Source organism: Mercenaria mercenaria, chromosome 6, assembly GCF_021730395.1.
Source record: "Mercenaria mercenaria strain notata chromosome 6, MADL_Memer_1, whole genome shotgun sequence".
NCBI classification, from domain to species: domain Eukaryota; kingdom Metazoa; phylum Mollusca; class Bivalvia; order Venerida; family Veneridae; genus Mercenaria; species Mercenaria mercenaria.
Genome location: NC_069366.1, coordinates 76,185,220 through 76,329,398, shown reverse-complemented (window position 1 = coordinate 76,329,398; position 144,179 = coordinate 76,185,220). Strand labels below are relative to the sequence as shown.

Sequence of the window (144,179 nt, the reverse complement as noted above, 5' to 3'; positions counted from 1 at the left end):
GTTATTTATAGTAACAACTAAGGGAAGTTAATCTTTAAAAAAAAAAATACAAAAAAAAATTGTAAGTCCACACAGAAATCCTTACCAGGTAGAGATTGGTCAAAATACAAAAACAAATTGGATGTAACATGCATGTTGTACTACAGAAAAGTGGTCTCGATTTTTCCCTATGTCTAGTAATGAAAAAGTTACAATATAAGCTATTTATAGTAACAACAAAGGGAAGTAATTCTAAAGAAGGGAACTGCGCAAGACACTTCGTCTCATGATGGTGTATAATTGTGCCAAGTTACATCAAAATCCCTCTATGCATGAAGAAGATATGCTCCGGACAAAGTTTTCATTCTTGTATCCTTTGACCTCTAAGTGTGACCTTGATCTTAGACCCAGGGACCTGGTTCTTGCGCATGACACTCCGTCTCATGATGGTGAACAATTGTGCCAACTTTTATCAAAATCCCTCCATGCATATAGAAGATATGCTAACCCTAACCCTAACCTAACCCTAACCCTATTTTTAGTAACAATGACCTTGACCTTGATCCCAGAAACCCCAAAATCAATCCCAAGCTACAACTTTAAATAAGTTTTCTATACACCAAGTTTCATCATGATAGCTCATTCCTAAGTTAAGTTATTGACCGGAAACCCCTTTTCTATTTTAAGTAACAGTGACCTTGACCTTGACCCCAGAAACCCCAAAATCAATCCCAGCCTTTGTCTTGATATAAGCTACAAACATACCAAGTTTTATTGATATATCTTTACCGAAACAAAAGTTATTGACCGGAAACCCTTTTTCTATTTTAAGTAACAGTGACCTTGACCTTGACCCCAGAAACCCCAAAATCAATCCCAGCCTTTGTCTTGATATAAGCTACATACATACCAAGTTTTATTCAAATAACTTTACCGAAACAAAAGTTATTGACCGGAAACACCAGTTTGACGCCGCCGCCGCCGCCGCCCGCCCGCCCGACCGACATCTACCCCAATCTAATAACTCAGGTTTTCGTTGAAAACCTGGTTAAAAACTATACTGTTTGACATCTGACTAGTGGCTACTACACACGAGTGAAATGTTCCTCTTTGAGAGTAAACTACTAAATCCACTCTGTTGCAGCTTTCGAAGCTGAAGTAGTACTCAAAACTTGAAATAATCATTGTGTAATATGAATCAATTCAATATAGATAAAATATGTCAGAAGATCCTTTGAAAGCATAGGATCCAACCAAGCAACCAAGCAAAATAATAGCTGACTCGGTTTGTTTGAGTCTGCATGAGAGGTAGTGGAAAGTGCAACACCCCTCACGGCAGCTTAAGTGGAACTCTACTACCCATGAACATCGAGTGGACTCCATGATCACAAAGGACCAGAAAATATAACAACACTGATGTACAGGGATACTTTTTACGGCCGCCACACAGCACTTAAAGATTGCTGTTGTGATAGTTAATAAAATCTGTCAGAAGACCCTTTGGAAGCATAGAACGCAACCAAGTAAAATTATTGCAGACTTGGTTTGATTGAATCTGTTCATGAGAGGTAGTGGAAAGTGTATCACCATTCACGCCCCCTAGCACATGCTTAAGCGGAACTCTTACCCATGAGCATCGATGGACTCAATGATCCCAAAAGGCATATAATATGTATTAACATTCTTATGAAGTACAAGTGTCACTGTTGACAGGCAGTTTTTAGTTTATTGAATATTTAATTACACAATGAGTATATAGTAGCATAAGCAGCATAGGAAAATAGAAAAAGTTTAAACTTCACAGGTCTTCCAATATGACAAAGATGAAAACGCTGCAGGCTTGGTTCGATTGAGCCTATTCACGACCGTTAGTGGAAATGCATACTACCGGTCTCGTCTCTTAGCCCCAGGTTGAGCAGAACTCAACATTTGTACATGTTACAAGTACTAAAACACAGCAGAAGTGTTCATAAGGTAATGTACATGGAACCGTTTAATGAAAGTTAAACTGCCTTTTTGAACAATTTCATAAAGGATATTCATTTATTTGTGCAAATTAATTTATGGCCTGAAATATTTTCTGTACACTTTATCAATACGTTTAAAGGTATGATAATACTTATACAATTTAGCTAGTAGTAACTGTAACTTATTTGATACCAAGTAAAAACGGCAACATAAATATGCACTGCATAAGATTATGAAAACTGGCATGATATAAAAAAATAACAGTGTGACAGCAACGGTCTAATGTGATATTGATAGCTATTATCTAACTTTGAGTTGACAAATCCTTTGGCACTTATCTTGTAAGTATAGGATCTGCAATGAGTGACCTTGTCCATTTGATCCATACCCGAGTACACGGTCATGAGTTTGTCTATCTTACTTAGGCCACGGGACATAAATACTGTAATAACGAAAATATATTGAAATTAGGATTTTACTATTATTTGCTATTTACCTAAGAGTAATTATGTGGTATTAATGTGAGTGATTTTTATAATGTAAGCGCTTCCAAGTCAGAAGCATAATATCAAATTATGCATGTATCAGAAAATAATTCAGTATTTCAAACTGACTTTTCGCCAGTCTTAGGCTTTATCAAAATAATCTACTAAAATTGTCGTTCAAGAAAATTAACCTTTGTCGTCAGTGAGTTATAAGCATTTATATTGTAAGATAACTGATGGACGATAACTATTATTTCTATTAGAGGCAACCACCCCTTTTTATTTTTATCTTTTAATACTTAGTCTAACTACCGTTTCCATCTCCAATCGGCGTAAAGAGGCTGAATTATGGAAGTTTTTATCACTACATCTACTGATAATTGTTCTGATGCGCTGTAGATCCGACCCGAACTTAGTTTAGTGTTTTAGAGTTTTACAGACTCTAAGTAGCCAATCAGCAAAGGAACAGACAATATGGCGTCGTTCAACAACACCTACATTCTGTATTTTGCCGTTTGAAAATAGTCCATATGAGCGTGTCGGGTATTTATGAAGTGGTAAACTACAATTTGGTGGAAGGACAATAAGACAGTGACTTAGCCAGGAAATCATAAGTGTTCTTTCTTTATTATGATCATAAGTGTTAACTTTTTCATTGATACTCGACTAGATATATAGGTGTGGCTTCGTTTATCTTTACAAACCTATTGTTAAGGTATTAGAGCACTAACAGTAATGTTTACAAAATGGCCTTTGCTTGGTATATTCTGAAAGGTAACCTTATTTTGCACTATTCTGCAATTTTTAAACAACTTTTACCGTGCTGTTTTTTTATAAATTTTGTATAACTTATGGTATCTCCTCAAGCTCAAGTGGAGACAAATTTCAAAGTGATAGCCATTATCCAAAACGTTTGCAGAGAACTCATTTTACCAATAATTTTAATAAAAGAAACATCAAACTATTGGTAAACAATTATAAAACACAAAATAAAAATGTCAATATCATTTTTTTCTATGGTGCCTCAAGTAAACGGATTTAATGAGACAGAATTCATATTTCAGCATTGAAAAAATAAGGTCGAATGCTGTATTTCTGTTTTGAATTTTGCCATTTCAAAATAACCTTAGGGCAGACGTGAAACCTACCTAAATTTCTTCCACAATATATAATTTAAGAGTGAAAGCAAAATGAGAACTTTCACCGCGTGTTACTCAATATTTTTAAAGATGTGTAACTCTACCCCTTCTGTTTAAGTAGTAAATTCACTTTGAACACCAAGAAATCGCTTATAAGATTCATCTTTTTCCATTTTTGTACAAGAAATCAATAATAAGTCTTGAAAGAAGTAAAATCTTAATAGAAAAAAAGGAAATAAGCAAAAATAAATTTGGTCCCAGTGGGCTTGAACCGTCAACGCAGCTAGTCATGTTAATTCAATGTCTGGTACGTATTGTTTTAACAAGATATCAAGTACCAATTTCCTGTTAATGATTAGAATTTGACACGTAAATCAAAATGTAAAACATTTCTATGAACGTATTTAAGTTATTCATCCAATATTTTTTGGACTGACATTTTGTGCATCAGCCATATGATACGGTATGCATTTATGTCTTCTATACAAACAGCATGTCAGACGTTGTACAGGTGCTTTTACGACATAATAGAATTCTAGCTAATCCCCCCAAAACTTCGGACATAACGACTTCGTACGTATACTTGTGACTAATTTTCAAATTTGGAGAAAATTACATTTCTCTCACACACCAACGACATACCAAACATTTTTCTGTATATCGAGCATCTTAGCCATTGATTGGTGTGTTTCAGTACACATTTACAAAATACAGTTTAAACTTTTTATTTAATTGTTTATTCTAATTCCGACCGTAATCATTTGAAACCTATTACCATCTTGTCAAAAATAAAGTATAATTACGTGAATGCAAAATTTTCATTTACTTGCCTCTTACTGGTAATTGTCAGAAGTAGCTTTTTTCTCGTTTTGATTACATACCACTTAATGATACCCCAGGGAAATTTACCCTCTGCTATCGAATATCGTATTGGTCTGCATATTTGTGTTTAGTCAACGAGATATACAGTATTTGTTAGTGATTCAAGTATTTTCCTGTAAAATATAAGATAATATTTATTTTACCTTCCTGGCGGGAAAAGTATTAAATTGTCCCATGACACAATTGAAAAATATAGCTCTGCGTTCCTTGGGGAAAACTTTGGCTACAATAGGCGAAACGTCATATATCACTAATCATGTCATGACGTCACAAAGTATATACATGATACGGGGAAATACCTAAATCTACTTGTCATTGCAATTTATTGTAACATGACATAAACGAAATCTCATTGATTCTAAAAGACCTCGTGACTATGTCAAATTTGCATCTGACCTTAAAAAGCTTACGGAATGAATGACATCAAAGAAAAAGGTAAGTTACCTATTATTCCTTTTGCCACCTAAGTATGCAAATGTAAGCTCAGACAGACGGACGCACGCACGCACGCGCCATCACATAATACGTCCACTGTTTCCAAAACGGGCGTATAAAAAAGTGATTTCAACAAACCTGAATCATGATTGACTAAGATGATTAATGTGTTTCTCGAAACAAAAATCTACGTTTCGTTGGAACTTTAAGTAACATATATATATAAAGATAACATCTCGAGAACAAAACAGTAGTATAGTGGTAGCAACTATACTTTAAATATGCTATCTACAGTTAATACACATGCATTGAGTGAAGATTTTTATCATAACTATTTTCGACTGATTGAGTTGTAATAAATTATTGCCCTTCCTTTTTAAGATATTTAATAGAAGAAATTTCTTTATGTCTCGTTTCGCCGCTTATCCAGTTGGTCGATAACTGGTCACATGGAGATCCATTAAAGTAAAAAGTGATATTCTCATAACCAAACTTTAACCAGCAATATTGTTTCAATACAAACGCTTGAACTATGCTATATATAGATCTGTCCAACACACACCTGTGATATTCTATTAACATGTAATCCAATCAGCAATCTTATCATAATTCGATAATATTGTGTATTGACTGTTTCTAAACATTTTTCTTGTAAACAGTGTATCTAATATATTAACAACAATGCTGTTTTTAAGCGTACAATTCGTTTTCGTAAACATCATGTTTGTAAATATTAAAGAGTGCGTTTTGTTACCAGGGTTCCATAATTTAGTGTGTCTTGTATAAAAAAAAAAACGTGAGCTAAAGCTAAAACAAAACATAATCAAAAAGTAGAAAGGTCATTTTGTAAGTAGAGAAATTTTGGGTTGAAAACGTGTCAACACGTATGACCTAGTAATCAAACTGTAGTCATAAAATAAAACACTTACTTCATGAAAATAACGGCGAATATCGATGTCCTGGACCCGATCAAGGTGATGTTCAACTCGGCCTATCGTCCTCAGTGAGTAGCAGGTTTTAAAATTTTATTCCCCTCATCGTCATACAATAATTATTTAACTATAGGAAGAGAAGCACGATTCACACATTAATGACAAAAAGATGTGTTTCGTACCGTTAAATAGCAAAACGATTGTTAATAGGTATTTCATTTCAGAGTCTTATTTGATCCTGGTAAATTTTTACCTCTTTCTGGAATATTTTGACTAACATGCAGTGAATCTTCTTTAATCAGTTTCAATTTGTTAATTTAAAAGTAAAAAAACCCAACTATTGAACGTTGTTTTTGGCATTTACATTTTTGCGTTTAAATTAACAAATGATTGACAATTTTCTGACTCTTTGCCAAAAGCACTCAGCCCGTTCTTGTGTATGAATTCATTTTACAAACAGATTAGACTTTCTTCTCCATGGAACTTCTTTCATTTTCTTTATCCCTACTGTATTCTTATATTCTACACGACAAAAAGTGTGTACTTCTTATTTGGAACAATGGAAAGCTATGGAACTGGACATAAAATAAAAGATATTAAATATCGGGAGATAATTTCCTAAAAGATTCATAAAGCTGAATTTGATCAAAAAGAGATAATTAACGCCAGAGCCCTACTTTGTCATTAAAACCATTGGTGCATTATACATTATTTTCAACGATATAAAAGTTCATAGGGTTTCGTCCGTCTTTAGAATATAATAAGCAGTATCTGATGTTAGTTATAGGTTTACAACACTAATTTCATATTGATCATTTACATATGTTATACTATATATAACTTATATATATGTGGTGCTCAAGAGATATATTAATTATTCTTAACTAATATATGACCTTAACCATCGATCTACAACATTTAATTGAACCAATTTTGTATTAAGGGAATGCAGATAGGGTTACCGGGCAATTAGCTTGTTTACTTTCACCAAAATCAGACATGTAGTTGTTTTAAGGAATCATTAGGGTTTATGCTAACAGACAAAATCACTGAACCTGACAATGTATTTATAGAAAACGTCAACTGGTTATTTCCCGTAATGAAATATGGATACCGCCAGATGTTGACTTTTTTTTAAAAAAAAAGGTGTTGCTGTAACTGTTTAACTATTTTCTTACTTAGGCTAAAATTTGAAATGTTAAGAATTAGAAACAGTTTACGATGTAAAGCAGTCGCGACATATGGTCGTCTTGTGAAAATTTAAAACAAAACAGCACTTTATTTTCGTGAATTACAGTTTGTAAACATAAGATAAATGCTAAATATATTCCTCACTAAGATTTCTGATTTTACGATATTGTACAGATTTCAAACGTATCCTCAGACAGGACTTACGTGTCATGAGGCTGTCAAATATTTCAATATCCGCGATGTTAACAAGATAAATAAAACCATTTCTGTGATGTAAAAATTGTCACTGATGCAGGTAACGTATCACAGAGCAGACATATCAAGAACTATAGTATTTTAGGGAGTTTCTGGGTATTTGTGAAATCCTTTAGTTTTAAGTCCTTGTTTTATCACGTTATAAACTATTTCAGTTTAGGTTATTCTAATTTATCTTAGTTCAACTTGGAAAGGAGTTCTACAAATTTTATTAATCACTCTCGACACCTCGTTCCTGATGAAATCCTCAAACATGAGGGTATGAGACGAAAGAAGCCCATTTAAGCCCCTTTTAACAGCAGAGAAATTCCCTTTTAATGCTAAGCTGGTATTATTTTTACGTCGTTTGTATGACACAGCAGGAAATCGACCATACGACCTCGAAAACTCGACGCGGACGCTATTGAGGCAATATAAATCGTTATAGAAGAGATTAATTTAGAAATAAATCGTAGGTAATTTCCGAAGCGCCAATTAAGATGGTCACACAACACTTATAGATGCATCAAAGTCCATATATCTTCCAATGTAAACATACTTTGTGATTGGTGATACATTTTTATTGCGAGTTATAACGTGTTGTGTGTCACGTGACAGAAGTTTCTTTAGCAATGTAATCTTGTTTATTCTCATTTATGTGTAAAAGTTTGTGACGCCATTGCTCCTATGCGAGATATTGATGATAACATGCTTAATTTTACTTCAAACAGATTCATTGATAAAACATTTGCAGATATGTTAGTATAAGCGGTTTGAGTAACAAAGAAGACATGTGTAATTCGTCTAAAGACAACTTTCTAATGAATCGTGCAGTCGTAATATCTGTAAGCATATAGGTTGTTGACAAATCAAGACAAAGCGCACTTTTCTGTAGCTCTATCTATGCATGGAGTAAAATTTCACACGCCTTTTGACACATTTATGCCATCATTTGCTGTCCCATTGTCGTTTCTGCTTAACAATCCCAGGCTGCATTGTATGAGGATCATCCTTGTGGTATATAGTACCAGTACTGGTTTTTCTAGAAATTAGATCCGAGAGTTATTCAAATAAGCCTCAAGCTTTCATGACAATCGAGTTGAAATAATTAAGAAATCTCTATATTTCATTACGAGCGTTTTAAATATGCATAAGAACATTTAGGATATTTTACTATCTCGTGTTTTCTATTGTCTACTTTCAGATAAACATATAATAATGTGAATATACAAGGAAAACCTTTTTTTGTCTGTTATTGGATTTTGTACTATAAAAACACAAGCACTATCATTGACATTTTCTAACTCAGGAAAATATATGACTTCGACAAGCATCTAGACATGGGATTAAATGTTGTACCAGATATGTACCCCGACATTGATATGATGTTGCGGCGTGACACACATATCAAACCTTTCATTCAATCAGTTTGTAGAGTCCTAAAAGGATCAAATAGATGTGTAATTGGATTATATTGACGACAAAACATGTTAAAACCATTTGATATAACATAGCATGGTCCTTAAGTTGTCAACAAATGGACTCAATACCAAAACGCAAAGCTTCCTAATTAAGGTTAAAAATTAATATTGTTGAAATCTCCTCACATCTGGAAAGTGAGCGAAGCCGCTGAGATCTGAATTTCGTCATGTCAAGCTCTTTTTTAAATACATTTGTGTTTATGTAAGAGAAAACAGTTGGAAACCTAAAACCCTTAACATGAGTGCAACTACCGACGACAGTATACAGTTAAACTTCTTCCATAGCTTACATGCTATCCTTTACAAGAATAAAGAAAGTACTGTCAATTGATTTCATCCAACATTTCTTAAAGCAGACGGACTTATCAAAGTAAAACGACAGTGAAGTTTGTAAGGTGAGAATAATTCAAAAGAAAGGCGTCCATTTGTGTGATTCCATCAACAAACTTGTAAAATGTTAACTTTGCATAGAGACTAACCAATTTTTGCTTCTCGCTCACAGATCAGTCGAAATGTTTCAGTTATTGCTATAGCCAAGGGCTTAAGAGCGCTTGCAACAAAACCCTTGACCCTGTTCGCTGTGCGTTCGAAATCTTGCATGGGGTGTTGTTCTTGAATCAATCTAGTTTGCTTACGCAAGGTCAGTGGTTTTACCAAAGTATCCGTTTGAGCACGTTTTTCTAAAACGTTGTATAAAACATAAAATATTAGAGTACCCTTTACGAAACATTGGGAAAACGTGACTGGTGAACGACGAAAGATAAATTATCAGTTGTTCAATATGCGTATTACCCATATCTCGAAATGCGCATGCATTTAAATTGATTAGTTTGAGTGTGTTTGTTTATAAATGATAAGTGCAACATCTGTCACGTCCTCTTCCGCACTTTGAAATTACTTTCTATGTTTTGAATGAATTGAAAAGTCAGGTCTCTGACTACAAATTACTTGCCCCTCATCGATGTGGGTTCGAGCCTCACTCGGGGTGTTGAATTCTTCATGTGAGGAAGCCATCCAGCTGTCTTATGAAAGGGCGTTGGTTCTAACCAGGTGCCCGCCCGTGATGAAATAATTCACTGAGGGGCACCTTGGGCCTTCCTTAACCATCAACGCTAGAGAGTCGCAATGTGACCTATAATTGTGTCGATGCGACGTTAAACCCAACAAACTCAAACTGTACCCTGCTCTGTGACATGCATACATAGTGAATATCGACCCATACACACTATCATTTATCACGTGACTGTTCGTCTTCCTTAACATTAAAATCCCTGCCTTTTGTTGTTTCAAAGATTGAAAATGCTTTTAGTTTGATATTTATCTCGTGTAATGCATCTTTAGGTAAGATACAATAAACAATTTTACGTAGTATATACAAATTATAAACATCTGATAAAAGTTATGCTTTTAAAATCAAGGACAATGCAAGTTTGCTGATATAAGTCGTTGTAAAATATTTTAGGTGACGGCAAAGTGAGCACAATTAAAGCTTTCACTTCTAGAAATATCTTGGCATGTCTTTTGATTTTAGTATGGTCAGCATTTCTAGCAAGTATGCAGATTATGCAGAAGTTTCGTTGCAAAACTGGTCGTTGAATGATTAATAGTCGGTTATTTCAGATGCGATAAAAGATTTACGCAGATGAGAGAAAGATTACATTAAATATTAAACCGAAAATTGATATTGCAGAAATATCATTAATTCAGAGAACGAAAACAGAACAAAACTGAAAATATCTTGATAAATCCTGACCGACGCTTTTCTCATTCGTTATTGACTTGGACCGCTATGTTTTAAATAACAAGGAAATTCATTGATGCAAGTATCAAAGACGCCGCCAATTGTTTTGTCTGTAAGTACATTTACTGCAATATGAGAACTTACCTACCTAATCATTACTGTTTTAGACTGACTGGCATTAGCACATAATACAATACTGTAGAATCTGGCAAATAAGCGCATATTCGAATATAAGTGCATATTAAAAGTAAGCGCATACGGCCTTACCGTTATTCCGAATGGGATAATAAGCGCTATCATGCCCTTACCATAATTTTGTCTCGAAAGTAGGCGCATATCCGATTACTGGTAATTAAACAACATATGCAGCAAAAAGACGTAATTAACGGTATTATACTGTGATAATTGTTTATCATAAATACAGATGACAAGGGTTCCTACCTGTTGAATAGGTGTTAAAAGATTTTAACGTCTGTTGTCTGATAAAAACGATACATGTTTCCGATAATCATGCTTTTTGAATAGAAAATGTTTTCAGTAAATGAAAGTAAACGTTTGAATATCAGAAAGTTGTTTGCGTTGTAATAACAGTTTGTCATTCTTTTGTAAATTTGTGAAAACAATATGGATAAAATGCTACAATAACATTATTTGCAAATTATGTAGTTCATTATGCTTTCATTATGTATAAATACTGTAGGCCTTTATATGCAATAAAAGGAAGAAGCTCACTGCGCACGTCCATAATTATAACACTGTTTTACTTTTGTTTTCTAAACCAAGGTAATCACTGTCAATATTCCTAATATATTAAAAAAATAGGCACACACGGCTTGTCTATAAGCGCATAACAAATATAAGCGCTTAGTTTTGGCTTCAGTATAAGCCCATATCAAAAATAGGCGCATAAACGTGTCACTAAAATTATTATAAGCGTATACGCTTATTTACCAGATTTTACAATATATGTTATAAACAGTAAAAAATAAACATGATAAAGAAGTATTATCATGCAATACAAATCCTCTACCTGCAATGACTTTGACATTGCAAGTAGGTGGTCCTTTTACATACAAAAATTAAAGTAATTAGTTCACCAAATACCAACTACGGTCAGCGTTTATGGAAAGTTATTATATGCAGGTGCATGTGTATGAAGTTTCACATAAATGTAATTTTTTGGGAAATGAGGAATTGTTGAAAGATAATTATTTCAGAGTTGTGGTTCACAGAAACCATAAATTTTATTTCCATAATGTAATGAGTGTTTTCCATTCGCTGATTAAGTTTCATGGACCTTAGTCACCTACATTATAGATTTCAGGATTCAGATTATACATAGCATTTTACTGTTTCCATTGCCAAAGCAACCAAATTTTTTGTGCAAGAAAAGAATGATATAACATGCATAATCTCTATATTGCCGCTATACACAAAGCAAATGTCATGAACTTTTCTTATATACTTTTGGAAAATCATAGAATTCAGTTTTTTTCGGACGAACGGTAAACCTGAAGTCCCCCTTGGAACCTTAAGGTTACTAGAAAATATGTCAGTGTCTGGATTCAAATGTAATATTATAAGAAATTTAGCAAGCATAATAACCCACTGCCAGAGTGTAGAAAATGTTTTAATAAAAATATTTTTCTAGTTAGACAGAAATGGACAGATACAAAACAAACTATAACAGAAATTATATTTATAAAAGTATAAAAAGAAACAGGTAACAAGATATAATACAACCAGAGCAACTGACTAGTCATATAAAAATATTTACATTAGCCATATTCATTTCCATTGAAAATTATGACGTACATTTCGTATGAACAGCAAAAGGAAAGGCGCGAAAGTTATGTCAACGCTGCTAACGTGCCACTGTATTGACGACGTCCGCGTATAGTCGGGAAGAGCGTTCCTTAGATGACGTCGCAGTTGTTCCGTCTGGTGAACAGAATAGCTGGGAAGCTGATTTTAATGTCAAATGCAATAAAATGTGTAAAATTTATGATATAATGTTGTTTACAAATGTAAATATAAGAAATGAGGCCTTTTTTTTCAGTGTTCATGCGAAATGAACAAAGAATAGGATCGGTAAATTAAACATGAATCGCTAGCGCTATTCATAGATTTACCGATCCTATTATGTCGTTAATTACGCATGAACACAAAGGTTAGAATCAAGGTGACTTTAAAAATATTAGAAATATTCTGACCAGTTGAACATGTGGTCCAAAATAGAAGACTCTAGCTTCAATAACAAACAGCAAAGTAAAAGCTTCAAAGTTAAGGTAACCATAAAAATCATTTAAACATACAATTGTTAAAGAAATCTGCAAAAATGTGCACAATCTGAAACCTATCAAGAAAGAAAATAAGACGAAAGTTTTGAAACGGTTAACTGCGGTATAAATGCCATCGTATCAGGTAAGTAGGTCATACTTGGTCAGAAACAGAAAACTTGACTTAGAGTTACCTCCCTTATCAATAAATTGGATCAACATTTTGACGAAATTGTATTTTCTGGTCTTCAAATAAGGAGAGGAATAACAAATAACGTTGTTTTATATCACACGATAATTTGCATTACATACATTTTTCTATGTTTTCTTTTAGCAATATCGTGCGTCATCTAACAAATTATTCATTGTGTCGAACATATCCATAACCATCTTTACATGGTTCAAAATAAAAGTGTATCCCATATACTCGACGCCGCTTCCTGGCGGCATCGAATAAATTCAGATAAAATTCTTTAGAGGCTTTTAACCAGAATTTCAAGTAAGGGAACTGATTTTAGCTTTTAAACAACATATTTAACATTTACCTGGATTTTCTGTTGCTGTCGAAGACTCTAAATGAAATGCAAGGTTTATAACATGCTTCGCTGAGAAGTTTACGAGGACATCATTTTCACCAGAAAAGGTGTGAGCGGGTCGAGTTATCATCAAATTGTAAACTGACTTTTGTTGTTTACGGCTAGAGAATGACACATGATCTTAATAACTTATTAGGTTAACGTGTTCTGTTATTAAAATTAAAGTTACTAATTCAATAAATCGACACGTTTGATGTTACTGATGACTTTATTAAAAGGTAATTTTATGGCTTCTGTGATTTCAGCTTATCGGACTGTCTGCTAATGCGTTTATTGTATGATAAAATCTAGATATTTGCCCACAATTCTTAGACAAAATGAATTTGCAATGATGACATTGACTATTTCTCGAAATGGAGTAATTAACATTTCTCTTGCATACTAATGACATACATTGCTTCTATAACTTAAATACCTTAACAAGGTGGCAGAGCGCTCTTAACATCTGATTGCAAATAACGTATAATGACATTGACCCAACATTTTCAGTAAATAAGGAGCTCATTTTGATTAAATATCGCTTAATGATGCCTCAGGGAAATTTAGCCTAAGTTATCAAATGTCGTATGGGTCTGCATATTTGTGTTTAGCCACCGGGATATACAGTGTTTCAGAGATTCAAGTAATCCTGTAAAATATAAGATTATTTCATTTCAACCTTCCTAGCTGGAAAATAATTTAATTGCTCGATCACGTTACGGGGTTAGATATCCCTATATTTCCTTCTTTAATTATCTTGTCAAAAAAGTGTACAGACCAGTGACGACATATATTAAATACATAATGCCGGAAAAACTGCCATTGCAATTTAGTTTCATCTTGATAGACAAGAACATGATGCTATATGTCTGCGTTTAATTGACAGCTGTTTGCTCAGTCATTGTCACAGTATGGATAAAAATCCTTGAGAACGTCCTTCGGCTTGGGAAAACCCTATCTAAAGCGCTTATCACACTGCCCTGGATGGACATGCGAATGAATTCCGGATTCCCATCTCCGGTTTGTTCCGGATGTGTAAGATGAAAATAAAAAAACGGTTTTGCGAATCTGTTACGGTATATAAATATCTAATGCAATCGTAACAGAACCTTAATTAACCTTATTAAAACCAGAATAAAACCATAATATCTCGTATTTTTACCACAGTGATTGTCTTCCGGACTGTTATGATCTTTTCAGATCTGTTACAATCTTTCAGAACTGTTACGGATTTATTACGGATTCCTTACGGATATATTATCCGTGGCAAAATTTTGAGCATGTTCAAAACTTCGCACCCTTGCCCCCGGATGCCCCCGATTTCTGAACGGATACACCGGATGACTTGCGAATGAGTTAGTTCTGCGGATGCGTTACGGATGCTATCCGGAACTCTATCCGCAAACCCATCTGGGGAAGTGTGATTCTAGCTTTACACAGGCAGGCAAACCTTTATAATTGTCACAATTCTTTCAATACTACACTTCAAACAGTTACTACACCTGACAACTGATATCAACAATTTGTTTTGCACCCTGTAATATGTTCTGTGTGTTGTCTTGTGTAATGCTGCTGTAAACCCTCTACACCATCCCTTATCTTCCATTCTCACCATTCCCTGTTTATTTCTTCTTTGTTGTTTTACCGAAACCAAAATACAAGCATGCGGCAAGCTTATGAGAAGTTTGCCATAAACTTGCGCAAGCTAACTGCAATCTTAAAAAGATTACAGCCATGTAATATAATGCTTGCGGATGCTCGCATAGAAATTATGTTTGCGGAGAAGTCTTTCTTTGCAAGCTTGCAGCGGGCATCCTACGATCCTAATACTATTTAAGATTGTGACTAAGCTTGCGATAGAAATTAAGTTTGCGGATAAGGCTTGCTTCGCAAGCTTGCAGCGAGCAACCTTCGATCTTAATACTATTTAAGATTGCGACTAGCTTGTCATCATGTAACGTTGTTAAAACTCTTTTAGTTCACTGATACATATAAAAGGGAGGTAATAAATTAGACCAAATATTAAATTTTTATGTCAAAATAAGTTGTTTTAAAAAATATTGTCCTTGATTTTTAAGTCTTTATCCACTGATCACTACAAATATTGTTTCGTGAAAGTGCGAAAGTTTTATAAACTGTGCAGTTTGTCAAATTAAATGAAGTATATAGTTAATTTTTTACACTACTCTAACATAATTTAAACTGTCTCACAAACCTAAATAAGGCTGAGGAAGATAGTGTAGTTTGCAAGCTTGCGCAATCATATCAAGGTTGCGCGAGCATTTACGGCTCGTAAATGCTTTTGTCTACACCCATATAAGTGTGCGTAAGCTTGCAAGATTGTGCTAGCTTGCAATCTTGTTCTGATTATGTAAGTTTGCAAGATTGCGTAAGCTTGCAATCTTATTATGATTGCGCAAACTTGGAAAATCGCAATTAAGATCGCTAGGATTCTAATCGCAAGCATGCGCAACCTTACAAGCTTGCAAGATGTTAAATAGGTTGCAAGAAGCGCACGAATTAGTTTGTGCAAGCTTAATTTATTGTTGTGATGGTTCCAATCGCAATCTTGCTGGATGCTAAAACAAGTTTGCCGCACACTTGTTAAGATCGCAACTGCAATCTTGCTGCGACCTTAATGCAAGCTTAATTAAGCTCGCCATTTTGGTTTGGGTATTGTAATGAAAAATTTGTTGCTGTGTTTTTCAAATGTATCCTCTGAAATGTTATACTTTTCTATTTCAGTATCATTTGTTGTAGGGTCGCTTTATGGCGTTTCTCTGTTATTGAGTTGGTAATGGAGGATTCTGCCCTTACTTTTCCTTAACTTTGTAGAATGGTTCTTTATGCAATGTCGCGTAATATATACGATCAGGAACATTTTAAAATTATAATCCTGTTAAAAATCACCGTTAAAATAAAGCAAATAACTTTGTAGATTTGTAGAAAACAGTCTAATGAACAAATTCGCCCGTTAGTTAGACTTGGATGGCCAACTATTGTTGAGATACGAATGGATATAAAACCATGAAATATTTAATGACCAGCTGGTCAGTAATTCACTGGCCAAGCTTCGCCGAATTCCGTAAACCAACGAAGACAGTGTCACATGACAAAAATGTAAATACGTCGAAATCAACAATGGCTGATCGGCCGTGATAGGATTTTGTGTAAAGACGGCAGATAAATGCAGAAATTTACAAATATTTTGCTTTTCGTTGCCATTTCTACAAACAATACATAAGTGTTATCAAATTAAGCCTGTTGTTAAATAAAAGGAAAGGCAGTTTACCAGAAAATGCGATACGAATGTGCTAGACATGTTGTTGTTTTGTTTCATAAAATAGATTAGCGTGGCTCTTTGAACGGTCCCGTACGAACAATCATTTGGCGTGGCTCGTATTACGGTCCCGTATGTTTCACAATCAATTTGTCTACATCTGCACAGTAGTCCCTAGCTAAAAATTCAGCTCAGAGATGTTTATATAATATGCTGTTACGGATCTCTGAGCTAAAATGAATCCCGTACTGACACCTAACCAGGAATCGTTCCAGAAGTCTGTCACGCTATAAGTTTATCAAATGCAATGGACTCACCTTTTACTATACAATATTTCTAATCAATTTTCCTTTTGATCTGGCATAAAAAATCCATGCAACATAATTTGAACACAAGTTTCAAATTGGTAACGCTGTCTGCAATATTTTGTCCGTCATTGCAGTTGTCACCTGATCAGGGTACTCTACATTTTGAAAAACCAATAGGCGGTGGAGAATCGTTATTTATTGACATTTTCTGAGAAATTGTATGTTGTTTTATAGATTTTATGTGATTAAATTAAATATAAATAGGTAAAATTTTGATACTGATTTTCAAGAATAACCACGTGCTCTGAACTGTTGCATGACATCAAGAGTTTCTCACGAGAGACTGTGCGAGATGTTGCGGTTTGATACTGGTTAGTTATTAAACAAATGAGGTTTCACCATAACTTAATGAATGCGACCAGCAGAAAATAAAAACAGTGTCAGTTAAGTTATGTTAGCCAGAAGTAGATAGTCACCATTGTCAATGACTGACTGTGACTGGGCGGCGTCTGGTCGACACTTTGATGATTAAGCCTTTATTGAAAACACAAATTAGTGTGCAATATAAAAATCAGCACTATTATATTACAAGTTACAGGTTAAAAGATGATAAAACATATATTTCAGGTTTGTTTGTTTGTTTGTTTTGGGTTTAACGCCGTTTTTCAACAGTATTTCAGTCATGTAACGGCGGGCAGTTAACCTAACCAGTATTCCTGGATTCTGTACCAGTACAAACCTGTTCTCCGCAAGTAACTGCCATTTTCCCCACATGAATCAGAGGTGGAGGACTAATGATTTCAGACACAATGCCGTTTATCAAATAGTCACGGAGAACATACGCCCCGCCCGAGGATCGAACTCGCGACCCCGAGATCCGTAGACCAACGCTCTTACCTACTGAGCTAAGCGGGCGGGCTTATTTCAGGTTTGAACATCAGTAATCTAGGCCACTCCTGAACTCATTAAGAGTAGCACGCACTAGAATAAACATGATGTGGAAGGTTGTTTCAGAGTCTAATGGTTCTTGGGGAAAAATTTGAGTTCTTGTGATAATGGGTGCGACAGGAGGGAATATAAAAGTGAAGGTCCTGAGAGTCTAGCCGGTACTGGTGATCTACAAAAAACAACAACAATGGAATGACGGATTTTATATAAAAGAATCAGGGATGTAGGGATGTGAAATTTCTCCTTGTTGCTAACGTTTGCCAGAACAGTTAACATTTCTGTGCTGCTTCATCTACAGACATAGTTCGTACTCTTTCGAGTCCATATGCTAGAGATTGTTGAATGCCAAAAAGTTGAGCAATATTCCAATTATGGTTGAATATGTTTTATACGGAGTTTCTTAAATTTGTCTATTTATCATTTGTTTGATGATTTCTTTTCATGTATTTTAGGGTCTTGTTTGTCTTTTTTTTTGTGATCTAACACTGCTAGTTCGCCTAAATATTAAGCATTTTTATAGTTTTAAATTCATGGATATGTAGCTTATAGCGAAAAGCAATGTTTTTTTTCTATACCCTAATCACTTCGCATTTTCGGAATTCAACTCCTTTAATCGGGTCTTTTTCCAAAGCTCTCATTTATGGAGGTACTGCTAGAAATTCACTCACAATCATGCACGATACTTATAGTGAGATAAGCTACTGTATCATCAACAACGAGTCTCACAGTGCTTTTAAGTGAGCCAGCTGGCAGGTGACTGAAATGTTAAGAAAAGGAAAGGCCTAAGGACATACCCTTGCGGTACCCCTGATACCAAATGTGATATATCTGATTGAGGACCTTTTGTGTTCGTATTTAAAGGAGAGATTTAATCCACATGGATGTTTTTCGATATATACCTAATTGAAATAGCTTGTAGACCAGACGATTGTGATCGACTTTGTCAAACGATTTGGTAAAGTCCATTACTATTAGGTCTGTCTATTTACTAGCTTCAAGGTAATCAAAAATTCTTGACTAAAATTTAATAATTGAGATTCACAACTGTGCTTTGAGCAGAAGCCATGTTGGAAGGAATTAAGCAAATTCTATTATCTAGATGATTAATAATATTTGATGCTAAAAACATGCTCCATCAGTTGGAAGCAATTGCAAGTAAGAGAATAGGTTTGTGATTGCTGGCTTTGCTTCGTGGGCCCTTTATGTATACAGGGACAACGATAGCCGTCCTCCAGACTTGTGGAACACTCCGGGTACCAAGTGAAGACATGTAAATTTAGTCTCTTTTTATAGAGGAGCATTGTTTAAGCTGTGGGTGGACATTGTGTTGTGAGCTGCTTCTTTTACTTTCCTGTATTTTTGTTGTTGTTGTTTTTTCCCCTTCTGATGAATCTAAGTGAATTGTTTGCTTTTGATGTGATGTTATCAACATATTCTGACCAAATGGGATATTTACTTAGTGTGACGCTCAGATATTGAGCAGCGTCTCTTAGTTTTTAGAGTTTTAGAGAGAGAGAGAGAGAGAGAGAGAGGGAGAGAGAGGGAGAGAGAAGGAGAGAGAGAAGACTTATTATTATCAATAATTAGTTCCAGTGTTATCAACCGAAATATGAAAGAAAAAGTAAGCATATTACATGATAATCAAACGATAATAAGAACTTCTATAGATGACATTTTTGTTATTCACACTTACTGCATATGTGTCATACGATGACAGCAATATTGCACGCAGACATAAAATTTGCCATTTTCTATATTCGAAATCATTTCCTGTTTATGTGCGACTGAAAATTAAAGAAAAGTAAAGAAATCGGTTGAAAACATATCGGTTGAATGACTTTAGTACAATGTAATACAAAACTGCCGCACGAAAAGCCACCTGCGGTTTATTTCACTATTCATACGGGACCGTACGAATAGCGACTTCCTTTAGCGTAGTCACGGACGTATCCGAATGATGGCGGTTGTGTCACTGAAACCGAAAGTAACATTTTTTATATCCGTCTCCACCGGTGGAATCTATCAATTTACAAGTAAATTTATCCAGCCAATGTCTTCGTGAACGGATGTTTTATACGTTGCTGTAGAAAAATGACCCTCCTATTACTTTCACTACGTAATCTTATCTGGGCAGTATTATAACTTTAATGTTTTAAAGCTAATGTATTGTTTCATGTAAACATTTATTGGCGGTAAAAATGTCTTTTATCAGTTTTTACTTTTGTCACATAATGATTTGGCCTTCTGTCAAATGCACAATAGTGTAGCATGCAATTTGGTAAATAATAGTATCTTAAAGGTTTCATCATATGATTGTTATTGTTTTGAGAGGGAACGTTTCTACTCATGAAGATTTATACAGCTGATCAAAGTCTACATTTACCATTATTCCAAAAACTGAAACTGATGTCAATGCAAATCCAACACAATACAAGAAGTTCATTCAGAGAATGATAACAGAATGGAAAAATAAATATTTCTTACCTACAGAAATATAATTTTGTGTCATGTTTTAATTTATTTGTATTGGCGTCTTTCTTTGCTTTTCGGAGAAAAAATAAGAAATGAAATAGTATCATGTACACTTTACTAAACATTAAACTTGTTCGAATACTGATCTTCAAAAAGGCTTCAAAAGACAAAAGGATAAATATAGACAAACCTGATAAGAATAATTTATAATGCAAAAGAATAAAATTAATTATTGTACGTTTATGTCAATTCGTCATTTTGTTTTATGTGAAAATGCTAAAAATGAGGAGTTGCAGAATAATTTACACTTAATGAAAGACCGGTTGTACCAATTGCAGTTTATAGGCGATTTGAGAAGATCTCACTTTAACCCCAAAAAGATGTTAGCGAGACAAATCTTTAATTCTAACAAAATTTACCAAGAGTTGGGGTACTATTAGATACTAAGTCATACTAAGTCTTAATGCGACTTCGCGGCTGTTGTAAAAAAATGGTACAAATTTCGTTTAATCGTTTTCACTGATTTTCGAAAACAATCTCTAGCTGCAGTTTAAACAAAAATACCAGTACTGTAAAATCTTTATCATTGATAGGATTACCAAAGTGTAGTATAGACATAATTTTCATCACTTTCTAGTTGTGTTAATATTTGTGAAATCCAATATTCATCAGGTCATAATCATAGCTTTGTTCGGGACATAATTTCAACAAATATATGTTGTTCATCAGTATCACTTACATGATATTATTGAAATGAAGTCAACAATTTCCGTTCTATGATTAAATTATAACTCATAAATCAACGATGTTTAAAATGAACAATTCAGTGAAATCTTCTGGATATACATTAATAGCTGAACGTGTCTATGAGCAAGTAAAAGAAATGTTTTAAGAAATATTTTCCCTGTCTTCTGTGACAGTTGTCGTACTGCAGTTTTGCGTTATATACTATATATTGTAAAACATAATTTATCTGATTTAAAACTCTTTTTTGGTACGTAAAATGTTGTGGTTATTTTTGATTAACATCTTAATTTGCACACTAGAGACCATCAATTGAGATGTCTATTCTATAAGTTAAACTTATTTATGTCATTGTGACAAGAGAAATCATGAGCTCTATAATTAAACTTATGCGAGTAAAAGGAAAAAAAGCAATACAATATGTCATTGTGGCAAGAAAAAAAGATCCAGTTTCAGCATATGGTTAATACTTATCCTATTCTTATGAGAAACATTAGTGAACATTGAACTTTATTAATATTTTGTTAAAATATCATATAATGCAATGAAACCATTTTTATGTACTTGTCTCGAAATTGCTAATAAGACATTCCCTTTGACTATTTTTGTTTACTTGTTTATAAAGCTTAAAGATGATTTGGGACAATTAGTCACGTCAAAAAACTGTCCGTAAATAGCTAATTTTGTCAAAGAAATCTTTATATGCTCCATCCCCAAACCCCAAAATATCCCCTGACTATCATTCATAAAACATGCCTATTTTGCAAAAAAAAAAAAAAGGAATTTGAAACTGCTCTATCCTTTCTCCAAAGTCTAGTTAGTTTAATGTTGTAATGACTTGTAATTACTAACGAAAATTATGAAAATAAGTTTGTAGACGTATGAAAAGGTCTTTACATTTCTTTAAAATTGAATATGAATGATAGGTAAGAAAATGCGCAATTTCTTGTTTTACTCCTCCAACATAAAAATATAAAATATAAATCATTTGAACGAAAGCTTTTGCTACTTTTCAAAACGCGGCAATTACGCCACAGACTACTTCTTTTTAAAACGTTTTATATAAACAAATGTTATTGATTATTGTAATATTTCTACCACTGTATCGTTTATTCTTTAAGGGTCCTATTAAGAAAATCTACATAAATTTCAAACACTGAGCTTTCACAAAATAAAGATCTGACTGTGATATAGGATGTTTCAAAATTTATATTACCATTTCGTATGTCTATATGTAGTTTTACGTAGAACGAGTAATGACACAATGCTTTATGGATATTGCATGATTAAAACAGTTACCTTTCAATATTGAATATTCTGTAATAACTGTTTCGAGGAGTTTGGATCAACATTACAGAATATGCTCAAAATGATGACCTTTCATGAAAATCAAACTTTCAACTAGGAATAGTCATCCTGTCAAGTAACATTTTTAGAGGGTAAAAACATAGGCATACTAAATGTTATCGAATGATTGATTCACCCTTTCCATATATTTTGTGACAGCTATTCCATTTCGCCGTGACATAATTTACAATATAAACATCTGGTCTGTTCTCGTAATACGTCTAAATTTCTATCCAAGTATAACGAATTTCTTTCTTGAGTAAACAACCATCAATCATATGTGCTTGAAGAGTAACTTTATCGTAGAAAATAACCACTGATCCAAGTAAAAAGTGAATTCAGTACAATTTAATCAAGACTGACTGAAATGTCACTACAATGTTTTCTCGGAAACTCTAATGTGTGATTCGAAATAAGCGGAATTTGAAACAAATGTTGCAATATAAATTGAACTGTAAAAGAAATGACAGGGTTAAGAAATAAAAATGATTTCGCTGCATCATTTTATGTTATTCTTGTCACATGCCAAACGTTCTGAGATGGAAGTTTACACTTTTAACTCATATGCAAACCTTTGGGAGCCATATTTTTATTTATGGATATATTGTAAAGCTTTTAGACAACTTTAGTCTGTCAAATATGCATGGATTCAGAGGATAAAATATATGGCTTAATCTGTTTTCCATTTATACTTTGTCTAGTCAAACTTTCACTCGGGTCCATTTGGTAGTAATCATTTCAAATAATGTTATATGCAATTTAGACATTCCATTAATAGGTTAGTGTAGATAACACTGATTATTTGAAATTACAAAACAATCTATTGAGTTTTACTGCCTTGCTTTAAAAAATACGTATGCAGTGTTGCATTAATCATTTGATGTACAATTTATCTGCCTTAAATATGCTTTACATTTTTATTTGTTCACAGATTGCTAACTGATTCGAAAACATTTTTAGTTCGTTGAAACTTCGGACACTATCATTTTGCTCTTGTCATTAAACTTTTCATAGCTTTGTTAAAACGTATCTTAGTTTTTTTGATATTGGTAAAATTAGAAACAAAAATAAGTGACATATTACTTATATAGCAAGGAATACACTATAAAAGAAGTAATAAAAGCAATATACATATAAAACTAGCAAAACCTACTATTTTATCTCAATATCGTCTATTTTTGACCAAATGGAGTTTCGTCAAACTTGTGTTAAAAATCAAGATTCCTTTTTTTGATCAAGCGATGCTGTTATATCTAGTTTTTGAATGGACCTTGTAAAGAACCTACCTGTACTTCCTTAAAGCACGAATTCGTGACGTCAGTCACGTCAGATTTTAGCGTGGACATTTTTATATACACCAGCGGCTTATATCATATATTTGCACAACCTCTAAGTGTTAAAACATTATTCAACCGTCTATTACGTATTCGCATAATCAAAACTTAATGACTCGCCGGTGTATATTTGAATTAAAAAAAGACTATCAAATCATTTTTACGTAATATTCTTACGTTTCCGGCTTGTTGCGTAATGCCATAGTTAGTATCTGGCAAGAAGATATTTGTTTTCTTTTCAAAGCTTTTATCTCCCTCGCTCAGAATAAGATTTGAAAAGTTAATCAAGACAGTAAAGATATATTATAACTCACCAAAGTAGAGTAGTGGGCGAACGCCGGACTCAATATAAAAATCAGTCAATAAATTGTTATTTTTAACGTTTAGGCTGCGTAATTGATTTTATGATGTCATCTTTCGCTAATAATGAGATCATCAAGAATACTGTCGGCGATCGTTCTCGGAATATTGAAAAATATATCAGGTTACTTAATATATGTAAGCATATCAAAGAAATAAATCACATTTCGTATTTCCATGAAATAACAGGCTACTTTGCTATATGAAATGGTCCTAGCTCTTTCTATCTCTTGCGTGGATACTTTACCATATGAGGCGGACATTCTTAAATAAGTTTTTATTTGTCTTTTCTAAAGAAAATACAGACGATGTAAAGTATTGAACAATGTTGATACTTACATTTTTGTGTTAAAATTAGCAAATAAATGGCCATTGTATACACATTTCTAACCTTTTGCCACGGTAACCAACAACACGTTTAGCAGTGAGTGAGTTGGGTTTTACGGCGAATCGACACAAAATGGTCATATATCGTTTAACAAGTTGTGTAAATCAGACTTTCTTCATCAGTGAAATTATTTTATTTTCCTAACTTGAAAATTTTCTTATGTTTTATTATTACCGGATTTTTTTATTTTTCTAAATTAAACAATGTATAGCTAGGAAATTGGACATACAATGCCAGATGTAAGATATTAATGTCGGGAGTCCGCCCGCTTAGCTCAGTAGGGAGAGAGCAGATCTATGGATCGCGGGATAACGAGTTCGGTCCCCGGGCGGGTTGTATATTCTCCAGATCGGATAAAAAATTGTTTCTTAAATCATGCGGCTTCCGCATCTCATTCATGTAGGGAAATTGGTAGTAACTTGCGGAAAACAGGTTTGTACTGGTACAGAATCCAGGAACACTGGTTAGATTAACTTTCCGCCGTTATATAAATGAATACGTCTGAAGATAATTTCCCAATCATTAAATGTTATGTAATCAAAGAGAGTTAATTAACGTTTGCGGCAATACACTTTATTTTACGAGATATTAATAAAGTTCAAAGGGTTAAGAGGGTTAAGTCAATCGTTAGAATGTGATAGCAGTTTGTCGTGTTTTTGATGGGTTACGCAATCATCATTTGTGGCGTAAGTCGTTTTGCCGCTTGCAACCGCGACGGTATTCTTTTGGCTTCCCGACACTGCCTTGGGCCGTTCGGCGTACGCTTTATTGCGCCGACCTTGCGAGATAGGTTTAAAGGTAAATCGTATATTTTTGCGAAAAATCCTTTTCGCACCTGTAACGTAGTAAAACATAAACGCGACTTATAACCCTTTCACGCTTCTGTAGAATCAAAATCATTTTGAAATGTCTGAGTCAGCAGCTCTCAAATACGGAAAATCTGACATCTGAGTCATAAATATGCTGACAATTTCATAAAACATCAAATGGCCCTTTTGAATGATGTTACAAAAAACCTCTTTAGATCATTGCTCCGTTACGGTCCCAAGTAGGATTTGTATCGTACTAAAGCCCAGGTATTTTCAAATTGCCTGAAAACGCTGACAAATATACCCCCCCCCCCCCCCCCCAGCCGCAATACACACATGCACACACACACACACACCGTCCTTTAGCATAAAGAAAACTTAAAAGTCTGATCGCATACTTTAAACCCTGCGCGTAAACCCTGAATGTAGACCAATACAAATGCGACTTTTGTTTTAAGTTTAGCCTGTGTACATGTACATTCATTTTCTTTTCTTCCGGGAAAAAGCTGAAGACCGTACGACGTCATTTTCTGTTCTCAAAAAACATAGTATTTAAATTACGAATGTCTTGCGAGCTTGTATAAAAAAATAAACTTGTGTCCTAAGGTTATATTAAGATAAGCATTTACAGAACTTTGTGATAAATGCCCGCAAAGATATAAACATTTGGAACGGGTAACTATTTTTTACATGTTCCTTGCAGCTCACTAGGTTGGCGTCCGTCGGAGCATTGTTTATTCTTAAACAGGCGAGAATTTTCTTGCCGCTCATGTGCCAAACGTATCCTTGGTCAGGCGAAACGATTTTGCCCATAGGGACATAGTTTAGCAAACAAATAAATTCATGTTTGTCTTTTCACGTGATTTTCTTCCCAGCTTTCTTGTCGAGTATCAACGAACATGCTAACGTTTCTTTGATCACATTAGAATGATAGAACGACTTTTTTGAGTTTTGTGTTCGGATTTGTTCTCACGATAGCGATATTAATTAACTATTCGATTCATCCCAAAAAAGATATTCAAGCTTTTGCAATTTCATTTTGATAAATTGACTCGCTCGCATTTCTCGCGGTCGAAAGTTAAATCTTCTCAAAGCTTTTTAGTAATGGCGTTTTTTTTTTTTTTTTTTTTTTTTTAAAAATTTGCCATTCAATACGTTTCTGTTACAGTTATAAAATATAATGATTACAAAATTAGTCGTAATGAAACGTAGATTTGTTTTGATGACGATGGCTTTTTAATAATCTATTTCAATTACTTGTAAGTATCGTTGTGACATATCTAAGACTTTTATTTTATACGGTATTTTATATAATCTAGGAGAAAATAAAAAGCTCGATGGATAAGAATTAGAAGCTTTGAAAAGAGCCAGTCAAAATCAAAGTATTGTAGAAATGTTTTGTTTCCGGTAAGTACAGGTACATCGTATTTCATCTGTGGTCAGTTTTTATTCTTTGAAATAAACTGATAGCATTGTGACGATTTCCGTTTAACTTTGAACATTTGTCAAAATCTGTACGCAAATACCAATCACACATTGATATATTCGTAATGAAATATTATGTAGTAAACATTTCACAGTATATTTGCTACTATTTAGCTTTTAAATCGTAACACACCAATGAACATGAAAGAAGTAATTTATTGAATTTTCCTGTTATACTTGGAATAAATCTTGCTTTTTGTAGGAAAGAATCAGACTTGGTAGAATGTGAAAACATTGTGACCTAAAAATGAATGGAAGTTCGAAAAAAAATCAAAACGGCCGAAAGTAAGCGATATGGTCACCAATCAGGACACATATGAAGAAAAATGAGAACCATACACCCTCAATAAATAATTGTCCAGTAGATCTATGATTTTAGTCTATTTTAGTCTATTGTCTTTCCTTTTGATTACTCATTTTTTGCTTTATAGTACAATTTTTCTCCGGAGTATTTCTCAGCAATCACAGGTTGGAATTTAGCTAAACTTCGTAGGAAGCTAACAAGAGAACGTGTTCCATTCGAATGATTTTTTCACTGAGATATTGACCTATGATTATTCAATATTAGTTTTTCTTGTCCGGGAGATTTCTCAGCAACAACTGACCGGAATGCATCGAAATTCATGTGAAACTTTACTCTAAAGAGAAGATACGCATCTTTCTCGTGGTTTGGTCGAATGATTTTTCACTGAGTTATTACCCTTTTAAGCAATGGTCACATTTACGTTCACGCACGTAGTTGTTCGTAGTTCATTTTAAACGTAGTTTGTCGTACGTTGAAGTACGTGTAAGTACGAACAACTACGTTCAACTACGAGTAAATCGAGTAGGGTTAAATAGGGTATCACTATGTCTTACCACGAGTTACTACGTTACACTACGTATATACTACGATCGAAGTACGAACAACTACGACAAATTACGATCAACTACGTTGAGCTACGGAAAAGCGTTAAGCCGTAGTGGAGCCCTTGTTTAGTTTAGCCGTAGTGGAGCCCTAGTTGGTCGTAGTTGAACCGTACTGTCGATGTGTTTTTCTTGTACTACGATCAAAAACGATACACACTACTGTTAAGTACGATCAAGTACGTTTAACTAAGATCAACTACGTTCAAACTACGGTCACAGTAGGGTCAAAACATCGTAGTTAATCGTAGTCAGATTTTGAACATGTCGAAAAATTATTTGCTTACTACGGACAAATCATAAGTTCGAACTACGATCATTACTACGTTTGACTACGATTATCTACGTGTAACTACGCTTAGTACGATCAACTACGATCAGCTACGATCATTCCTTACTACGATTAACTACGTGTAGTGTGACCACGCCATTAGTATTCAACATAGTATACTATAGTACCATTTCTTGGCCGGAGTTGTCCTCAGCAACCACGATTTAGGATTCATCGAACCTTCATGGGAAGCCTCACTACCAAAAGGAGATGCACATATTGTCTTCAGGCTACGGGCGGATGATTTTTACTGCCCTTTGATTATTCAAGATTTTACACAGTATAGTATCATTTCTTGTCGGAGTATTCCTCAGCAACCGCTGGCTGGATTCCATCGAAACTTCTTAGGAAGCTTCATTCCCGATGGGAAATGCGCATATTATCTACATGTTCCTGGATGATTGTCACTAAGCTATTGCCCTTTGATTATTCAACATGTAAACTATAGCGCCATCCTAGTCAGAAGTATTCCTCAGCAATCACTGGCTGGGATTCAGCAAAAATTGTCAAATGATGCTTCACACTAAAAAGGAGGTATATTTGTGTATAGGTTTACATGGAATAAGTAACTAGACGTATAAATATCACATTTTACAATATTGACAATTTTATGATATTTTTTCTGAAAGATTATGTTAATTTTACAGAATATGCTCCGAACAATGACCTTCTATTACAATCAAGGTATTAACTGCGCGTACTCTCTCTGACAAGTAGCACTGTTAAGGTGTAAGTTTCTTTTATGAGGTTTTATTCTCACTGTTTAAATTGTTGTTATTGTGATTCCGTTTCGATCTGATATATCATTTACGGGATAAATACCTTGTCAAATCACATGTAGATTTTATCCAAGTATAACGATTTCCTTCTTGAGTAAACAACCATCAATCATGTGTGACTTTAAGACAAACAATCACGTAAAATCACGAGTGATCCAAGTAAGAAGTGCATTCAGTACAATTCAATAAAGATTGACTAAAATGTTTTCTAAGAAACAACTAATGTGCATTCCGAAACAAAAGCCTACTTATTTGTGGAAAGAGATTTTCGACTTTGAATTACAGCTCACTTACTTTACGGAGATACTTGGATTTTGTACCATTTTAGAATAAACGCATTCCCCAGTTCAAATAGTGCATATACTATATTAAATATACTCGTAGTGTTGTAATACAAGTTCGTTGTAAAATAACTTGATCATTAAACCTATCTGTTACTTGATAACTTGACTTTGAAATGTGTTTGATACGCTTAAATAGCATGTTAATCTGGGTCTTATTGGATGTAGGCAAAACCATTTTCTGGAATATTTGACTAAAATATCTTTAATTGGTGTTAGTTTGTAATTATTAAAGTAAAAACAAAATGGTAAAGATATTGAACATTGCACTTGATATTTCAGGGGACACCTTGGCTTAGTGGTTACGGTAGCTGACTACCAATCACTTGCTCCTCAACGATGTAGGTTCGAGCCTCACAAGGAGTATTGAATTCTTCATGTGAGGAAGCCATCCAGCTTGCTTACGGAAGGTCGGTGCCCGCCCTTGATGAAATAATGCACGTATAGAGGGGTGCCAGAGGTTTTCCTCCATCCTCAAAAGCTGGAAAGTCACCATCTAATCTATAACTGTGTCGGTGTAACGTTAAACCCTACGAAAGGAATAAGTAACATTGTTTTGCGTTAAAAGTAGCAGGTAAGTGATCATTTTACATACATTTCGGACCTTTTGTCACGGTTTAACCCTTTTTTGTGAATTCATTTTATTAACAAATAGACATTCTTCACCATGGAAATAATTTCATTTTCCTTTTCCTGATTGCATTGATTACTGGATTCGTTGTTCTGCTAACTGGAACAATGTATAGATAGGAATAGACATGAAATTACAGACGTAAGATATTAATGTCTGAAGATAATTTCCCTAAAGCATCATTAAGTGGTATATAATCAAACAGAGATAATTAACGTCAGCGTCTTCATGACAATTAAGAGACAGGTGCATAAAAATCATTTGTGCATTATATGTTATTTTACGAGATATTCATTAAGTTCAAAGGGTTCAGCCCATCATTAGAATCTGATCAGAAGTATCTCATAAAAGATTACGCAAATTACTCAACCCACAAAATAATTACACACTGGTCATTTCTTATGTTATATCTCTGATGTTCAAGAGAAACTTCAATTATTCATAATTGAAAAATAACCATCGACATGTAACATTCGAACTAATGTTTGCAATGTAATGAGGATTATTGGTGTATTAGCTTGAGTTTTACCTTTACCCAAAATTAGACAGGGTTTTGTTAAGTTTTTCAATATTCTTGCCTCAACACTGCGATATATGACATATGCTACTTAACCCGCAGATACACAAGCGATAATAAATTAAACCGTTGATTTTGACTATTTCATGTGGTCATAGAACAGTACAGCTGTTCATTTCATGAAATTACATGTTAAGAGAATTCAACTGTACACCTTCACGATGACTGACTAATGCAGGAAACTTGATATCCCGTCAGCATTTTGTGAACCAGACTAAAATTAACTATATATTTACCCTAAATGATCTGTGGTAATGAACTTTAGAAATACATTAGGTCAGTTGAATAATGGCATTTCGTTTTTCCGTGGTCGAGTTTAGGTCTCAGATAAGGATGTACAGTTCACTTCTGTCCAGGTCTCATCTGAAGACGTCCTTAGAAATTCTGGGACCTGATAATGGGTTCGAGTCTGAAAGGCTCTGAAGACTGACTATATAAATGTAGATTACGGAAGACTGAGTTGATATATCAAACAGACAAATGTTAAGCTGCAAAAGATTTAAGGGACGCTACATTGAAGAAAACAACATTTTATTAGTATAACGGGACGTTTAGAAGTGGTCAGGAGAATATTACTGACGACTCGTGGTACAGACATGAAAATAACGTTCAGTGACGTTTCATATATCAAAGACCTCCTTGATGCGAGGTCACAGTTCAAGTTCCCATTTCATCAATACGACAGGCATACCATATGAACAGTACTTATTTATTCGTAGGAAGGTAGAAAATACATTTAATGGTGATAAATATTGAATCAATGGTAAACACGAGTTGTATTGGTTACTTGTATGTGATATGACAGCGTCATAATGACGTTGGGCCACGTTTGAGGTAGTGACCTTGCTTAGCAGACGATATATAGATAATTTGCATGTTCTGAAATTTGTAACTTAAATATTGGTATTTAATATGTTCATTTCTGCCATATTTTCAGATTTTAACAAAATGGGACCAGAAATAAAGATGTTAGAGCACGTTTCCGGGTATTTTTAAACACCCTTCGTAATGGTCAAGTAAATTGTTAGTAAAGATGTTGTTTGTTTATCAAATATTTCTGTGTTTTGATAATAAACTCATAAACCGTAATAGTATTTACCTGATCATATTACTTTAGGTAAGCCTCATATCGAGGGGTGAATGCGAATGAAGTCTAAGTCATATATATTAGATAAAGAAGTTCACTCCTCGATACTCTCTTTTATCTTTTTTCTGTTCGGGAAAAATGCAATGCACGTGAAAATGGCCCACACCTTTTCCCGCTTCAACGGGGAAATCAAGGTATTTTATGTTGATATTATATATTGTTACTTATCTTATCTTATGTCCCTTACCTTCAGATTTCTCTGGATACCCGTAATGTGCGCCATGTTTTGTTTTTTTTTTTTGTATTTTCTAAGAACACTCGGGAAGTTTGAAAGCACTCGTCATGTTTTGAAGACGTTTTCCACGGACCGACAATATTTTTGTAAGAAAATGCATTTTTAAAAACGTTTACGCCTTTATGCGGTAATGCTATAATATGAAAATTTAAAGGAGCATGCAGTACAGTTAGAACACATGGTTTTTAAAAGAAAATATTGAAATAATATTATCAATGGCGGCTTACACGTACATCTCATTCAATGGCAGCTTACATGTACATCGACATCAAACTTAAACATTTTTGGAAAATTTTGTAAAAAAAGAAGAGCACCGATGTCCGCTAATGCGTTTAAACCAAATTACACTTAAGAATTAATCAATCTGTACATAGTAGTATCTCTGTGTCACTACTTTTTAATTTATTATATTACCAGAATGTCATCGGCCTATAAAAGAAACACATTTTTTCCAAAGCAGAAAATGTGCAAACGTATATTATCTATACCATTATTTTTCACTTTCATATTGATACCATCCAAGATAAGGCAAATAAAAGATTCTTTTCTTATAAAACATTAAGCAATAAAACATTACACTTGAATTTCTTGAACGTTTTATTCCCAACTTCTTGAAAGTTAAAACTACTTACATTCTGCTAAAATTGTCTCAGGACAGACATTTTTGTGGATATATCTTTGTTTTTTTTTGTGTGTGTGTTAACAATTAAGGTGACAAATAGCGCCAGCACGATTCCCGCAAGCAAGGAATATCGTATATATGCCAACAATCGTTTGGGTACAGGGGTCACCTCTTGATGCAGGCCTTAGTCAGAAATTGATGATGGGCTCGCTTATTTGTTTATTTATTCCCTTTTAAATAGTGTCCTAGTCATAAAAACTATAATTAGTTTTGTTCCCCACCCTACCCCCCCCCCCCCCCCCCCCCCCCCCCCACACGTTTTGTATGTTGCATATAATAAACATGTATTTGTTGTTGGATTTTTAAGCAACCCGTAAGCTATATTTTCCGTTACAGTTTCTTCTTGTTCTGGGCCTACTTTGCGATGCATGACTATGGATGTGTTTTGGTGTTCTGTGCTTCCGGGAAATTTACCTTTGCCTTTTATCTTTTAGTTTTACGTGTTTAAGGACGTTTGCAAAAATGTATAGATTTGTACATCTTCCTTTCTAATTATAATAGAAATAAAGTTTCCTTTTAACCTTTAGCCTGCTGTGGGCAAGTGGTTCTGCCTTTGCGACAAGTGCAGACCATGATCAGCCTGCACTGTTCGCTATTCAGTCAGTAAATTTTCACTGAACTCCCCTCAAAATAATAAATGGTACTGTCCAACTTGAATGATGGACCAGTCCATTTTAGAAATTTAGGCTAATGGTTAAAAAGGAATGGCTTCATTGATTTCAACTCATTTAGATTTGAAGATTGAATACTGCTTAAGCCGGTGCTAGGTGGGCAGTGTTGCATTTTCCATTACTGCTCATGAACAGACTCAATCAACCCGAGTCTGCAATTTTCACTGTTTGCCTTGTTCTCGGTGCTTCCGAGGGATCTACTTTCCAGATTTTATTTACTTCACAACAGCGGGTGTTAAGTGCTGTGTGGCGGCCGTAAAAAGTCGCCCCGACTTCATCTCAGTGTTGTTATATTTTCTGGTCCTTCGGGATCATTGATTTCAACTCATTTAGATTTGAAGATGTAATACTGCTTAAGCCGGTGCTAGGGGGCGTTGGCAGTGTTGCCTTTTCCATTACTGCTCATGAACAGACTCAATCAAACCGAGTTTGCAATTTTCACTGTTTGCCTTGTTCTCGGTGCTTCCGAGGGATCTACTTTCCAGATTTTATTTGCTTCACAACAGCGGGTGTTAAATGCTGTGTGGCGGCCGTAAAATGTCGCCCCGACTTCATCTCAGTGTTGTTATATTTTCTGGTCCTTCGGGATCATTGATTTCAACTCATTTAGATTTGAAGATTGAATACTGCTAACGACGGTGCTAGGGGACGTGGGCAGTGTTGCATTTTCCATTACTGCTCATGAACAGACTCAATCAAACCGAGTCTGCAATTTTCACTGTTTGCCTTGTTCTCGGTGCTTCCGAGGGATCTACTTTCCAGATTTTATTGGCTAGTTGAGGGGTAGTAGCTTATAAAGTTTTTTTTATGTTTTGTGCATTAAAAATACCACACTAATCGCAGAAATTGGCGGCAAAAACAGAAGCGAAGCCAAAGAACATTGCTGCTGTAAGACTTCTGATTGTTGAAGACGTCTGGTACGCGGTGTCCGAGGTATTTTCTTGACATGGGTTAAAGAAAGTTTTGGGCCTGATTGATGCCTCACATGATAACTGGGGAGCAATAGGCCAAGAGCGTCAGATGTTCTAAAAAAAACGCAGAAAAAGTTCTCACATTTAGATAATCGCAGCAATGTCACAGTTCCTTACATCTTCTTTAACTCTAGGGGTACTGTTGTAAAATTCCTACAATTCCTACAGTTTCTACAACACCAGAACAGCCAGTCACAACAAAAGTTTTAATGGGACAAAGAACTGGAAAACGAAAATATATAAAAACAATGCGTCCAAGGACTGGTTTTTCGTTCCCAGTTCATCCATGACAACGCTGTGGCTCATAAAAGTGTCACTGTTTAAAAGAACAATCATCCTTATTATTCACAAGATCTAAGTCATTGCGACATTTTCCCCTTTTTAAGGCTGAAACAGGTGCTGGCTGGGCAAAAACATTTATGAAATAAAGCATTTAGGAGTGGAAATTTCAGTTACTAAAGACCATACCAAGAGGAGACTGCTCTGCAACGTTCATATCTTGGATTTCTGGACTGCGGAAGTGCTTGGAGGTCAAAGGCGAACACTAAAAAGGAATAAACTAAGTTTGAAGTCTATACACAGAATGTCATTATTTTTAGAATGTCCCTAACATTTAGCATGTTTCAGAGTATTTCTTGGCTATATTTTATTAGCAAAGTTTACGGACTAAGAAACTGCGATGTTTCATCTCAAAAGGCAATCGAATTGTACCGAACCTTGCAGAGACACTAATAATAGTAATGATGGTCATTTGTCAGTCCAGATGAACAGTATAAAGTGAGTTTGGTTTGGCAATGACGAATTGCATGACACATTTCCTCGAATAGATTGTTTACGAACTGTGTACGAAGAGTTATGATTCTGGTTGGAAACGTGGAATTCAGTTGTCTAATATTCTTCTCTTTTCATGATTGACCTATTTAGCGCTTACACGAACGGATGTTCGTTATAGGTGTTTATAACAATATAACTACACAGGCACTAAATAACTTATAGCATGATGAAGATTTTTTTTTTCGTGGAAGCAAGGTTGACCATAGCAATGTTGAAATCAGTGCTTAAGCAAAGAGGTTGTAAACGTACTGTTTTCACAATTGGAGGCTATTGTAATTAGTGTCTTACATGGGTAATTTAAATACAACATATCTCACTCGACACCTATCCCTTTTCTCGGTTTTATTCAGAAGTAAATATTAATGGCTTTCTTATTTGTTTTGCCACCTTACTTCCACGCGCCTATTTCATAAACCTATTTCGGATTGTGATTCAATTTCGTAATAATGTACCATAAGTATGTGATCTAATCACAAGTGACATACTTCTAAATTTCTATATAAGTATTGGAATTTTCCTTTAGAGAGTGTGTGTTTTATTGTATTTTCAGGGACGGATGCGGAGGAGCGACATTTTTAAATGGTACAGGGGCACGTTCCTTCGGAAAATAAGCATGTCACAATTGTTGCAATCTGACTTACATTTGAGTGCAATTATGTTTAGCACAGTGCCACTGTCGTCTGGGCCTTTACGGATATTATCAATATTATGTGTTGCCAGCGAAGTGAGGTGAATTTATTTCAAAAGATAACTTTTTTCCCAAGTTTAGGCTATCAAAATGTAAACTCGACGGATTTTAGGGGACGGGCTCATATTGACTATTGACGCATGATGTAACTAGCAATCCTAACAGAAGTTCAATAGAATTAAAACAAGACTGTCCCAGATCCTTTCCTTGAATTGCAAATGTGCGATATAAACAAGAAAATGTACATACTTTAAAACTGCGAAAACAGTACGCAAAAGTAAAAACTTAAAATTGTGAGGAAGGAATATACAGACGAAATTAATTTGGTAAAAACATAATTTAATAGCCCAGTTTGTATATTAGATTACATTTTCTTATTACATTAATAAGAAACATTCTATAGGAAGGAATCAATAATTTCTCTTGAACACTAGAGATATATCAAGATAGACAATTTTACTACAAAGTAAACCTTTTAACAAGAAGAGAACACAAAACTAGCTGTCCTCGCTGCAAAAAAAAACAACAACAACAAAAAAAAAAACAAAAAAAAAAACCAAGGATATTCAATTTAAGCATACGGTTAATGCTTATTCTATTCTGATGATGAACTTAAGTACTTGAACTTGACCCAACTGTTTTGAGACACACCGCATGTTTGGTGTTCAGCCCTTTTACATTTGGACGCTACGCTTTCCTCTTTGATTGTGTCTGACGGAACAGGTGGAGGACTCTATGATTAGTAGTTCTTTAATCCCACCAGGACTGAGCTATCATGATTTCCGTCTTCTGGCCTGTTTCGTCGGGCCCTTAAGGGTGTTTCCCTTGTTGCTCTGTCTTAAGGATTATGCAATCCTTAAGAACCCAAAACGCATGTACTCAATGCCTTTGCAGAAGACAGAGCAACAAGGGAAACACACACACACACATATATATATTACATGCATTCTGTTGCCTTTACGTATGTTAGGGTTACACCTGGCGGGGATTACTTTTATTTACACTGTCTTGTGACGTTGGAACACGGTGGGGGTAAGAGTGAGGTTAGGTGCACCATAAATCGGTTTAAACTCCCCAGTGGTGATTTTGCCACTGACCGTTCCAAGGCGGTGCCCCACTGTGTTTCTGTGTTTGTTTGTTTTATCCTTGTGTGTTTATTTTGTGTGTGGTGTGCGAGTGTTGTTCATGTGTACCTTTGGGGAGGCTGCGTTTTTCGAACGTGGCTTTCCCTGTTGGATATTCTTCCTTGTTTTTAAAATTAATTGATCATGTAGTAGTGACATTAATTTTAATATAAAATTGATGTTTAAATATCTCTGTTTGAGAACTAGTTTGTAATGCTTCAAGATGAATTAGGAAATTAAATATATAAAAGATCCTTAGGAAGCATAGTTTGCAACAAAACACAATAATAACTGATTCGGGTAGATTGAGTCTGTTCATTAGAGGCAATGGAAAGTGCAGCAGCCCTACTACCCAAAAGCCTAGCCTTCCCCACACCCATCTACGGTTTAAGCAGAGCTCAGTCGCACACATATTAAGTGGACTCCGTGATACGAAAGGACCAGAAATTATAACAACACTGAATCAACCATTTACGGCAAGTACATGGCACTGAAAGATTGCTGTTGTGATAGTTAATGAAATAAGAAGATCTATAAATTAGTTATATCCTAAACTGTCAGTACACGAACAAAGAAATTTTTATATGTCCCCATCCAGACCCTGAAATATCCAAAAGTAAAACAAATGATAAAATTTGAATTTTTTTCCCATCATAACCCGCCCGTTTAGCACAATAGGGAGAGCGCAGATCTACGGATCGCGGGTTCGAGAGTTGGATCCGCGGACGGGGCATATGTTCTCCGTGACGATTTGATAAAAGACATTCTGTCTGAAATCTTTCGTTCACCATCTCTGATTCTTGTGGAGAAGTTGACAGTTACTTGCGGAGAACAGGTTTGTACTGGTACTGAATCCACGAACACTGGTTAGGTAAGCTGCCCGCCGTTACATGACCTAAACACTGTTGAAAAACGGCGATTAACCCACAACAAACAAACAAAATTACCTTACCATATTTCAAGGTTTATTTATTTGAATACAGTTATTGTTGTATTGACCCATACTTATTTACAAAAATGATGGAAATAAAGCAGAGGTAAGAAAGCATTTTGATATTCATTTTAGCTCAACGGTGCGAGGGTGTGTACGGTAGCTTGTATTCCCACTACCATCCGTCAAGCCTGCAATATTTTCATTTCTGTCGTGTTGAGTGACCTATAGAGTTTCCTCTCTTTCTATTAGATTAAATATGAATGATATGTAAAAATAATCGTAATTATATGCTGTTTTTTCACACATATAAATCTTAATAAACATATGTTTTTACAATTTATTCAAGTAGCAACACTCGTGTCACTGCCTACGTTTTTAAAAAAAGCTTCAGGTTTAATTATCTAGGTTAAACTGTGTTACAACAAATGTTATTGATTTAATATTTCTATAGTTCTACCACTGTATCATTTAGTTGAAAGAATTCAGTTCAGACATCATTTACATTAATTCTAGACACAGACTTCTGACGGTGATCAACGTTTACCTATATATTAATAGTTTTATATGAAACAAGTAATGAGACTAAAGCTTTTTCGCACGGTTCGTACAGTAACCTAAAGTTTACAATATTTACAATATTATATTTTTCTTTTGAAATTTTTGGTTAATTATACAGAAGATTCTCTAAACAATGACATTTTATGAAAATCAAAGAATTAACTGCGCGTACTCACTCTTTAAAGTGACACTTTAAGATAGAAATTGGTATTAGAATATTTTATTCAACATATATATATATATATATATATATATCTTTTGATTCCATTTCGCTCTGTCAAATTATTTACGGTATAAAGGTCTGGTCTAATCACATCTGAATTTATCAAAGTATAACGTTGTTCTTTTTGAGCAAAAACCATCAGGTAAAAAACAATGGAGTTTCATAAGTTTAGCTTAGGATGAGATTTTAACTTTGAATTACAATTCAATTTAATTTACGGAGATAACCGGACTTAGTAACATTTTGGAATAAACATTTTCCTTAGTTTATACATAGCCAATTGTAATAATAATAACAAATTATCATGAAACTTATCTGTTATCTCACAACTTGACTTTTAAATGTGTTTTATACGTTTAAATAGCAAATAGTATGTTAATAGGTATTTCATTTTTGGGTCTTATTGGACCCAGGACAGGACAACCAATTATCCCTCTCGGGAATATTTAACTTAAATATGCATACAGAAGTCTTTAATCAGTGTCAATGTGAATCTATAAAGTAAAAAAAAAAGATAAAACAATTGAATATTTGAAACTAACACTTTTGCAAGGCCTCCGTGGCCGAATGGTGAAAGTAGCTGACTTCAAATGGCTTGCCATCGCCGATGTGAGCTCGAGCCTTATTCGGAGCGTTGCATTCAACATGTGAAGATACCATCCGCCTGGGGTCTTGAAGGTCGGATATTCTATCCAGGTACCCGCTCATGATGAAATAATGCACACACGAAAGGAAGGGCGCCTTGGGACTTCCTCCACCTATTAAAGCTGGAAAGTTGTCAAATGATCTATAATTGTGTCGGTGTGACGTTCAACCTTTCTTCACCAGGGAAGCTATTTAATTTGCCTTTTCCCAGTTGCATTGTTACATTTTATACAATTTCCGGAATCTTTATTTTTCTAACTGGATTAGGAAGTGGACATTAAATTGCAGACATAAGATATTAAAGTCTGAATGTAATTTCCCTACAGCATCATTAAGCAGTAGCTAATCAAACAGAGATAAATAACGCCAGCGTCCTATTGACAATTAAGAGACAGATGCACTGAAATCATTGCTCCATTGTTTGTTATTTTACGAGATATTCATAAAGTTCAAAGGGTTCGTTACATCATTAGAATATGATCAGCAGTGTCTGTTTAAATGCGGATACGCCAAGTACTCCCACATGATAATTACACACGAGTCATTTTCTAATGTTATATCTCTGGTCTTAAAGAGAAACATTCCGAATTGAGAAATGACCACAACCATCGCCGTTTAACACTGAATCGAACTAATTTTGGCATAAAGAGAATGTAATCAGCGTTAAGGGCTATGCGTCTACATTTGTCCCATATCAGACGTTTTCAGTATACATGCATTAATACTGCATTATATGACATATGCTGTGTAATACACAGAAACACACGCGATAATAAATTAAAACCGTTGATTTTGTCTATTAAATGTGATCTTAGAAAAGTTCAACTGTTGATTTATTTCATGAAGTTCACGACGGCTGCACTTGATATTCCGTTTAGAAACTATAATTATATGCAATAAGAGTTGGTTCATGAGAAGAACTCGTGTAAAGGTGTTTTTCTACTTTTAGATCTTGCAGCCCTTACAATGCTCTAAGCAAAACCATTGACCAAATATACGGGAAAACTATTCAAGGATGCTAGTCTGGTGTAGGTCTATCAATAGGTTTATAGGCAGAAGTTGTTTAAAGGCCTTTTTTCCTATTTTAAGCTCTAACTTCCCTTAAAGGGGCCAAGTAGAACTGTTTGAAAACAGTTTGAGACAGGACTTTACAATGGCCCCACATAAAAAATTTGGTAAAGATCCATCATCCGGTTGATAAGAAAAAATCGTCAATAGGTGTTCCTGTTTTCTTTTGATTTGTCAATTAGCTGAACCGATTCTCCAGTGCATGTTATGAATCTCATTTTTGTAGAATTTGCAGGGCTACAAATCAAAAAACTCAAGGATAGCCGTCAACGTAATAATGACAGAGGGCAAGAGAATTTATAATTATCATTATATACAGTTAGCAATTAGAGATGCTTTTCCTTAGGTGTTTTCTTGTAAAAAACAAAGACAAATATCAAACAGGGAATGCCACGTACCAAAAACGCAGCCTCCCCAAAACGAAACCCACAGCACGCAGACGTGCACACCGCAAACACACACACACATACACACGCACGCACACACACACAGAGCCAACACATTAGGACAAAACGAACAAACAAAGGAACACAGTGGGGCACCGTCTTGGAACGGTCAGTGGCAAAAACACCACTGGGGAGCTTAAACCGGTTTCTGGTGCGCACCCAACCTCACTCTTACCCCCACCATGTTCCAACGACACGGGACAGTGTAAATAATAGTAATCCCCTCCAGGTGAATCTCTAAGACACGTAATGGAATCAAAAAGGCATGGCATGTAAAACACAAAAATGCTCGTGTATCAATATATAAAAGCAAACCTTTAGAACCAAAAACGTATGTACTCAATGCCTTTTCAGAAGACAGAGCAACAAGAGAAACACCCTTAAGGGCCCGACGAAACAGGCCAGAAGACAGATATCAAAACAATTCAGTCCTGGTAGGATTTAAAAACTGCTTATCCGTCAGACACAATGAATGAATGAATGAGTTGGGTTTTACGGCGAACCGACACAAAAAGGTCATATATCGCCGAGAAAAAGTTAAATGGATTAGTAATACGTAAATTGTAAAGCATATATAAAACTATTAAAGTAAAAATGTATATACATATATAGTGTAAAAACATTTGCAAGCATAAAAAAGTGTAAAAGTTGTGAACAAAAATCAAACAAGGTTCAGATTTTATGATATAAGGATATTTGTTTCAAAAATTGTAAAATTTTGTCGGCAGGAATTTGCTCAAACAACTCTTTTAACGATTCAACATTATAGTATGAATTGCGCTGTGGATCGAAGTCTACACAGTCGATTAAAACATGTTTAACAGTAAGCGTTGTTTGACATGGTACACATTCAGGCTGATATTCATTGTTAAAGAGATATGAATGAGTCAACCGAGTATGTCCTATTCGACAACGAGAAAGAACAACTTCCTCCCTGCGAACAGATTTGTTTCCTTGGTGCCATTCACCTAAAGTAGGTTTAATTTCACGAAGTTTATTGAACGAAGCATTGTTCCATGAAGACTGCCATTTAGTTAAAATGTATTTGCTGCAGTATCAGCATCCTCATTTCCATGAATACCAACATGGCTAGGAATCCAACAGAATATGATGGACTTCTTAAAAGATAGTTCATGAACCCTGAGAAGAATATTTTGAATGAAAGGATTTTCCGTATTTCGGTTGTGAATTGATTGTAATACTGAAAGTGAATCGGAAAAGATGATAAACTTTTCTTCATTATATTCTGAAATAAAATTAAGGGCCAAATCAATAGCTTTTGCCTCAGCTGAAAAAATTGAAGCGTTATTTGGCAAACGTAATTTTGATTGATGTAGGTGGCTAACGGCGGCACATCCAACCTTTGAATCATCTTTTGAACCATCTGTAAAAATTGGAAAATGATATTTGTAAGTCGATTTGATTTCGTTATATTTGAACTTGAATATTTCAGGGTTTGTTTCAGACTTTTTCAAGGCGGTTTTCATATCAAAAAGAACTGTTGGAGAATTAAGAGTCCATGGTGGTGTATTCAGAACCAAATTTTCTTTTATACCATCGAAGTCAAAATCCGTTTCCTTCATAGAATTGTTGATGCGAAATCCAAAAGGTTTAATTTGTTTTGGTTTCCTGTCATACGAATCTTGGTACTTGGGTTTAAATATGATTTTATGAGCAGGATTTGATTTGTTGGCAGCTACCCTCAGAGCATATTGCAATGACAGTTTTTCACGTCTCGTGTAAAGGGAGGGTTCGTTTGCTTCAACATACAAACTTTCAACAGGCGATGTTCTAAATGCGCCAAGAGCAATACGAAGACCTTGATTATGGATGGTATCCAACATTTGTAAATACGACTTCCTGGCTGAACCATAAACAACACAACCGTAATCTAGCTTGGATCTAATCAAAGCTCTATAAAGTCTTAACAAAACCTTACGATCTGCTCCCAAATCAGTATTTGAAATTACCTTTAAAAGATTCAATGATTTCAAGCATTTGGCTTTCAGGTATTTTTATATGTGGTATAAAAGAAAGCTTTTTATCAAAAATAACACCAAGAAATTTTGCTTCGTCAACAACGGGTATTTTTTTACCATTGAGAAAAAGCTCAGGGTCTAAATGATGTTTCCATAATTGACAAAAGTGGACACACTGAGTTTTTGATTGGGAAAATTTAAAACCATTTTCTATGGCCCAAGTTTGAACTTTATTCAAACACTGCTGTAATTGGCGTTCAATCGTACGCATATTTTTTTAACGATAACATATCAAAAAATCATCAACATATAATGAACAATCTGTCCCTGGTAACAAACACTTCACTATATTGTTAATTTTCATGCTAAAAAGTGTAACAGATAAAATAGAATCTTGTGGAACTCCCTTTTCTTGCTCAAATGAGTCAGACAGGGTAGAACCAATACGTACTTTAAAATTGCGATCAGATAAAAATTGTGATATAAATGTAGGAAGACGACCTTTTAAACCTAAGTCATTAAGATCATTCATAATACCATACTTCCATGTAGTGTCATAAGCTTTTTCCAAATCGAAAAAGACAGACACTAGATGCTCTTTTTTAACAAATGCATCACGAATAAAATTTTCCAGTCGAACAAGATGATCAGTTGTGCTGCGCTGCTTGCGAAAACCACTTTTTAAGTTAGTAATTAGGCCTTGAGATTCAAGATACCAAGCTAGTCTAGAATTGATCATACGTTCCAGAGTTTTACATAAACAACTAGTAAGGGCAATCGGTCTATAATTACCGCCTCGTTAGCCTAGTGGTAGATCGTCCGCTTCGAGTGCGGGGGTCGTGGGTTCGATCCTCGGCCGCGTCATACCAAAGACGTAAAAAATGGTACTAGTAGCTTCCTCGTTTGGTGCTCAGCATTAAGAGGATAGTGCTACTACTGGTAAGCCCGGTGTCAGTATAATGTGACTGGGTGGGGTATCATGCCAAGTGTCTACGGCGTGATATTCCAGTGAGGCAGCACTATAAAGTTGGGCATTGTGCTCACTGCTACAAGTAGACACCGTCGTTTATATGACTGAAAAATTGTTGAAAAAGACGTTAAACGCGAACACACACAAACACACACACAAACACACACACACACACACACACACACACACACACACGGTCTATAATTTCTGGGGTTCGTGCTATCTTTCCCGGGTTTTGGTATTGGAATAACTATAACTTCTCTCCAGGAATCTGGAAAAATGCCAGTTTTCCATGTAATATTATAAATTTCAAGTAGGAGGTCTAATGATTCTTGTTGTAAATGTTTTAAAAGTTGATAATGAATTTGGTCTGGGCCAGCTGCAGTATCATGACATTTGTCTAAAGAGTCAAGCAATTCTGTGAGCGAAAAAGGTTTATTATAATCTTCCTCATTATTTGAATCAAAATTTAAAGATTTACTTTCTTTAGTTGATTTAATGTTTTGAAACCTTTTATCATAATTGTTTGATGAAGAGTTTTTTGAAAAAGTTTCACCAAGTGTATTGGCAATGTCCTCCTTGGTAGATGCAATAGACTGATCTGATTTTGTAAGATGGGAAACATTTGAAGATTTTCCTTTTCCACTTATTTTATGAATCATTTCCCAGACTTTTTTAACCGATGACCTAGAATTAAGTTTGGAAACGTATGAATGCCATGATCTTTTCTTCGCTTGTTTTATAGTTCTGCGAGCTTTTGCTCTCAGAATCTTAACTGATTGAAGATTTTCTTTTGTCGGCCGTATATTGATTTTTTTAATGGCCGCTCTACGTTTTCGAACAGCGGTCTTACAATCATCATCATACCAAGGTTTATTTTTATGTTTACCATTTCTTGAAGTTTTAGGAATGGACTTGTCAGCAATATCGGACAAAAGCACCGAAAACCGATCAATAGGATCATAAAAATTTGTACAATTCTCCAAAGTCAAATCATTTCTACATAACGTTTGAAATTGCTTCCAATCAGCTTTATTAAATTTGAAATATGAAGGGTGGCCTGAAGGCAGATTAGAAGTATTTGAAATAATAAATGGAAAATGGTCACTGCCATGTTAATCATCCAGTACTTTCCATTCAAAATCAAGAAAGATGTTCGGTTGACAAATTGTCAAATCAAGCGAAGAAAAGTTACCTGTTGCAGGATGAAGATACGTTTTGGATTTATCATTTAATAAACAGAGGGTATTTCTTTCAATAAACGTTTCAATAATTTGACCTCTAGTGTTGCTGTCAGAACAGCCCCAAAATTCATGGTGACCATTAAAATCTCCCATAAGCAAAAATGGTTGTGGTAATTGTTTTATAAGATCATCACGATCTTCAAGATTTAGTTTAAACTTGGGAGGTATATAAATCGAACAGGAATTAATTGGTAACGTTTATTGCTACTGACTGAATATTTGTATTTAGAACAATTTGTCTGTGCGGACATGCATTATTAATAATAATAGAATTACCACCAGAAGCTCTGTCAATGTTAGTATTAATGAAGTTACACACTGAATAATTTTTGAAAGCTATTTTGTCCGTTTCCTTTAAAAACGTTTCACTAACGCACATAAGTGAAGGATTATATTTTGATAAGAGAAGGAGAATTTCATTATAATTTGCTTTAAGTCCACGGCAATTCCACTGGATAATTTTACTTTCCATTTACAATGGTAAACAAAAATTGAACGACTGGAAATTTAAAGTATTAGTGTTGCATTGACTCAGCAGGGAACCTTTTGATCTTCCCCTCCTTTGTGCTAGTTAAACTGGACGGAGCAGATAATGGCGGATCGTCATCATCCTCCCCCGTCAACCGGTTCATATCAAGAGGGAACCGGTTATGGGTTTGTATGGGATCATTTGATCCCTTTCCAAACCCATCAGTTTTCAAGTCAATTTTTTTTCTGGGTGTTTGACTCACCCCACGTTGATTAGAATTTGATGTAACATCTTGCTTTGACGATTGCGAATTTGCGTAGTTTGGAACATTTTGTACAGCTGGTGGCAGCCTTGGTTTAGCAGCTGCATTTTGAACTACTGGTTTCTGGACAGGTTTTGCAGCAACATTTGGCTTTTCGGTTTGAATATCTGGGACACGCACAGAATCAGTTTGCGTAGACGCATCAATACATTGAGTTGATTTGTTCGAGTTAGATTTTGTTATTAAAGAATATGTAGATGTCAGTGATGGAGATACGAATTAAGCATTGACAATTTGTCTAGCTTCAGGAAATCCAATGCCCTGTGTGAATTTGACATGGAGAACTTCCTTTTCGATCTTCCATGTCTTGCAGTCTCGAGACTTGGCTGAATGCGGCTCGCCGTAATTCACACAACGCAATGGATATCTGCAGGTGTCATGTTCATGGGAATAGCCATCTTGGCAGCACTTTGGGCAGATGTGATCAGTTTTACAGTTGTTTTCATTGTGGCCAAACTTGAAACAATTATAACATTGAACAGGATTTGGAATGTAAGTGGAAACTTTTGTACAAAGATAGCCAATGTTGATAACAGAAGGAAGAAATGGAATGCCAAATGTTAGAATGATAGTGTTTGTTTGGATTTCTTTGCCTAATTTTCTTATTTTGATGCGTCTAGCAGCAGTGTCATGTTGCGCCGTAAGTTCTCGCACAATTTCCGTCTCCGACACTCCTGCAAGATCAGGACATCGAATGACCCCCCTTGAGGAGTTCAGAGAACGGTGTGGAATACACTTGCATGGGTGGTTAAAAAATGACGTCATGCCTAGTAAATTATGTGCATGCGCTGCTTTGTCAACCTCCACGAGCAGGTCCCCTGTACGTAGTTTCTTAACTGATTTTGGAGCACCAGCGACACTCTCGAGTGTTTTCTCAATCACAAAAGGAGAGATACTTGACATTTTAAATGTTTCGTCGGTGGACTGAATCAGCAGAAATCTAGGGTAAATAGTGTTTGAGCCAAATGGTCGGTGAGAAGAATTCTCACCTTCCTTGCCGTCAGAGTCTGTTTCCGTATGCGGTCGTTTATTTTTATTTATATTTTCCATATTTAAATGATTCAGATTCATCACTCGCAGCCCCCACCCGCCGCGGAGTCCAACAAGGGAACATGTGAACAAAGCGGATATCCAGCTTATACATGTTAGGGATACTGTAGTGATATACTCGGCCAGGTATTTTGCAATCTTATTTATATCACCAGCTGTACTGCATAAATGCAATAAGGGGGTTCGTGGGATTGCTACTTTACCCAACCAATTGACCCTAAGCCACCGCCTTCTAGGAAATTGAAATTAAAATGTATATTGCAATAAAGTGTTCAATGAATTTGTGTGAACATATTATGAATTTTGCTGAACGCCGTAGAATATGACATGAGAAGGAAAGAACATTCGATGATGTGTAACGTCAGTTTGACAAGAAAATAACAGAAATTGTGCAATGTAGAAACGAAAACATATAGATGCAGTTAAACGTGAAAATTATTTAGATGTAAGCGTAATTGAATTGAGATTTCCTAGGGCTTGTTATGACTAGCCGATTGATCGAATCGGGCAAATACGACCGCCAAAACGTCTACACCGAATTAGAGGCCAAAGATGTGTATTGATATCCACATCCCGAAAAGAGGATGCGAACATGAAAACAAGCACGCATAATCTCCCCGGGATGCTATGGGGCACCTCAACATCCAGGACCCTCCTCTCCGGCTAACGGGCCGCCACCCACGGCAAACAGGTGGCTCCATTTTCGGGTGAGTCGTACCCCTCTGCATGGAGATACAGCCGGCATTTTCTATCCCCCCGCCGGCAAGGGGCCAGACACAATCAAAGAGGGAAGCGTAGTGTCCAACTGTAAACGGGTTGAACACTAAACATGCGGTATGTCTCAAAACAGTTGGATCGTAACCTCTTTTAATAAAACGTTTTATAATTTTACCAAATACATTTGAAAAATTACCATGACCCAAGCTCTTACGAAGTTTGTAAACCACATCCCCATAAAAAAACGGGTTTAGAAATACCTTATCGCAGAAGTGTCTTTAAATTACTATTGAATTTAAAACTAAATCAGAATTACGATAGTAAAATTTAGCAAAATATTTACGCAATTTGTAATAAAGGTAGCCTTGCTGAAGAAGTTTACTTGTAATATATTGATTACGTTCATTGAAATGCTTGACATGGCTACACGCTCCGGCGAACCGAATTAATTGAGAAATATATACCCCATAAGATGTAGCCTGAGGTACATCCCCATCCAAATGGGGAAAATGTACAATACTAAAATTAAAATCATCCCTCTTGTCATAAATTTTGGTATGTATAATATTGTCATAAATAGAGAGATGTTAACCTAAAAATGAAGCATCAGTATCCGAACTGTTAGTTTTAATTAACTGAAACTCACTAGGATAAATAGTACCCACCAATTGACCAAAAAACGGATTATCCATATTAAGAATATCATCCAGATAGCGTGATGTATTATTAAATGCAGTTATAATATCTGCCTGCGTATCTGGAGAAAGGCTCAAGATAAAGTCTCTTTCATAACAATATAAAAATAAATCTGCGACAAGGGGTGCACAATTTGTTAGTTGCTAGTAAAAAAAGCTTTATCAAAATTGCAAGCGAGAAATGTAGCATTCTCTCTGGCAAAAGTCTTTTGAATTAGGGCAGTTAGTTTGTCATTTATTAAGTTATGTGGTAAAGTGGTATACAAAGCAGAAAAATCGTATGTACTGACTGTAGATACCTTGTAATTATTAATTTTAAGCTTATCCAGGATTTCGCCAAACTGATTTTTTTATGCTTAGATATTTCCATCCTTGGCGACTCTATCCCTTTCTTGGTTGGCAGTTTGCAAATTTCACAGTGAAGCAGAATTTCCATCACTCCATAAGACTCTCAGCAACTGCTTTCTCGACCCCAATAGCTTTAATCTTATATCTTTGAGGGCGAACGATTCAGTTGATGTTCTTAAGTATGTTATTTGGACAGAAGAAGTAACTAGCCTCTGATATGTTTTTTCGCAGATTCCGATTGTTTTTGTGTAGACAGAATGCAAAGACAGATCTGGGCCAGAGCATCAGTCGGTTTGGTGGCGAATTGTAAAATTTGGCTTCCAATTTAGATTTCTGTCAAAATCGTTACCTTAAGAATAGATACTGACGAGAAAACCCTTCCGGAATCCATTTGAACGTTATTGGTCTGGCATTTTAGCTTGATCATCTTCGGAATTCAGTCCTGAAAACATTTGTGTCGATTGATAAGTATTTTGAAATATAATATTTAATAAATCTATTTTGGTCATGAAATTCTTTCTACCGTGATGTGATCAGACGTGACATTGTGATTAATTCCGGAATATACCGGATTCAAGTGATCTGAATGACTAGTGTCTTTAATGTATATATTTTGTAACCATGGTAATCCTAACCCTAACCTTAACCTTTAGTCAGTATATCATATTATACACTCAATGCGTGTGGATATGCAAAAAATGCGTATTTTTGCCGTGCGCTTCAATGATTTTAATGATTGTTTGACATGCGCAGAACGACTGAACCGGATCTGTATGAGATCGTGTATGTCTCAGAATACTTCTTGGCTATATTTTCTTATCGATCTCAATGGATTTAGAAGCTGCGATGCTTCGTCTCAAAAGGTATAAATACGATGGCAATTAAATTTTACGGAACCTTGCAGAGACACTAATAATAGTAATCATGGTCATTTGTCAGTCAAGCGGTACAATAAAAGGTGACTTTGATCTGGCATTGACGAATTTAATGATACATTTTCCCGGATAGAATGATTAAGAACTTGACACGAAGAGTAATGGTTTGGTTTGAGTTGCTCTAATATTCATCTCTTTTCATTCTTGACCTATTTATCGCTTACATTTAACGTTTATAGATATTTTAATGATATTACTACACAGACACTTAATAATTGATACTAATGATGAAGGGTATATATTTGTAGTGGAAATCGTTTTTACTATATGTCTGTCTTATTCGCATGTTAGGACTATTGAATTTCGACGTAGGTCTTAAGCAGAGAAGTTGCAAATTTATCATTTTTGTATTTGGGTGTCATTGTAAATTAACTCAGCATATTCCATTCGACATGTATTCCTTTCCTCAAATTAATTTAGAAGCAAAAATTAAAGCAAGCATTTTCTAAATCATTTTGCCTCCTTATTTAACAAACGCCTTGTAACTCTTCCGTAAAATATGCAGTTGCGCATGGCAATTAATAGTTAGAAACAGAATATGTCTACTATGTTTCTGTAATCCGATTTGGGTCTTTTATCTAAGAAGTATAGGTATTTGATAAATCCAATTAAGTCCATTTTTATGGTGATATTACAAAGTCATCTACATAACGAATAAGTCATGGGGAGTATGTAAACGGACCCAATCGATTTATTGACATACATCTCCTATAAGCACTTACTTCGAGTCTATTGCAAGGACAAATCACGAGTGTGATTTTTTCCTTTACGCATCAGTTATTTGGGAGGTTTACTGTTTTAAATACCATCTTTTCTCACAACATACATGTACATTAATTTCGACAACTGATTTTTCAAACAATAGACCTGATGCAGGTATATAAAGAATAAACACCCTTTTCGGATTGTGATTCCATTTATCATTTCAGATAAATATGTGGTACAATCATTTACCATACGTCTCAGAATCTATCTAGGTATTGCAATGTTGTTCTCGAGAAAAAAAACTCAATGATTATGCGAGTTTTATTGCATTTTCAGGGCGGATGCAGGACTTCTATTTAGCGGAGGAGCGGATTTTCTAAAGGGTCAAGGGGCAAGACCCCTCGGACAATGTTTGACAAGTATACCAAAATCCAAAAATTTGACTAACATTTGAACACAGATATTTGATTCAATGTCACTGGCGTCTGGACCAATGAAAATATTATCAATAATATATGTTGCCATCAAAGTGAGGTGAATTAAGTTTAAAAGATGAGTATCGTCTCATTTTTAGGCTATCGAAATGTAAACTCGACTAATTTGGGAGTGGACACACCTTGGCTATTGACGTATAATGTAACTAGTGGTCCTAGTAGAAGTGCAATGCAATTTAAGCAAAATTGTCTCACATCTTTTCCTTTAATTGCGTAATTTGCGATATAAATAATAAAATGAAAAGTATTTTTACAACTTTATGAAAAAAAAAAATAAACGACAGTAGCAACTTAAAGTTGGGAAGACGGAACATAATTTATATAACATTCATTTCAACACATAATTTGAAGATTAGATTACATTTCCTCATATCAGAAATACAGAAAAACACACTGCCGCGTTAGCCGGGTGGTTGAGTATCCGTGTCAAGCGCGGGAGGTCGCCGGTTCGATCTCCGGTCACGTCATACTAAAGACGTGATAAATAGCACCAGTAGCTCCTTTGCTTGGCGCTCATCATTGAATATGTAAAGTTCTTCTCATATAATTGGTGGTGGATATCAATATCGATATAAGTAGTAGGATTTGTTTCACAATGGACTTAAAGTAATGTTAGGGGCATCCGTGGCCTAGTGTTTAAGGTCACTGACTTCAGATCACTTGCCCCTCACCGATATGGGTTCGAGCCTCGCTCGGGGTCATGAAATTTTTAAATAAGAAAGCCATCAAGCTGGCTTACAGAAGGCCGGTGTTTCTACCAAGGTTCCTGTCCGTAATGAAATAATGCACAAAGGGGTACCTGGGGTCTTCCTCCACCATTAAAAGCTATAACTTTGTCAGTGGGGTGATAAACCCAACCAAAAATAAAATTGTTAAATAAATCAAAATAAAACAAAGTTAGAAACTTCCACTAAAACGGAGCCAATCAAAATGAAAGATTTTTCCTAGGTTACACCTTGACCTCTGCCATTATTGAAAGTGATACTATACTGAAGTTTGACCGACAGGATCGATAAGCTGTAATTAGGTTATTTGTATCCCAATAGGAATGAAAATGATGCATATCAAATTGTACGAAACCTTACATAGACACCAACGATCATAGCTACCCTTGGTCATCTTTCAACCCAAACAGTAATAGTTGTATAATGTTAGGCGACTTTTGTGCCAGATCTGGCATTGATGTGTGACATAACACATTTCCCTTGAAATGAGACAGATTAATTTCGCAACTCTCCTTTTTTAAATGTTTGCATTCTTTTACTAATTTTTTCTCGCTTACCTGAATACAACTAACAAATACTTTGGTCGCAGCTGTTTATAGATTATTTGCTTCAGTGTCAAGTTGAATGTCAGTCATTTGTTACCAAAAATCTTATTTACTCCTGTGAAAACTTATGCCATATTTGCTGACACCGAAATTATGCATAAATCGCTTGTAGAGAGACTGTTTAGGCTGAGATACCATCAACACGACAAAAGTTAGTTAATCAGCTGAAATTAACATATCGTTGACAAAACACATGTTTATCCATATGCATTAATTCAATAATTACGCATAATTAGACCTACTAAAATGAATAATCTAATCACGTTTTTTCCCTCCCGCGTAAGAACCTGGAGCCGTGTGATATGACAATCTGCACCTTGAAACGTAACCGAGTTCGGCCCTTACTGTTGCTTCAGTTTGATGTTCAACCTCGTGGTACTTAAATTTCATGTTTTACCGTCATGTTGATCATAAGAAAATGTAAAAGAAAACACATTTTATAACAGACGGCTATAACGATTCAATTTGAAAGGTGTTATATCTTTGTGCAAACCAATGGCAATGATGAGTGAATGACATGACTCGGTAAGTGGAGCATCACCTAAATATTTGATTAAAACCATGCATAAATATAGTATTCAAATTGACCTTAATAATGACCCAAGCAATCTAGCTGATTGGATTTTTTCAAGAGGTTACTGTTCGAAACCTAAGCGAGTCGTATGTGCTGAGTGATTGTTAACTAAAATAATGAGTCATTGGCATGAATTATTATTCATTTACTGTCAAAGTAGAATCTAATTGACATTTACACCGCCTACAATCCAGAAATTGTAAACTACGTACACGACCAGATATAGATGAACTGACTTACCGGTACATGTACATGTACTTTGTGGACTGGTTGAAACTTTTTCTTACGGTAAAAATATAAACAAATAAATTTATCAGTTAGAAATTGTTTGTTTCAGAAAATTTGATGTACTTTTTATGACTAAGCACTGAAAAAGTCGAGAATATAGTCGACATACAACGGAAGCAGAGTAGAATCTCACAGGGTGGAATGGAACAGCTATATTTTATCGTAGATTCATGTTTAGGCGATTTCGCTATATGTTTTTATAGCAACTGCTACGGATCGTGTTAGAATTAGGTATTCTGCCTTTGCATAGCATCATAATCTGAAGAGAGATGTTTTTACAACACCGATGTGTTGAATATCATTATGTCAGCCAATCACAATGGTGTATCTGTTGATTTCTTTTAAAGTTCATTTATCTTGCAAAATTACTGCTTTTATAGCAGATCATCATTTTGAAAAGTACACTTCTTGAATACACATGTAAAATTAAGCTTCAATATAGTAGAAGCTGTCACTGGGAAAGACAATTGTGGGAATCAAATGTATTGATGATAATGATAGTAATCATTGGCTAACACAAATAATTATCATTGGCTAACACAAATAATTATTTGCTAAACAAGAGCTGTCCGTAAGACAGCGCGCTCGACTTTTCTCAGTGCTTGACTCTGAATTAAGAGCTTTGCCAGTAAAAAAAAATCCAAGTTAAAAAGGGACATAATTCTGTCAAAATTCAAATCAGAGTTATGGGAATTGTGTCTCCTGGTGTAGACTTTGATAGAAAATAACTATTTTGACTTTCAAGTCAAAAACTTTAATAGTAACAGAGATATTTGACTTTATCAATTTTTTTTTTAATCTAAGTTAAAAAGGGGCATAATTCTGTCAAAATTCAAATCAGAGTTATAGGAATTGTGTCTCCTGGTGTAGACTTTGATGGTAAATAAGTATTTTAAGTTTCAAGTCAAAAGCTTTGATAGTAACAGAGATACTTGACTTTATCAAAAATTTTAACAAAAAATTCTAAGTTAAAAAGGGGCATAATTCTGTCAAAATTCAAACCAGAGTAATGGGGATTGTTTCTCCTGGTGTAGTCTTTGATAGTAAATATCTATTTTAAGTTTCAAGTCAATAGCTTTGATAGTAACAGAGATATTTGACATTATCAAAAACTTTAACCAACGCAGACGCCGACGCCGAGCCCGGGGCGAGTGCAATAGCTCTACATTTTCTTCGAGCTAAAAAGTCGAGCTAAAAATGGTAATGTTTGTGCTTGATGTATGAAATGTTATCTACCATGTAGAAGAAATACGTTCTGTGCATTCAGGAATGTCGTTTATACACAACCATAAGGATTGTAAAATGAACCTAATCAATAAAACTTAATTGCATTTCGCCGTAGTTTGACGGAAACGGCCAAAAGCTTGCAATAATAATGGAATCAAAAGATTTATCTGAAAACGAATAAATAGAAATCAATTTGTAGAAAATCTCAAATTGACGCTAATGATAATAATCTGATGTCATATGCCAACTCAGACATGCAACTTGATGCACAATATCACGTGCCTTTGATGTTTGATCCGACAATTACATATGGCAAAACACAGTTCCCCGTGATGGGATGAAATGATTACGCGCTTCCCACAAAAATTAACGGAACTTGTTTTAAAGACAAATATTTAGAACATTTTTTTTCTGTTTTGAGGATGGCGCTTTCTAAATTTTGAATTATTTTTTTCTCACCTACATGAACACAGCTAGAGGTTAGTGCAACGATTACAGATGTTTGTAATGCAGTTGTAATGCAGTTGCAGTATATAGGCATCGGATAACGAATAGATAAGTTAAACATAATATGAATAATTCTGACCATAATACCCTTATGTTCGGTCGATAGATAACAAGAGTAACTAGTTATAACAGAGAGGTTCCACCTTCCAGAACATTTGAACGGCTGTTGTATCGCATCAATTAATTTGTAGGCTTGGTATTAAACTGGTATTAAACTAATCCCATATGGCATTTAGAATACCATTGGTTCGTAATTAATGCTTCCATTCTGCCTTGTGATTCATATGTAAATAAATATTCTAATAGTGAATATATGTAAAACGTAATTGGCGCACAGGCATATTACTCTTGTATTCTAAATACGTCAGCTCAACTATTCCTTAATTTCAACCTGCCAGATATTAGTAATTTATCAAACAGTGTTGGATATCAAGTAAATCGTCCCTGGTACTCTCTGTACCAGTGTTCCAGCATTATAGTACCAGTGGCGATGGTGGCGTTTTTGATTGATTAACATTTTCATCTTGCAAAAAAACTGAACTTCTGACATTTGATATTAAAACTGTGTATGTAGTGCTGCTTTCACAATCAAATATCAGGTAGTAACAGATACTTATTTATAGTGAAAGTATAAAAATAGCAAAAGTGGAAAACCAGGCATTAAACAAAAAGAAGACCTTGCTTACTTTCATTCTAACATACTCTTTGAAATAGCAATAATAAAATCACATTCATGGAGTAATGGGTAAGATGTCATGCGGCAATTTGATTTTCAGTAGTAAGGGCGTCAGCAGTTCTTTATCTCAAATGCCAGTGAAATCTCAAAATATTTTAATATGAAAATCGATGTAAAACGTTAGGTTCTTTGTCTGAGAACATTTAGCATTTTATGAGATGACATAAGATAGGATGTGCAATAACAAACCTGATATTACATACATTTTAAGATGTCATTTATAATACAAGATCACAACCAGGGAATTTGACATTCTGCTTTGTTTAACTGATAAACAAATCGAACCATGATAGATCTTATGTTTGAATAGATACTACAATACAACTGCGTTTTTTTTTTCAAATATGGAATTGAGGCATGAAACCCCGTATTTTATATGTTTATTTTAGAGATGTCATATAACGAAATTGTAATCAAAAGTTAAATTAGACGATGAACTGTTGATTTACTACATTTTCTTACAGAACTTTCCAGTGAAGTACTTTTGCTTCTGAACACAATTTATAGTTGCAGAGGAAAAGGTTGGATCAATTTTGTTTAAATTGCGGGAAGTTCACGTTTTAGAAGAATCGATAGTAAACCTCCTTGTTAATGTTTTTTACAGAAGCAGTCTTAAAAGCACATAAATGATCTTTGCTTACTCAACAAGAAAATTGTTATACTTCGATAGGAATTGAGACATATTGTAAGTGATTGGCTCAGATATTTATCCTGAAAATAACATGCCATTGCCAAATGGAATCAAATCCGAAAAATGTTTATACAGGATTTTTCATAAATATCTGATACCATTTCGTACATGTATGTAATTACATGTATTGCCAATTTATAGTAGTCTAGTGGTTGAGGTGTCGGCCGCTCAATCCAGGGGTCGTGGGTTCGAATCGCACTGGGATCGCGACTGTGGAAAAAGGGATCGTATATTCTAACATGACTAACAATGTTTTAATCATCACAACCATATTATGTTGACGTCACGTCAACGTGATATTTAGCGCCATACGCATCAAGAAATAGCGCTTTTAAATTCCATAAAATATTTTGCTTAATAACATGTTTTAAACGAAATGTCACATTGCACAAAGTTGTTGATTAATTTACACACATACTGAGTTAGTTATTTGCTTTGCTGAATAATTCGCAATAATTTTGGCACGAACTGAACTCTGCCGCAAGACGTATAAACCATTTCCGGTCCTGGCGTGTATAAATAAAGACCTACTATTGGCGCCATGCTTGCGCGAAGAAACAGTTCCATCATTTTTGATATAAATTTTTCAATAAAGAATATATTAGAATCGAAATAATTTATAGCAAAACAGTGTTTTATCATTATTTATACACTCATACGGTTATACGTCGTCCGAAATAATTTCACTCGGGCTACGCCCGTGTATAAATAATGATAAAGTACTGTTTTGCTATAAATTATTTCTTAAATAATAAACGCGTTGTGTCATTTACGAATCTATTACCTTTAACCGTCAAACCAAAACATATATGAGCCGTGCCATGAGAAAACCAACATAGTGGCTTTGCGACCAGCATGGATCCAGACCAGCCTGCGCATCCGCGCAGTCTGGTCAGGATCCATGCTGTTCGCTTTCAAAGCCTACTGCAATTAGAGAAACTGTTAGCGAACAGCATGGATCCTGACCAGACTGCGCGGATGCGCATGCTGGTCTGGATCCATGCTGGTCGCAAAGCCACTATGTTGGTTTTCTCATGGCACGGCTCATATGAGAGTAAGTGACATCAACAACGTCTTACATACAATGGCGGTAAAGAAAGTCATACATATAAAACGTTAATCCCAACATACTGGGGGCCGCGAAATGATTAATTACTCAAGTATCCAGTATTAAAATATGAAATCTGAAAATAAAGAGTCAGATTAAGTATAAACTTGAATGCACTGAATAACTTATTAGCCAATGCAGTACTATGTAAAAATGACAATAAATCGTTTACTCTACATAAACAAATAGGCAATTTTTACGTCCGAGTCACAACCTTTAGTACAAAATCACACAAAGTTTGTCTGTCAATCTTTTTCCCGGAACATTATCATAAAGAGCGATCTTCATGAAACATTGATTAACAGTCACTTTGTTTCTAACGAATAAAGTTTAACAATCTATCTCACTAAAATTTCATTGTTTGATTTTCCTTTTGAGGTACGTACAAGTCCATCTTTCCCGTAAACGAGTTTGGTATGATTTTGGCATGCTTGTTAACAGTGCATGCATATTATCAGCTTTCAGTCGGACATTTTATGAATTAAAGACTATTAACTAGTCTTGGATGAAGACAAAAATGATAGTCTATTTCAAAATTTTAAAAATAGACTGAACTAACACTGTATTCTTTTGAATGTATGTACCAGCCTTAATTTGAAATTTAAAGGCACTATCTCAAGCATAAATCAAAACTGTAATATTTTGTCCAATTAGGCCTTCCATTAGTTGTTCACGTCTATTAATTACATTACTAGGTGATTGTATGTTTTCAAAGTGTTCAAACGTTTCAATGTCAAGATTGGTTTAACATTGTGTAAAATTTAATAATGGCATTGAACAAGATAGTTGTATCTATCCCCACGTATATCGTTTTTTAAAAGACATTTTACTTTTTCTTGACCATTAAAGAAATAACCATTCCACTACAGTTAGGTTTCTCATGCTAATGTTTTATTAGTAAGGTACCATCATACTATCAACAAGGAAGACATTGAGCACTTTGTCTTTAAAATGTTTTCTATTATCAACGGTGACGGTGAACGAGTATAATTATATGCACAGCATGCTATTCCATCTTAATGGAGTCGGAAAAGGCGAGCGTGATTATGATGATAAATAACTTTAAAGGGGGAACGCCTCCAGATTTATGTCAAAAAAAAATCATGAATTCTGTATTTGTTGTCATTTCCATTAATAAAAACACAATCATATGATTAATGTACAAGCATCGTGTTGATTCGTGGGCGGGGCCAACAAGTATGGACCTGTGCAGCAATTTGCTACTTTACACATCCGATTTTATGTCAAATATGTTGACAAAAAATATTTAAGCTGTACTGTTTCCAGACGGTATCGAACGCGTTAATGGAAACAAACACTGGTTGTGAACATGTTTGAGTAGGAAAAAAGCAAACTGGTCAGTGTCTGTGAAAAGGAAAAAGAGATTTCTATTCAAAAGTAAGACGACGGAAAGAAAATGCAATGCAGCTTTGGAGAGTGAAGCCACAAATGAATGCATTACAGTCGTATTCTTTTTATGCTATTTAAGTGTTCCATAAGAACCGTGTTAAATGGCGATGCTTCTGAATCGAACACCCAATGAAAAAAACAATGCAGGCATATAGAAGCTTAAAAAGATTAATCAAAGGTCGATAAACATTTAACAAAAACGAATCGATACCAATAATATTTAGAGGAAATAAGAAGAAAAGTTTCCCGTTAAAAAAAGAAAGATAAAACGTGTTTAGTGTTTGTTGCATTCTCAGTATAATTATACAAAAATGTTCCAATAAGAAATGAGGAAAAAAACATTTTTGTCATGTTAATTTTGGAATTGAAAATATATCATAATTAATTGTGTCGATTACGTAATATTTTGAGTACTGGAGTGAAAATGTAAGAAAAATTAACCATTTTTTATTTTGAAATTTATTCATTGTTTGCTTCAGTTCTTGGTTCTCATAACTGAATATCAATTTCAAATCGGGTCATGCACTTATTCCACCATAACGTAAATACACTTAAGATCGCCGAAAATGATAAGTGTGTATACTGAAATAGGTATATGTAAAATTTGAAACAAATTTTGTCCGTAGAATAAACCTAGGAAATGTCCTTCAGGTTTGACATTGGTCTTATAGATTACACGCTGAAGCATTACATGTAACTGTGTCATGCATTGTGTAAGTAAAAGTTCACGTTTCTTTTCTTGGGTTCAAAATATTTGTACCGTTTTATATCTTTTTTTAACACAAAACTTTCAGTGCATATGGTATTTTTTTTACTGTACCTAATACTAGTATAGCAAAATTACAAAGGTAAATTAATTGCTCTTTCTTTACATAAAACTTTAAGTGCATATTTTTACATCAAACTTTCAGTGCATATGGTATTAACTTTGCTGTAACTAATACACGTATTACAAAGGTAAATTAATTGCTTTTTACTAAATGCTAACTTGATTAAGTGTGAAGACATTTAATATCTGTTTTAGTCGGATGTGTTGTGCCACAATGAAATGTTTAATTAATCATTTTGTTGCATATCTCATTCGAAAGTCATCTGACTAAAAGCCATAGAAGTTTAAAGGAGAGGAGAAACAGCAGCAACATTGTTGTCATCCCATGCCGACATCATTGTCTCACATGAAGCCATTGAATGTTGACGGGGAAACAGCAAATAGTCATGCAATTGTAGGGATAATACACGTTTTTTGTGTATTAACCTCTGCAGAAGCCAGCGGGATTATTTGTGACCTCGACCTTCGGCCTCGGTCACAAACATATCCCAAGGGCTTCTGCAGACGTTAATACGTAAAACAAACGTGTATTGTCGCTATTCTTGCATAAAAAAAATTACACGACGACTTAATGCATTGTTTTCATTATGTTATGACTTTACGATTCCGGTACATTTTAGTTACCATTCGGTTGTTCTTGGAAACGGTAAATATGTTTTAAATATCCATAACCAGGGCACACATATCAACAACACTACCAAAAGCGTGATCTGAAGGTTTTTGAGCAGCTTATTTTTATTTCTAGTTATTACAAACGTTATATTACCCATAATTTTGCATATAACTTAAAAGTTTGATTAACAGGAACACAATTTTAAGAATAATAAATTTACATTCGAATTATTTTGAGTACGAACACATTTAGAGTACGTATGAGTACGAGGGTAGTGACTAGCTTTCAAGGTTTATTATATGAATTCTGCGAAAAATCAGGTAAAAACATACCGACTGATACTAATCAAAATCATAAGTATAATATCTAAAAACGAACAATAGCAAAAGTTACACGCGATACTTATTTATTCACAGTTGTTTACAATAACTGAACAGACGCTTTGTAAAAGGAGTGAACTCTAAGAGAAGCTAGTGCGTACATTGATGGGGGCAGTACGTTTGGGGATGGAAACTGATATAGCTAAACATACTATGGATTACATTGTATCTATAATGCTACAAGAAGAGGTTGTTATGGAAGAAACAAGACGCAGATGCCAAATATCAGTGTGCGCAAAAATACATACATATGTCCCTGGCAAAGCATTTCAAAAATAAAAATCATGTATGAACAGTACGTGAATTGCCTTGTTTGCACGCGATTTTTCTCCCGTTTATACATGGGCGGATCCAGTGAAAAAAGTAGTTTTTATGCAAGAATGCCATTTCATGCCTTTTAGCTTCGTTCAACACAAAGTCACCGAAACTTGGAAGGAATACGGCAGCTTATCATGAGGTTGATACAAAAATATACTTACGGTATGATTAAAGTGGATGTAGAAAGATGTGATATCCATTAATTAATTGCACAAAAATCAAACAGCCAGACATTGTTGCGTTGAAGTTATAGTTATGAAATAGTAAAGTAGTAACGCTTCAGGCAAAATCTTATCCAAAATATGACTTCTTTTCGTTTTGAACTTAACACGTTCAGTTATTTTATTTATGATTGAGAACTGAAAAATAATCATTTGAATTTTTGTTTAATAATAGTACTGCCGTCCTGCAACACATTTCCCTCCAAGCTTCCATACTGGTCAGCCTGATTTTGTAATTCACATGCTTCAATGGCTTTATTAGAGTTCATAGTATCCAACGTATAATCAAAAGGACGAGAATCACTCAAAACGAAACAGATTTAGGAACTGAATTATAAAAAAAACTGTTATCACGAAGGTTATTAGATCTACAGTGAAATCTGTTTAAAGAGACCACTTGAGGGAGAGCAAAAAGAGGTCTCATAAGACAAGTGGTCTTTTAATACAGGTTCAATCTATATAATATGCACTATAAACGGACCTAAATAATGGTCTAATAACACAGGTTTTTGTTTAATACAGGTTGTCTCTTGCGCAGGTTTGACTGTAGTTTGTGTTCTGGTAAGCGAGCAATAAGCATTTCAAAGTTTAGACCTAAAAGAAACCACTCACTTTGAAAGAACTTCAAAATCAGTCCATCCAGTTCGGAAGGAAATGTGTTATACAATATGTCAATGTAAAATCGTGCGGCAGTCTCCTAACATTATGCAATTGATTGCCGTCTGAGTTGACATATAACCTTACATTTCTTTCATCTGGTGTATATTTAAGGTTTCGTACAACCAAAACTGACACCAATTTATTTCCTTTTAGACACAACTTTTAAGAACACAATCGCAGCTTCTCGTCTCTTTCCGTCAGTCTCCGGAGCACCGACTGACGATTCTCTTGATACATGCCATAACACACAGAGTTTATTTTCGACACGTGTACGTATACTAGAAAAACCATGGTCATGGTCATGAAGTACACCTAGTAAAATCTGCAAAAAGATCCTTTGGAAGCATAGAACGCAACCTAGCAACATAGTAGCAGACTCGGTTTGAATAAGTCTGTTTATGAGATTCGGTTTGAATGAGTCTGCTTATGAGACTCGGTTTAAATATGTCTGCTTATGAGACTCGGTTTGAATGAGTCTGCTTATGAGACTCGGTTTGAATGAGTCTGCTTATGAGAATCGGTTTGAATAAGTCTGCTTATGAGATTCGTTTGAATGAGTCTGCTTATGAGACTCGGTTTGAATGAGTCTGCTTATGAGATTCGGTTTGAATGAGTCTGCTTAGGAGACTCGGTTTGAATGAGTCTGCTGTAGGAGACTCGGTTTGAATGAGTCTGCTGTAGGAGACTCGGTTTGAATGAGTCTGCTGTAGGAGACTCGGTTTGAATGAGTCTGCTGTAGGAGACTCGGTTTGAATGAGTCTGCTGTAGGAGACTCGGTTTGAATGAGTCTGCTTATGAGAGCCCGCCCGCTTAGCTCAGTAGGGAGAGCTTTGGTCTACGGATCGCGGGGTCGTGAGTTCGATCCCCGTGCGGGGCTTATGTTCTCCGTGACGATTTGATAAAAAACATTGTGTATGCAATCATTCGTCCGCCACCTCTGATTCATGTGGGGAAGTTGGCAGTTACTTGCGGAGAACAGGTTTGTACCGGTACAGAACTCAGGGGCACTGGCTATGTTAACTGTCCGCCGTTACATGACTGAGATACTGTTGAAAACGGTGTTAAACCCAAAACAAACAAACTGTTCATGAGAGGTAATGACATGTACCACACCCCTCACAGCCCCTAACACATGCTTATGCGGAATTCTATTATAATGAAAATGAATGTACTCCATTATCCCAAAGGACCAGAAAATATAACAACACAGTGTGTACTATGCATATTGATTTAATGGCTTAAATTGTGTCAGGTGTACAGAACTTCTATCAAATATACATCTTGAATCAAGTAATCAGTTCTAAAATTAGTGATTCAAGTTGCATTAGGTAAGTATCCGTAAATCAGTTACAGGATTTGTATCATGTATGTGTCTTCAAATAAGTTATACATCTTGTACGTGACACTTGCACCAGGACAGAAAAAAAGACACCCAGGTATACTATAAGAACCATAGTATATACCAATTTCAATCGCGCATTGCTTGTTACTTGTATCAGGTCAGAATCAATTAGTCGGGAAAAAATCTTTAACTTAATGTTACATTTTGTATCAGGCAATATTATCAATATAAATGATATAACTTGTATCAAATAAGTGTTATGTAACTTAAATCAAAGCTCAAGAAATCATCTCGCCTAGGAAAATAGACACAAACTAGTTGTAAAGCTAGTAAGAGGTTACTGCCCTCAAGTTTGTTAGATAACTTAAATCAATTTCATTATACACGTTATTTCTTGTATCTCTTAACTGTTAAATTTAGAAATACAATTTGTACCAGGTAACTTTCCTTATGTTGGATACATAGGTAACTATCTTGAAATTACACGCTGTATCATGTTACTTTCCTTAAATAATTTACATTACTTGAATCTGGGATTTTTTTTTGATTTTTTTTTTTTTTGAAATTTATTGGAATTTATTATCAGTCTTTACATTTCATTTAATTTTTTAAATTGGAGTTTCGGTCAGCTCAGATTTCAGAAGCGTTACACCTTCGGATGAAAATTTTCCTACTGCTTAGTAACATGTGTACAGTCATAACAACATTACCGAACATAGCTACGGTCCTTAATATTTTAGCATATTATGATATGATCAATTTTTATAGTAATTTATGGCTCTACAAAGAGTTACTTTAAAGCTGGTGCTGGAGGGCGTGAGTGGTGTTGCTCAATTCATTACCTCTCATGAACATACTTAACCAAACCGAGTCTATTATTATATTGCTTGGTTTTATTCTATGCTATCAAAGGATCTGCTTATATATTTTATTAACTATCAAAGCAGCAATCGTTGCGCCATGTGACGGCTGTGACAGGTCTCTCCGTACTTGTGTTGTTATATTTTCTGGTCCTGAGGGATCACGGAATCCATTCAATACCTTTGTAATAGAAATTTGCTGCTAGTGGGGCGTGAGTGGAGTTGCAGTTGCCATTAACTTACATGAACAGATTCAATTAAACCGAGTATGCTTCCACAACAGTAATCGTTAAAGGTCATAAAGATCTCCCCGTACTTTGGATTCAGTGTTGATCTATTTTCTTGTCCTCTGGGATCACAGAGTCCATTTAATGCAGTTTGTAACGAAGTTCAGCTTAAGCCGGTGCCGGGAATGTTTCAGTTTCCGTTATTCTAACGCACAGATTCAGTCAAAACGAATATGGTATTATTTTATTTAGTTGCATTCTTTGCTAACGAAGGATCTCCCAGTACTTTAATTCAGTGTTGTTATATTCTCTGGTCCCTTATGATCATGGAGTCCATTCAATGCCTGAGTGATACAGTTCCTCTTAAATCCATGTATGGGGCCCGATTGCCATTGGAATTTCCATTACCTATCATGAACAGGCTCAATCAAACCGAGTCTGCTATTTTTTGCTTGGTTGCATTCTATGCTACCAACTTGAAGGGTTTTATTGGTAATTAGGAATTCAGTGTTGAAAACAAAGGACCTAACGAAATGAGTGAGGGAAAATTTTAAACAGAGATAATTGTTGAATCTTTAAGCAATGTCATGATTCTTAACTCAGTGATACAATTACATTGTCTGGGAACTCTTACTTGAAACTGGTCTTTCTCTGGCCGTCATCAGATAAATAAATAAATAACTGCTTGATTTTCATAAATTGAATGACAGCTAGCACAAACAAGTCACCAGGTCATTGTTTTATGTTTAATACTTTTAACTTTTTCAAACAAGTAAAATCTATAGTTTTTGCTAAAAGAGCTTAAGTGTTAGATATCTTTATTACTAGCTTCATCGGAAAGTGATATAAATGATCACCATCATAGGCGGCGTATTAAAAGGTGCACCAAGGCTCATTTTCTTTTTAAATGGTGTCAGGCAAGCATTTTGCGTGATTGATGCACTTATATTTCTGACCATTGAGTCCATTTAAATTTACTATATATATATTTCTTCAGTGCTAGTGACATAAATTGTATTTCATTTTTCATTTACCTCTCATGAACTGACGCGATCAAACCGAGCTTGTTAAATTGCTCAGCTGTGTTCTATCCTACACAGAATTGATTTTCTTACGTACATGAATTTACACGTCAGAATAAAAGACATTTACAGACATATACCAGTACTACATGTGTGACCGCCTGCTTAAGTCATTTCTAAAGTTTGCATTTGTCTGTGAATTTAGACAGCTGTGAAACCAAATATTCGTACTTAAATGGAGCCAATCTCGTTCCCAAAACCTATGTTCAATGCATATGTGAATATGAGTATTTGCAATGAAGTCATACCAATGTGACTGAATTGATTTGCTATAAGGCACATACGTATTGTACGAAAGGCGGCAATTTTTATGAAGCATTTTAAGAAATTTGGAACAACGGAGTGGGCATTAAATAGTATGGCACTTAAGTCGCTGCATGTATTCAACATCACATTCACCTTTATATTATTATTCATTCTTTCGGACACTTTGTCTTCTACGTTATGGTTCTAGTCTGTTTTCAAAATCCTGTAGCCTTATCAACAGCATGTCTTGTTTGTAGTGACTTTTGTTCATCTGCACCGGTCAGGGTAATTTTTAGTCGGCCGCTTTTTTCTTTCCTCTAATAGACCTGGCCATACATTAATTTGCGTCTCTGTATTAGCAAGGATCAATCTTCCGAAACCATAACACTTATCTTCCTTCTGTAGGCCAGTCAAATCAGTTTACTGTTCTCGACAATTTCTATTTCTGGATATTTCCCTGAATATTTACCATTGAATGCCACTAGACTGCAGAAAACTCCCAGCAAAACTACGAAACCTATAGAAACAGAAAGAAATGTAAACTTTGATAAATTTTAGTCGCCGTACTTAAAAAAACGTTTAAGATTGTATGATTAAATGATAGGAATTCTCAAGATGACGTGCTGAATATCATTGTCAACATACTCATAGATCATTGACAAATCACTTGACCTTCCACAAGTCGGTTGTTTTTGTGTATATTTTATGCAAGTGAAAGAATTTCAATTTGACCGCTGAGCACTCCCAAGCGCACAGTGGCAAGGGTCAGCTGAGTTACATCAGGATAAATGGAAATCTTTTCCAAAACAAAACATGCAATACATTTCTATTTATAGCTACAGAAACGTACCTATGGTCATAATACTTTGATCATATGAACCAGTCAAGCTATACATGACTCCTGAAATACACAATTTATAAGCGTACAATGTATACCCATATGAAATATCTTCTAAATGGTATTTTATATTCTGCTTAAATTATTTAGCAAAGCGTCATTAATTTAGAAGCTGAGGTAAGTGCAAATGGCATTTAACATAATGAAAAGTGGAAAATCACACTAACGTTTTTCTCATCAATTTAAGCTACATATGTGTAAGAATTATAGCCAGTTATATGTATTGTCCCCCGTTGAAATTTAACACATGCATAGATGCATAGTTACCTAGAAATAGTGGTCCCGTTAAAACGCCAACACCAGAGAAGAAATATGCTAATCCAAGAGCACTTGACAATTTATCTATACCAACGAGACTTATCGTGATTGGAGTCATCAAAGCATTAGGACCTCCGGAGTAAACTCCAGTTAATGCAGCGAGTACAAATCCCGCAGAAGACCATCGTCCATAAAGTGGAAATAAAACTGCAGATAAACTAAGAACGCCTAACATTCCTATATGAAGAATATTGCTGTCGAGTCCACCTTTTCCTACTGTAGTTGCCGCGCATAATCTTCCAAGCGTATTGCATAGACCAAATACTGTCATTACTGTAACAACCGCCATATTGCCAAAACCTTTAGTTAACATATATCTTGGCAAATACAGAGAAAAAGCTGAGAACGCGAAATTCCATGCTAAAGTGCTCAGCAAAAATAAGATCAGTGAACCATTCTTAAAAAGTCTAAGGCTAAGCATTGCACTAGATTTAACATTTTGTAAAAATACCTTAAATGATGCTTCATTGTTTTCAGTTTGATTTTTACATTTTGTTTTCATTAGTTTTCTTTCCTCTGAATTTGGCGCACATATTAAACCACCAACGCATATGTGTAAGGTCATCCCACACACAATCAAAAACGATCCATTAAGTCCGAACTTATCAAGAAACCAGAGTAAAATCGGAGAGGCAATGAATATCCCAACTCCGATAAGAACTTCTTTGAAAGACAGTATTAAATTCCTGCATTTCTCAAAGTGGTATGACAATATTACAGATTGTGGTATGGCCGCAAAAGAATTTCCAGTACCTGAAATATGTATATTAAGAACTTCAAGACTTGTGGTACAAAATATGTGAGAACATGAGAATTTTTTATTCCAATTCAATTTTTTAAATGGTGTCAGCTTGAACGAAATATACAGACTGTTTCAAAATATGATATGAATCCGTGTGCTTATAGTATCTTATTATTTTGCATTTATTATGTATATGTTATGCCATTTCATACTAAAAATATTTAACATTTACGAAAAGTGTTGTTTCAATGAGAATACCGCCGGAATGACGACCCTTTTCCGCTAATTTTCATTACTCTATCCAGAGCTCAATTCACCTTTGGATTCCCTTTTAAATATTATAAAAGCAGGGTCTGTACACGCTTTTGCAAAAAAAGGATGAAATGGGAAATCCAAATCACCCCAGACGTATACAGGCTCGTCCGCAATTGAGATTTCCCAAAGGCAACACTGGTATTAGTGAACAAAGACGTCATTTGCGACAAAATCGTCCACACCACACTTTTGGGCAAATACTGAATAGCTGTAACTGAAAACTAGGAAAGATACTTTTAAGTGTTTATGATACTTCTCTCTGTATCATTTCACAGTTCAAATGTTATTAAGTTATTAATGGAGTTACAGGGGCATTCTGTACTCAAACAAGAGGTCTTATCAGCGAATAGTGGGATTGTCTTTTTAAAGTAGTTTGTGACCATCGCAAAGTTGAAGAAATAATTCTATTTTAGAAAAGGTAGTCCTAATAAGGAGGTGGTGTTAATTAAGGTGTGGTCTTCATGCGGGGTCCTCCAGTACCTAAATGTCCCGTAACGTCATTAAACAAATCGAAATTTGCAAATTTATTTATCACACATTCATTCAGATCATATGCTACTGATCTCAATTGTTTAAATTCTTCTAATTTATTACATAAATCTATGACATATAATTGCATACATTTAAAAAAAATCACAATATCAAATCGGGTCGTTTACTGTGAAATGGAACTGTATTTATTTTTACAAACCACCGATAATTCCTATTGTGAAAATATAAACGTTGATGCTTTTGATAAAGAAACTGGTGAAATATGAGATACTCAGAAGAAATCCACCAAACACTATACAAGTCCTGCAGCTGTATATATCCATAAATACTGATACGACTGGACCTGAAAAAATATAATACAAAGGTGCAGATGCTAAGGTGCATGCCCATAATAATCCCATTTCGTTATAATATGTCTCAGCTATAAATAATCCGAAACGTTTAGAGATAATAACTACACATAAGGATGCAAGTTTTAAACAATATTTATGTATAAAAAAGAATGATTTTACAGATTACAAAGGACAGTTGTGAATGATATATAGAATTGAAACGGTAACTCGTTGGCTCTCGTATACAACTATCACAGTGCTTCGGTATTCAATAAAGAGGATAGTTCACTGTCACTTTGAGTAACGTAAATAAGGAAGTAGATGAAAACCTAGTAGACATAGAAGTGCCGAGTTCAAGGCTCCGATCATCGATATTTTGGTAAGGCCATCATGGTTATGTTCAGCAAGAACCGCTAAGTACAGACCATTCATATATAGCGTAGTACAGTGAAATATAACAAGCGAGTACACTGCAACGAGAACAACCCAGGCTTGTCCCCTGTCCACGTCATACTTCGTGTTTTCTTTGTCTACAGACATTCTGAAACAGCGAGGAAAGAAGTTATTAATTGACATCTAACTAAGTTTTAAACTTTATTTAAAATCATACACCTTCCCTTCCAGTATTCAATAAAATGGGTAATACAGTAATACTGGCCGAAAGACTTAAAAATCCACTACGGCAGACCAAATTTATATAAGCGGTACGTGTTATGCAGCATTCATTTTGTAAAATATGCATGTTAATGTATGTATTTGTTCAATTGGTGCAAAAATTTCTTTACATTTCATTTTTATGCTCAATAGTGTATTACAGATTTATACATTCATGTTATATGTCTTATATCCTTTTTGTCAAACATAAACTATTATTATTGAAACAGTTCTAACGATGCTCCTTACTTTCAGGGCAAAGCCGTAAGTTTTAAAGAATGTACTCCTCATATAGGAGAACGTACCATGTTTCGCAGCCATGCCGCTTTGACTATATGGCAAACAAATATGTTTGCTTCTGGTCATACTGCCAACAAATTTAAGGTTAAAAGAAAGGCCACATGTTTTTTTTTTCTCCTTTTTTCTGGCCAGATCAGGAAGTGGTCAAACCTTTGTTAATATGATTCATTATCTTAATTGTTGTTTGTACGAACTAAAAGAAATAAGAAACATAGCATAACAGAAGCATTGTGAAAACTAAATGCATGAACTATTCATTTGAGTTTTTGACAGCATTATCGCGGGCTGAGTGCAAAATGGTTGTAACTCATACTTTTTCAGAAAATAACTTTTTTTTACATTTTGAAGTTCACTTTAACAATTTACATAAGCCCCAGAAATAATAAGAACATATTCTGAAAATTACTGCTGAAAAAAAAGATATTTGTCAAAAGTTTGTATCTCAAACAGCCATTTCATTTTTGTGCAAAACAATTGTAACTCTAGTTACAACCGTTTAGCACAAAAAAAGTAAATAAGGAGAAGGGGACGTATCTCAATTTTACCTATTAGTTGATGCCATCATTACTGACATCACACTGAGATTTTTCACTCTTGACTTTGTGAACCTCACTGAAGGTTGCAGGCTTCTTTTTATAGAAGGGCATTCAAGTAATATATCCATTCATGTAAATGACTTATTCTTGCATGTAAGTGGCTTATTCTTGCATGTAATTAAGTAAATGAGTCTATTCTATTGCTTGTTTACTTGTCATTCTTAACATGTTTGTGTGATCTATTTCTTGCTGCATTTTCGTAAGTGCATTGGCTAAGTTGCTATTGAAAGATCCCAGATTTATATTTTTGATTTCTTACTGCTGTCTGCATGCATCATAAAAAATTCCTTCAATTTGCTCTTTTGAAATTGCAATTCCAGTCTGATAAAACAAACTGTAGAAATACACAACCATAATATTTTAATTTTGCAATATAAGCCCTTATAAAGCACTAGGCATGATGCATTTGCAATTCGAAATTTGGAAGGGAACCAGTAGGAATTTCAGTTTCTTAAGTTATTATAAACGTGAGATCACTCTGTCAAGCAAATTCATAACGTCCAGATTTTCGTGACGAGACGGTGAAAGGATATAAAAACACAACATAATTTTATTGTCGAGCACGCTTGTGGAAGCGAAGTTATAGTTCCCCAAATGGCTTCACGGTGTATGTGCATGCGTCATGTGTCCGTACGGATTTGTTTGTCCGGAAAATAACTTTGACATGGATGGAATAATGTTTATATTTGGCATGAAAGTTAATCTCAGTGAGACAGAGTGCCATGCACGAATTTCAGTTTCTCTCTCAAAGGTCAAGGTCGCAGTTGGAGGTCAAAGGTCATGTCAGATCTTGTCCGGCCCATAACTTTGACATGTATTAAGGAATCTTGTTTATATCTGGCATGAATGTGTAACTCAATGAGGCGGAGTGTCATGTGCAAACCCCAGGTTCCTATCTCAAAGGTCAATTTCACAGTTAGGGGTTAAAGAGTGGGCTCATGTTGGCCCTGGGCATCTAGTTTCAGTAACGTATATAGCATCACATTACATACATACAATTTTATATATAATTATTTAAATATGAGCTAAGTATCATTACGTCATTACCCTATTACTAAAAATCGAACTCACAGCAACGTCACCGGAAACCGAAATCGATCGGTATAACTGATGGAAGCACTTCTATGTAGTTTATTCAACTTATTAAAGTCAGTTTACAGCTTTTATAAACATCAAGGTAAGATCACCTTCACTTGTTTGACCTTTTTCATTATTATGATTTTGTCCATTATTGTTTGTTAACAAAATCAAATTATCAAGTTTTCACTACAGCGCATAGTGCTACACTATCCCCAATAAACACGGCATATATAAGACGACCTGGGATATACCCATTATAGGAAATACTATATGCATATGTGAAAAACGTGGACACCATCTGGAGGCTATGTTTTCGACAAACTGGAATAATTTGAACGCGCTTGGTATGGAGTCATCGAAGGAACATTTCTGTAAAACTATTTAAACTCCATACAGGCAAACATTCTAACTATGCTATTCAATGATTTGACCTCGTTTCTTCCCCAAGTGACCCAGTAACGAGCTGATCCTTGATGTTAAACAGATAAATACTCTGTCCAAGGCTCATGAAGATCAGGTAAATATTGTAGTCGCTGGATAACTAACATGGTCTTTCTTTGATTGGGCATAGTGACCTAGTAATTGACCTAGATAATTCAGTATCAAACTGTATTCGTGGAGAAAAATATTCTCACAAGTTTATTACGAAGTTCAATTAGAAAATGTAACCAATAGAATGTTACGAAGTTCTTTCTGTTATTTTATCTACCGCTCTATTTGATTTGGACATATTTTATTCCTTACTATTCATGACAACATATACAATGTATATATAAAGAACATACTCTAAACATTGTAGGAAAGGTAAACAGGTTGGACCAAAAGTTCATCTAACATTAGTAATTTGGTACGTCCCCAAAGGTATATCGCTCTATCTTTTCCTCTCAGTCAAACTACTTTTGAACTTGATCTTAATTTTACAGAGACAAAGGTTTATGATGATCAAAGAAACAATGTGTCCCGTAAACATAGCTTTTCGATTATTTAACCTATTGAACTAGTCTTTCAGGTTATCCAATAGCTGCAACAGAGACCAATATGTTGAAAAAACGATGATGATGATAATAATAACAATAAAGTCTTAACTTTAAAAGGCAGCACATTCATGTAAAACCCGATCTTCCAAACGAGCCGCTAAACGATGATCAAGTACAAAACGTGACCTCTAGAGTGTTAACACAGCTTATCTATGATTTGACCTAGTGACTCTGTTTAAGACCTCAGGTAACCTAATCTGGAACATGACCTACGCAACATTCTGACAAAGACCTATAATGAATAAGCTAAAAAGTGGACTATCGACTGTTGAAAATGTTTTTCTACGATTTGACCTGGTGACCTTGTTTTTGACCTCAGGTATCCAAGTTTTGAGCTAATCTAGATTTCGTACAAACAAACACTCTGACAACGTTTTATGAAAAGGAAGTAAAATGTGGCATCTAGAGTGTTAACAATGTTTTCCTATGATTTAACCTACAGATCGTTTGGCGCGGATAACCCCGTTTCCGTTTTTCCATTTATTTATAATTCAAATATATTATGGCTGAAACGGTTCCTGATGTAAAAGCTTTTTCAGTTTTCCAGTCATTTCATAAGACAGAATGTGCAGATATATGTAATAATATTGCTATCCCCAAGTATTTGTTTATTGATAAGACTGAGTTAGTATGAGAAGTTATATTACATCATGTAAAATTTTAGATAATCCCGATAGACACAGTTGAAATGGAGAGAAAAAACTGCGTGTCTATAAAATATTTTTAAGAGGAATATTTGGTACTCTCTCTTGCTTGCAGAGCTCCAGTCAGAATAGAAACTGGACGCCATGAAAGGTTACATGCAAAACAAACTTAAGGCTTTGCCCTTTTTGCACAAATCAGGTGGAAAGTAAGGTTCAAGTTTTGATGGACTGTCATTCATTATATGATTCGGGTCAAAATATAGTCACACATACTTCAAATAATCTTAACAGCAGAGGATAAATTCTGTATGTATTTTTACATAATTTTACGAGCTTTTGTACGGTTGTCTGTTAAAGCTTTTATATTTTGAAAAGAAGAATGCTAATTTCTTGTATATAAAATGCATTTAATCGGGATTTTTAATCGATCATTTTTAGCCATCTTATATTTACAAGTATGCGTGCAAACTAGTTAATCATAGGGATCCACATGTGATGTTACATGATAGATGTTTTACTTATATTTTAATAACATACTATGTCAAAGCTAAATATGACTTCTCTTATATCTTTAAATACATACGAGCGTAATATAGTCTGCCACGTACTTGATATATGATACGAGTATCTATATTTGTTATGATAAACCTATTTTATGCAACTTCATAACTTAATTTCATTTTTTTAAATAGCTTCTAACTGGAATATATTGTCAATAATATGTCAATCTATTTAAGTCTCTTGTAACTCTTAAGAAGTCGGACAATTTTCGTATATCGATGCTACTGTGTATATGATGTAACTGATGTTTGAAAATGGATGAGACTAATAAATAATATATGCATAAATGCTTACATTTAACACATATAATCAACATTCTTTTTGTACAACATATTCTTCCAAAATTATCCATGTTAACGTGACAACAGGACTGTAATTTCAAATAATTACAGTTTTAACATTTGTTAGCTGTTTCTGTGTATGCTAAAATTTAGTACGAGAGGAATACATTGAATAAAAGACAAGCCGAAATAGTATGATATGATAAAATGTGTTTATTTCAAGTACTGTAATAATAATAATGATAATAATAATAACTTTATTTAAAGAAGGTAACACATAAAGATATATAACAGAGTTAGAACATATTAAACATCTTAAGTTTCAATGTGGCTCTCTGTAATATTAATAAAACATAAAAATAGATAAAAACTGATTATCTAATTATGATATAAGACAGAATTTGAATGATAAACTTCTAAATACAACATTCACTCTTGACAAACATTCCATTTAATTAGAAAACAAATGTAAACAATCATAAAAAAGTAAAATTATCCGTTAAAAGAAAATAAATAGATAACAGAAAAAAAAAATTGTAGCTTATTCAGATCCTAATAAGTATTTTTTTTTTGTATTTGCTTTTGAAAAACGTAAGTGAATCCACACAACGAATATTCTGTGGAATGATATTCCATACTTAAGCGCTATTATAGCCAAATGATCTAAATCGATATAAATTCCTAAAACTTTTTAAAACTGTTACATTTTCTATGATAGATCCTCCAATAGTTAAATTCAAGTGGATAAAAAAGTATCCGAGATTTTGCGAACTATTTTGGTTTCCATTTGATATTCATCACCGGCATATCTTTTCTTGTTTTTAAGTTCATGTACTTCAAGATATATGTTTCGGTTCGGACTCCGAAATTGGGTCGTTCGGTGCCATTTACAGTATAGTTTGTCACCGTCAATACCATTTTTTTTAAAAATGACACGTACTCGACTTTTAGACCGTTACTTTGCCTTGAAAACATAGTAAGGTTGATAACAAAAACGTTAGTGACGTATTGCAAAATTATATCTTTTTACATAATTTCTACAAACTTTTAAACTGAAAGACGTGGTTTAAAGATATTTCAGAAAAGCAAGCCTAAGTATGTCTTACCTCTTCTTACATTAAAACTCTTCACTTATAAATCCAATTTTAATTTATATAAAGCTAAAAGTGGTTCACTGTAAAAGATATAACAACTGCATAAACATATAGTGATATGCTCTAGGTAACAAACAGCTAAGCATATCAATCAAGTCGTACTGCACTTTTCAGCACAGATAAAAGATATAGTTTTAAACATTAATTCGTTGAAAATGTCAAACAGAAATCTTGATATAAAACAGCGATTCTTGTCAGGGACAGGCAACGTTTATTACGGACATTTTCAACAAATCCTTTTTTTTTTTGAAAAACTCGTTCATTTTAGTATTTTGCTATTGTATTTATTTTATGTTTTACAATAGTATGACCGTTTACTGTTTTCATCCATGTGTATCGATTCCCGTTATCTTAATAAAAATGCGTTTTGTTTTCATGTTAATAACTTTTCCAGTACATTCATATATCTTTCATTTATATATGAAATCTAATAGTATGTATTTATTATATTTATGAAATTAATAAGTAAATAAATAGATAATTTAATCATACCATTCTCATTATTCCCGCATATCGGAGCAACAAATTTCAACATGATAAGATAACTTAAGACCAAAACAGTAATCCTAGATACATGTTATATACCAAGCTTGGGTAATTCCTATTGAAATAATCAATAACTAAGTAGTATAGAAAATATTGCTGTAGACGAAATGGCCTTTGACCCCTTAATCTTATTTTTATATAAAACTGTTTAACCTTTTTACTTTTAACCATTTATGTAAACAATCAAATGCTACATTGTTTCCGAGCGCGAGGTATAAATATAGCATATTTGGGAAATGATTAAAATAGATCTATACAAGTACGAAATTTGCTGCAAGATGCAGAAAAAGGAAACTCCGCGCCAAACAAAGTAGTGTACGTAGTACTGATAGAACAGGAGATGATATAACGATACTTGTGTCTTTGTTGTAGACCCTAGGCAAACAGACAGTCTGTTGGAGTCTCATGAATGTTGGAAAAGAAACATTGCCTTTGAAGTGTGAGCAGAATTTTCATTGTTGTATTTAGTGCCGATCATGACCCATATGCGAAATTGACTTCTAAGTTTCGGTATATGGAATGAAATATATTTAATACACAAGGTGTCAATGTTGTGCAATCAGCAACCTCTCAACCTCTCAAGAAAGATTATTGTTCTAATATTGCTAAAGGCCAGCCTGTAAGAAACCTACATTGAAATAACAGAGCAAGGATACTTTAAAATTGTCTCTTGCCATTTATCTGACATTCTGTTTCCAGTCATTTAATTAATCATGTGAAATACATGTTCATTGCAGTCAGGCTACAGGATGAAACACTTTTCTGTGGTTTATGTATAAAAATGATATAGTCTATAGTCTTAAATGAAACCAGTGAAATATTTTGATTTAAAAATCGATGCAAAATGCAGGTTCTTTACTTGAGAAATTTGGCATATGAGAACGCATATATTTAGGGTCCTGATTTTTCTTAAACTTCAATACAAGATATGAACGAAGGAATGCGTTTACTCCCACATATTTAAGTCGGACTGGCTCTGTTTTAAAAGTTATGATAACAATCTCCAAATTAGTTATGTAACTTGTGTTAAGTCAATATACTCACTATCGATGTACACAGTGTTGGATACATAGGTAACTGTCTTGAAATTATACGCTGTATCATATTACTTCCCTTAAATTAACATTACCTGAACCAGGGATTTTTCTTCAGATTTATTATCAGTCTTCACATTTCATTTAACTTTTCAAATAGTGATTTCGATTAGCTCGAATTTCAAAACTCTACAAAGAGTTACTCTAAAGCCGGTCCTTGGGAGCGTGAGTGGTGTTGCACAATTCATTACCTCTCGGGAATATACTTAACCAAACCGAGTCTATTATTATATTGCTTGGTTTTATTCTATGCTACCAAAGGATCTGCTTATATAATTTATCAATTATCACGCAGCAATCGTTGCACCATGTGGCGGTTGTGACAGGTCTCTCCGTACTTGGATTATATGTTGTTATATTTTCTGGTCCTGGGTGAACTCGGAATCCATTCAATATCTTTGTAATAGAGATTTGCTGCTAGGGAGCGTGAGTGGTGTTGCAGTTGACTTAACCTTTCATGAACAGATTCAGTCAAACCGAGTATGCTTCCAGTAATCGTTAAAGGTCATAAAGAATAAAGATCTGCATGCACTTGGATTCAGTGTTGATCTATTTTCTTGTCCTCTGGAATCACGGAGTCCATTTAATGCAGTTTGTAACAAAGTTCAGCTAAAGCCGGTTCCGGTGATGTTACAATTTCCGTTATTCTAACGCAAAAACTCAATCAAACCGAATATGGTATTATTTTGTTTAGTTGCATTCTTTGCTAACGAAGGATCCTCTTACAGATTTTATTAACTGCCAGCGATCTTCAAGTGGTGTGTGGCGGCCGTGAAAGGTCTCCCAGTACTTTAATTCAGTGTTGTTATATTGTCTGGTCCCTTACGATCATGGAGTCCATTCAATGTCTGAGTGATACAGTTCCTCTTAAATCGATGTATGGGGCCCGATTGCCATTGGAATTTCCATTACCTATCATGAACAGGCTCAATCAAACCGAGTCTGCTATTGTTTGCTTTGTTGCATTCTATGTTACCAAGGGTTTTACTGGTAATTAGGAATTCAGTTCTGAAAACAAAGGACCTAACGAAATGTCTGAAGGAAAATTTTAAACAAAGGTGATTGTTAAATCCTAAAACAATGTCATAATTCTAAACTCAGTGATACAAAGACATTGTCTGGTATACGCGTAACTCTACTTACAGCTGTCTTTCTCTCACAGTTTTACTTGTTTGTCATTAGATAAATAAATAACGGCTTGATTTTCATACACTGAATGCCAGCTAGCACAAATAAATCGTCAGGTCATTGTATTTAAGTTAAATACTTGTAACTTTTAACAAGTAAACTCAATAGTTTTTGCTAAAAGAATCAATTCTTGTTCACTTTTCTTGAAATTTTCTGGGAAATATCTGCCGTTTATTACTTTCAAGCATGCTTTTTTCTGTTTGTCTATATAACAAGAAGGTGATAAATGGTAGTTTCACCTTTTAACTATTTAAAAATAAACTTTTTTCCTTATCATCTTCTATAGATCTACGGCCTCCAAAACACCATAAACATACTAGTGGTAAGCCCTCTGTCTGCTGGTACCAAAGAGACAAAAACAAGTACATATACATGTAACATGATATCACGTAGACTATACCCTTTTTTTAACGCATATTGATGTTGTGTGTTTTGTTTTGTCATAGATAGAAATGACCAACATTAAAGGAGAAAAGAACTAGAAAAGAGTTATAAGCACAACCATCAATGGTGAGAGAACTTTAGAAACTTTATTTTGATGAGCCTTTGTCCGCTTTTTAAACTGACAGCAATCTATCACTTGTACAACTAGCGAATAAAATGCATATTTATGTGTTTATCACAGCTAACTGTATATATCCTTTGTTTTGGTATTCAATAGACTAACCATCGCTTTTGAGTTATCTTTATATACTAGTTTCATCGGAAACATTAGAGTTACTAAATGTCTTTTCGCCCCGCGATCCCGCTTATTATCGTGTTTTTGCTCCATGACCCTGCTAAGTATTTTTTAAGAATTTTTGCCCCGCGTCCCAGCAATTTTAACTAATCAATTCTTGTGTTTTCACTCGACGGGTCGCGGGGCGAAAACGCGAAATGGCAGCCGCCATACATTCCTCTGATCGTACCTACAAAAGAATTGGAATACGCCATGATAGACAGCTCTTTAAGCCAGTTTGACCTGACTTGCTTCCATACTTGTCTGCTGTCCTGATCTGACGGTCCTTAATGATGTTCTACTCTTGCTGGTTTGATGCTGAAAGCTTTGAGAAAATCCTTTGGAAGCACATATTGCAATTAAGCATACAAAAATAGAATACTCGGTTTGATTATTTTGTTTATGGGGAAACACCCCTCACGCCGTCTAGCACCAGCTTTTGATAAGCGGAATTCTTCTATGATAATATTGAAGGGACTCCATAATCCTAAAGGATCAGAAGTTTTTCGTGTTTAAGCTTTATGAATACTGCTCTCGGGACATGTTGTGAATTTGGTATATGAAACTTGTGCAGAACAAACCAGCGTTTCTTTGCAACAGACCTTTCCAAGGCGCTGCCTTTGGTTTTACGTTTTCAGCTTGTCTACATGCTTTACTGTCCGTGCATTTAATCATGCTCTAAAACTATACAAACACTTCTATAGTCTTACTGCTCAAAGTAGTTGCATTGTTGAATGCTGCGTTACCGTGAGAATCGCACAGCATTAGAGAAACATTTTGGAAGTGTAGAGACGGATTGAAGACAGAAAATGAAACGACTGCTTTGTGGCAGTTATGACATTACCACCTGCTCCTGGTGTCATTCTGCGATTAACTGAATTTAATTACAGAAAGTCCATATTAAACCCAGTACGTTGTAAATGCAGGTGTAATAAATAATCTTGTATATAAATACTTGTGTTGAGGACGGATTAAGTAAAACACACTGAGTTTTGAGCTGGGACAAATTTGAATTAATTTAGTTTTTCAGAAGTTCCTAAAATCAAGGCGACTATCATGAGCAATAACGTTGAATACAACATTTCTATTCAACATCTACTGGCTTAACTGTTGAATATATATTAGTCTATTCAAGTAAAAATGGTTGGATTCAAATCTAATAATTCTTGTATATAGAGTATAGACAATTGTTTGCGCAGACATTGGATTGTATCGAACTTTCATCAATTTCTTTCACTTGTCACTTCCGGAAATAATTATATTTCAAATTCATCACGATAAGAATTATGGTCGAAAATAGCAAATACTGAGAAAGTAGTAATGACATGTAAAAATGTTTTGTAAATTAGGTGGGTGGGTACAAATTAAACGTGTAAAATGGATAAAATACATATTTTACCTTGCAAAGAGTAAATATAAACATTTAAAATGCCATATAAATTTCTTTCTTGACATGATACTTGAGATGATAAACATTTCTATTGATTTCTTAAGACATTTTAAGCAGTATTATCTTTATAATCGGTCGCCATATTGATGACATCATCTACGGATCCAGTTGCGGTCCTCACAAAAAAAAAAGAAAAAAGCAAGGAATAATTTGATATATGTGCATAATTCTCAATTATTTTTGAACGGGGTTACGAGTGACGGTGTGGTCAGTGGTGTCTGTCACATTTTATAATTTAGACCATTAATAACAACTTGGCCGAAACAAATTGAAGGATGCAAATAAACTGCAAATATTCTTTGCCAGATGATATCTCAAGGATGTTTTGGCATAGGATTTTGAAAGTTGATATTGGAGATTTGCCGCGACCAGCAGATGATCTCTGTCGATGTTGAGATCAGTAGGTCAAGATCACAGGGATCCAGAACAGTCAAACAGTTTCTAGACGATGACTTGAGAACCCTTAGGCCTAGAATCACGAAATTTTTCGGGTGGTTGATCATGACCAATAGATGACTCTTATTCATTTTGAGACCAGTAGGTCTAAAATCAGATTTGATCTAGAGGTCATTTATGACTGGTAAATGACCCTTTATTTTTATTTGATGTCAGTACGTCAAACGTTCAGTGCACAATGACCCAATAGGTTCTGTTCTTTGTGCAGTTACTGAATGCATCAAGGGGTGGAGGGGGGCATTTCGTGTCTGTACATATATATTGCATTTCAATTTTGTCTTAAAGTTAAACATGTAACCAATTTGCCGGGTCACGAATTCTGTTTGCAATGTTGTAATTAACAGATATGGGTGCTATATAACAGTATCCTTGTATTTTTTCAAGCTTTATCACGTGCGTTTAAATTCGTAATTCGTAACTTAAGTAATATGTTAATTCAGACGTGGTATATATGATGTCTATCTAATCAATATTCTAGCTAGTGAGTGATGTGAAATATCTGCCATGCCACCAAAGTAGATAAAAATTATAACTTAAATGCCAATCAAAGATGTTTTACTGTATGTCCTTGACGAGATCCAGTTGTGAAACCCCAAGATATATGTGCTTTAAAAATTTGTGTTCTAAGATTCGTTATCATTTTTCTGTTTTGATTTTATATGAGAAACATGAAGTAAGAACTTGTTGTTAGCAACTATACAATTACGGGTGTGACTACGCTATATGGGCTTAGGTACAAACTACGATTTTACAAGTCATCAATTAATTTGAACATTTCTTTTTCTTCAACCATAGAAAGCACGTGGAGTTATGGTATATATTTATGCATATTAATGCAGGGTTGCAGGGGCCCATCCTGAGATTTTGTTTGAAATTCTGCAAGACAAAATGGTGTATTTTTAGTTATTTCAGATAAAACAAATCTCGACAAAACATTTTAGAAATGTACACACAAGTCGTCTGCAATATTGGAGCCAAGTTGAGGTCTTGAAAAGTTTTGACACTAAACAATACAACTGTGTTAGTTTCAAGCGATTTCTGACAAAAAACTGAGCAAAATGTACACACTACTTGCTTGCATAATTGGAGTACAGGGTTGTGTTCGGGGTCAAAGAGGTGCATTTTAAACAACCTTCGAAAAAAAAAATTAGGAAATAAGGTTAAAAAGTTTGCACTAGTCGCCTGCATAATTGGTATACAAGTAAAGATGGGATTTCAAGGGTCCTCCCCAAGAGTATTTTGATATTATAAAAGACAAAATGGTGCATTTTAAGACATCTCTGAAAAAGAATTTGAGAGAGTCAGATTGAAATGTACACATATCCCGGCTGCATAACTAGAGTAGAAATAAAGATGGGGTCCAGGGTCCTCCCCGCGAAATTTTAGATTGATAGAAGATAAATGGGACATTTACACCATCTCTGACAAAAAACCTTACCAAATCAGGTTAAAATGTACGCATACGACTACATGTCTGTGAAATTTGAGTAAAAGTAGAAGTGGGGTTCGGGACCCTCTTAGAGAAATGTGGAAAATTCAACAAGGCAAAACTATGCATTTAAAAGTCATTGCAGAAAAATGAATTTGAGCAACTCAGGTTGCGAGTTTACCATACTAGACTGGTAAATCGGAGAACAGGTAGTGTGCTCAGAAGTTCTTAAGTTCCACGAGAAAATGGTACGTTTTTAAAGCCAGATTATGAAATTGTTAGTAAAACTTTGTGTGATTCACAAGCAAAAGTACAAAATTGAATGCTTATATGACAAATGATTGGAGGGAAATGTGTGACTATGTTTTGGAGTTACCGTTGATTCTACAATCGCACAAGAACCAAAACTCAATGTCTCTTTCGTAAGCCAGCGTAAAAAACGTCAAGTCAAGATATCATTTCTATCAGTATGTATATATGACTCGGGCATTTCTTGATTGGACACATCCAAATGAGTTTTCAGTACACAGAAATCCTAAAATGGACAAAGAAATATTTACATCTACGAAGAGGATTTGAATAAACCATTTACACAAATACCTGAGTATATAGACAAATCAGGTAAGATATTTTTATCAAATGTATCTGTTTTGTTTAGAGCGAAAACAGAACTTTTATAGATATATCAAATGTAAAAAAAGAAAACAAAAAGAAAGAAAGAAAAAAACACCGAGGAATCTGCCTCGGTGTGCCTCAGTGTAGTTACGGCACTGAACATGCGAAAAACATTGCCGCGAAATCGTCAACTGTATACTTTTTTTATATAAAACTTGTCGTTTTCTAATCAGCCCGTTAAACAATTTCATTTCGTCGATGACAACATCTGAAACTCGTCTTCAATTATTCTGCGATATACGTGATAATTTCAGTATGTTGTCACATGTAAATGATGTCATTGATTTATCTATGGTGGCTTTTAGGGTGTTTTGTGATGTTGCATTGTCGTGCGCGTGGTTTAGGCAACACGTTTCTTTGTGTCGTCCTGGCACACACCTCAAACATCATAACAAAATTTTGAAAGTGTGTGTGTTGTTTTGGTATGCGCACAACTTGACAAAACAAACTGATAAAGATACACAGAACTCGACATAAAGATACATTTAATTTCGTATTTAACATAGAGCTCGAATCGTTACTCGACTTTCATACATTTGATGGATTCTAAAACTGTCGTGGAGAAATTGTTTCTTTTTTTGTGCAGTGAAGAGAAAACGTCCGGTAAGAGGACTGTACTGGTTTCTCCAAGGAAAGACGGCTTTGTGTGTATCGTAGCTATACACCGGACACGTTTAAAGAACCAGATTGTCTATTCGCAAAAAGAACTAAGCTAAGTTAACCGGACAAGCCTGTATCTTAAAGGGATTTCTCTCTCTCCTCCTTTATTATTATCATTATTATTATAATTATCATCATTATATACCATATTTATATAGCACTCTTTACATATAAAAATACGTTCAAAAGTGCTTTACATAAACAACATCTATATAATGTTCAATACAAATGGTAATTGAACTATTACAGAAAACAGTTTAGAATTACATTACGATAATAAGATACCTAGCATTTTAAATTTGATGTAAGCAGATCTAAACAAGAAACAAAATACAATATCGTAAAAAAACATTAACTGATCTATTAAAGTCCCTTCTAGGGGCTTTAGCGGCCTTTTCTCACTCTGTCCCGCTGGTCAGATCGCTCTTTGTTTGTACTAGTAGAGAGCACAGACGATTAATTTCGCGCCCTGCTAGGCTTCGTTTGTGCTATGTAAAGCGTCTTTGCATGTTTATCATGGAAAGAGCGCTATATATATGTGGTACAATAATGATAATGATGTAACGTCATCCGGTTGCTCAAACTTACTTATCAATTATTTATCAAAGTTTCCAGCTAGATGGAAAAATGATAACATTTTTACAAAAAATATTCTAGAATGAAATTGGAAAAAAATGCCACGGCTCTTCAGGGACATATCTAGCTAATAACTATTTTCGTACCTGTAAGAAATGGCAACGGTTTAATTTTTTCTTTATAGGTTACAATGTACTGAATGTCTCCGCTACTATTTTCAATGTAAAATAACAATGCAAAGTATTTTCTTGTCACCATGTCTAGTGTTACATTTCTTGCGAGATAACCCTCGTCTTAAAAGTTTATCTATAGATAATCAGTAAATAAAAAAAAAATATTGGGTTTTCCATTATGCAATGAAGCCATGGTCACGTGACTGAGATACTTGATAAAACGATAATATTGCGTAGGAAGACTTCAGCAGGTATGTACATTCACTTACATTCTACCCTGCAGGTTCTACACAAACGTAGAACAATATAACGTTACGTAGCTCTAAATCATCCACAGATGAACAGTTTATATCTGGCATGTAAATACATTAACTAGATGGGAAAATAGCACTATATACTGACACAGACTACTTTTAGTGTTCAGTGTGACCAGAGAGGCAGAATCGGCGAATTACTACCTTCGTTCCTTACTTGAACACTTTCTTAAGAATCTGCGCATTTCGAGTAGTAACAAAGTCGTAAAGCTCGCTTTGACACTTTGCCTTATTTCATATGAACGTCTTATTGGCTATCATCTGCATGATTTTTTTTATAGTATTTGTCAATATTTACAAATGAATACGTGCATACGTGCAATAAATACTATTTGTCACGGTCCAGTTGTCTTTGTCATAAGCTTCTGAACATTGTATGAAAACATAGCAATGAAATTGTTAACTAAACAGTTTCAGATCAATCTACTTATACGTACATTGACATTTTATCCACTTTTATGTTAATTCTAGTTGGCACGGCTCCAACCTTAATCTTTACATGATTTTTTACAAAATAAGTCAATATATATATCTTTTACGTGCAGAATGCTTCAATCAATAAAGTTCGACACGCTCCAATAATTTTGCAATAAACATCAAACAAATATATTTGTCGCATCGGCATTTAAAAGACAAATATTTGTACAAGGTATTTTTAGAATTGAGCAAAAAAATAAAAAAGTTATGAAAAGTACAATGAAAATCTCCACTGGTAAAGTTTCCTAAAATCGACCTATATTTTGTAAAATACTTCATGCAGCGATCGGTTCTACATCAAAATTGTAATATTATGATACAATACGCAAGAATCATACAAATTTAAAACTCTTCTAAAAAGTGCACAATCATCTGGCTTATAGCCTACGCTATATGGCATTTTATATAAGAAATCTATCTCTTGCTTGTGGAAATTTCCACAGCCGGGTTTTCTTAAACATTTTGGATAGTTGCAAAACTATGCCATGTTCTTCAGTTTCTAGAAGATAAGTATAATAAGTCTAACGAAATATTTTAGATCCCTCTTTCGAAATAAATAATTTACAAAAGTCTGAAAAATTTAATGAATTAGCCTGACATACCGAAACTAACTAATATATAGCCAACAAGTAAACGTTCTACAAAATTCTGCAGAATGAACCAAAATTTACTAGATAAAAATCGTAATTCAAAAATTATACAAAAATCTACCAAATAAATTTCTTACCTCGATCGAGCACAATTTCTACCCAGAAAATCAAGATGGCATAATTTCGATTCGCTGTCACAAATGTTGTTGTAGGGTTATGTCCCGCCAAATATTGGATTTCACGGGACTCACGGCATTGCCGTGAACTCTAGCTATTTCGATTTTCACGGGAATCACGACATAACCGTGAAATCAGACTACTTTGGCGCGGATTTTGAATTAGACAATTTAAGGCCCGTTATAGTGGTTTGGGGGATAAAAACATAAATTACTGAAGTTTGAAAAATATCAACTTTCTTATTACTTAACCGAATTTAATAAAATTTACATAGGGATTTAAGTTATGAAATAAAGAAACACATGAGAGGTATTTTATGCATAAAATCTGACATTTACCTCAAAAATTTACAAAACGATGATGCAATACATGCATTTAAACTACAGATACATTGAGGCCCGTATGTCAGTTTGTGATATCGAAAGAGAACAAACATGTATAACACTGTGGATCAGCTAACACGAAAACTTTCTTATTATTTCTATGGGCATTACAATATTCTATGTTAATCACTATATCCATTCAAAATAAAACTTCGATTAAGCCATGATAATAAATCAATGGGAAATTTCTGATGACGTCTTAACACTTTATAAAATAAGGTCATTATAACAATATCTTAATCTTGGATGATTTATTCTGCTTTGCAAAAGATGATGCAAAACTGCATTTAAACTACAGATACATTGAGGCCCGTCTGTCAGTTTGTGACAGTGTTTTTATTTTGATTTCGTTACAACATTCACTTCTAAGTTAAAAGTGGTATCGAAAGAGAACGAACATGTATAACACTGTGGATCAGGTATTTTATGCATAAAATCTGACATTTACCTCAAAAATTTACAAAACGATGATGCAATACATTGAGGCCCGTATGTCAGTTTGTGATATCGAAAGAGAACAAACATGTATAACACTGTGGATCAGCTAACACGAAAACTTTCTTATTATTTCTATGGGCATTACAATATTCTATGTTAATCATTATATCCATTCAAAATAAAACTTCGATTAAGCCATGATAATAAATCAATGGGAAATTTCTGATGATGTCATAACACTTTATAAAATAGGGTCATTATAACAATAACTTAATCTTGGATGATTTATTCTACTTAAGTGAATTTGCGATAACATTGTCTTGATCACATGATGCCCGCAAGAGCCGTATACAATGGTAAATGAATTTGCTTATACATCATGTTCACTTGAGCAGAATAAATCATCCAAGATTAAGTTATTGTTATAATGACCCTATTTTATAAAGAATTATGACATGTAACATGTATGTTCTATATAAAATTAACAATCTTCTTAACACATAGCCAGACACTGTAACATTAAGGATGTTTTCCGAATAAATAATAAGTTAAATCATAAATAAACGATACAAAATTTACGATTGTATTTTTTTTTTAATCAGTTTATCAAGTAAAGTTTACAATTTTACTTGTTGCGTATGGTCTGCTCCTGTTAAATTTTAGTGTCGTAAGTTAATGTTTTTATAATGACATTAATCGTGTACGGCATAAGAAACTTTGTATTTAAGTCTGGCAAAACACAGATGTACGTTAAGTAATTTATTTTAAACGTTCTGTGGGGTAATTAATTAATTCAGTTAGGAACAGTCTGTGAAAATTGTCACGTTGCAATTTCATTTAATTTGCCCTTATCAAAAGGGGCCGCTTACTGGCGGAAGATGACATAGTGTTTGTCATGAATTTAGTTATCAGCATTCTCGTTATTGAACTATTTGGAATGTATGAATCTGTGAATGACTGTTACTGAATCGTAATCAAGCGGCGCTATGACCTGTATATTTAACTCAGGTATATCGTTTAGTTGGTCAGGATGGGTATCCGATTTGCAACCGAACTACGGATGGGAATAAGAGATCAAACTGATTTCGTTTAACATAACACAGAAGACATACACAACATACGTGGTTGGTAAATTTTTTCTTCCTTCAAAATCATTGTGACGAATTGGCTCCGAGAAAAGAAATTTTGACTAATGTCCACTATCAGTAATACAAAAAGTTCGTTGACATTTATTTGTGTACATAATTTTATAAAACGAATGTAGACGTGAGCAAGCGAAAATAAATTTAGTTTGTATAGGATTCCCTATGAGGTGGTAATAGAATGACTAAAATTAAGATATTTCGGCTTTATAAATTTTATTCCCTACCTTTAATGTTACATTCCTTTATTAGTCTGTAAATCAGCAAACAGCTCTAGATATGTCAACGTTATCTAGGTACACAGGTGAACTGAAAATACAAACTTCAAGTAGGCACTATTGATTTTAGATATACTACTCTCGCACGGTATTTGTAACAATAACATGTTAAATGTTACTATTGAGAAAAGGGGAATCGGGTAGCGAAACCATTATCCGTGACAAAATAGTTTTACTAATTTTGAATCGTATTGACTATAAAGAAAACCCTGATTTACCATGAAATAAACCTGAATTACCAAATTTGAATAAAGAATAATAATCGACTTTTCCGATAATGTTTTCGTTATCGTTCTCTATTTATAGTTGTAGTTTACTGCATCAAAGTGCGCTGTATGAAAAATCTGAATAGGAGTGAATTGAACTGTAAAAATGATCGTGGGTAAAGTATTCGAAAAAGATGGAGACAACTTCGGTAAAACTTTATTGTACGCTTAGGCAATTAAGTGCCTACAATCTCTGCAAAGCATGCGCGTTTTACTTTTAGGCACAAAAAAGCATGCATAACTAATGCAGTAGTAAGTGATTTAAAAAGAATAATATGTAAAGATCAAATCAATATGTAACCAGTATAAAGTGTAGATTTTTTGTAGTAATGTCTGTGAAGAAACAGACGATTTTTTTTTAAAGTATGGATATATTAATTGTCGTTACACTCATTGCACTTAACTCAGACTTGGGTATGTGACACTCAAGTGGGCATTGAGTTGATCTTGCATTAGTGTGAGTGAAGTTCGAATATCAGAATGCTAAATTCCACTCAGTCTTAACTTCGAAAGGACAACTCAAGTAATGCATTAACTTTATACAATGAATAAAGCGTCTTATAAATGTATATATGAAAATAACATTACATGTGTGCAAAATCGCTGAAGTTGTCATCTCATAACTTGGTCCTATGTCTGACATGTCCGTCCATATATTTTATGATACGTCTGTCCGTCCGTCAGTCTACTCACCTTGGTTAGTAAAATAAAAATTATACTTCTAAAAGTACGTTAGCTTATATTTTACTGAAAATTGAATTTGATCATATTCTTGCCATTTATTTTTGGTGTTTTCCGTACGCCTGTGCATATATTTCAATAATTACAAAATACATAATTTATAAGTTTCCGATTATATATATATATATATATATATATATATATATATATATATATATATATATATATATATATATATATATATAGGCCTTCTTACCGACGCATTAAATTTTCATTCAATGTTCTTGAATACCATATGTAAAATGTCGAGCACTGAACGACATTTATTCAAAGTTCGAATGTTCTATGTCAAATGTAGTTTTTGTACGACATTCAAATTTCTTTCTAATTTAAACGTGGTAACGTAAATGTTTGTTAAAACAGTCTGTGTTTCTGAAAGTAACTAATATGTCCCGTTAAGACAGATTCGTAGAGCTATAATCAATTGCCTATATCCAGGTTTGAACACTTTTACATTCTATTAATTTGTTTTCTTTGTTGCGTTTGTGTTACCTCAACAAAAGTTCTTGAAAAGGTAAATGCAAATGTACACAACACCTTCTTTTCTAAAATTTTAAGACATTTTGTTATGTCCTTTGGCATGCGCGCCGCATATATGACACATTTTGTCGTGTTTGAAGTTCCGTTGTGTCGTCTTGGTGCGCGCTTTAGCATGGCAAAATGAAACTATAAACACGCTATAACGAAACATTGCAAGAAACAAAATGAAACATTTTATTTCGCGTTGGAGTGTAGTCATAAGCGTCAATATGAAATAAAATGTTTCGTTATGTCATCTTGGCACACACGTAAATTGCTACATATACCGCACACCAACACGACATAATAAAACATTTCATTATGCTAATGACCCAATATGAAATCGTTTTAATAGCGCGCAAGCATGTGCAAAAAAAAATCATTTTGTCGCAGTCAGTGTTTCGCTGTGGCACTGTTGATAGTTATTGCGTGCTAGGACGATATAGATTACTTAAATGATATTTTTTTTAATGTTTGCGCGCGCACCAGGACGACCCAACTTAAAACGCTCGCATGTCAACGCAACATAACAAAATGCACTTAATTCGCCACCAAAGCTATGTCAAGTTTTCGTTTCAGGTATGTACATTATATCATGGTAACCATGCGTGTGAGTGCTTTACAGTAAAACATTCAAAAGAATGCATATGAATACAAATGTAAAAAGTTAGACAGAAAACAAATTTAGATTTAAAACATTACAAATGTACACGACAATATACATGTTCCGGTCAGTATGCTAAAAGTTGTGGACTAAATACTCTTCAAACGACATTAAAAAGCAGCAAGTGATCTTAATGAGGAGACAGGTGCCTGTGAGCTGCGTGCGCAACGATTTGGGTACCATACATCAATGTCTTTTGCATATCAACTAATGGCACTTGTCTCCTGACCGCTCTGTATTCTATGTCATGTCCATAACAGGAAACAATAATAATAATAATAATAATAACATGTTTACTCGTGTGATGTTTATCATGCTGTTGGAGAAATATTTCTTGGATCTAAAAAAACACCATTATGCGCAGCCATAAACATCATTTAAGAAATCAGTCACGAATAAGAGCATGTAATTTCAGCGTTCTGTAACTGTGCGGAGGTCAACGGCCTTGACATTAAAAGATACAAAACTCATACAAAACTGGTCAAACTAATTCTTATGCAGAAACTAAAACTGAGCTGAGGAGGCAGTAAACAGTTTCTAGCCCTACATTCGAATTGGCCAGGTCAAAATCAGACATATCAGGTAAGTTAGCTAATTGGATAGATTATTGGTCTTATAAATAATAATGAATGAAAGTTTTCTGTAAATCTTTAGAATCAGAGGACATTGAATTAATTGTTCAGCCAGTCAATGATGTATAGCGAGTACCTGTTGAGAAATGGCGGTGAATGCGAAACGTCTTTTTACAGCTAGTCAGGAAAACAGATGCTCATTTGACAGGGGCCTCGGGAGATTGTAAATAGGTCAAAAACGGTACGGATGGCACATACCTCTAAATACATTTTCAGATTCTGGTGTGTCGCGGATTTCTAGAGCAGTAAACAAAATGATCCTATCATTTGCAGGGAAGTTCCTATGGATTCTTGAAGTTTGGCAAATTTGTGTGTTTTTGATACCAGATTTTGTGGCCATTTTCCACAGAGGTCCAGGCTTAGTTATACCCAAGATGACAGATGAAAATTTGATTGACTGTGTTTTAAATCAAGTCAGTCATCGTGAATCCAAAAATGTATTGTTTTTCTTTTTCAGGTGTGCTTGATTACAGTTACAGACTTGTTTGATTATTCAGGCGTCATGGAATGTTTTGGAAGCTCTACAAAAACTGTTTATTGCCACCTGAATATAACACATTCGGAAATATATTGTTTACAATTGCGTATTTTATCAACGTTGTGACAATAACTCGATTCACTCTGTATAAACGTCACGGTTTTGGGTTGTCTGCAAATAAGTTTCTCAGATTTTGTTTCAAAAAAAAAGGCTATAGGAGAAGGATTGTTTTTACAGGTCTTTATTTATCATATTACATAACACCGCATACGGTATTTTGGTTCTCTCAAAAGCAATACACATCTTTCACAAAAATTGACTTTTATCAGGACAGGGCTAGACTGAAAGTTTAAAAACAAACTAACAGGCACAGGTGCTGGGGGATATGATAGCAATATCTACCACGTCACTGACGTAGATACACAGCGGACCTTGGGTGACATTAAGTTGCAGAAAAAAAAAACACAAAATAAAACATTCCACGCATAATTTTGTAAGTGCACGTATATTTTAAAATGCGCGTGCATGTAAAGTAGACTTTCGACCTAAATGGTACAACATGGTATGTCTTTCCCTGTCACGATGATTACGTATTATTGTTTATCAAATAAGACGCAATATTTAAAAATAAAGGTATTTTTAGGGAAATATAAATATTTCTGCTGAAAAAAAGCTTTCAATTAATCACTGTTCTATTTTTTTTCTATTGCATAGCTTTTTATATCATTCAGTACGTAAAAAGTATACTTTTAAGAATAAGTCCAATAGGGCCTTGTTTCCGGTAACATGCTCAAGAAAGCTAAAAAGATTAGGGTAGGTAGGTCGGAATTGTTTTTGTTTTTTGTTTTTTTTTTTAATTTTTTAATTTTTTTTTACTAAGGGAGACTTTTCGGAAATTATTTTTGTGTTAAAAAATGAATAGAAAATGGGGGAGGGGTTATGTCTTAAGAGCATCAGTAAGTTGATTTCTAACATCACTGACCATGTTTAAAGCATAAAAAGTGCAGTTTTGCGATTTTTGTCAAAAAGTTGAAAAAATTATTCTCCTAGGCCATAAAAAACATTTAGGGTCGAGCCAAAAATTTAGGGTAGGTCGGGATACCGGAAACAAACATTTTTTTTACGCCTAAGAGAGAAACATTCCCAAGTGAATGGTATGTTTTTCGGTATAATATGATAGCAAGCTATACGCCCGAAAACGAAGAGGAATTACTTTCTGAGCGTGTGTGTGTCGGAGAGGGGATGTAATGCGGCGATAGGAGGGGTTGAGGGGCCATAAACGGATTATTATCATTATGGTTATTATAACAAAGTTTATCAATTAATCTATCTATCTATCTATCTATCTATCTATCTATTATTATTATTCATTTATGTATTATTATTATTATTATTATTCATTTATGTATTGTTTTATTCAAGGTGTGACCGGTATGCAGCTCCCGATGAGCGTTATTGAGATTAGAGCGATATTTGCTACAACCTTCGTTTAAAACTTTGTGTGGGAGCGTTATGCTTAAACCGACGTAAAAACCTCAGTGGGGAGAGCTAGTTGGGAGTATGTTTGTTGGAGGGACGATATACGGTTCTTACATGCACGTCTAGGATGAAGGGTTGTACAATTTTGGTAAATGAAAAGAAAATTACATGACTCCACATATTAATTGTTGATCCACAGTTAATCCTATTGACCGGTGTATAAGGTCAGCGTTAATTTTTGCTTGGCTAATGTCAAAAAGTTTAATTCAAGATATGAAAAATTACTTTCAATTCAATGGTCAAAAATTATAAAAGCAATTCAATATGAGCATAAAATTGGCGTCTTTGGGTACTTTTGTAATAACTCGCAGAATTAAAATACGTACTTTAGTATAAACTCGTTCAGTTGTAACATTCCTAAAGCTAACAACACGGTTGCCTCGTTGTGTATACAGCTAAAACCATCAACAAATAATGAAAAAGAAAGATATAAAACTATATGTACTTACTTGAAATGCCAAATTATCCCATAAAACTTTAACATTCTAATAGAAAACGTTAACAGTTGGCAGTATGCGACATAACTTGAATTTATCCAACTTGTTTATTTTCTGTTGGATTTCGTCCTTGTTTATTTTGTAACACTGATATTAACGTCTGTATTTTTTCTTTTCTTATATCAGACATAGGGTAGATTAAGTATGAACTATTTGCTTCGGTGTTTTCTTTTATCAGTCGGCGTATATGGAGCACGTTCACACACGTTTCAGTCTGACACTCTTTAAACACGCTCTCATGTATGCAATTGAATATACATTGAACAGGTAAAATATCCGGAATGTTAATTAAGTGGTGAAGTAATTGGTGCACTATAGATTGTTAATGAGTATGCATGAACGATACCAAATGCATTCAATTAAGCGTACACATTTAAAGTGGATGCATATCTTTTCGAGAATGAAATAAAATCCATTTTTTCGTCAGCTTTCAAATTTAAACACCCTTGTTGCTGTAATGAACATATATGTAAACAATTAATTTTGATATACAGACCTTTGATCTATTTTACAAACGAGAAATTATACCTACATAGTTAAAACACAATATCCGATAATTTCTGTTCAATAACGTAACTTCCGTTCGAGATTTCGGCATCCTTTGGTCATAATAGAAAAATATTTTTCATAAATACCGAAGAATGCCGGAATGGCATACGTAAACAAACGGAAATTGCCGACTTTCATAAACGGAAATTGCCGACTTTGTTGTTATCTTAAGTAACACACTTACGAATTTATCTATTTAAAATATTATACATCATTACCAGAAACACAATTTGACTGTGCTTTTATTAACCTTGTGACTGTTAAATGTAAAACGCTTATAAACTTGATAGGCCAATCAGTATGACCTATGATTTCATGATATACTATTACTGTTCTTTGAGACACACATGTGATTGTTAGTTAAGGTTAAATACTTGTGAATATATCTTAATCAGTCTTACTTACAAGTTGCATTTCATACATTATTACTAGAAGCACAATTCAGTACAAAATCTGTAATTGTTCAAGGATACAACTCATGTTTATAGTTTGTTTTTGTAAAACGCTAACGGTAATCCAGCTCTATTTATTTCCGCACTAGAAACACAATTTGTTCCTACTTTTGTAAAACGCTAATGGTAATCCAGCTCTATTTATTTCCTCACTAGAAACACAATTTGTTACTTTTCTAGTTCTTGCACCTGAAAACCTCATGTGATTGTTAAGTTATGTAAAACATCTTTGTCTTATGCTAATTTTAGTATTACAAACTAAATTTAGATTTATTATTATTGTAGTTGGCGAAACGCGTGTGACTGCTATCTAGTAATGCACATTTCTGTAACATGCATATATAACTGTAATAATACGTATCATTTCTGTACTTTTTATATCCTCACTAGAAACACAGTTTGGGAATGCACTATCATTGTGAGTGGCATGCCCTCGGCAACTGTACAGCGGATGATTGGTATACACTGGCGAGAGTTTCACGTCTGGGATCTGGACATAGAGACCACCGGAGAGAGTGTGGAGGAGTGTGGGAAAACATACGTCACTGTGTATCAAGGTTCAACTAACAAATCTGAAAATTTAGTGCAACCTCTTCTTTATCATGCAAATTTTAATTTAAAATTACCGTACACTTCTCTGCAGCCCAAGCACATTCTTTAAACTTTTAAGACTTTACTCTTTAGGCAGTAGACATATAATGGCAATCGTTAATTTTGGTGCGATAACCTTTTCAACGTGTACAATTTCGGCACTACTCGGTCATAATAGAACATTTTTATTACAAGCGAATAATGCCGAAGTCTGTAAGGAAAATACCGATCATTACTTGTACATTACCTTAAACGCTTTTAATTATGGTCTGGACCACCTTTTCCGTAATGAAGTTGTTCACTGATTTCTCTTTAAATGTAAAACAATATCATTGGTATTATTACTGAAGAACTCCAAGGCTGGTGATAGGATCATTTTAAATTTTCAAAATATCTTGGTAAGTTTTGAATGTATCGTCAATAATGATTGTAAATTTCAACAATGTTTGACAACAGAATCTTTAATAAAGTCAGTTTTGTTTTTACTTGTGAATGGATTTTTATAAAACTTTCAGGATATATAAGTTAGCTTAAAGCTATATGTCCATGCAAAACATTTATACAATTTCTAAAAACTTCTTTTTTTTCTGAATACTGTGATTTTGCCATATATTGACGTTGTTAAAGATACTCAAAATATTTGAACTGATCCTACTACCATCCTCGGAGACCTTTAGAATGATGGTATACATGTAGTTTTAAATTTGATTCGTGCAGAACGAAAAATCTTGATACGGATAATGTAAATCAAACAGTAGGGTGTAAATTTGAGTTCTTTACGTTTACTTTGTTGTTCTTGAATCTCTGTAGCTGAATTTATATTTACAATTATTTAGTTTTCAATATTACATCTTTTCAATAAAAAAAAAAATAATGAGGAAAAAATAGTTTTCTTACATAACACATAACTTTAAACTTCTTTCAGTAGTCTAATATTTTTAAGTTCAGGAAACGTTTACCATTTCCTTGTTGCTGTTTTTAGGTTCAGATAGGTCTGCGAAGAATAAATGGACGATATGTGGCAAGGATACTACGCGTCTGTATTTCGAATGGCCTGGGGACTACGATTCGTTCTACATCTACGCTGATTTTAGACGTAACGAATCCTACTCCACACCGTCTACCACTTCCACAACAACAACTGTAGCAACATGTGTGGACCCAGACAGTGTCACAGGTAAAATGAATATGTATATTTCGTGATCAGCAAGACGCGTGTAACTAAAATATAGACTGCCTTTTCATGAGCATTTGGTCTGCTGACAAAATTTATACCTGTGTCCGAACAAAACTAAGTTCCCTACATAATGCAAATGTTGACAGTAAAGACAATGGATTAGTAAAAATAAAATATAGGTCATACTGATACAATATGAAGTGTAAATGATTCATTTATTTATATATAAAATCACATACCAGCATCACTGTAGTAAGGTGACCTTCCAATTTTCACACAAAGGGAGTTCTTACCGGAGTTATTGTGTACCGACATTTGGTCTGAAGTAACATATCATTATTATTATTATACCACATTTATATAGCACTCTTTTCATGCACATATACACGTTCAAAAGTGTTTTACAGAATAAATTGCAAAAATACAAACAAATACCCATACAAAAAACATTAACAAAAATCATGAATGTAAAACGTATAGATTAAACAAGATAAACATACATACATATTTAAAAGTATTTAAGTGACCCTTGGATAAAGTACTGTTCTACGCTGCTTTATGAAGAAGAAAAATAAAAGCACTAATGTATCGGTCAGTTAACAGAATATTGTACAAAGAAGTGGGGTTTTAGTAGGCTTTTGAAAGCAGCTAGCGTGTCAGCTTCCCTGATCTTTACGGGAAGGGAGTTCCAAAGCTTTGGAGCAGTGCACGAAAAGCTGCGATTGTCATACATCATGGTTTTAGTTTTTGGCATAAACAGTGACAGCGTGTCTTGTGATCTTAGGTTTCTGACTGGTTTATACACTTCTATCATATCCCTAATACAGGCAGGGGTCAGAACCTTGTACTGCACCCTGTATTTCACTGGCAACCAATGGAGCTCCTTCAGAACCGGCGTTATATGATTGCGACGGGGCATCTTAGTGATGACACGAGCTGCCGTGTTCTAGACATGTTGCAACTTGTTAAGTGTGCTGTTTGGGATGCCACTTAACAAGGCATTACAGTAGTCTAACCGTGAAGTTACCAGGCTGTTGATAAGGGTCTTTATGGCATCACTGGTAAGATACCTTCTGATGTGACCTATTCTGCGTAGTTGTGCATATCCAGCCCGGCACACAGAGTTGTTCCATATCCATATTGTTGTCAAATATTGCGCCAAGATTCCTAACACATTTTGTGGACTTTATCACAGAGTCACCGACCTTCACAGAGACGTCATCAATGTACTTGAGTTACGCTTTGATGTGAATAGCATTACCTCCGTTTTATCAGCATTGAGCTTCAGCATGTTGCAATGCATCCACGAGACAATTTCAGCCAGACAGCTCTCAATGCGGCGCAAAGCCTCGCTTCTAGCCACAGCCTGTATCGGCTTAAAGGATAGGTATAATTGAGATTCATCGGCGTAGAAATGATGAAGAAGTCCATGACATCTGCATATGGCACCCACGGGTTTAGTGTACATGATATAGTTCTTTGGACCAAGCAATGATGCCTGGGGCACACTGTATTTCATCAACATAGGCGTCGACAGCTCACCATCAACGCACACAGTTTGATAGCGGTCACTAAGATATGATGACATCCATGCAAGTGCTTTGTCTGTGACTCCAAAATGATGTTCGAGTCGGTGTAACAGTGTTTGCTGGTCAATCGTATCGAAAGCTGCAGACAGATCGAGTAGCACGGGGACTGTTACAGAATTTTGGCCGAGAGATGTGAGGATGTCATTCTGATCCACTTCTGTGCCCTCTGGAAACGTATTTAGTGCAAGGGACGCTGAGATGTCTTGTTTGAAAGAACTTACGTCAATAGAGCGTAATTTCCGAAAAGAAACTGGCTTCCGTATCGGAGCTGGTTTTGTGGCACAGGCGTTGAAGTGAATTGCATAGTGATCCTGTGACATATTACCAGTATTGTCACAAAGACCTGGATCGATGACCTCGACACATGATAATATTTTGCTGTCGTTCCTGGTTATAACAACATCTAATGTATGACCGCGGGCATGGGTTGGTCCTTTCACATGTTGATGCATACCACATGACTGAAGTACACTTTTAATTCTGACAGCATCTCGGTCTGATGGAATATCGAGATGGTAATTCATGTCTCCCTCAATGATGATGTCTTTGTCAACTGTAGCACACCTGCCCAGGAAAGTAGGCCATTCCTCATCTAAAAACACATTAGTCTTTAAACCGTTTTGTTTTGTTGGTGGTGGTCTATATATCACTGCCACTCGTGCAGAAAATCCATTGATATTCAAATTACAATCCATGTATTCAAATTGTTTAAAATCTTTGTCACGACTAGATGCAACAACACGAAGAGTAAATGCAGATTTATGTATGACAGCCACACCACCTCCACGGCTGCCGCTGCACCGTGCAACATTTTTAATTGAATATCCATTCGGTACAAGTTCGTAAATACACGTTTTATCCAGGGTAGTTCCGAGCCAAGTCTCAGTGAGTGCTACCAAATCAAAAAAAATTTAAATCATTTGAAACTATATAATCACACAGAGAAATTGTCTTATTTTTGACAGATCTTGGGTTGAAACTGCATACACGAATTTTCTTCTCACTTCTTCCTGTTGTAATGGGTTCACATCTAATTTTGGTAACATTTTTGGTATTTTGCTGTTGAATTTCAAGATTTTGGCTATCCATACAATTTGAACTGTTTATACAGAACAGAAGAACAGAACAGAACAAAACTTTTATTTCACCCAGGTATAAGAAATACAGCATGAGGTTTTAGCATATATACAAATGTAAGAAGAGAAAAAGGCATTCCAGACAAATCACTAAATAGTTTTAGCATTGAAACAAAACAATTATACATGTATCAGATCTCCGATCAGATTTCATTTCGTGGTCGAACTATAATTGTGATTGCTTCAGGCAGTACCTGTAAATTATACAAATGGACCCAAAGGGGTCCGGCACGGTTGAACTGTGTTAAAATGTGGGTGAATTGGGTTTAATGACTTATTTTTGGGTCCTAGAGCTAAAATTTAAAAAAAAAACCCATACTACTATAACTACTCCCTAGACAAGGGTTTTTACCCCTCACAAGCAGAGTTTTCAACTGCTTTTTTTATATGCTCGGGAAAAAAATATCATAAGAGATTTTCCCGTTCGAACGTGGCCATTCCGTAGCATTATCCATTAACTTTTGTAAAACAATCATCATTTTTTCATATATTTATCTATTTTCCAGCAATCTGTCATCGTATCGAACATTAAACAGTGCGAAACTCTAGTCCAACAACATCGCGTAACAACTAAACGAGCAATAACTGTAGGTGAATATGAACTTCCTGCACAGCGCGGGTACAAAACTTATCTTGCCTTATTAAATTCAACTAAAAACTGTCATCTTACAACTATATTTCAACTCCTGAAACGACAAGATCGGCTCCGGAGCTCGTTTATTTTATTCTACTTCAATTTTCAATAGCTCCGCTTCCATTACACGTCACATGACTTCGACAGAAACGGCGATACAACGAGTCTGCTGATTGGCCAATTGCTGGTTCCAGTTTCCGGTAAGTAAAAAATGGAAAATCAATAGAGATGTATGGGATACAGTCATTTGTAAACAACTGTTTCAGAAAGCGCCAAATACGAAATAACATTTTTTTAAAAACATTGTAATAAAAACTGATTTATACCAATATATACTACAGTATTGATTTCAGATCATCAGTAATGATTATGAATATGCTTGCTACTTGGTAATTGCATTTTTTCCCTAAAATTGCTAGATCTACACAATTTATTAAACTGTGGCAAAAAAAATCACATAAACATACATATGGCCCAAAAGTTTGTCCATTTGTAAACCACTATATACCTTGTATACTTTATGTATCTACACATAAAACAGGCAAATACCAGTACACATTGAACAAAATGAAATATACAAGTAAAATATAAGACCCTTTTAAATGAAATAAGGGTATTTGATCTTTTATTGATTTGCAAGATCCAGATATAAACTGTACATCATTGTAAATGTATCTGATGATGGTAGAAGTTTTTTTTTTCAAATTTTTATATTAATTAAACATCAATTTTTCAATATGAAATTAAACTGGATCTTTTTGACCAGTGCAGATCATGATCTGCCTGCACATATATGCAGTCTAATCATGATCTACACCGTTTACCATTTCGCCAGTATCTTTTTAGTAAGCACCTCTTTTTAACAATTAATGCCACTTTCCAAATTGAAAGATGGACAAGTTTGTTATAGAAATTAAGCAGGGTTAGGGTTAATAAAATACAAATTTTAATAGCGTTTTCATTTTTTATGTAACATTCCTTTTTTTATTTGAAACCTTTATTAATGTTATGAATGAAAATGTTCCTAGATTGACTGTATCGCTTGATCAGGCAGAGATGCTAAGTGTTGGGTATTATCAAAGAGGACTTGCTACAGATCCAGCTTTGTCTACACAGACAATCATTCTAAAGATCCGGCACTGAATATTGAATGACATGCCTTTTGAAACAAAGTATTTCTGGCAAATTTATTGTTTAAAGTTTTCGGTCAGCAAACATATCAGAAACAACTTTTCTAGGATGGACATCGGACAAGTCATTTGATAAATCTTGAATTAAATATGCTTAAATCAAATTTGTGGTATTTGACAATGAATATTGTATTGTCTTGTAATATCCAGTATGACGTCCGTTTTTTTTCTTTTGCCTTATGAAAATTCATATAATGTAAAACAGGCCAATCTTTTTATTATGGCATACTAGTGATCTTTTACTGGAAGTGGACTTTTCGAGAACTTTCTCGGTGTAATCTTCTAGATCACCAATATACCACTCTTAGTCCAATATTATAATAAACAGTTTGGCATTACCTCTCACATACAAAAAGATTGGAACTATGTAATACATATTCATAATCTAAACAAACTCCTGTTGCCATCCTTAAAGTTCTTTAAAATGCAGTATATCATCAATGAATTTGCCTGTAGAATAGAAATAAAGGAGAAACCTTGCTATGGAAAAGGGGGATCAAAACAGTAAATATATCTGAGCCGCGCCATAAGAAACCCGACAAACTGGCTTTGTGACCACCAAGGATGCACACAGTCCGCGTAGTCTGGTCAGGATCCATGCTGTTTACTTTCAAAGCCTATCACAATAAGAGAAACTGTTAGCGAACAGTATGGATCCTGACCAGACTGCAGATGTGGAGGCTGGTCTGGATCCATGCTGGTCGCAAACGCACTATGTTGGTTTTCTTGTGGCACGGCTCATATGTGGAATAATGGTGGATAATTTTAACAACTGTCTTTAGTGTTTGTATAGAAAGTGTGCGTGAAATGAACCCAGTGTTCAGAGGCCCAAACCATCGATGTTTGGCACTGTCTCGTGTATATATTTCATTTGAGCTCGATTTTGGTTTAATCTGTCTTGTGATAAATTTTTCATCTAGAGTTGGATATTCGACAACGTGTTACACAGTACTCCAAATGAATTTTATAAAGCAGTGATAACAAAATGTTTTAATATGCCATTTAAATGAAATTAATTATAAATAGGGAGCCAAATTGATTATACCAGGGTGGTACACCATGCCTGAAATGTTAATGAACAAAAGAGACAACAATATAGCTTGAAAGTCATATCATAACCTGACCTGATGTTCACAAAACATTTGCCATTTTGGCTGAGTTTGTGTCTGAAATGTCGACAGTAAATTATATAAACTTAACTTCATGATTAAATTCAAGCTGAGACTGAACTGACCACCAGTTCAGAATGTCACCTGAAAGTAGTTTTATAATTTCATTCTAAACAAGATATTTAGATATTAATGACAAATAAACTTACCCAAGACTGAAAATGTTTTGTGAACATGAAACCAGGTAGAATTATGTCAGTGTGACTTAAAACTCAAAGAAACCATAATAAAGTAGATAACACTGGTTGTCCCACTGACCCTAAGTGCAACCTTGACCTTTGTTACAGGAACCTAAAGTTTTAGCACAACTCAATGTGCCACTGAGACAAACACTTCTTAGACTTCTAGATACAACAGGTGTCAATAAGGCAGCATGACAGCTTCAGTGTCAAACAAGGACCTTAACTTGGCAGGACTTGTGTAACTGATTTATTTCACTACAAAACTGACTATTATTATGACAAGTTGCATGTAAAACATCTATCAGATTTTCTAAGTCAAATAGGGGTAATAACTTTATCAATTCCAACTAAGAGTTCTCCAACTTAATGAGAAGGATGTTGTGTCAAGTTATGGCCCAATACATGCAATGGCTACTGAGATATGACTGTTTTTTGACATGATGCAAGTATGCCAACATGTTGAATTAAAAAGTGCCCAGTGCATGTCATGCTGTATACCTTCACACTCTGGGCAATAATTTTCAGTAATAACTGGCAACCCATTCAATAAGCGTATATTTTTACAAAATTCCTGATTTAACTTCTGGCCAATCCATTAGTTTCTAGCATTCACAAATAATATTTAGTACATGTACTATCTTTTTTGTGGTATTAAGTCAAAACTTGAAGCAGTTAATTCAGCCATGTAATAAAACATTTATTGAATGGCTTGCCTGCTCTTCGGACCTTGGACAAAAGTTGTGAATTATGACTAACAACTATTCAGTACTTGTATAATAATTTATGTATATCAAAGACCTGATCTTTTTATTTCCTCTCCGACATGTCAACATAACTACCAACTGACCACAACATAAGTATACGAGGGGTGTTCAATAAATACCCGGAAAAGTGCTCTCATTTCTTTATTTCTAATCTCATTTTGCTAAAAATTGAAAATTTGACGGATATGAACATACTGAATGCAAATACCTACATTACAGATTTCAAAACATGCACAATATTTATTTGTCGTCTCCTAGGCAACGCCATCACCTCAAAAGCGGCCCAACGTCATTATGATGCTGTCATACCACACTCAGTTAATCAATACTACTCGTGATTACCATTGATTCAATGTTTTTCACCATTAAATGCATTTTACACCTTCCTAAGAATAAATAAATACTGTTCATATGATGTTCCTGTCGTATTGAAGAAATTGGACACTGAACTGATGCCCTATCAAGGAGCTCTTTAATTCATTAAATGTGACTGAACGTTATTTTTCATGTCTGTAACACAAGTCGTCAGCAATATTCCCCTGACCACTTTTAAACGTCAGGTCCCACTAATAAAATTTAGTTTTCTACAGGGCATTGTCCCTTAAACCTTTTTCAGCACATCATTTGTCTCTTTCCTTGATTTTCGATTCAAAACACAAAATGTTATCTCGGATCTCCGTTCAACACTGATTTTCAAGCGACAAACAACTCAATATGCCTGCCAAATATTTTAATGATGTCACATTTATAATTTGACGTTATTGGCGTAACGCTTACTTTTTATATCAATATTCAGCCAGTTTAAGAAAAACTAGCTTGAAAAATAGATATGTGGCAAGTAATGTTTTAGTGCATGTAAAATAGAAAAAGAGACAAAATTGGGCCGGATGACGTCACATGACGTTGCCATGGGGACTCGCATTTACTTATTATTTATCCAAAGACAATCTAATTTTGACATATCAACTCAGTATTCCCTAGTCAACATTTTGTAGCATTTTCATTTATTTTTGATGATACATGAAGAATTGAGAGCACTTTTCCGGGTATTTATTGAACGCCCCTCGTACAATTATATAATAAGCAATTTGAATGTATTTACTGTTAGCAAATTTAAATCCCTACATAAAGTTGAACACACATTCTTTAAAGTTCCATAAAGCTTATCATTTTCATATTAGAAGGAATTAAAATGTACTAGAATTCTGTCCGCAAAGGACTTTCCTCTACTGTCATTAAAAATTGGTAACTGGGTTACAAACGAACAAATTTGATAAATTGGTATCCCTGCCATATGGGTCTGTGCTGAGGAATGGCAAAGAAATATTTCTGGAAAAAAGTTAAGAATGTTATTAGGAAGCAAATAATTTTATTACATTTGAACCTAAAAGAACCAGAGTACTTAATAGAGCACAATCAAGTAAGAAATATGGAATGTGGGTGGTGACAGGGGCTGGAGTTTAAAACTTCACATTCTGATATATATTCATGAAAGGTTTGAAGAATGAAAAAAGAAATGAACCAATTTTTTTTTGGCAAAGTAGGGTGGGAGTGCGGAACCAGGTGATCTGGTGCGGGTAATCTGGTATGACCAGGATAATGGGGGGGGGGGCAGTTATGGGTAAACAGCTTCACATGTGGATAATAGGGGAAAAATGGAAGAAGTTCAATAAGTTCTGCCCATTGGTTAGTTTGTTATATACAAATATTTGAATTTTTAAACATATAAAAAGCTGTAATATTGAAGTTATTGTAGATGTTCTGACAAAAATGTCGGTGCATTCCACATTATGGTCTAAATTTAAGTAAAACAAGTTATAAAGCAGAAATTGGCATATTTACAGTAACATGTAATACAGTAGAGGGTTACCCATTGAGGAACATTAACAACTTATTTTAAAATTGGGCAAGCAGTTTGAGAGAAGATTTTCTAAATTTCCCATGTAATCATACAGGGAAAACTATCTCCCTGGTTGGCATGTTTTTGTTTAACAAATTGATATTATTTAATGAAATTTGGTAGAAAACTATAGTTAACACTAGAAACTAGTAAGGGCCATAACTCTGGCGTTACTTGTGAAATCTGACTGAAACTTTACAGGACACATTTCCCAATAGTCAGGTGAACATTATGAAGTTTTATTAAATAGAACAAATCACTTCCTAGATATGGCTCCTGATGGACAGACAATGCCAAAACTATACCCCTCCGCCTTTGGCATGTGATAAAAATATGTTCACACCATTAAGCCAAAGAAATCAGTAAACTGGTTTTGCTATTTCTGCGAAAAATCTTTGGAACAGAAACATGTATTCCTTTGTTTTAAACTTGAAAATGAATTTACAGATTTAAAAAAAGATCTATATCATGAAAAGCAAAATACTCTGATCTGTTTAAATATTGCAAGTAAAGCTTTTTGTAAAATATCACTGCCTTGGCCACATCTTCTGTTAACAATGGTTTTTCATTATTTCTTTACTGATTTTGAATTTACTGGGGGGTTATTGTTTATGTTCTGTTTTAGTGAGCATAAAAGCATCAGTTTGTAAAAAGAAAATAAATGAAATAAGATATTTTGTCAACTGGCAAGAGGGAAAAAACTGACTTTGGTGATAAAACTGACAATATCAAAATGGTCTTTTTTAACAAGAAATATTTCTACCAGTAGTCCCTGAGGTTTAAAGATGATGTATGACATGTACCTGAGCTTGCAAAATAAGACAAAAATTCCCGAAAAGCCTTTTTACAGATTATACAGCTCACAAAAGTGAGCTATTAATGAATACAAGAATATTCACCTAAATAAAGATGTTGTTTGAAATTAACAAATAATGAAGGAACAATCCTTAACATCACAGTGTAATAAAGACTTAACCACATGCATGGTGTTCAACTACTGGTGTGTAGAACGTTTCCTCTTTTCTTTATCCACAGAAATATTGCAATATTTACAATTCCACTCTACATTTTCTTTTGAGAATTTTCTCCATTTTGCATGGTGTTTCAAACCAGCACATACCCTATGAAACCAAAAGTTGCATTTATCACAAAGAATCCATTCATCATTATTATGATCCAGATTACATTCCCTACATTTTTCCGACTCAGACGTTCCAGGCATTTGTTCTGACAGAGACATTTCTCCTGATTTTTGCATTTCTTCACACTCTGGGATTTCTTCTGAAATGCTTGTAGAGACCGCTTGCTTTTCCTTACTACTTTCAGTGACAGCAGACTTTTCAGGTTTCTGTTTTGAAACTTTAATTTGTTTCCGATGAGCTAAGGATTTTTCTAGCCTAAGACTTGATTTCATATCCTTTCGAAATTGAGAAAACAGTACCAATAAATACTTTGCATGTATTTTATCATAAATTGACTGAATTTCAGAGGTAATGGAAACTTTGTCTTGAAGCATACGGATAGTGAACGAATCTTGACTACAAGAAAGCTTTACCATTACAGCACTGAAAAATATGTCAAAAAGTGGTGTCTGCCTTTAATTTATCCAAGCATATGTTATACATTGACTTTCCAAACTGAAGCAAGTTTTCATTTATAAGTAAAGAAAGACATCTATCTGTTAATTTCAGGAAAAAATTATAAAAATTATATGAGACATTTGTCAGTCCACGTGATAAGCCTTGTCTTCTGTCAATGTCTATCAGAGAGTCGGGGTCAGAAGTACTTGCATGCAACAACTGTTCCTCCTCCTTTAAGGAATCGAGTATAATCAAAGCTGCCTGTGCATGCTCGTACAAAGTCTGTCCCTCTCCTGAAAGTGAATATAGGTGCGCGTTTTTCTTTTTCAAGTACTGATTTCTTAGATTTGCTAAGCAATAACCAGCTACATATCGTATCCTTGCCTTAGAGGCATCCGTTACTTGCCTTTTTCATCAAAGCCCTTTCTGTCAGTTTGAAAATATCAGCCTGCTGTTTCATGAAATATAACCTGACTGCTTCTAGAATACCGTAGCATATACCCTGATGCACACCAGAGAAAGAACTTTCCTCTTGGAATAACAACAGACAGTTTAACTTATAGTCACTGCTTACAGAGTACTGATGCACTTCCTTGTAAAACTCAGCAATTTTTTTCTCTGGAATTCCTGTTGGGTTGTCACTATTTACATTCATTTTTTTTTGAATTCTTGACATTTTAAGAAGACCTTTTTCAAGAATAGATTTAAGCCATCTTTGTTTATATGTGACAGGGTTCTGTTATGAACTTCATGGAACTCTGTTGTTTCATTGTGAAACTTCATTTCCTCTAGACTGATATTAAAATCTTCTGGAAGTTCAAAGTTAGTACATTTCTCTTCCTGATGGCATATAGATGATATGATGTCATTGAAGTCGTCCTCAATATCAGAATCCAGAGATTCAACATTTGCTTCAGTATCTTCTATCTCTGTTGAATGAGTTGACATACCGAAAGTTTCAGCCAATTCAGGGTCAGGACTGCTTGGCATTAGTGGAAAAACTTCTCTGAAAAAAATTGAAAAAAAAAAACAACTGAACAAGTACATAGAACATGTTTGTAATTATCTGCAAATCAAGGCAATGTTTTCAAGATATAAATACAATTATAAACAGCTTGATTTAAGGTAGGGTTCTTGGTAAGGCATGACAGTGTTTAAACCTGCCTTTCTTTTCACCTGAAGTAATAAGCCACTTGTCTTGAATTTACAGTCATCAAAGTTTCTAAAATTGACTTATTAGCTCACCTGAGCACAAAGTGCTCAGGGTGAGGTATTGTGATCGCTCACCGTCCGGCCTCCGTCCGTTGTACGTCCGTCCGTCGTCCGTCCACACTTTCCTTTAAACAACATCTCCTCCTAAACCAACAGGCCAATTTTGCTGAAACTTCACAGGGATGATCCTTGGATGGTCTTCTTTTAAAATTGTTTAAAGAATTGAATTCCATGCAGAACTCTGGTTGTTATGGCAACCGAAAGGAAAAACTTTAAAAATCTCCTTCTCAAAAACCAGAAGCCCTAGAGCTTAGATATTTGGTGTGAAGCATTGCCTAGTGGACCTCTACCAAGTTTGTTCAAATCATGACCCCGGGGTCAAGATTGAATCCGCCCCACTGGTCATTTGATTTTACATAGAAAAATCTTAAAAAATCTTCTTCTCGAAAACCAGAAGCCCTAGACCTTAGATATTTGACATGTAGCATTGCCTAGTGGATCTCTTCTAAAGTTGTTCAAATCATGACCCCGGGGTCAAAATTGACCCCGCCCCAGGGGTCACTTTATTTTACATATGAAAATCTTCAAAAAAAATCTAAAAATAAACCAGAAGGCCTAGAGCTGAGATATTTCACATGTAGCATTGCCTAGTCGACCTCTACAAAATTTACTCAAATCATGACCCCCGGGGTCAAAATTGACCCCGCCCCAGGGGTCACTTGATTTTACATAGGAAAAACTTAAAAAATCTTCTTCTCAAAAAGAAGAAGCCTTAGAGCTTAGATATTTGACATGTAGCATTGCCTAGTGGATTTCTACTAAAGTTGTTCAAATCATGATCCTTGGGTCAAAATTTACCCCGCCCTGGGAGTCACTTGATTTTACATATGAAAATCTTCAAAAATTTTCTTAAAAAAAAACAGAAAGCCTAGAGCTTAGATATTTCACATGTAGCATTGCCTAGTGGACCTCTATAACATTTGTTCAAATCATGACCCCCGGGGTCAAAATTGATCCCGCCCCAGGGGTCACTTGATTTTACATAGGAAAATCTTCAAACATTTTCTAAAAATAAACCAAAAGGCCTAGATCTTAGATATTTGACAAGTAGCATTGCCTAGTAGACTTCTACAAAATTTCTTCAAATCATGACCCCCGGGGTCAAATTGACCCGGCCCAATGGGGTTATTTGACTGTACATAGAAAAATCTTCAAAATTTTCTAAAAATAAACCAGAAGGGCTAGAGCTTAGATATTTGACATGTAGCATTGCCTAGTAGACCTCTACAAAATTTGTTCAAATCTTGACCCTCCGAGGGCCAAATTGACCCAGCCCCAGGGGTTACTTGATTGTACATAGGGAAATCTTCATAAATTTGTTAAAATAAACCAGAAGGCCTAGATCTTTGATATTCGATATGTATCATTGCCTATTAGATTTCTACAAACTTTGTTCAAATCATGACCCCCGGGGTAAAATTGGCCCCGCCCCAGGGGGTTACTTCATTGTACATCGGAAAATTTTCCAAAAAATTTCTAAAAATCATTAGTTTGACATTTGAAACATGTAGCTCATATTACTCTGGTGAGCAATCCAGGGTCATCATGACCCTCTTGTTTTATAATTATTTCAACTTGTTTTTAATAGAACCTGCCTTAGACAACCATACTTTGAAATAATCTTGGCCAGCTGTATATACATGCTAATGATTTAAGCATCTACAAAAAAGATAGATAAAATGCTAGAGGAATCTGAAAGACAGCTAGACATACAGACAAGGGTAAATTTAAGTGTGCCAGCCCCCAGCCCCCTCCCCAACAAATAAATTGAAAGGGAGTGGGGGGGGGGGCACTTAAAATCTCTGATAATTTGAATAAGGCCAGTACCATTCAAGTAAGTCTTCTAGCCAATTTTATTTTTGGTTTTCTCAGTTTCCCCTTTAACAAGCACACACACATTTCTATATTTTAGCTATTAGTAGATGGGGCGGGGGTGGTCTGGTGTCTGTCATTCACTATCAATCTAACACAATTTATAGAAGCACTTCTCTATTTAAACTTCTGGTATGAATTACCCCAAACATGGTCTGTAAAACATCCTGGCAAGGTCTTTTCTGAACTTGTTCAAATGCAGGGGTGGAAAAAATTGATTTTGTCCCTTTTGTTAATTGCTATTTTGTTCCTGTCCTTATGATAGTTATATAGTAAATTCTGGTCAAATTTCACTTGTTCGTACAAGCTTTGGAACTACAGGACAATAATTATTGAATTTGCCACCCCTGAAATGGTTTTGTTTGACCCCTTCTATGGACTGTTTGGATCAAAAAAAAAAGAAAAGAAATGCTATTAACTTTTCCCCATAAAATGAGCCATGCCAGGGAAAACAACATGGGGGGTTTGCGACCACATGGATCCAGACCGACTGCGCGGCCCACGGCTCAAATGTTTTAAAAAAAGTTGAAAAAACTAAACTTTTAAAAAGCTTTAAACATAGTCAGTGTGTTACATACCAATTAATGATGCTATAAAACATAATACTTTATTTGTATTCCTTCTTGACAAAAAAAAAATTTTTAAAAAAGTCCGAAAATATTTTTTTTTCATTTTTTTTATTTTTTTAATTTACTGTTTAAATATTTTTAACTTGTTACCAGAAAAAACCCCATTTTAGGCCTAATGACCATTTGAAGTCTTCATAAAAATGTGATATTAGGTGTTTTTTCAAGTTTGTGAAGCGTTTTTAGAACCCGTAAAGCAAGAAAAAAAATTATTTCATGAAATCCCCGATGGTTTTCAATCAACTTGGTACACAACATCATTTAAGGTCCTTCCCCCAAAATTTGTTAAAATAGGGTACTTTGCCCCTTTAAGGCTAAAATAAATAATATTTTAAAAAAAAAATTCTGTTCTGAACCCCATGGACAGTCTTCATCAAAACTTGGATGTGCATCACTTAAGGGGAAACGGAACTTAGAGAAGAAAGTCAGTTTTTAGAGAAAACCCGTGTTTTTGTACTAGTGGGAGTGAAATGGTAGATTTTGCTAAATAATTGATTGTCCGTATTTCAAGGGTACAGTAGAGGGTTGGTTTTGATAACCCTCCAATGTGTTAATTTGGTAACGTAGGGGGGAACTGTAAACCTCAGTTTAGTAGTTTAGGTCCCCCCATAGAAACTGGGGCGCAAGCCAAAGTTAAGAAGAAAGTAAAGCTTAAAGTTCCGTCTCAGATTTTAGATGATCAGAGAGGAGTTCTTAGAAAAGCAACAAAAAGTGCCTTTGATTTGTGTAGAAAAAGGGTGAGGAAGGTCGTTTAAAGCAGTGTAGAGGTAAAGTTCAGTTAGGTTTGAGTTGGGAAATGATTGTTAATAGAGAGTTACCGCCCAGAATTTGAAAAAAGTGACAGTGATTGTACAAAAGTTTTAGAGAAACTGTGGAAAGTTGCACTGATTCTTTATGTCAGGCCCTTTAGGTTAAGGAAGTAGTGATGGGTATTAGGCGAATTTTACGGGCCCAGGGAAATGGCAGAGGTTAGAGGTATGTCAGTCTGTAGTATTTGTCAACGTATTAGCAAAGGGTAGGAAAGTAAGTTCCGTTGGGGAAAAATCCCTTTTGATACTCGTTTAAGAGATTTGCTGCGATATCGTTGGTCCGATCGAACCCTATGCTGATGGGGAAAAACAGGTACTTTTTGGGGACTATGGTGATTATGCTCTGATATCCAGAAGCTTAGCATCCCTAGTATTGAAATGAGGAGTAGCAGAGGCATTGGTAGTTGTAAGTGATTAGGAGTGCCGAGAAATGCTTACGATTGTGGTTCGCAGTTTACGTCAGACCTTTGGCAGAAGTTATTTGGTTTTTTGTCATTTTTGGAGTTAACTACAAACCGTATCCCTATTTTTGGGTTTTGTGAAAAGTTTACGGTATTTTAAAAGCAAATGTTAAAGCGTATGTGTAGGGACCCCTAGAGATTGGGATAGGTTTTTAAAAGCTTTTTTGTTTTGTTACCGTGAAGTTCCGCAAAAAGTTTGGGTTTTTCTCCCTTTGAGTTATTTTTAGGAGAAAAATCCTGGCCCGATAACTGTGCTAAGAGGTTTGGGCTGGAAAAGACGGAGAATGATGAGGTTAAAACCCATTACGTTTGTTATGGATTTAAAAAAAAGTTGGAGGATACGGTAAGATAGCTCGCAACGTTAGAAAAAAGTAGTGAGATACAAAAAGTATTACAATAGGAAGGCTAGGTGGGGGTTTTAAAGGGCATTTTAGAAAGGGTTTACTTGTATTGTTACCTACGAAAAATAATAGTTGTTTGTTACTTGGAAGGGCCCCTTACGTAGTAGTGAGGTAGTAAATAGACTATTTTACAGGATAGATGTAGAGGGGAAAATTTTGAAACTTTAGCAAAATGCTGAAAAGTACTGTGAAGGAAAGATGGTAGTCTTCCAGTAAGGGTATATTAAGTAAGGTTGGAGCAGTATTGTAAAGGAGGATCAGGGATTTGATAGTTTGATCCAAATAAAAGTAGTGATGGTTTTTCAGTAGAGTGAAAAGGTTTTAAGTTTTGTGTCCATAAAGCAGGGACGAAATGTACGATGTAGAGAAAAATCCGGGTTTTCCGAAAATGAAAACCGGAAGTAGTAGATTTGTTGGGAAAAATTTCTAAAATGTATTGAAGAATTTTTTTTGTATGTGTATTTTTTTTTGGTTTTTTAAAGTTTATCTAAAATTTTTGGCGCTATTGCAGTTCCCCCAAGAGTTGGAAAAAGGGTCACCCAAAATTTGTAGGTGGGGGTGAAAGTCAAAAAAGGCTTTTCAGATTTGAAGGCTAGCTTAATGGGTTCCGCCTATTTTGAAATTGCCAGATTTAGTCAGCTTTTATATTGAGAGTAGATGCTTCGATTTAGGGTTTTAGGTCGTATTGCTTCAGGAAAATGATGGGGGAAATTCCTGTGGTATGCTAGAGGAAAATTTTCTACCTAGGGGGAAAAAATACCAGTGTGGAGGGTGTTTAGCGTTTTTATGGGCAGTAGCTAAGTTTCACGGTATTTGTTCGGTAAAAGACTTTGTATTAGAGACAGATCATCAGCCGCTATTATTTGAAAAAAAGCGAAATTAGCAATTTTCCCGGCTGATGGATGGGCATTGGGATTGCGCCATATGGATCAGTATAGGCAATTCCCGGTAGAGAAATGTAGGCCGATTATTTGGTAGAGTGTGACAGAGGGGTAATTATATGATGTACGAAGTGACGGTTTGGGTTTTTTTTTGTGTTTTATGTGCAGTATGCCAATTTTTTTTCATTTAAGAAAAAAATTTTGAATTTTCTTTTTAAGGGGGGGACGTTGTTTCACAAATTGACTACGGGCCTTTTTGATCGCGTTAAAAGCAGGTTTGCATCATCTTTTTGTAAATTTTTTAGTTTTTGAGGTAAAAGTCAGATTTTTACGCAAGAAATACCCCTCATGTTTTTCTAATTTCATAAACTTAAATTCCATGTAAATTTTAGTAAATTCTGTTGTAATAAGAAAATTGATTTTTATAAAATTTTTGTAATTTATGTTTTACCCCAAAAAACCCCATAAGGGCCCCCAAAATTTTCCCAAATTTTAAATTTGCGCCAAAAATATTAGATTTTTGGCTATATCGTGAAACCGTGAAAATGACAATAGTCGGAGCTCACGGCTTACCCGTGAATCCATGAAATTTTGTATTTGGCGGGACATTATCCTTTAAAAAGACTGGACTGATATGCCTTGCGCACCCCCTTACGACTTTATGACGAATCTATGTCTGAATTATTTTCTTGCTAGAAATTTTGCTCGATCGGGTAAGAAAAAAAAATTTTTTGTTAGATTTTTGTATGTTTTTGCATTACGATTTTTATTTTGGGAAAATTTTTTTGGCATTTAAGAATTCTGAACTTTACTTTTCGGATGTGTTTTGGCAGTTTCGGTATTTCAGGATAATTTTTTTAAAATTTTTTAGACTTCTGTAAATTATTTGAAAGAGGAGTTAAATGTTTGTTTATATAAGATGTAAAATTTATCTGAAATTTTTATCGTGATAAATTTTAAAGTATTTGTTTCAAAAAACTTATGTCAAACATTTTTGTTAATTTGGGGAAAGCCATTACTCTTGTATGGTTTGTATAAATCTATATGGCGGCTGTGCCCTGTTTGAATATATTTTTGTAAAATGAAAATTTTTTGGCCGTCTATTGCAACAATACAATGCCGTTTTGTGTAGCATTTGTATTATATGGTGCCCAATATCATATAAGTTTGATTTTTATTTAATTTTTTTTTTGTGTTGTAAATAATCTGGTTTATCTGTCCGTATTATAATGTTTTTCATTACTTTTTATATCTTTTTTTATCTTTAACTTTGTTTTTAAGTAATATTTGTAAAAATGGAAGTAAAAAGTGACGTATTTAAACATGTGACGTTTGAACTTAGTGCACATATGTTTTGTTAAAATAACACGAATTTTTATGGGAGCCCGGAGGTATGGTGTACCCCCAAGGAGAGTTTTATCCTGACTTTTGTTTTTCTATGGTGCTTCCATATGTTTATATTTTTGTTCTTCCCCCAGGGCGATTTTTTCCTGGTGTGTCAAACCCCGGAGTTTCAATGCCCCGGGTTCACTTGTTTCATGCTGGATGTTTTCCCAGCCAGAGCTTCGTCCCATGGTTTTGCCGAACCGCAAAGACATGATTTTTGTTACTCTGAATTTGTCAGGGGGTGCAATCACCTCCACCCTAGGGAGCCCCAAAAGGAAAAAGTATTCCGGTTTTTTAAAGGGGCTGTTTTTTGAATTTAGAAGCATGTTTTGTTTGTGACTTAAAGTTACTTCATTAAAGACCTGTGTACGTCAGATTGGATGGATAAAGAAATTTTGTTTTAGAGATACTGAACTTTCTTTTTTTTTTCTTTCTTATAATCAGTTTTTTTTTTTCTTTTCATATCTATTCATTGTTAAAAATTTCATCTTTTGTAAAAAAAATTTGTAAATATTGTAAAGGGTGTTGATTTGTTCTGATGGTTACTGTCGCCGGTACGGCCTTTCTGTCACAATGGTGTCAGAAGTGGGATAGGTCGACCAGACACAGTAGCTATTCGAACATTATTAACACCCATTTAACTGCAGCAATAATTTGTAAGATTCCTCTTGTTTTGTTTTATTGTTACACATATAATAGTTTTATTCATTTTCAGAGTGACGTCTTACTCAGACAAGACAAGACAGACCGTAGCTTCAGCTAACCAGTTTTGTGGTCACAGACTGATAGACAGTTGTTTAGGGCACTTGGAATCTGGGGTGAGTTCGTTCCTTTTATTTTTCTTTTGGGTTTTTGTGTCCTCTATGATTAAGCCACCATATATTTGTGCTGAGAGGGGACCGCCCTTGACAAGGAGAGTTACCCTACTCACTCTTACTTGTGCGTCGCCCTACTTCTCCCAGTGATTCTATTTTGTATTAGTGTACTTTTATACATACCAGTTTACAGTATTTTTTTTAATTTGTGTGTTTTAGCAAGCTTGTTTACTTGCATTTACTTTTAACCTACTCTTATGTTTTAGTGCTACACAGTTGTGTTATACCTATACTTTATCTTGGGAATAAAACACTTTGATTTATTTTTGTTTTATTTGTTACACTAAAGTGTTAACACTGTTACAGTTGATTGATATTTGATAAGGCTAGGGTATTGTTACAGCCTACTGTCACTGTACTTTGTTGATTGTTCCCCTATGCAACCTTGTTGACACATAGAACTGTTGCGCAACTTAGTGTATTATTATTTTAGTGAGGACGTTTGGTGTAGTATATACGTAGAGTATAGTATTTTGTTTTGGCTTCAGTTGTAGCTGTAGAGCCTTAGTGTAAACTAGTGTGTCTAGTATTCCCTCACGATTGTTTATTTAGTGTCTCAGGTTGTTATCGTAGCTGTAGTGCGTAGTGTTTATATAGTGTTAACGTAGTGTAATCAGGGACTAGTTTTAGTAGAGTTAACGAAGGTAGGAAGGGGTTAGGTTATGAAGGAGATGAGTTACGTAACTTTGTTAAGGAAGGCAGGCTAGGGAACGTGAGGAAAGGACATAGTAGATTAGAGGCAGAGAAAGATAGATTAGAGTTGGGGGGCTAGGTTGCAGAAAGAAAAGATAGAATATGAAAAACAAAGTAGTTTGAAGCAGAGGATTAAGAGTAGAAGCAGAAAAGAATAGATTAGAAGCAGATAGGGAAGATTAGAGTTCGAAGTTAGGTTGCAGAAGGAAAAGATAGAATATGAACGACCCTAGTAGCTTAGGGGGTGGAAGGAAAAGTTAGAAATGGAAAAGGAGAAGTTAATGTTAGCTAGGAAGTTAGAAACAGAGAAGGAGGAAGCAGAAAGTAGGAAATTAGAAACAGAACATAAGTTTAAGACGACTTTAGAAAAGAAAGAGTAAGGAAAAAGGTAAAGGTTTTAAAAGACTCCCTTTGATGAGAAAATTGATTCCATGGATGCGTACTTGAATGTGTTTCGAAACGTACGCTGTTGCGCAAAGGGTTGGGGTAAGAGATATGGTACTTAACTTACCGTTCCTTTAAAGGGTACGGCAAGAGAGGTTTTTGATAGGCTTTCGTTGGAAGATAGGAAGGTTTGATTTAAAATGAAAGCCGCTTTGCTGCGTCAGTTCGAACTCACTGCGATGGCTATAAGAAAAAAGTTTAGAACTGGAGGCCTCGTGATAATGAGACCTTTGTGATGTTTTAGCCAGAATAAGTAGATATTTAGATGGGTGGCTTAGATGAGTAAGGTAGATAAAACGTACGAAGGATTGTTAGATTATATTCTTAAGGACCAATTTTTAGATGTATGTAATAGAGAACTATACCAGAATTTGAGTATTTAAGAAGTTAGTTAAAGCTAAGGATGTGCAGAAGATGCAGATTTGTTTGCAAAGACTCGTGGAGGGTCCCAAGTATGTCGTGAATCGAACCAATAAGGACCGGAGCTATAAACCATATGAAACACCTCAGAGACAGTATCCTATTAGTCGTAAGTAGGCACTAGTAATAGAGGTTTTAGCAATGTTGCTAATAGAGGTAGAGATTATCAACCCTTTGGTGTACTGAAGTGTACTAATTGTGGTCGTTTAGGACATAGCTCATATTACTGTAGGAGTGGAAGTACGGTAATAGTGCTAATGCAGCAGCAGAGGTAGAGGTAGAACAGGAAAGTAGTAAGGGAGAATAGAAATAGTAAGGAAAGTAGAATAGAGGTAGAGGCCGTGACCGATCTAGGAGTAGGGTAGAGGAAGAAATAGAGATAGAGATAGGAGTAAGTCAAGTAGGTCAGAGAGTGGAAATAGTATTATAGAACTAAGTGATGTAGAGGAGTTAGGTATGCTTTGTGTAAGTACATGTCCTACAAAACCCGGTACTTGTAATGGTAGGGATGTAATCGCTATGCGGGATACAGGTTGTACATGTGTGATACCTCGATCGAGCATAAATTTCTAGCAAGAAAATAATTCAGACATAGATTCGTCTATAAAGTCGTAAGGTGGTGTGCGCAAGGCATATCTAGTCCAGTCTATTTAAAGGATAATGTCCCGCCAAATACTAAATTTCATGGGATTCACGGGTAAGCCGTGAGCTCCGACTATTGTCATTTTCACGGGATTCACGATATAGCCGGGAAATCTAACTACTTTGGCGCGAATTTAAATTGACAATTTGAGGCCCATTATAGTGGTTTTGGGGATAAAAACATAGATTACTGAAGTTTATAAAATATCAACTTTCTTATTACTGAACAGAATTTACTGAAATTTACATGGAAATTTAAGTTATGAAATATAGAAAAACATGAGAGGTATTTCATGCGTGAAATCTGACATTTACCTCAATAACTCAAAAATTTACAAAAAGATGATGCAATACCTGCATTTATACTGCAGATACAATAAGGCCCGTATGTCAATTTGTGACAGTAAGGTCCTCTCCAAAAATAGCTTCTGATGCAATATTGAACTGTCTTTAATATTATTCATTTTCAATTGTACGTTGTTGTCGAGACTTACATATGATCAGGAAAGCGAGTTGGAAATAAACATTCTATATGACACATTCTGTTTTGAAAGCATTGAATGGAGGCTCAAAAACATCAACTCCAAGTCTTCGAATGTTCATATAAAATTTATCATGCTTGTTTCCAGAATGTAAAATGTTCAGAAGACGTAAAGGGATTTCAGCTATAACAGTGTACAGAGGTGTTGCACTAAAGCCTCTGCAACCCAATCAACCGTTCAGTGATACTACAGATATGAATTTCATCTGAACTTTGGTGCCAAGCAATTTTATGGTAAAGAAAATAAGCAAAGATGAATTTATTACTGAAACTGACAGTGGATACTTTTCAAATGGTAACAGTGTAAAAACAAATCTTGACTTTTAAAGGAGATGGGAAATTGTCTTTAGAAATTGGAGGTAAAACTGTAAATTTGTCAACTATTTTAGTGAATGACTCGTATACTATGACAAAAGATAGTATCTCAACAGTTTTTCTTACTGTACAAAAAAATTCTCTATGTAATGGTGTTGCATTATCAAAAAGTGTAATTGTAAGCCGTTTTCATACATTAGAAGGTTGGCAGTCTAGATCTGGAGCAGATTCTATGAAATCATTAAGATCTCTCTCATGTAATCGTGTTCTACCATTTGCTGTTAAAAGCATAAATTGCAGAATTTGTCAACAAATGACTTTCAAAAATCCTGATCGTGACAAAGAAAATAAAAACAGTGAAAACTGTTCACCAAAGGAAAGTGATGAAAATGTGGAAAAAATTAAGCATCTTCTTAAACATGCAAACCCTGAACTTGTTAGTTTATTTCTTGAACAGTCAAAGAATATTTCTAGAAGTCCTAAAAGTAGAAGATGGTCTAAGGAATTTATTGGTACATGCTTACAACTATACAACAGGAGTCCACAAAGTTATGAAATACTAACATTGTCAAAGATTCTAGTTCTACCATCACCTTCCACACTTATCTTGTATAAAAACAAATTGACACAAGATCCTGGATTTGAAGAAACAATTTTTGAGTGGATGTCCGACGAGACAAAAAGACGCAATATTCCACCTGATGGTCTTCAGGGTGGCATTGTTTTTTATGAAATGTCTATTCAAAGCGATCTCCAGATCAACAAAAATAGTGATGTTATTGAATTAGTTGGGTTTACAGATACAGGAGAAGAGGGTGATCTTTGCAATGTACTACGCAAAGGAAAACATGACAAAACTTTAGGCACTCATATTCTTCATCTTTTATTTTTAGGAATCTCAGGATTTCGTTTTCCATTTGCTCATTTTATAACCGATCAAGTTCAAGCATCAGAAATTTATTCTATATTTTGGAAAGCTGTTAAATACCTTTGGTCTTACGGTTTCAAAGTATTATATACATGCATGGATGGTGCAGTCTGCAATAGATCTTTTATGCATATTTGTGTTGGGGATAACTTAAAACAGACCTATAATTTCAAAACAAAGTCCTTTTACTCCTAATGATGTAATTTTCATGATGGATGTGTCACATGTATTGAAAAAAATTAGAAATAACATTCTTAAAAGTGGTCTACACTCCAAATGCACAAGATTATCAACATTGCCAAATGAAACTACCATCCAGTGGCAAATGTTCATTGATAGTTATCATTGGGATCAACAGAATGGCTTACAACTACATAGAAAATTTACAAATGAACATCTGTTTCCAGACTCACAGCTTAAAATAAGGAACTACTTAGCTGAAGACGTCCTAAGTTCTGATATGTTACATCTAATGAAGCAGTATCAAAATTCGCTTGGGGAAAAGGGTCAGGTTCTGGACGGTGTAATTGAACTTCTAGAAAATACATCAAAGATTGTTTCCATCTTTAGAGATATGAGATCCGTGCTTGATAGAAATGACACTAGATTAAAAGACTTACAAAATGTTTATGAATGGTTTCTCAACTGGGAAATTTGTGCAGGTTCAGTCCAAAAACAACGAAGTAATCAACTGATGTCCCAGCAATGTCATGAAGATATCCAGTCATGTCTACAAGGTTTTATTCTTCTCTGTCATACTGTCCTACAGTCCAGCACTTCAGTTTATATTACACCTGGCCTAATCAACTCGGATGTTATTGAAAATATTTTCAATCAACAACGTTCTACATACAATGGTGCTTGTACCAACCCAAGTGCACTGCAGTATAGAAAAACGATCAACAGTATACTTGTTGGACAAAACAGTGTTTCCAGAAAATCAAATGCAGGGAGATCTGTATGCTCTGCAGTTTCATTCACACTTCAGGTGAAGAAACCAACCAAGAAACGTCCGGCCACTAAGCCATTTACTGAAACTCCAAAGGAGAAGATCAGGGCCATAAGGATGTAACAGGTTGTAAGAAACACTTTTCATGATGTACATTCTACTTCCATTTCATCCAGAAAGTAAATCATTGAACTGCATCATGACAAAAAGAACCACAAATAAAGAAAAGCCATCATTGAATTCCGCAACACCATGCATGCTCATTGCCAAATGCTACATGCCAAATACTTAGGCCTAAAAACATTGTTTGAGAATTTGTTTTAACTAATCTTAATTTTTTGAACATGTTACCTGAAACAAACAATTCTTCTTGATATGCCTTACTGCCAATATATGTGTGACCCAACCTCCTTAATCCTTGGCATTAAGAATTCTTTACTGGCATTTTGCAATTTGCATGATGCAACAGCCTTCCATTTGTCATATTTTTCTTTAAATTTTGCCAAAAGAAAATTTATCAGTTGTTTTTCCAAACTGATTTTACTATTGCGAGCGGAAGAACTTATGTAAAGTTTCAACTGATATACCAAGCCTTATCAGTATTAAAATTTAAGAACTTTTTTATGTTGTTTTTATCAAGATGCAGCACAAATAACCTGGTGCTGTGTTCATAAAACAATTTTTGGTCTCAGCTGAGTTTGATTTTGAAATTTTAATTTCAAATTTACTAAAACTTCAAGTTAAATTCCAACTGAGACTGACCATCAATACGGAAGAGTCACTTGAAAGTAGTTAGTAATTTAAATTTTAGTCTTATACATGCTATTAAGATATAAATGACAAATAAAGTTTCATTATCAAACTCAGCTGACTCAGATAATGTTTTGTGAACATGGGGCCTGAACATTTTACCCTACTCCTCAGAAAAAACACCCTTTATCAAACAACACTGCTTGATATTAAAATTCAATGTTTACTTATGTTGTTTAACTTTTATACAAAAATGATAAAGGGCAACTTTGACATGAGAAACTTGGCAAAATTTCAGTATTATCTGCTTTATTTTTTTTTTCTTACCCTTTATACTCTCTACAGCACAAGAAATCTGGTGAAATTATCTTCTTTGACTGATAGTCCATAAATTCAATTACTTTGTGCGGAGGTGGGATTACAAACTTCTTGTTGAAATTTATGACTCTAAGACATTCAGTTGTTGTTGACCTTGACATAGCAACTCCAAGCTGACCAGCTTTAAAAATTCCAGAACAGTCTATTTCTACCCTGAAAAAATATTGTGTTACAATCATGAATGTACTTGGCAAGAATTATATACTGAATATAAATATCAGCAGCATATTTCTTTTTTCTACTTTAATGAACCAATTATCAAACAAATGTTGTGTTATTTGTTTGAATATATTTAATGAGTTTTAAAACATTAATTTAGTATTGTAATTCATTTTTGTAATTGTAAGAGTACGTCAAAATGTTTAACATCTAAAGTTTCATCCTTTTCTAATTAAAAATTTAAATCACAGGGGCTGAAACAATGAACAATGAAAATTGCATTTAATAAAAAATTTACCTGGATAATGTCATCCCCTTTAGCTTTGTGTATAGTAAGACCAAAAGCTGGCTTCAATGGAAATTGTTCTCTCTCTGCAATGTCTGCATGCAATGTTGGGCTGTAAACTAGAAAAAATGACACAAGTGAAAATGAACTTGTCCGTCTTTCAATTTGGATAGTACCGTTAACTGCTAAAAGAGTATGTGCTTACCAGAAGATACTGACTGAAAGGCGAACAGTGCAGATCATGATCTGACTGCATGGATTTGTTGACTGATCATGGTCTACACTGGTCGCAGAGGCAGATTATCAGTCATCAAGCATGATGAAGGTTAACTTAACATGAAAACAAGGGGCAATATAATCTGCTGTTAGATTTTATATGATACAGAATGCATTTTAAAAGTAATTACTGTAAAATTTTCTTTTCATTTAGTTCTCAATTTGACATATAAGCTGTACATCTAGCAAAATCTGGTGACTTAAACGATATGTTGTAATCTCTGTCCTGCACTGGGCTGGCCCAATAAGTGCTGTTTTTAACCGGGCCAGGCCAGGAGAGGCAAAAGTAACAGTTTCGAAGATTTGTCATGGATATGGATACAATGTATTTGCATACGTCAATTTTCACAAAATCTGGCCCATGCAGGATTGTCAAAAATGAATCTCATCGGCCAGACCATCTCAGAGATTAGAACATGCCGAAAATTTATTTATTCTTAAAGTCTAGCATTTGATTTTCTAAATTGCATACCTGTAAATTTTACTTTAGGAATTAATGTTGTTAGTCCCAAACTTGGAAACTCAACAGTCACACCATTTTTCTCAATCTCAAATACTTTCCCTTGCAAGCCATTCACAAGTTTATTGCTTAAGTTTCGCAACAAAAATTACTGGTGCTCCAATTTTAACCCATAATGTTCTGGGTGCTGTCAAATACTTAAACGCAGTAGTTTTGCCTGTATCCGTGGAATGAAATTCATACAGCTGACCTGAAAAATCTAACAGACACTGTCTGTTATAATCATCCACCAAATCATTTCGGGCAAATAGTTTTACACTGTCTTCGACACTCATTTAAAGGGGTCTAGATAAATTCTTAATAGATCGCTGTGTGTTTTGTGAAATATTTCCGCTGTACACTTCACTAATTGTCTGAATTAATACACTTTCACTCTGTCTAATGTTCATGTCTAAAACAACTTTGTGGGGGGAAAAGGTCATTAAATATTTCATTTTCAAAACAATAGCTGCCGCCATCTTCATATATTTTGTTTGCAACAGGTGGCAGCTGGAAAAAGTCACCACAAAATATTACTTGCATTCCACCAAACACTTTATCATTATCTTTTAGTGTACAGGCTTTACTTATAATGGAAAAAGTCCGTTTGCTTATCATTGAACATTCATCAACTATCAAAACGTCACATTCTCTGATCTGCTTTGTTACAACATCATATTTTCTGTTGTTCAAAAGAACATTACAAATTTCTTCTGGGCCATGTCTGCCATCTAAAATACCAGTAAACTGATGCACTGTGCATGCATTGTCATAACTTTGGCTGGCAATACCTGTAGAGCAAGTGATTTTTACATTTTTACCATGGGCTTTCAGCTGTTTTTCAATTTCTTTTACAACTAATGACTTCCCAGTTCCTGCTGAACCAAGGATAAGCAAATTATGCCCACATAAAGCTATGTTTAACGCTTCTTTCTGCTTGTCGTTCATGGTTGAACTACACGTCAAAAAAAAGATTTTGTTTACAACGAGGTTTGTTCTCGCTTTACAGATATTCGACAACAAAACACCCTTAGTAAACTGGGAACCAAGAAATATCCAAGTCGTTCCGAATCATAGAAAAAAGTAAAAAATAACTAGCCAATCAGTATGCTTTTTACAAGCGTATGGCGTCAGAAGCAAAATGGTAGCGAGATATGTAATTTAGAAGCCGGCATATTCAAAAGAAGTATCGGAGCCGATCTTGTCGTTTCAGGAGTTGAAATATAGTTGTAAGATGACAGTTTTTAGTTGAATTCAATAAGGCAAGATAAGTTTTGTACCCGCGCTGTGCAGGAAGTTCATATTCACCTACAGTTATTGCTCGTTTAGTTGTTACGCGATGTTGTTGGACTAGAGTTTCGCACTGTTTAATGTTCGATACGATGACAGATTGTTGGAAAATAGATAAATATATGAAAGAATGATGATTGTTTTACAAAAGTTAATGGATAATGCTAAGGAATGGCCACGTTCGAACGGGAAAATCTCTTATGATATTTTTTCCCGAGCATATAAAAAAAGGAGTTGAAAACTCTGCTTGTGAGGGGTAAAAACCCTTGTCTAGGGAGTAGTTATAGTAGTATGGGATTTTTTTAAATTTTAGCTGTAGGACCTAAAAAAAAGTCATTAAACCCAATTCATCCACATTTTAACACAGTTCAACCGTGCCGGACCCCTTTGAATGGACCCCTACATTGACATCCCATATTGACTTAACTTTATGTTTAAACCCTCTTGTGCCTTTGTATTTTAAAATACCTAACAGTTTTATTGTTGTTAGAAGAGTAATATCTGGCCGAGATTTCCTCCGGGCATACTTTCCAATATCAAGTAGTTCACGTCTATTGTATTGGTGTTTGACACGAAAAGCTACAAGTGATAATTGGTCAATCATTTTGTGTGAAGAGAAATCGATTGAAAAAAATTCAACGTTTTTCTGAAAAAAAGAAGGCACGAATAAATTGAAAAAATACAAACAAAATGCAAGTATTTCACAAAATTATTTACATCAATCTTCTCACAATCAACTAATACACACTCAAGACAACTTCCACATATATATGTGTAGTAATTCTCGAGTAATAGTCAAATATATGTCAGCGAAATGAAATGCAGCCTACACTTGGCGCAATAACGTAACATATCTATATCATATATATATGGTCAAATATTTACCTTTGTTTTGAAGTTCTGGTATAAGATATTTCTCTCAACCGATAATGTACTGGAAAGAGAGGGAACATCTCCTTCTATTGTTTTATAATTTCTGGCTTATTCTGTCAAAATGATCTTGAATGAAATTATTTATGTTGAATATGTTTTATGTTAAACAGAAGGCTCTGTCACGCAGCTACCAATCTGTACAACAAAGAAGGGAAAAAGGGGAAAAATCGAGACAACAACACCACCAGACCTTGACACCTATCCGTACCCGGAAGTGCACTTCCGGGTAGACGTTACGTCTATTGTATTGGTGTTTGACACGAAAAGCTAAAGTGATAATTGGTCAATCATTTTGTGTGAAAAGAAATCGATTGAAAAAAAAATGTCAACGTTATTCTGAAAAAGAAAGCACGAATAAATTGAAAAAATACAAACAAAATGCAAGTGTTTCACAAAACTATTTACATCAGTCTTCTCACAATCAACTAATACACACTCAAGACAACTTCCACATATATGTGTGTAGTAATTCTCGAGAAATAATCAAATATATGTCAGCGAAATGAAGTGCAGCCTACACTTGGCGCAATAACGTAACATATCTATATCATATATATATGGTCAAATATTTACCTTTGTTTTGAAGTTCTGGTATAAGATATTTCTCTCAACCGATAATGTACTGGAAAGAGAGGGAACATCTCCTTCTATTGTTTTATAATTTCTGGCTTATTCTGTCAAAATGATCTTGAATGAAGATATATATGTTGAATATGTTTTATGTTAAACAGAAGGCTCTGTCACGCAGCTACCAATCTGTACAACAAAGAAGGGAAAAAGGGGAAAATCGAGACAACAACACCACCAGACCTTGACACTTATCCGTACCCGCAAGTGCACTTTCGGGTAGACGTTACGTCATTTGACTATGGTAATCTTTGAACTTCGTATAATTAACTGACATCTCGAAAATGCAGTTTTTTCAAAATATTTTTGTATTTAAATTCATTATAGTGATAAAAACCAGAATGATATCAAAGTTTCAGATAGATCTATATCGTGTTTGGTTTCATTAAGGGAGTTTTGATGGTATATATGCCATTATGCAATTAAATATATGCACACTTTATGTGTCCAAGCCATATTCGTACATCAGTTAACACATAGCTCTAATTTTGATGTAAATTTAACGAAATCTTAATTGTTTTAAGTTGAAGCAGATGGAAATTATCGCAACCTATATTTCGGTTACTGTTGCTATCCAAATGCATACAAAACCTCGAACGACTTTGTACTTCTCTCTGCTTTATTATAAATCAGATAGCGTGATATATAGAGCTTTTTCATATTTCATTGATTTAAGGTTTCGATGGAGGACTTGAGAAACAAAAATCAAACAACACCAAATCATAGAAAGAAAGAGTTGTTTGACATGAAAATTGAACAGCATGTAAAACATGTATATTACTTTACGAAACAAGTGTCAGTATACTGATATAAACATTGAATTCCGGAAAAGGGCTGCCTAAAGGGGCTCCACTTCCGGACAGTTAAACGCCTTTAAAAACTCACCATTTTCAAAGAACTGTTACACATGTTTGTTTTGATGCATTTGCAATAGCGTGCGAGTGGTGAAATTTCACGTAACAAGGTGGAACATAGTTTTCAGCAATTGTTTATCTTTTTTTCTTTACAAATGGCATTCATTTTCAAAGGGAGACAACTTTTTCTCAAAGATTACTTAAAATAATCGGAAAAAGTTGTTTCCCTTTGAAAATGAATGCCATTTGTACTTAAAATAATCGGAAACAGTTGTTTCTCAATGCCTCCATCGAAACCTTAAGTATTTTGTTTTTGTACACCCGACAACGACGTTGTAAGGGTGTATACTGGTTTCAGGGTGTCTGTCTGTCCGTCTGTCTGTCCATCTGTCCGTCCGTAGACACAATCTTGTGCGCACCAACTCTCCTCAACCCCTTGACACAATTTAATGAAATTTCATGAAAGTGACCAGTAACAACAATAGTTGTGCATGGTGCATATTAGGTTCTATTGCAGAGTTACGGGACTTTGTTTTTGTTACTATACTATATACATAGACACAATCTTATGCGCACCAATTCTCCTCATCCCCTTGACGACACAATTTAATGAAATAACGGTAGTTATGCATGATGCATGTCAGGTTCTTTCAGAAAAAATAATTGTTGTGCGCGCCTAATCGCCTAATCTCCTGTACCCATGTACACACTTTAATGAACTTTAACAAAAGAGATCAGTAGTAACCCTAGTTGTGCATGGTGTAGGTTAGGTTCTTTTATAAAAAAGCTTCTGCACAGTTATGGGACTTTGTTTTTTGTATATATACTTATACAATTATGCAATCTTGTGCACGCCTAATCTTCCGAACCATTGCACACAATTTAATGAAACTTCACACAAGCGATCAGTACGAACCTCACTTGTGCATGGTGCATGTCAGGTTCTTTCAGAAAAAAAAAATTCTGCAGAGTTATGGAACTTTTTTTTTTTTTTTTTTGTTACTTTACTATATACATAGAGAGTCTTTACACAAACAGTCCACATAATTATGCAATCTTTTGTGCGTCAAATTGCAACGTACTGTGTCAGTGCGCGTGGGGGTACATTCATCATCACTAGTTGTTTTTGTTGTTTTTGTTTGGATTAACAACACACCGACAGTTATCTATTCCCGTTTACATGGTAGAGGAAATCCAAGGTGGCACTAAGTTTATTATATTGTAGAAGCACCGGCCTTCCGGAATCCAGCTAGATGACTTCCTCACATGAAGGATTTCTACACCCAAAGCGAAGTTTTTCTACTGCAGCGGTTAGGAGCAGTTGAACTGAAGTCACCGACTTTAATGACACCGTTATATTTCAGTAACATAGATTTGCTTTAGATCCAGCAGTTCTGTACTCATGGATGTCTATTTATCATAGATGCAGAAGTTTTAATATATATTGAATACATAGGGCGAATTTTGAGTATTGGAACGACCGGTTTGAACGTACATTTATAGCTACAGGTACTAGCATATATGACCTATAACCGATATGTTTATTCATTTACGTTTTATACATTCTAATTCAAGCCTGTAATGAGTCTATACCGGGCGAGATTTTGAAGTGCAACGACAGCGGAAGATGTCTTGACGAAAGCCTCATGTGTGACTTCTTCTTTTCACACAACTGCAAATCACAAGGATTCCATGAAGATAAATCCGACCAAACGAAAGACGGGCCAGCATACTGTTGACGTATGTTTTTTTAATTATAGAGATATGGAGATTTAATGCAGATATTTTGAAACACGCATATAGCAATGAATAAATAATATTTTGATGCAGTAATGAGCTTTGGCTCAATTTATCTATAAATAAATCCCAGTGCAACAATTCTTATAAATATATACGCTTTTATGTCAGTAATAAGGAGTTAATCATTAAGTATTTGATCATTATTTACGTTTGAATTCTGATAAAATTGCAATTGTTTTGATTATGTCATTTTAAAATGTTATTAAAATATACAAATTAAATCAATATCACGTTACCTTTGAATATTAAGTATTGGCTTTCATATTGTTTAGATTACTGTTGAATTCATGATTCTTGTATAAACTTTTCACAGTAACTGTTTGTATAAATAGTGTGATTGTTTTAACGTCGCATCGATACAATTATAGATCATATTGCGGCTTTCCAGCTTTGACAGTAGAGGAAGGCCCTTGGTGCCGCTCCGTGCATTATTTCATTACGAGCGGGCACCTGGGTAGAACCACTGACCTTCCATAAGCAAGCTTGATGGCTTCCTCACATGAATGGTTCGATGCCCCGAGTGAGGCTCGAACCCACATCAGTGAAGGGCAAGTGATTATTACTCTCCAGACCCCGGGCAGTAGTTCTGATTATTGACCGGCCAGCTAATCAATAAGTGTTTTAACAAGACATCACAAAATATTTTTATAATACCTTTCTTCAAGTTTTGACTTTAGCCCAGCAAAAATTAGTGTTGTCCTATAGAACAGTCGACAGCACAGATTGTGAACCGGTGAATTAAACATTTTATGTTAAACAACTGGCAGTAAACTGAATGTTAAAAACCTACACAGAGACATCTTCCATCTAACATAATGTTTCGTGAAACATGGCCAGTAGCAGAAATAAAAATGACAAAATTTACAAACACCAAAAGTTTCCTCTTAGTTTTTTATTAATCCAATGATGAAAATCATGAGGACATTCTGTACAATTTAGTTTGAACATCATACTATATGTGTCAAATGCATCTGCTTTTATATAAAGGTATGTAAATTTGAAAAGCGGAAAGAAAAGAAATTTGAGTTTTAAAAGTCATTTATATTAATCTAAATTAACAATGTTAAATGTAAACTTGATTAAGGAGATGGCTCCATGTCATTGGACAAACATTAATTCTTTATTGCATACCTTACTATAGAAAAAAATAATAAAAAAAGGTCACCACGGCCGCCATTGACGGTTCATAATGGCGCAGTGTGCCTCGTGCGCTAAAATCGTTATTGCCTCGGGTAACCGGGGCATCAGCGCGTTCTGACGTTGACATCATGTAGCTACGTCATTATGGCGGGTGTAAGGGTGATGAATCATTTTAGATCGATTCTCAAGTTATGAGGGTATTGTTAAAGAAAAAAAGCATTACGAATGATGCTTAAAAGTTCGTTGAAAATATCTAAAATGCAGAAAAATACAAGATAAATATGAAGAGAAGGTAAATAAAAGGGCCAATAAACGGCTTGTTGTACCTACTAGCCATAATGGCTAACAGAGACACTTGATATATTTCTCTTTGGAAACTTTTCCTTGGTTAACAACTTAACATAGTCTTTTAAATGTATTTATAGATACTGTTGCTTAATGAAGAAATGAACTTTTTTCATGCAAGATAATGCGATCTATACCGCTTTAAATACAGCAGCTTACAAGAACGTCGTTACTAATGAGGTCATGTACTTTTAGTAAAACTATCACGTTTGTACTTTTGTACATTGATTAATTATTGATTATATATAAGGGTTCGTCTTTTCTAGGCTATTTTCTAGTCATTCGGCGGTAAAATATAATATAATATGCTGTTTATAAATGTATTTTTTGTAAGATACGTTCTTCCTAAATCTGCTGAATGTTAACGAACATCTGTGAAACACAATAGTTATATTCATACTGGGGTTATGTATAGTTTATTGAGAAAGTAATGTTTTCATCTCAAAATGTACTTTTCCAGACACTTAAGTATATTTCCAGATATCTATCTTTATTGCAAACATATTGCTGCATATTTACCATATATCGTCGCCACAGCGCAAAAAAAAGGAAAACTGCATCGACATAATTAAAGAAGCAGTTGAAAACTTCCTTCGCTGCGATAGTGCTAACTAACTCTCTTCGGGTGTTCACTGCAGTACAAGCAAAGACTTAGATTAGTAATACTAACGAAGACGTCATTCGACTAAAATGCTCAAATCTGTTATCATTTTGCTTTTTATTATTTTGTGCTCTCTGCGTGAGATTCATGAGAACTGAGCACTAAAATCCTCATGAACAACTTGATCGCACATAGTACAACGTCATTTTTTTTCTTTCCTTTTTTGTGTGCATGGTGTTTTAGTGGAGACTTATATGATTTCGTTGTTGGTGGACACACATGTTGTCATTGGGAGAGTAGTGTACGTCTTTACATCTTTCAATAAATGTTTAAGCGGGAACAGTTGGAGGAGGTGGAGCTGGAGCTGGAGCTAGAGCTGGAGGTGGACGTAAGAAGAGATCAGTAGGAGGTCGACCATTTGGACAGAGCGGTCAGATCGTCTTTTATCTTTTTATTACATTTAGTTCTTAATTGGAGAATCAACTGGCTTCAACTAAGTTAAACGTGTTTCATTTAACTTTTCTCTATTGTTTTTTTTTTTTTTTGTTTGTTTTTAATTTTTTTACTTCATACAAATAATTAACTCACTGCATCCAGTTTTTGAAGTTTACTTTAACTTTTAAAAATGAATCTTCATTTTACAGCGCACAGTAACGCGCTAGAGATAAAGTACTACATAACTCTTGAAAATGGGAATCTATCTTTGTAGTTTTAAAATCTGCATGGAATACATTGGGCATGTATTAAGTACGTGAATGCTGAATGCCTGCAACAAATGTGTTTCATACCTAAATGAAAACTAGTGTTTTAAATTAACCTATCTTGCATACTTTTCAAATTTCAAACGCACGAATCTAGTCAGAAGAAATTTAGTGCGCTTACGGTATATGCTGTACAGCGAAGGCCGCTAACGTTGTCTGTTTGTGCAGCTACGTTACCGGCTTCTGTTGGAGCAGAGATCTGTTTGGTCAGCTATACTCACGTCGTCTGATGACGCATCGCATGCTTTTACGTCTTTTTTGTGTGTGTTTTTTTTTTATATTTTATTATATAAGTGAGCGCGTTGGAGCAGATACGTACTTTAGAATGTTGGAACTTCAATATGCTTGCTGCAATAAACACCAATCTTTTTTTACAATTAATAATGATGCCATTAGATGAAACTTTAATACATTGAATATTTGATCAGAAAAATGTATGAAACACCCCCACCCCACCCACCACCACCTGTATCAAATTTTGAACATGTATGACATTATTAACGCTTGAATTTGATATTGTTTAAATTTGTGCATCTATCTTTATGTTTACTACTGGATATATATTGTTATGAATAAGTTTATTAGAAAATCCCCATATTGTATATGTGAATGTATACTTGGGTTGTAATTAAGAAATATGTCTGTCTGTCTGTCTGTCTGCTTATAGGGTCTGTTAAAAAAGCAAGAGCTCAGACATTGTGTTACTACGCATACCTTCAATATCTTTTACCTTCAATATCTTTGATTTTTTTTTCAAAGGAAACGTAGTAAATAGAGGATATTTGTTTGTTTGCAGTGAGATATCGAAATATATCATCACCGATAAGGGAGACAATTGAATATTTTCACGAAGGCGGAGCCTGAGTGAAAATATCAGAATTGTCTCCCTTATCGGTGATGATATATTTCGATATCTCACTGCAAACAAACAAATTTTCTTTTTATTTTATGCTAGTTTGTGAAGATCAACGAATTTTCTGTTTATTACGTGCATAAATGTTCATATAAATCCAATATTTCATGACGAAATTCGGATTTATTTAAGCTACCGTGTTACATATGATACATCCGCTAAATTACCATGGACACTTAGGCACATTAATATCGAATATTGGTGATCAGGTTCATTAAATCAACACGGTGCCATTTTGTTTTTAAAAACAAAAACTGCATTTAAATATTTTGTGTAAAAATACACAGTCCGCGGCTAACAGAGACATTGACAAATGCCGGTAGTTAAGTAGAAGCATTAAAAAATTTTCGGGTCAATCCGTCAGTTCGTTGAATAACCGGAAGCTTGCTTTGTTTACCAAAACTCACGCTGAAGGTCAGATTAAAAAACAACACGAAAAATGTAAACAACTGAGGAATATGCGTAAGTCCTTGGAAAATCAAGCTGCAGAATTAAATATCATAATGGATTCAATAGGAATAGCTAGGAAATATTGATCTAGGAGCTGCATAGCATAACGAATGGATGGAAGTTGGCTGGGCTTGGAGTTGGAGTGGGAAAGTACTTCGACGAAAATGCTGGCATATTACGTAAGGTTGAGTTGATGTCTTGTGATAATTAACTAAGACAACAACCAACTAAATGTGCTGTCGCCAGTAAAATCTACCACACGATAGTGAACCAATGGAAAAAAGTAGAGGAAACACACATATATCTGTAGCTACATGAATGGCCTAGCAACCAAGCTGACAAAGGTAACATTATTTCTTTTGCAAATTTAATTATATAGCTAGCCTGTTCTATATAGGATTGTCTAGCAGTTCATGACTCGTGTATGGCTTGAGTATTAGTATAATGGCAGCAAAGGGAGGTAATTAAAGAATATATTTCAAGGGAGATAATTTATCTGAAAAAAAAAGAAGTTCGGCACAGTGAGTGATATCGATTTATATCTCACTGCTATTTTCCAGTATTTCACCAATAAGCATAAAATAAACAATAACATTAAATTTCGTTTCAAAGAAATAAAAAAAAGCGCCGTTTATTTTACAGGGCTAAATATGAGTAATGCACCGTACAATAAGTTCGATAATCCTGGTATGTCCGGAGCGAAATACGCTACACCGACTTCCGGTTATGTTCCTTACGGCTCAGCTGTGAACGGGTACGGCCAAGATCCAACAAACTTCGCAACAGACTGGCTCAAGTTCATCACAGGAGATGGTGCACATCTTCGTGAACAGCGTTAATGATAGGCCAAACATGCCAATAGATTTTTTGTCAAAACTTCTTTATTCTATGTAGTGTTGTTATTTCAATATGTCTGTTTCTTTCAAACTTCTGTCAGTGTGTGAAGTAACTTGATAAGGTTGTTTTCTTAAAACATTCGTCTGATATAAGAAATGCCAGAAAATACCAAACAGTTCTTTCGCGACATACTTATAAGATTAATATGAGTATATATACTGTAAATCATTTAATTTCGTGGGCATAAAATTTCGTGGTTTCGGCAAAACTGACCTTTTTATTTGTACATAAATTGTGGATTTACAATTTTTAAGATAGAATAGGCGAAAGAAAAATTTGCTCATTCGTCTGGTTTTGATATACTGGATTGGAAGAAATCTGCGGAATATAGTCCCCCGTGAATAGTAATGGTTTCACACCGAACAATTTATGAATATATCAATGGTTCAGGTTTTGAAATGAGTGTTAGTCATAAAATGTTTTAGATTGAGAGCCTTGACTCATTTTTATTTTTTTTTTTTTTTTTTTTTTTTTTTTTTGCAGAATATTGGTTAAGTCTAGCATATTTGGGTATCGGACGGAATATATTCAAATTTTTCGTCCACATGAACATATAAAGCTCTTGTCAAAGGCAGTATAAAACTTCAAACTATGATATAAATGGGGGAATCAAATAATGTCAGACCACGAGTTCGAAGTTTTGATTTGTCAATGTTGCATACCCGACCAGCAGATACCAGGTGATTAATACGTCACGTCCTGAACGTCGTCCGTCTGCAAATTACATGTCACTTATATGAAGAGGCGTTGATCTTAATCATTCCTTGTAATAGTACCCAAAACTTTTGGGCATAGAGTGTTGTATTATTTGTTGTGATAGCTGACCCGAATATACTGCCATTACTAGGCTTATTTACCAGATGGCAACATGCTATGTTAGCTTAGCAAAATATGTAAAGAAATTGATATAATTTCTTTTTTGTTGAAAGAAAACACACTCTCCTTATATCTTTTCATAAGTTAAGAAACACTTTTCTTACACAAAGGCGAGACTACACAGGTTAATACAATGTATCTAGGTTAATTAGTAAATGCGTCACTATAGAAAACATGTTGTTTTTCTCACGAAGTGCACATAAAATGCATCTAAAGTTATGGGTCAGGTAATATAAGTGTTATATTGCAGTAAAATGATGGACATTGTGTGTAACTTGAGTGACAATTTATCTATATTTTACGAGAAATATTTTTATTGTTTATTACTTTCGGTTTGTACCAGAATTCATTAATTTTGCTTATGTAAATGATGTATTTGACCGATCTGTATAAATATGGAGACAAAATGTGTATTGTTGGACTAGAAAGGGGACGCCCGCTCACACAGCAACCACGTGGTGGCTCGGAAGCCGGCCAGGGCTTAAATGCCTTGCGCTGCGCGCAGCCTGAGAACGATTGCAGACGGAGACAGAGAGTTGTGAAATGCTTAAAGGCTTATTTGTGCTTGATGGAATTTTGTTAGCTCTGTCAGTTAGAAGTTATACAATTGGTGACGGAAAATAAACTAGATAGAAACAAAAACAGTGTATTGAGTTATTTATCCAGATGACTTAAGGAGCGGCTACGCTACAAATACAAGTTTATGTAGCTCCGTTCAAACAACCAACAAGTAAGTTAAGTCATCAACAGTAGCAGAAACTACACAAATAATGCTCATGTTTGTCATTTGAATCCTACTTACTCAGTTTTATATGACCACTCGTTTTCGAAATGAAACGAAACTTAAAGTGATTTTTTTTTATTTGTTTAACTTCACAGTCACATTTTCACATTTCATTCCATATGCTCGCTTTACCGAAGAATGCCGGACTGGTTAACGTGAATATTTAATCGCACAAAAATTGTGTGTCATCATGGGTCCCCTGCCCTAAAATTGTACAGAAAGATCACAGATCCCCTCGCTCAAGCCATTACTCCAGACACGGGCGGGAACTAGCATATGAAAGCCAGTTAGATAGAGCACACATAATTTGAGAAATAGTATGAATTTGTTATGACACAATATGCATTCTTTGGCAATGGAAAGTACAATACACTATTTCCTACCTATCGCTGTGTACAAATGTATGAGTGAAATCAAAGAACAATACAAAATATAAATGTTAATACATTTAATTCCCAACAAAACTTTGGCACACGATAATCTTTGACTTAGGTTCAATATTGCACAAAAAGTAAAGAGCATGTAAATATAGCAAAACACATAAATAGAACAGAAGGCAATAACAGTACTATGTAAAAATGTTAAAAATAATACATTGAGGATATAAATATATCTTACTTTGTGAACACAGTCTTGTGAAATTTTGTTTTGTCGTGTTGAGTAATGCTTGCTGATGTCTTTATCTAGCAAACTTCAGTCACACCGACCTCTCTTGGCAAGATTTTGTCTGATAAATAATGATACTATTTTCAGGACATTATTTGTGTAAGTATTCTCGGCAAAGTTCAGTCCCAGAGACTTTTCTTAGCAAGTTTTGCTCCAGTGAATAATGAAACTAGTTTCAGAGCACTGTTGGAGTTGCTCCCACCTCCCCATATTCCCTGAGATCTGTCTCGTCGACATCCAGAACAGTTTTCGTCATAACTGCTATTTCCCCATGGACTTGTGTAACCACTGCAGTGGGAGCTGTGTTGACCATTTACCTCGGAGCGTGTGCAGAAACTACTTCCGGAAACACCCAAGCTGTTTCCCCAACTGCTGTTTCCCCATGAATTTCCCCAAGACATGATTTGCTGCTGAAGATTATTTTGGACTAAATTCTAACCGATTATCAAGCTGGTACAGTTGCCAATGAATGTAGTTATATTGCGTGCACTGGTTTTGCATGTATATCTTATACCGGTTGTCTTCGAGATCTGAAATCGACAAGAAATTAAGTTTGAATAACAGTGGAATAAAAAAAATAATAACGATGATGATAACAATAATTATAATATTTAAGATGATAATAAGAATAATAAATTAAATAATGATGATAATATTATCATTATTATTATTATTATTATTATTATTATTCTTGATAATGATTCAAGTAAAAATACGCATGTAGGAAATAACAATAGTTATAGCGACGTTCACCTTCTTTTTATGTAAAATTTATAAAAGAAATGCAATGAATATAAAGCCAGAAATTTTAGAATCAACACTGTGATGCGACAAACATAATAAAACAGTCTCAGGTAAAATTACTTAACGTAGTTACCATCAAATGTATTTTTATGTTATTTAAAATTGTTTGAAATATTGTTAATTAAGCGGTCTTTAAAAATGTTTTGCAAATATTCTGTTCGATTTTTATACATACCTTATAGTTTCTCATACACTAAGAGCGATTGCGTTTTAAAAATTGACAGTTAAACAGGCAATCAAACGGGTTTTATATCGGTTTTGTATCTGCGCTTATTACCATTTTTCTAATAATAGAAAAAATATTTGGCTGGGTTTTACCCTAGTTATATTCTGTGACGTATTTATTGTGACTATCCGATTTGTTAATAATACACGAATCGATTGGTCCATTATCTCAAAAGAAACCGTAGACGCAGTGTATTTGTACAATGCAAATACTTTGACCTCTTGAGGGTTTTCTTTAATCGGTGTATTTAAAATTTGAAAGGCTTAAACGAAACAACCTTCGTCATACAATGATCGTTTTCAGCGGAATTATAAATTTGGTAAATTGTAAAAATAGATAGGTATTTCTAAATTTAAAACTTATTCAGTCGTGGATATTTCGCAAAGCTGTAGAAAATATTTTATTGGAGCATTTTAGCGCTCACATTGTTAGATAAAATCTTTAATGAAATATTCACTTCGTAGTTATAAACAGTAGGGATCAGTGTGTAGTCAGATCAGTCTCAACGATGAAAGACGTTTGAAATGTAAATATAATCGGTTCGCTTGTGTAATACTCTTACTTTTTTCTTACTCTATTTACATGCGAAGTGTCGCTCAAAGCCTTATAAAGCAATTAAAGATATTTTAGTCCAAACTAAAAGCAGTATCGCCTAAAATAGATCTATATTCAATACAACTGAGATTTTCGAATGAAAATGTACATTCTAATTTTATTAGCCGTTTACATTCCTTCTTAGCCTTACGTTTTGTAAGTAGCACGTTTTCAATCATGTTTTCATTGATATATAGACTCGAGACAGAACATTTCAGTATAATGTATAGATTATACCAAAGTTGTCTTCTGTGCTGTAACTTTATTAAAAGTTCGAAGTTAAGGTCAATACTTCAGATCAGCCCCACAAGCTTTTCTTTGCCATGTTTGTTTTGAAACCAATTTCAAAAAGTGGTATGAGGTTTTTGCCCTGCTTATCCTTGTGCTTGGTGCTCACCCAGGATGAGTTGGCTCGGTCATGACGGCAACCAGAACAGCTTTCATCATAATGTATTGGTCTGGAATTCCCCCACACTCCTAACCCTGCGATACAACATGGTTTGTGGACTCCCTCTGGTGCATTCCCGTTAGTACGTGATTCACCAAATGTATCATAATGGCCTCTTGAACTTGTGCTAAGCCAGCCATTATTTCCCCATGAATCACACCAACTCATCTTTGCGATAAATTTCTCAATTTGCACTGAAAGAAAATAGTTATCAATCAGATGTTCATTTGGTGCTTAATTAGATCTATAGTATGTTAATTATTTGGATCATAATTTTCTTTCGAACTGATGTTTAATACTTTTTTATAATGCGCAATGTTGACAGAAACATATGTTTAGAAAACATGTTGGAAATGAAAATGGGTCTACTTTGAAGCTCACTGTCAAGGGAGACAACTGACAGTTATAATAATTACTACCAGCGTAATAGTTACATACCTTACTCTTTGAACAGCTGTATATAAAATGTATGATTTTTTAGGACCGTCAGATATTTTTGCTGCATTAATTCAGTTATAATTTGGCATAGCCTTACGTATAAAAATAAACCAATTTGTGAAAGTTTGTAAAACAGATTAAGAAATCTTCAGACCAGGAACTCACTGTTGTATTACTTTTATTAAAATAAGCTTACTAAAACAATAACATCTAACGTCTTTGATGTCGTTCAAAAGTCCGAATTACTGGTATCGTATCTACATTTTGGAGTATAAGTACGGGTTAGGACGACTGCCCCATAATTTATACTGATACAATTTACTTCTTACATTAAAGTTTCGTTTCATAATATGTAGAAATCGAAAAATATCACAAAGTGGCTCTGTTGCATGTAAGAAACAATATTATTAACTAGTTTTTCTGAAATTTTTAAGAGATTACAACATAAAGTCAATCTGATTAAAATCGCCTCCTAAAATGCTACGCCTTGTTTGCCTTAGTAAGATTTAGTTGCTTGGTTTTATTCTAAGCTACCAAAGGATCTGCTTATATAATTTATCAACTATCACGCAGCAATCGTTGCAACATTTGGCGGCTGTGACTGGTCTCTCCGTACTTGGATTATATGTTGTTATATTTTCTGGTCCTGAGTGATAATACACAAACAGAGTAACTTAAGTCTAAGATTCAGACTAGTTCGAATATTGCGATATCTCCGCAAAATACTGACTTAATCCTTAGTTGCTTTTTTTTGTTCTGTTGATATAGCATCCAATGAAAATTGCTGAAGTAACGCCCATCAGCCTAGTCTCCAATATAACAGAGGAAATGTCCTGTTTTGTTCAAAGAATCGGATCCACTATCGAATATGTAATAGAGATTTGCTGCTAGGGAGCGTGAGTGCTGTAAACATTCTGGCGAAATCCTGGATAAGTTTAAAATTAATAATTACAAGGTTTCTACAGTCAGTACATACGATTTTTCTATTTTGTATACCGCTTTGCCACATAACTTAATAAATGACAAATTAACTGCCCTAATTCAAAAGACTTTTGCCAGAGAGAATGCTACATTTCTCGCTTGCAATTGTGATAAAGCTTTTTTTACTAGCAATATTATTAAACATTATACAATGTGGACCTGTGACGAAGTTTGTAAAGCCCTTTTCTTTTTATTGAACAACATTTACATCAGGTTTGGGAATGCAGTTTTTAGACAAGTCGTTGGTATTCCCATGGGAACAAATTGTGCACCCCTTGTCGCAGATTTGTTTTTGTATTGTTATGAAAGAGACTTTATGTTGAGCCTTTCTTCAGATACGCAGGCAAATATTATAACTGCATTTAATAATACACCACGCTATCTGGATGATATTCTTAATATGGATAATCCGTTTTTTGGTCATTTGGTGGGTACTATTTATCATAGGGAGCTTCAGTTAATTAAAACTAACAATTCGAATACTGATGCTTCATTTTTAGATTTACATCTCTCTATTTATGACAATATTGTACATACCAAAATTTATGACAAGAGGGATGATTTTAATTTTAGTATTGTAAATTTTCCCAATTTGGATGGGGATGTACCTCAAGCTACATCTTATGGGGTATATATTTCTCGGTTTGCCAGAGCGTGTAGTCATGTCAAGCATTTCAATGAACGTAATCAATATATTACAAGTAAACTTCTTCAGCAAGGCTACCGTTATTACAAATTGCGTAAATATTTTGCTAAATTTTACTATCGTAATTCTGATTTAGTTTTAAAATTCAATAGTAATTTAAAGACACTTCTGCGAGAAGGTATTTCTAAACCCGTTTTTTATGGGGATGTGGTGAACAAACTTCGTAAGATATTGGGTCATGTTAATTTTCCAAATGTATTTGGTAAAAATTATAAAACGTTTTATTAAAAGAGGTTACGACCCAACTGTTTTGAGACATACCGCATGTTTAGTGTTCAACCCGTTTACAGTTGGACACTACGCTTCCCTCTTTGATTGTGTCTGACGGAAGAGGGGGATGACTCTATGATAAGCAGTTTATAAATCCTACCAGGACTGAACTGTTTTGATATTTGTCTTCTGGCCTGTTTCGTCGGGCCCTTAAGGGTGTTTCTCTTGTTGCTCTGTCTTCTGAAAAGGCATTGAGTACATACGTGTTTGGTTCTTAAGGTTTGCTTTTTATATATTTATACACGAGCATTTTTGTGTTTTACATGCCATGCCTTTTTGTTTCCATTACGTGCGTAAGAGATTCACTTGGAGGGGATTAATTTTATTTACACTGTCCCGTGTCTTTGGAACATGGTGGGGGTAAGAGTGAGGTTGGGTGCGCACCATAAACCGGTTTAAGCTCCCCAGTGGTGTTTTTGCCACTGACCGTTCCAAGGCGGTGCCCCACTTTGTTCCTTTGTTTGTTCGTTTTGTCCTGATGTGTTGGCTTTGTGTGTGTGTGTGTGTGTGTGTGTGTGTGTGTGTGTGTGTGTGTGTGTGTTCCTTTGTTTCTTCGTTTTGTCCTAATGTGTTGGCTGTGTGTGTGTGTGTGTGTGTGTGTATGTGTGTGTGGTGCACGCGTCTGCGTGCTCTGGGTTTGGTTTTGAGGAGGCTGCGTTTTTGGTGCGTGACATTCCCTGTTTGATATTTGTCTTTGTTTTTTTTACAGTTGCCTTAACCTTTCATGAACAGATTCAGTCAAACCGAGTATGCTTCCAGTAATCGTTAAAGGTCATAAAGATCTCCATGTACTTGGATTCAGTGTTGATCTATTTTCTTTTCCTCTGAAATCACGGAGTCCATTTAATGCAGTTTGTAACAAAGTTGGTGCCGGTGATGTTACAATTTCCGTTATCCTAACACACAGATTCAATCAAACCGAATATGGTATTATTTTGCTTAGTCCCATTCTTTGCTAACGAAGGATTCTCTTACAGATTTTATTAACTGCCAGCGATCTTCAAGTGGTGTGTAGCGGCCGTGAAAGGTCTCCCAGTACCTTGATTCAGTGTTGTTATATTGTCTGGTCCCTTACGATCATGGAATCCATTCAATGCCTGAGTGATACGGTTCCTCTTAAATCGATGCAATGGGGTACGAGTTGCATTGGCATTTCCATTACCTCTCATGAACAGGCTCAATCAATCCGAGTCTGCTATTGTTTGCTTTGTTGCATTCTATGTTACCAAGGGTTTTACTGGTAATTAGGAATTCAGTTCTGAAAACAAAGGACCTAACGAAATGTCTGAAGGAAAATTTTAAACAAAGGTGATTGTTAAATCCTAAAACAATGTCATAATTCTAAACTCAGTGATACAAAGACATTGTCTGGTATACGCGTAACTCTACTTACAGCTGTCTTTCTCTCACAATTTTACCGGTTTGTCATTAGATAAATAAATAACGGCTTGATTTTCATACACTGAATGCCAGCTAGCACAAATAAGTCGTCAGGTCATTGTATTTAAGTTAAATACTTGTAACTTTTAACAAGTAAAATCAATAGTTTTTGCTAAAAAAATCACTTCGTGTTCACTTTTCTCGAAATTTTCTGGGAAATATCTGCCGTTTATTACTTTCAAGCATGCTTTTTTTCTGTTTGTCTATATAACAAGAAGGTGATAAATGGTAGTTTCACCTTTTAACTATTTAAAAATAAACTTATTTCCTTATCATCTTCTATAGATCTACGGCCTCCAAAACACCATAATCATACTAGTGGTAAGCCCTCTGTCTGCTGGTACCAAAGAGACAAAAACAAGTACATATACATATAACATGATATCACGTAAACTATACCCTTTTTTACAAAAGATATTTGACTTTTTGTAAAACATTATTCGATACATTTGGTCAAGATAGATTGCTACAGTGCCATAACTAGTTTAGTATATAAAATTCAAAAGTTGTCTACTCCATTGAAATGAAATAACTCATTCAAGTTAAACAAGGCTGAGTATCAGAATCAATCTTTACTTTGGATATAATGTTTAAAATTATTTTAAGTTCTTCGCAAAGTTAAAGTCTTTGATAACGCAAATCGTATTAGTATGAAATTGCAAAGAACTTTCTGAGTGTTGTTCAATCAAACGGTCTTATCAGGCTAAGATGTTGATTTTCACATCATAGAATTTATCTAAAATTACCTAAAATTGTTAAATTTTGTTCGTTTCACTGTTAAAACGAAATAATAATTATGCACTTGGTTTTAAGTAAAAAGCAATTCTCGCATGCTGCCTTGTAAAAAGGTAAGGACGTTAAATGAAACGGATGATATAGTGGCTCGCCACCCGCATATTGATGTTGTGTGTTTAGTTTTGTCATAGATAGAAATGACCAACATTAAAGGAGAAAAGAACTAGAAAATGCATATTTATGTGTTTATCACAGCTAACTGTATAGTTTGTTTGGTATTCAATAGACTAATCATCACTTTTGAGTTATCTTTATATACTAGTTTCATCGGAAACATTAGAGTTACTAAATGTCTTTTCACCCCGCGATCCCGCTTATTATCGTGTTTTTGCTCCATGACCCTGCTAAGTTGCGAATTTTTGCCCCGCGTCCCCGCAATTTTAACTAATCAATTCTTGTGTTTTCACTCGGCGGGGTCGCGGGACGAAAACGCGAAATGGCTGCCGCCATACTTTCCTCTGGTCGTACCTACAAAAGAATTGGAATACGCCATGATAGGCAGCTCTTTAAGCCAGTCTGACCTGACTTGCTTCCATACTTGTCTGCTGTTCTGATTTGACGGGTCCTTAATGATGTTCTACTGTTGCTGGTTTGATGCTGAAAGCTTTGAGAATATCCTTTGGAAGCACATATCGCAATTAAGCATACAAAAATAGAATACCCGGTTTGATTATTTTGTTCTTGAGGAAACACCCTTCACGCCGTCTAGCACCAGCTTTTAATAAGCGGAATTCTTCTTTGATAATATTGAAGGGACTCCATAATCCTAAAGGATCAGAAATTTTTCGTGTTTAAGCTTTATGAATACTGCTCTATAACCTCGGGACATGTTGTGAATTTGGTGTGTGAAACTTGTGCAGAACAAACCAGCGTTTCTTTGCAACAAACCTTTCCAAGGCGCTGCCTTAGGTTTTACGTTTTCAGCTTGTCTACATGCTTTACTGTCCGTGCATTTAATCATGCTCTAAAACTTTACAAACACTTCTGTAGTCTTACTGCTCAAAGAAGTTGCATTGTTGAATGCTGCGTTACCGTAAGAATCGCACAGCATTATAGAAACATTTTGGAAGTGTAGAGACGGACTGAAGACAGACTGCTTTGTGGCAGTTATGACATTACCACCTGCTCCTGGTGTCATTCTGCGATTAACTGCATTTAATTACAGAAAGTCCATATTAAACCCAGTACGTTGTAAATGCAGGTGTTATAAATAATCTTATTTAATTATAAATACTTGTGTTGAGGACGGATTAAGTAAAACACACTGAGTTTTGAGCTGGGACAAATTTGAATTAATTTAGTTTTTCAGAAGTTCCTAAAATCAAGGCGACTATCATGAACAATAACGTTGAATACAACATTTCTATTCAACTGGATTAACTGTTGAATATATATTAGTCTATTCAAGTAAAAATGGTTGGATTCAAATCTAATAATTCTTGTATATAAAGTATAGACAATTGTTTGCGCAGACATTGGATTGTATCGAACTTTCATCAATTTCTTTCACTTGTCACTTCCGGAAATAATTATATTTCAAATTCAACACGATAAGAATTATAGTCGAAATAGCGAATACTGAGAAAGTAGTAATGACATGTAAAAATGTATTGTAAATTAGGTGGGTGGGTACAAATTAAACGTGTAAAATGGATTAAATACATATTTTACCTTGCAAAGAGTAAATATAAACATTTAAAATGCCATATTAATTTCTTTCCTGACATAATACTTGAGATGATAAACATTTCTATTGATTTCTTAAGACATTTTAAGCAGTATTATCTTTATAATCGGTCGCCATATTGATGACATCATCTACGGATCCAGTTGCGGTCCTCACAAACAAAGAAAAAAGCAAGGAATAATTTGATATATGTGCATAATTCTCAATATTTTCGAACGGGGTTACGAGTGACAGTGCACTATCAGTGGTGTCTGTCACATTTTATAATTTAGACTATTATTAACAACTTGGCCGAAACAAATTTAAGGATGCAAATAAACTGCAAATATTCTTTGCTTTTATTTACATAGTGCTGTCTAACTTGTTGAAAATAGGGTAAGTGCGAGGCTGGCATGCCCTAGACGCGTTTAACCCCCCAATTTTCTTTATATAGGTTACTGACCGTTCCAAGGCGGTGTCCCTAGTTTCAACTGGTTGTTTTGTCTGTCATGTATTGTCTGTTGCGTTTGTTTTCTTGTTTGTTGTAAGTGTTTTTTCCTCCTCCTCACTCCCCCTATTGCCCCCTCCTTTCACTTGCATTTACGCTACTTTTTGCATCCCTCCCCACTTTACTTTGCGTAAGTTTTCGTGGCTCCTCTTTGTTTTGGCAGCCGAAATCCTAAGACTGTACACGATTGTTTTTTCCTACTTGTATGGGTGCGTTTATATGCTTGTGAGTCTATAACGGTGCCCTACTGTTTTCTTATGTGTTGCTCGTTCGTTTTTTTTTTCTATGTTATTCAGTTGATCGTGGTTGTGTGTGTTATCTTTGGTACATGAGTGTCTGCGCTACTGTGGTTCACGTTGTAGTGTGACTGTTATTAAAGAACATGGCATTCTCTTTGTATATTCGTCCTTGTTCAACTTTCCCCTTCGGGTTCCTTCCCTCCCCGGCCCCAATTTGTCTCTTACCATTTCCTTCCCCTCCATCTATATTTAGCATAAATTAATATGTTCTTGTTGGATGTTTGAAGCAAGCTGTCTGAAATATTTTTCCATTACAGCTTTTTGTTGTGAGCCTACTATGCAAATGCGTGGCTCTGGGGCTGTGATTTAGTGATCTGTGCTTCCGAGAAATCTACCCTTACCTGTTATCTTTTGTATTCTCGGTCATTCATTTACTATCGTCTGCAGTAGGAGTAAAAGTATTAGTAGCAGTACCATTATCATCACCTCCACGGCATTGTCATTATTATCATGATTATCATCGTCATCACCACCATAGTCATGATCACCATTATACTGATTATTATAGTTTAACAGTCTATAGAGACGTTATCAATGATAAAATTTATAACATAATCATCGTCATTTGTCATCATTTTCTTTGTTTTTGTATGTACAAACCAAACAAAAATTATTGCTATATT

At 34.7% G+C, this 144,179-nt stretch overlaps 2 protein-coding genes and 1 long non-coding RNA gene across 7 annotated transcripts; all 3 read right to left on the bottom strand.

Annotated features, from left to right (window-relative positions):
• Window positions 1–63,314: 63,314 nt before the first annotated feature.
• On the bottom strand, window positions 63,315–93,262 carry LOC123548476 (monocarboxylate transporter 9-like). Of its 5 annotated transcripts, XM_053546361.1 has the most exons (7): window positions 92,621–93,087; window positions 87,282–87,363; window positions 68,591–68,802; window positions 68,129–68,272; window positions 66,330–67,133; window positions 66,015–66,065; window positions 63,315–65,681 (listed from the first exon to the last, which is right to left on the bottom strand). In XM_053546361.1, the coding sequence occupies exons 3-7, from the start codon at window positions 68,799–68,801 to the stop codon at window positions 65,575–65,577; spliced, it is 1,317 nt and encodes a 438-aa protein (XP_053402336.1). In that variant the 5' UTR covers window position 68,802; window positions 87,282–87,363; window positions 92,621–93,087; the 3' UTR covers window positions 63,315–65,574. The 5 variants fall into 5 exon arrangements, with proteins under 5 accessions (XP_053402336.1, XP_053402338.1, XP_053402335.1 ...); XM_053546363.1 differs by lacking the exons at window positions 87,282–87,363; window positions 92,621–93,087 and adding an exon at window positions 93,201–93,262; XM_053546360.1 differs by lacking the exon at window positions 87,282–87,363 and having other exon boundaries at window positions 92,621–93,088.
• A 10,445-nt stretch (window positions 93,263–103,707) lies between these two features.
• Window positions 103,708–120,410, bottom strand: LOC123555841 (uncharacterized). Its single transcript, XM_053546367.1, has 2 exons — window positions 120,174–120,410; window positions 103,708–106,587 (listed from the first exon to the last, which is right to left on the bottom strand). The coding sequence occupies exons 1-2, from the start codon at window positions 120,401–120,403 to the stop codon at window positions 106,233–106,235; spliced, it is 585 nt and encodes a 194-aa protein (XP_053402342.1). The 5' UTR covers window positions 120,404–120,410; the 3' UTR covers window positions 103,708–106,232.
• A 13,736-nt stretch (window positions 120,411–134,146) lies between these two features.
• LOC128557855 (uncharacterized) lies at window positions 134,147–135,469 on the bottom strand. The gene is made up of 2 exons (XR_008371447.1): window positions 135,361–135,469; window positions 134,147–134,911 (listed from the first exon to the last, which is right to left on the bottom strand). It is a non-coding gene; the product is annotated as an uncharacterized LOC128557855 (long non-coding RNA).
• Window positions 135,470–144,179: the final 8,710 nt, after the last annotated feature.

Excerpts from the sequence above, each read along its gene's own strand:
- LOC123548476 (XM_053546360.1), bottom strand. The coding sequence starts at position 92,655 with ATGTTAAAGTTTTATGGGATAATTTGGCATTTCAA. Across the intron at positions 68,803-92,620 it reads GGGATAATTTGGCATTTCAA|AATGTCTGTAGACAAAGAAA; the intron begins GTAAGTACATAT and ends TCGCTGTTTCAG. Across the intron at positions 67,134-68,128 it reads CACAATAGGAATTATCGGTG|GTACTGGAAATTCTTTTGCG; the intron begins GTTTGTAAAAAT and ends TACATATTTCAG.
- LOC123555841 (XM_053546367.1), bottom strand. The coding sequence starts at position 120,403 with ATGATTGTAACACAATATTTTTTCAGGGTAGAAATAGACTGTTCTGGA. Across the intron at positions 106,588-120,173 it reads TGCTGTAGAGAGTATAAAGG|AGAAGTTTTTCCACTAATGC; the intron begins GTAAGAAAAAAA and ends AATTTTTTTCAG.